At 45.7% G+C, this 144,179-nt stretch overlaps 3 protein-coding genes and 1 long non-coding RNA gene across 5 annotated transcripts in view; 2 read left to right on the top strand and 2 right to left on the bottom strand.

Moving 5' to 3' along the window:
• Nucleotides 1-34,358: 34,358 nt before the first annotated feature.
• Nucleotides 34,359-35,318, top strand: LOC119448372 (uncharacterized). The gene has a single exon (XM_037711715.1). The coding sequence runs from the start codon at nucleotides 34,359-34,361 to the stop codon at nucleotides 35,316-35,318; it is 960 nt and encodes a 319-aa protein (XP_037567643.1).
• A 2,893-nt stretch (nucleotides 35,319-38,211) lies between these two features.
• LOC119448384 (serine/threonine-protein kinase 19) lies at nucleotides 38,212-110,290 on the bottom strand. Of its 2 annotated transcripts, XM_049660777.1 has the most exons (6): nucleotides 110,055-110,290; nucleotides 81,544-81,658; nucleotides 47,122-47,312; nucleotides 44,568-44,697; nucleotides 43,794-43,890; nucleotides 38,212-38,897 (listed from the first exon to the last, which is right to left on the bottom strand). In XM_049660777.1, the coding sequence occupies exons 1-6, from the start codon at nucleotides 110,178-110,180 to the stop codon at nucleotides 38,597-38,599; spliced, it is 960 nt and encodes a 319-aa protein (XP_049516734.1). In that variant the 5' UTR covers nucleotides 110,181-110,290; the 3' UTR covers nucleotides 38,212-38,596. The 2 variants fall into 2 exon arrangements, with proteins under 2 accessions (XP_049516734.1, XP_037567644.2); XM_037711716.2 differs by lacking the exons at nucleotides 81,544-81,658; nucleotides 110,055-110,290 and adding an exon at nucleotides 47,488-48,617.
• On the bottom strand, nucleotides 83,832-97,749 carry LOC125942590 (uncharacterized). The gene is made up of 3 exons (XR_007465244.1): nucleotides 97,539-97,749; nucleotides 88,445-88,603; nucleotides 83,832-83,918 (listed from the first exon to the last, which is right to left on the bottom strand). It is a non-coding gene; the product is annotated as an uncharacterized LOC125942590 (long non-coding RNA).
• Nucleotides 110,291-126,678: 16,388 nt separating the features above from the next.
• LOC119448397 (RING finger protein 151-like) overlaps nucleotides 126,679-144,179 on the top strand; it is an 18,288-nt gene continuing 787 nt past the window's right edge. Inside the window, exons 1-2 of the mRNA XM_037711723.1 lie at nucleotides 126,679-126,960; nucleotides 143,891-144,024. Coding sequence (XP_037567651.1) covers nucleotides 126,679-126,960; nucleotides 143,891-144,024 — 416 coding nt within the window. The remainder of the gene's footprint in view (nucleotides 126,961-143,890; nucleotides 144,025-144,179) is intronic.

Consider the following 144,179-nt stretch of genomic DNA (forward strand, 5'->3'; position numbering starts at 1 on the left):
TTATTGCTGCATTCCGCTTCCCCTTTATTTTCAGATTATCTTGGTGGTTGCTTGAGTAATTCTTTCCTTCGTTTATGTGTACGCCGAGGTACTTATAATGCTTCACTATGGGTATTACTTGCTGTTGAATTGACACCACGAAGTTACTCGTGTGTTCGTTAAAGATCATAATCCCTGATTTCTCTGTGCTAAACTTAAGGCCTAGATTTGTCGCTGCGTTCCCACAGATATTCGCAAGTATCTGTAAATCTTTTTTATTGTCCGCTAGTAGCACAATGTAATCTGCGTACATCAGTCCAGGGACATTCTGTTGCACCATTTGTCCATTACGCATGTAGGATAAATCAAAACCTAATTCGCTGTTTTCCAGTCGTCTTTCTATAGCCTTAACGTAAAGCGTGAACAACACTGGTGACAGAGGAGATCCTTGCTTCAATCCTTGGTGAATTCCCACCATTTCATTTCCTTTTCGGCCTTCCCATGCCACTTGTACTTGGTTGTCTCAATATATCTCCCGCAGCAGCTCCACGAAATCGTCATCTATGTCTTCGTATTGAAGAATATCCCACAACAATTCCCTGTCTACGTTGTCATAAGCTCCTTAAATATCTAGAAATGCTATCCATAAAGGTCTTTTCTGAGCTACTGAAATCTCTATGCACTGAGTTAGTACAAACATATTGTCTTCTAAGCGTCTGCCTGGCCTGAACCCATTCTGTAGTTCCCCCAATACACCGTTTTCCTTCACCCACTTCGACAGTTCTAATTTTATGGCTTGCATTGCCATTCTATATATCACCGACGTTACTGTAACTGGCCTGTACGAGCTCGTCTTATCCTTATCTCCTTTGCCTTTGTAGATGAGATTCATCTTGCTTTCACGCCATCCAACGGGAATATTCTTTGTTCTAATCACTTGCTCTATGGCATTAGTCAGCAGTGCCTTGCTTTTTGGACCGAGGTTTTTGATTAGCTGTATTGGGATTTCATCGGGTCCTGCTGCCGTGTTGTTAGGGACATTTTCTGCTGCCTTTTTCCAATAAAAGCTTTCTATGCTAAATTTTGATCTCTCAGGCCGCCGCTTTCAGGGTGGGGACACCCACGCTTTTCGGCGCCATCTTGGTTCTTTCCAATACGGAGGCGCTGGGCGTGTGGCGGCTGCGGATTAACCATTGGGCAGAAAGAAAGGGCGGCGGGCGTGCTAGGGACGACACCGACGCGATTTAAATGCAGATTTTCCGCTTTACCATCTGATAAACAGTTTGCTTGCATAGGATGCTCGTTTCAAAAGAGGTTGTCCGACACTTTTCGCGTGTATCGCAACCTTAAGGTAGCACGATATGTTTGCGAGGTTACCCCCTTTTTTATTTACTCATATCACTGGTAAACGACCCACAAATATTACTGGAATTGTACACTTGATGAAATGTTAAGTTTGAAGCTCCTTTAATGGTAATCTTGCTTCTTATGGTTTTCCCGTCATATTTATGAAATTGGGTGAACAATTAGGAGCCGTCGCGTGAGTAGGCCTGCAGCAGTTCAGGTGCCTGCTGAAGAAGAAAAATGCATTGAGAAGAGTTTTCAACAGTCAAAAACAATTTATTTACAAAAGTAAGCAATAATTAATCCACTTTATAAGCTCTCAGCGAGGTTATCTGCATGGTTAAAATGTGGTTGCCCTACTGCACGCTCGTACCTGCTCGTAAATTAAAATTTGCCGCCTTGGACATATTAATTTAGTTGATCAAGGTGGTGTTCCTGTTCAGGTTCTTCAGCCGCTAGCATGCAGAGCAGTGTTTCACAGTGCGGATAATCGGCTTTAACAAAAATCCTGCCAAGTGGGCGAGCACATCTTCCTTAAGAGAAGAAACTTCCTCCAAGTCGAGAATGAAGTCGCTTCTCTCATCACTCTCTTCTGACTGAGTGATGCTTTGTGCTTGTTTAATTTTTGCTGAGAAAAAATCGACCAGCTAGGTACTGTCATCGATCGCATATCCAGGAATCCTGCCAGGATGTTTCTCAAGCATATCCAGGATGTTTCTCAAGGGGAACGTGACTGCGGCTAGCCTCGCGATAATCCCCAAATCGTTCAACCACCGCCATCGCCTACTCTGGTGCCCGGGACATGCGGGGGTACAGGGGAACGAACAGGCTAATGCGTTAGGTCGAGCATCTACTAACCGAGCGATGTCGTCCTCTTCGAACCCCAACCCTTCACACTATCCCTCACAAAATCCCATCAATTTAAATGTCAAAGACATCCTTGCTCATCAGCGTGGTGTCCGCAGAAAATACCCGCCGCCTCACCCACAACTTAGCGGGGAAGAGGCCGCCGATTGGCGCAAAATACAGACCGGGGTATTCCCCCATCTAAAACTGCTAAACGCCATGTATCCCACCCGCTATGGGGCCATATGCCCTCGGTGCGGTGGCATACCTACATTAATACATGTAAACTGGGAGTGTACTAAGCGCCCTCATAGGCCATCTAATAATATCACAATGGAGCAGTGGGAGGCACAGCTCGCCCGTTCTGACTTGGCAGGACAAAAGTCCTTAATTAGCCAGGTCAGGCAGGCGGCAGAGGCCAGTGGGGCCCTGGACTGAGGGGCTCCTACCACCGCTCCTTAAAATATTTACCAGCCAAATAAAGTTTCTCTCTCTCTCTCTCTCTCTCTCTCTATATATATATATATATATATATATATATCCAGGAAACGAGTTTACAAGTGCTTCAGTACTTCTAGCTACAACAAAAAGGTCAATTCACAAACGTCTGGAATAAACCTACGCCGCTGCAACAAGTCAAACACGGCAATCACACCATACTGCAGCCTTATAATCTATAGAAAAGGCACGCCAGCATATCTAAGCAACTTCTCTGTGAAAATGAAAAGGATTACAAAGGGACATTATCCTTAACAAAATCATGATTCTCACTCGCATATTTTCATTGTGTCCGTTGGTACCCAGCTGTCACGTTTTACTTGCGCTGCCCTTCCTTCGTTCAATGTCGCGGTGGTAACCAAGTACCCGCGGCTTTTTGCGATCGATCCAGTGCACAGAGCGACAAAGCAGCCCGTTATGTTTCGTTAAAAAGCACGAACATCACAAGCCACTACACAAAACACGAGCTCTCACACCACAACGCCACAAAGAAAGCAAATGAGCGCCGTCCGTTCAGCTCGACAGCCAGTGCGAAAGAACCAACATGGCGCCGAAAAGCCAGAGCGACGGAGCGGGGCGGTTCAAAGGCGGTCCCCACCCTGTAAAGCGGCGCTGGCATCGAGGCACCCTAAGATGGATGGATGGATGGATGAGGCTGAACCCTTTAAACCGGGCGGTGGCATACGCCACCTAGCCATGACTATTAACATATCTTGTACTTTGTGGTGGGTGAAATTTCACCCCTGCCTTGATTTTATCCACCAATCAGATAACCTCTGTTTGGTTATTTCCACCCGCTTAAAGTCTATTTTGCCTTCACTGTCCCTAAACCCCAATGCTTTGAAAAAATCAGCCCCGTTGCCTTGCACTGTAGGGTTGTAGATGTAGATGTAGAGCCTTGGAGTTACTGGCACAAACCCACTCTGGGGGATTGGCCAAGAACCGGGTAGTTTGAAATAACAATCAGAAGGGAGATGTATAATACAAAACAAACATAAATGTGGGAATGTATACGCATCTGAGAATGAATAATTAGAATATATCAAATGAATTGAATAGAATAAAGGAGTAAATGATGAATAAAAAAAAGAAGTAGACGGCAAGTCATCAAATTTGTAAAAATATTTTGGTACCCTAAGCCGTGATTCTGTCATCTAAATCTTTCTGACCCTGTAATGTAATTCTGGATGGCATCTACAACCTTCCCGTCGCTGTGCCCAAGGGTAGAGGCCCCCAATGATAGTAAATTTTGAACATTTAATTCTAATCTAAGAAGGCGGAACGGTGTTTCTAAGGTTCTTTTTCGCAATTCAGAATATCTTTGACAGGCAATGAGAAAGTGATCTAATGTTTCATGTTGTCCACAATAGGGACAGTTAGGTGAGGGAACCAGACCAGCTCTGTGTAGGTAAAAATTTAAAAATGGAATTCTGCAGCGTAGTCTAGTGATTGCGACTTCAAGTGATCGCGTTTGACAGAGTTTGCTATTCCAATAATGCGACAAGTGCTGAAAATCTGACGAGTTTGTTAAAGAAGGGGCGTGAAATTCACGCAGTATCATTTTTCTCCGAAATCTAGCCCCTATGATGAAAGCTGAAATCGGTAGGATATGAATTACCGGGCCATTCAGGGACGCTTTCGCCAACGAATCTGCCATTTCGTTTAGAAATAGGCCCTTATGCCCTGGTACCCACACCAATCTAATCAAAGCTAAGCCCTTTACAGAAAAGTATGAGGTGTTCAGCCGTTTCCTCTTCTTCTCCACACGCACAGCACAACGTGTCTATACCTTGGTACTTGACTCGGTACATCTTAGTCCGCAATACTCCCGTCCTGGCTTCAAACAACAAAGAGCTTCCCCTAGAATTATCGTAGATATTTTCTTTGGCAATTTCTTGCTTGAAAGTTCGGTATGTTCCCAGTGCTGATTTCGTCTGCATCCCTGTTTTGCACAGACCCCTCTCTGTTTCCTTAACCTTTTTCTTAACCGCTGTTTCCTGGTTTGCACCCCTCCTGCAGTCCAAATATTTGATTGACAGTTTTCTGGTCAGCTTCCTCCATTTTGTATCAACATTCCTCATGTACAAATAACTGAAAACTCTCCTTGCCCACCGCTTTTCTGCCATTTCTCTCAATCGCTCCTCAAATTCTATCTTGCTGCTGGCTTCCCTGCCCTCGAATGACGTCCATCCCATGTCACCCTGTACCCCCTGATTTGGTGTATTTCCGTGTGCTCCCAGAGCCAGTCTACGTACCCCTCGCTGCTTAACTTCCAACCTTGCTCGAATCTCTGATCTCATGCACAGGACCACATTGCCGAAAGTCAAACTAGGGACCATCACCCCTTTCCAAATCCCTCTCACCACTTTGTACCTATTGTAATTCCACAGTGCCCTATTTTTCATCACAGCTGCATTTCTGCTACCTTTAGCCGTCACATATTTTTCATGTTCCGTTAGGTACTCAGCCCCATTGTTCATCCACACTCCAAGATATTTGTACTTATCCACAACCTCCAGCGTAACCTCCTGTATCCTATGCTCGCTGCCCTGATTATCATTAAAAGTCATGACTGCCGATTTTTCTTTACTAAACTTCAAACCTAAGCTATCTCCCTCTTTACCACAGATGTCCATTAATCTCTGCAAGTCTTCCTTGCTGTCAGCCATAAGTACAATGTCATCCGCATACATCAGTCCTGGTAATGACTGTTTAATCCATTCTCCTTGCTTGAAATAGGAAAGGTTGAAGCCAAGTCCGCTCCTCTCTAATTTTTTCTCTAATCCTTGTAAATACAGCATGAACAACAGAGGTGACAGAGGGCACCCCTGCCTAAGCCCCTGCTGTATCTCTATAGGCCCAGATACCTTGTTTTCCCATTTTATAAGCACCTTGTTACTTTTATAGATATCTTTTAAAAGATTTCTTACTCCATCTTCCACCTCTAGAGTGCCCAGTATGTCCCACAAATCCTTTTGGATTACACTGTCATAGGCTCCCTTGATATCCAGAAAGGCAAGCCACAGGGGCCTGTGTTCCTTTTCTGCTATTTCAATAGACTGTGTCAATGAGAACAGATTATCTTCTAACATTCTTTGTTTTCGGAACCCATTTTGTAGTTCCCCCAGCACCTCCTCGCTCTCCACCCATGCCTGCAGTCTGTCCTTTATAATCTGCATCACCACCCTGTAAACCATTGACGTCACTGTTATGGGACGGTAGTTGTTTATGTCGGCTTTGTCCCCCTTTCCCTTATATATCATGCTCATCCTGCTCAGTCTCCACCCGTCGGGGGCTTTACCGTCCATTATCATTTTGCTCACTGCCTCTCTTAATGCTTTCTTAGATTTTGGGCCCAATGTCTTTATCAACATAATTGGGATGCCATCAGGACCTGTCGACGTGCTACTAGGAACCCTCTTCTCTGCCCTTTCCCACTCGCTTTGTGCCAGTGGAGCCACTGCACTGACTAGTCCATCCTCACCTGATTGAGCACATGCTATGTTTCGTTCTTTAAATTTGTCTGCCATCATTGTTCTTATATGTTCCATTGCCTCATCTCCCTCTAGTCGAACACCTTGAGCTGTAACTATAAACCTCTGCTCTAGGCTAGTCTTATTACTCAAGGAGTTGAGATGTTTCCAAAATTTCTTCGCTGCTTTTCTATCCTTTTTGTTTACTTCTGACAACCATTGGCTCCCCTTTCTTCTGATCTTCTCATTGATCAAATTGGATGCTTCCCTTCTACAGCTTAAGAAGTTATTCCATTTTCTGCCTACATCAGCTTCTGGTTCACCCCTCTGCTTTGAATATCTGTGTTCCCTGGATGCTTCCTGACGTTTCTCTATGGCCTTCTTAACCTCCTCATCCCACCAGCTCTTGGGTTTACGTCTTCTGTTCCCTTTTGTCCTGACTCGTACCTTAGTAAGCTCTAGCTCAAATAGTCCTGTTAAATTTGCATATGTCCATTCTGTTTTGGTATCCTCTGAAATTACTTCCTCAATTTGCTGGGTTGCTATTTCAAGCTGCTTTTCCGAGTAAAATATCCCACCTGGTTGTTCATCTTGCCTCCTACCTACTTTCATTTCCCTTCTAAAACTCACCTTAATACGTTTGTGATCACTACCTAGACTTCTGGAGCCATATTCATCTATGCTCATTACATTTAGCCTATCGTGCATCCTATGTGACATTAGTGCATAATCTATCGTCGACTGCAGGCTCCCTACCTCCCTTGTTATGTGCCCTTCACACTTCTCAGTACTGTTGCATACAACTAAGTCATGCATTTCACACATATCCAGCAACATGTTGCCTGTTGAGTCTGTGTACCCGTCCATGTCTTCTATGTGTGCGTTCATATCTCCTAGTATAATAATCTCGCACCCTTCTCCTAGCTCATTAATGTCACTTGATATGCATTCCAGCATTTTCCAGCAGTAGCAGAGTAGTGGCGCCAGAGCGGGCGCGAGGAGAACTAGGCCCGAGATGCCGTTTTGGCGCCACGCAGCAGGCTGCACTAGGGTGCCTCGATGCCCAGCGCCGCTAGGCTGCATCGAGGCGCCCTAGGCTGCACCTTTTTTTTATGTAGCTAGACTGCAATGTAGTGGCCGTGGAACCGCATTGGGGCGGAGACGCGCTCCGAGGCATATTCAACGTACTTTCAATGCGGGCGCCGAGGCCGATTGCTCATAGTACGCTCTTAAATAAGTGCTTTATTCCAACTGCAAATTTATGTTTACACCATTTTGCCAAACATATATATTTGAGGCATGGATGATAAAACGCGACGTGTTTAATTTTGCTGTCGTTGTCAAGGGCGTCGTCTGCTAAAGCGAGCGCGCGTTCGCTACGCGGACGCTGGCGGACGCCCTGTTTTTATCGCAGAACGGCTGTGCAGTGATTTTTTTACGTTTTAGTTGCTTTGGTGCGCCCATGACTCTTGACGGTCGGTACGAAACGTATTTTTAGCCAAGTGAACTGCTGTTTTTACCACTGCCTTCTAAAAGTAACTGGTATCTCTGCAACATGAAGCTACGTAAGCAAATTTTATGATTGATATCGTGTCATTTTACGCGCGCTTCTTGTTGGTGGATATTGATCAGGGACAATAATCGAAGAAAACAATATCAGAGTGAAATAAACCAGGTTTATTAACTGCGTGGCGCGAAGAATCACCAATGTATTTCTAGGTAATTAAATCAAAGGGTACATAGACATATATATTCACGATATATATGTAAGGGAGAAAGTAACAACTATTCTAAATGCACTAATTGAAAAAGTGAGAACTCCCGACCGGGAATAAGCGCACGTGTTTGCAGTATCAACACACTTATTAGCGAATACTGCACATAAAGGTCTCATTCGCGGCAACAATATTTATAACAGGCAAAACTATCCATATATATATATATATATATATATATATATATATATAAGATGGTAATATATACTGTACGACGCCGAATAGTCGTTCCATTCAAATGTAACGCATAACAGCACTATTTCAGTCTCAAAGGTGAGTGACCGATGCAAGTGAGGACTGTTATTCCGTCTGATTGTGCAGCCAGAGAGAGAGAGAGAGAGAGAGAGAGAGAGAGAGAGAGAGAGAGAGACAGACAGACAGACAGACAGACAGACAGACAGACAGACAGACAGACAGACAGACAGACAGACAGACAGACAGACAGACAGACAGACAGACAGACAGACAGACAGACAGACAGACAGACAGACAGACAGACAGACAGACAGACAGACAGACAGACAGACAGACAGACAGACAGACAGACAGACAGACAGACAGACAGACAGACAGACAGACAGACAGACAGACAGACAGACAGACAGACAGACAGACAGACAGACAGACAGACAGACAGACAGACAGACAGACAGACAGACAGACAGACAGACAGACAGACAGACAGACAGACAGACAGACAGACAGACAGACAGACAGACAGACAGACAGACAGACAGACAGACAGACAGACAGACAGACAGACAGACAGACAAACAGAGAGAGAGACAGACAGACAGACAGACAGACACACAGACAGAGAGAGAGACAGACAGACAGACAGACACACACAGACAGAGAGAGAGACAGACAGACAGACAGACAGACAGACAGACAGACAGACAGACAGACAGACAGACAGACAGACAGACAGACAGACAGACAGACAGACTACAGACAGACAGACAGACAGACGACAGACAGACAGACAGACAGACAGACAGACAGACAGACAGACAGACAGCAGACAGACAACAGACAGACAGACAGACAGACAGACAGACAGACAGACAGACAGACAGACAGACAGACATACAGGACAGACAAGACAGACAGACAGACAGACAGACAGAACAGACAGACAGACATGACAGACAGACAGACAGACAGACAGACAGACAGACAGACAGACAGACAGACAGACAGACAGACAGACAGACAGACAGACAGACAGACAGACAGACAGACAGACAGACAGACAGACAGACAGACAGACAGACAGACAGACAGACAGACAGACAGACAAAGAACTTTATTGGTGGTCCTGAGGAACCGCTTTAGGGTACCTCCCTTTTCAGGGAGTCACTGTAGCCGTCGCGGGCCGCACCCACGTCGGGGTCGGAAGATCGTGGTCCTCCGCCCTGTCGCAGGCCCTCTGGACAGCCCGTATAGTTGCTGTGAGAGGTCGCCGCTCTTAAGAGCTGCCTCCCAGTCCGTTAGAGTGGTAAGTGATGAGCTGCGTTAACGCAGGGCATTGCCAGAGCATATGAGATAAAGAGCAGTACGCCTCCCCACAGTCTGGACAGTGGGGTTCTACATTAGGCGCGAAGTGACTGAATCGGCCCCTGGAGGGGAACGACCCCGTTTGGAGCATGCGAAAGGCCGACGACTGTGGTCTAGTGAGTTTAGGATGTGGTAGCGGAAAGGCCAGTCGTGGCTGTTTCGTAGAGGCGCAGTTCCTGAGAGAATTAACACACGGGTGTTAATAAGTCCTGCTTAATACGTTCCTAGCTGTCATTTTGGGGCAGCCTGTAAATCTGCTAACTTGATTCAGACACGGAAAACTTTGTTTAACAGTCTCACCATGTTTGCAACCCATTAAAACTGGGTGCCCCATGTGGTACCACACTTATCTTCGACGAACGCAACAGATCTGCACATATCTCTACGTGTATGTGATACATGCCTTTCCTTTAATTGTTTCATTATGGTCGTCATTAGTGCACCGGATAACTGAGAGCAGCCGTTTATAATATACAAGCTGCTGAGTTGAGCGGTCATACATTTGGGAACGGCATTACATTTATGTACGAAATATAGGATAAGCGTAACATGTTTTTCTCGGAAATCAGACTCGAGAATAATTCATTTTGTTGACACCCCCCCCCCCTAAAAAAAAAGCCGAAGAATGAGCCACCTGTTTTTTTTAAACACATTTTTCGGTTTTACGTGGTAAAACCACGATATGATTATGAGGCACCCGGTTTAGTTTTCACCACCTGGGGTTCTTAACGTGCACCTAAATAGACGTACACGAGTCTTTTTCCATTTCGTTCCCATCGAATTCCGCGACCTGGATCGAACCCGCGAGCTCCAGTTTAGCAGCGCAACGCGGTATCCACTACATAGCCACTAATTAGGCTACCGCGCAGGCTTTCTTTCTTTCCTTTTTTTCTTTTTTGAAGTATAGACTGAAAAAAAAAATTCTACGTACGGCGTATGGCCAAAGATTAGCACATAGAATGAGAAACTAAAACCGTTTTTGGCGCTCGAAGTCCGACCGAAATCAATGACCCCGTACCAATTACTGCGCATTCCGTTACGCGAGGAAGGCGGAAACATGAATGGAATGTTGCGCTGCAGTTTACTCTTTATTTTTTTATCTATAGCAATGCTTCCCGTAAATCTGAGTACAAGGCGCCGGATGAGGCAGATATGCTTTACTTGTTTGAAGTGGCAAGCAGGAAGGTTAGATATGTTTCTTCATCTGCGTTTCGCAAGAAATACTGATGGAAAACTATATGCGCAACAATAGACACGAGAGCTACATGCGGCTTGACTCGAAAGGGAACCGTACAACAACTTAGTAGAATGAAAGCCGACACTGCGGCCGCAATGCACGCGCAGTCACCGAGCGGCATTAAAAAATAAAATACAGAAGAGAAAGGAATTTATTCTTAAGGCATAATTACATGTAATATGCAATTATGAACCCCATTTGAGCGGTCTGAACGCAAATACCAGCGCGCAAAGTAGCACGAATGACCCTGTCGAGCAGTATCGCCAGCAGTTTCTAACGGGGCGACCTTGATGCGGCCCAATCCACTTCGATCGCAGCGCCGCCACAGTATTTTTCCACGTCGGGCGCCTCACCAGGCCCCGGAAACTGGCGAGTTCACCAAATGGCCACAGAGGGCGAAAAAATCGCTGGTCGAAGTATAGACACGTTGTGCGGTGCGTGTGGAGAAGAGGAAATGGCTGAACACCTCATACTTTCCTGTAAAGGGCTTAACCCTACAGTGCAAATCAATGGGGCTGATTTTTTCAAAGCATTGGGGTTTAGGGACAGTGAAGACAAAACAGACTTTAAGCGGGTAGAAATAACCGAACGGAGGCAAGGAGGATTAAAAAATGTAATCCTCCTTGAACGGAGGTTATCTGATTGGTGGCTAAAATCAAGGCAGGGGTGAAATTTCTTCCACCACAAAGTACAAAATATGTTAATAGTCATGGCTAGGTGGCGTATGCCACCGCCCAATTTAAAGGGTTCAGCCCCATCCATCCATTTATCCATCCATCCATCCATCCATCCATCCATCCATCCATCCATGGATGGATGGATGGAAAACTATATGCGCAACAATAGACACGAGAGCTACATGCGGCTTGACTCGAAAAGACACCCATCCATGCATCCATGCATCCATCCATCCATGCATCCATCCGTCCGTCTGTTTCTCCGTCCGTCCGTCCGTCCGTCCATCCATCCATCCATCCATCCATCCATCCATCCATCCATCCATCCATCCATCCATCCATCCATCCATCCATCCATCCATCCATCCATCCATCCATCCATCCATCCATCCATCCATCCATCGAGTGGAATGGATCTCAGCGTAGCAGGAGCAGCATACCAAAGAATAAGTTCAATTTTTGTTTATTTTTATTTGGTTGGTAGAAGTGTTAGGCTAACCGAGCTATCTATATATATTGTTTTTCATGCTTTTTTAGTTTCTTGGTTATTTGGTTGGATGTTTGTAGGTAATATTTTTTGGAAGCGGGTCATGGCGCACGTGTTGCATTGTGAAAGCAATGTAGGGCGGCAGTTTTAAACCGTGTTAAGGGAAGCTAGCGGAGGTAGCCGGATAGCGAGATTGCCGTAGGGCTTGCCGTGTGGCTTTGTTCAGGTATTTTGGCAGGTTTTCTCGTTAGGTGGTCGGGCGGGCGATGGAGCGGCAGGCTAGGGAAGTCAGGGGTAATGGCGAGCTGGTGCAGTGCGAGGAGTCCAAACGTTCGTGTTATTTGGACGAGACGCACTTCGCAAGCTTAGCCGACGCTGAGGAGGCCAGTTTCGCGTGCAGGCTGTGTGAAGGATTTAAGGGGGCAATGTGCGGATGGAAGGGGGATGGGCAGCTAATGTGGAGGAGCTCAAAGGGGAGCTGAAGGTGGAGCGAGAGCGGAGGATAGAGCTCGAAACTCGGTTCGGCGAGTTGCTTGATGGGCAGGGGCCTGAGGCCAGCCTGGCAGAGCGAATAGCTGGCGATCTACAAGAAAACCGGGAAAAGCGGGCCGTGCTGGAAGAGTGGGTGGAGGCGCTAAACGCACAGGCTGACGGCGGGAACAGCGCGGAGTCTCAGGCAGAGGCATGCTATGAGAGCAGCGAGGGACACCTAGGGACCGTACAACAGCGGGCGAGAGCAGGCGGCAACACGGGGGCTCGACAACGCTACAGCTATGTAACGCCGCAGGCTTCGGGTTGGACAGGACGAGCAGCAGGGAGCCCGTCGCCGCGTGTCAGTGGCGCACGGCGGGTGGAGAACCAGCTACCGCGAACTGGAGGACAGCAATCGCAGGCGGGAGGCGAATGTGTAGAGCGAAGGGTCCTTGTGGTGGGGGACTCCAACGTAGCCAGGGTTGAGCAGGGCGTCCGTACAAAAGTGAAGGCGGGTGAGGGTGGAGGCCCAGTCCGGAAAGTGCATGGTTGACGCAATGACAAAAGCTTAGAAGGTGGTATGGGACAACATTGAGCACGAAAATCTGGTTGTTATCCATGCTGGTCTCAAGGATGTGCTGAAGGGAAGGAGTCAGAACCTAAATAGACAGTTAGAGGTTGGATTCCGTAAACTCAGATAAGCCTCTGCGAATGTGCATGTGACCATATGCACAATCCCAGAGGTCCAGGGCCAGGCAAGCGGGATGGAACGGAGTGTGGTTGAGGCTAACCGGGTCATTAGGAGTCTGAGCTGACGGGTATGGACAAAAACCTGGACGTGTACGAGTCTGGCTCCGACCCTTTTGCACAGGATGGCATTCACTACAGTGGTACCACGGGCAGGAGGGTAGGTTGTAGGAAAGGGCGCCAAGTTACGGCTTTTTTTGGGGGACCCAGAGCCCTAAGACCACCAGTGTAGACGAAGACGGACCCAGAGAGGCCCCAAGATTCAAGAAACGTAGAGTCTGTAGGAGAAGAAATAGACGTAAGCAGCAGTGGCAAGGTTATTCGGACATAGGGTATATTAACATGCAAGGTGACAGGAATAGACTGAAGTGGGAGGAGATAGACGAGTGACTAAGGCAAGAAAAGCTGATGGTATACGGGTTTGTGGAGACACATCTTAGGGACATGGAGCAACCACCCTGTAATCCTGACTATATATGCATGGGAATATTGCAATAGAACAAAGGGCAGCAGAAAAGTGGGTGGAATTGGGGCATTCATTCATAAAAGTATGAATTGGCAAAGGGTCAAAGAGGAATGCAAGGAGCATTTGTGGCTAAAAGGGAAAGTGGCAGGAGAGCAGGCACACCTTAGCTTTGTATACCTGTGGACACAATGCCAAAGAGGAAAACAAAAAAATGCTGGAATGCATATCAAGTTACATTAATGAGCTAGGAGGAGGGTGCGAGATTATTACACTAGGAGACATGAACGCACACATAGAAGACATGGACGGGTACACAGACTCAACAGGCAACATGATGCTGGATAAGTGTGAAAGGCATGACTTAGTTGTATGCAGCAGTACTGAGAAGTGTGAAGGGCGCATAACATGGGAGGTAGGGAGCCTGCAGTCGACGATAGATTATGCACTAATGTCACATAGGATGTATGATAGGATAAAGGTAATGAACATAGATGAATTGGCTCCAGATGTCTAGGTAGTGATCACAAACGTATTAGGGTAAGTTTTGGATGAGAAATGAAAGTAGGTAGGAGGCAAGATGAACAACCAGATGGGATATTTTACTCGGAAAAGCAGCTAGAAATAGCAACCCAACAAATTGAGGAAGTAATTTCAGAGGATACTAAAACAGAATGGATATATGCAAATTTAACAGGGCTATTTGAGCTAGAGCTTGCTAAGGTATGAGTCACGCGCAAAGAGAACAGAAGGCGTAAACCCAAGAGCTGGTGGGATGAGGAGGTTAAGAAGGCCATAGAGAAACGTCAGGAAGCATCCAGGGAACACAGATATTCAAAGCAGAAGGGTGAATCGAGGCTGATGTAGACAGAAAATAGGATAACTTCTTAAACTATAGAATGGAAGCATTCCATTTGATCAATGAGAAGATTAGAAGAAAGGGGACCCAATGGTTGTCAAAAGTAACCAAAAAAGGTACAAGAGCAGCGAAGAAATTTTGGAAACATCTCAACTCCTTGAGTAATAAGACTAGCCTAAAGCAGAGGTTTATAGTTACAGCTCAAGGTGTTGAGCTAGAAGGAGATGAGGCAATGGAACATATAAGAACAATGATGACAGAAAAATTTAAAGAAAGAAACGTAGCATGTGCTCAATCTGGTGAGGATAGACTGATTAGTGCAGTGGCTCCACTTGAACAAAGCGAGTGGGAAAGGGCAGAGAAGAGGATTCCTAGTAGCACGTCGACAGGTCCTGATGGCATCCCAATTATGTTAATAAAGACATTGGGCCCAAAATCTAAGAAAGTATTAAGAGAGGCAGTGAGCAAAACGATAATGGAAGGTAAAGCCCCCGACGGGTGGAGACTGAGCAGGATGAGCATGATATACAAGTGAAAGGGAGACAAAGCCGACATAAACAACTACCATCCCATAACAGCGACGTCAGTGGTTTCCAGGGTGGTGATGCAGATTATAAAGGACAGGCTGCAGGCATGGGTGGAGGGCGAGGAGGTGCTGGGGGAACTACAAAATGCGTTCCGGAAACAAAGAAGGTTAGAAGATAATCTGTTCTCATTGACGCAGTGTAGTATTGAAATAGCAGAAAAGGAACACAGGACCCTATGGCTCGCATTTCTAGATATTGACACGTACACATGTTTATCTTTCACCGGTGGCCGCTTTCAACATTGGCTGACAAATGTTAAACGTTATCGCTCGGCGCAGGACGCGCCTGCATTGGAAGCTTCTCGGACGTTATCAATGCTTCTATCCGTCGTCTATGGTCACCGACGCCCATGTAATCTGATTGTATGAGCGACGCGAATTGTCTAGAACTTTCTGGAAGACACGCGGGCATCAGGGATTAATCTGGAACCTTCGATGACTCAGGTATAAAAGCCGACGCGTTTCGCCGCTGATCAGATTTCCGACGATCGCCGACTGTGTTCGCCGCTATCGTTGTGCTTTGAGTGTACCTTGATTTTGTGGGCACAGGTTCGCCCAATAAACAACCAGTTTCGTCGTACACAGTTTTACGACTGTTTTCTTCAGCGTCACTACTACGTGACAATATATATATATATAGTCTATGCTTGACACTGTGCACAGCACCACGCTAGCTCAAGAAAGCGGTCGAGGTGGCACCCATGGTTGAATAGCACATTGTGTTTCATGAGCGACCACATATCTCATTACAAGGAAAATGATGGTCGATGCCCCTAATGCCCTAAAGTTGCCAACACTGATGAACTTATTTGTCAGTTGACAGTTAGCACCTTTCCTGTCCGTGTGCGTTGCACAGCCTATATGATGTGGTGGACAACAGTTTGGTGAGAAGGCATTTTGCGGTGGTCACAAATGTTAAATAAAACAATACTTCGCCGTAAGAGTGGCGGGTATTTCAGGAAATCATAAGAAAGAGCAAACAGCTTATTAATCCGTTCAGCATCGCTGAGATACCGCTACGTTTCCGTATTTTTGTACCACTATGTCCCTGTTGACATCTCGTTTGTAAGATAGGAAATTGAGGACCACACCTAGAGAGCATTTGCCGTTATCCATGCCATTTTTTTCATTTCTGCACAACCAATAATAAAGCGTTGTGTTCGTTTGATATTATCCGAGAAAGAACCCTACGCTGGGGGTGTGTTACCAAGGTAAATATACCTGGTAGCGAAGCTTCCATAGAAGCCCGTATACGTTCAAAACATGGCGGTTCATCTGCGGTTCATGGGGCTTAGCGCCATTTGTGTGAGGAGGGAACACTTCAGGCGGAAGGAAAAATAATTTGACGTCATATCCGTGAAAAACAGAAGTGACGTCATTTTATTCTCAAAGCCGCGAAATTTGTTTTCGAAGGCTGGCCATTAGAGCTGTATATTCAAATGCCCCGCCATTCGACTTGATGGGCGTTCCGAGCTTTCAGCGCGTAAAGCGATGCAGAAAAAGAACAGCCGTACAGGTGTAGAAATCGCATCGCTGCACGTAACATACTTTCTTTGGAGGCCGATGAACGCTTCGGGCGTAGAGTGCTCGTCCTTTCGTCGGACACCAAGCTCGTTGGCCAGTGCTGTCCCACGAAAACAACTAAAGTAAACAACTATCTGGCGGTCGCAACTCACTACTTTTGACTGAACAGTTTAAGAAACAATGAAACTATCCGCGTCACCAAATTCGGACAAACGTCGACAAGCAAAGCAACACAACATGTGAGGGGGGCGTGAACTTTACGAGCGCGCTGTTCTGGGCACATCAAGAGCTGCATTGCATTGCAAGTGATAGCGGCGTCAACGCCCGCCGCTATCAGTGGGCGCGCTTACGGTGGGCGCTGAAAAAAAGGTATTTATTGATAATGATGAAGCAAAACAGAGTTATTTTTTCCCCATGCGTACATAAAATTGATTAGGAATTTTATTTTCGTTGAATGAATCTATGTCTCACTTTAATTTAAAAAACGCTTTTTTCTTTCTCAATGTTTGTTCCCTTCAAGCATAGTTGCGCTTCAATCGCTGCTCCCATAACCACCCTTGCTGATGTCGGTGACAATTCGTTCTGAACCGCTTTTCGCCCGAAGCTTCGCGACCATTTAGATCGACCTTGGTGTTACTTCTAAAAAAATAACATGACACTGAAAGGCTTAAACAAAAGTGCTCGATCTGTGCTGCGAATAGAGAAATACTATTTGGCTCATACGTTCATGACAGCATTATAGAGATTTGACTGAGACCCATGGTGCACAAAGGCACCTTCCAATGGCTATTGAGTCAATGGCCTTTGATTCCATCAAACTTGGAGTTGGGATGCTACACAGCAAACTCGATCACCGAAAGGTTTCATATATCTCAACACTAAGTGCATGTGGCAGTACGGTTGCAACAATCCTGTATCCCTGAAAGTGCTCAGCCTTCAAAATTTATCTAAAAAGTGCATTTTTACTGCTGCACTCTTTTTAAGTGTACTCAAATAGCGTTACATTTTTAGTTTCATTGTTGTCACAGGTGAGCATTTTTTATACACCTGTGTTGGTTTCACAAGAGTGCTCTGGCAGCATTCACATTGCTGGCTGCATCATTTTTAATATAGCATGGGACCAACACTGATGCAAGCTAATTATTTTTACTATGTGAATAGTTTCAGGCTGTTATTATTATTTTTTTGTTGCTTTGAGCGCATTGTTTACAATGTGCTGGGGACGGAGTGCCCATGCCCACTGCTTGAGGGCCTTAGTAATTTCAGTACAGTTTTGCACAATTCCATCGATTGTTGGAATATTAGGGAGTTTTAGTATAGCGGAAAACGCTTACGTTAGCGTTAGCGTGCGACGTAACGCTAACGCAAAGGAAGGCTGCACTGCGCGGTACAAGGTAGTGTTTTAATAGCGGAACGGAGCAAAACGCTAACGCAAATACACTTGGGCGCCATCTCGAGGCGGATACGGCAAACATGAGCAAATCCTCTCGTTAAGCCTACTCCGCCGCTAATCGAGAACGTACATCGAAAACAACGTCCATTTGTCACCTGTATACCGCTGTCGAAGCATCATCACACAAATCTAAAGCAAACACGAGCATTAGTGGGGAAAGAATGACCCGAACAGTGCAGGCCGACGACTCGATAGATCCGAATAAGTGGACGGCTCTCGCTTCAACAGGCACCGCCATCTTGCCCTATGTACGGAATCCCTTGCGTGCGTTAGCGTTGAACGCTATATTCCAGAAATAGCGTACGTACGTAAGAGTTCTGGCTACGTTTACCTTTTGCGCATGCACAGTTTGCAGCACGCAACGCTAACGCTAACGCTAAATCCTTGCGTTTGCTGTTTTCCGCTATACTAAAACTCCCTATTCACTGCTGTTGAAGTTCCCGTGTAGCAGTGCCTATTTCTCCAATGAGATGGTAGACCGTCGACCGAAGGCGCTCAAAATAAATGTGAGATACCAGTACAAGACTACTGGAGACGAATTATACTAGTGAAATTTTTTATACAAAGAGCCCAATTCATTGAAGTTATGAATGACTACTGTTCATAACATCTATGTGGTTGCCTGTGTCTTGTAATCCGGTGCTGGCAAAGCACCGGATTACAAGACACCTGAAGACCTTGCTTTGTATCTGTGCAGGTGCATTGGCATGACTCGCGTGTGTGATTGGGAGGATCATCCCTGCTTGTTCCATCATCATCATCATCATCATCACCACCACCATCAGCCTATCTGTATGTCCACTGCAGGACGAATGCCTCTCCCTGTGATGTCCAATTACCCCTGTCTTGCCCTAGCTGATTCCAACTTGCGCCTGCGAATTTCCAAACTTCATCACTCCACCTAGTTTTCTGCCGTCCCAGACTGCGCTTCTCTTCTCTTGGTATCCATTCTGTAACCCTAATGGTCCACTGGTTATCCATCCGACGCATTACATGGCCTGCTTGTTCCACTTTTCTTTTCCACATGCTCTGGGAATGTGCCGGCAACAACGGTACCAAAACCGCCGCCGTTCGCGACGCGCCCAAAACGGCAGGCGCTACTAGATTAAGGAAGCCTCGAGCTCGCTCATTCCCGCCGTTGCCCCGGCTGCTGGGGCCACCGGAGGCCTTCTCCGTCGGCGTCGCCGCCGCTGGGAGGCGGCCCTGAAAAGTACAGAGCTGGAACACCAGCTCTGGGCCGTCCGGCAAGCCGAAGTGACATTTCAGTCTTGGGGAAGGCTAAGAGTCAGCAGGAAAGAGAGTTGATTGAAGCCTATCGCTTCTCTAATCTTGGCCCCGAGAAGTGTGTAAGCGCGCCTTCTGTGTTCCTTACCAAGAAAGAGCTTTTATTTCTTGATCAGTGTAGACAGGTATAGATAAGATGTTGACCATGTTTTGTTATGTTGTGCCTTGCGCATGTTCAGTACGGACTTGGGGGACGTCGTTTTCATGTATGAAGTTCAGTTGCTAGTCCATCCACCTTCCTGTCGCTTTATCAATGTCTGCTTCTCGATTCTTTGTACTTTCAAGTTTGCTGGCATTCTCCTAGTATAATAATCAATAAATTCCGGAAAATGCAGGGGATGACTTGGTAGTGTTTAGCCTAGCCCAAGGACGTGGCCAATACCTTGCGATAGTCAATCGATAGCCAATCAATAGCTAATCGTTAATCGATCAATAATCAATAAATTCCGGAAAATGCTGAGGATAACTTGGTAGTGCTTAGCCCAGCCCAAAAGCCAGGGCTAGCTAGGTGGCCATCAGCTCCGCTGTCTCTTTAGCATCAGACAAAGCTAAAATAGAAGTTATATTTCGACAAGCGTACAAATGGGCACTAGGTTTGCCTGTTTATACCAGCACCGAGAAGCTCCTCCAACTTGGAATTCACAACACCCTAGAGGAGCTGATCGAAGCACACAAAACAGCACAAATAACACGGCTATCAGACACAATGATATACCTATATAAAGAGAACAGGTGAATATACCCAATACCGCAGAGAAACCTTACGAGAGCGCAGGCCACTATCCTACGCCGAATTCAAACTAACAGCCTTATCACACCTCATCGCTTAGAGATCTTCACAGATGGGGAGGTTGACCCAATATGCAAAAACTGCGACAAATATGCTATAGCAAACCAAAGACACATCCTCTGGGAATGCGAGGGTCTTCCCCCACCCAGAGAGCTTCTGCCAGCTCCCTCTGAAACGACATGGGAAACCCTAATACGGTCTCCAGAAGAAAAGCTACAAAAAGGAATCATTGCCTGGGCGGAAGAGGTCGCCGCACACAAGGGGCCATCTACAACGCTCTGAAATGTTTCTTAATAAAGTTGTTTCCTCCTCCTCCTCCTTTATCATTGCGCCTCCAGTGTGAGCTACGCTAATTTCTTCACCTTAATGGAGCTTATATGATGACGTCACCTGTATGCTACGCTTGTCATAGAAGTGGATCGATAGACAATCTTTGTGCCATTTGTTAAGTGCTCAAGAAGGGTTGTCTATGCATTTACTTGTCTTGTGGGAAGTTGTATATCGGCCACACCGAACGCTTTGTGAACGACCGCTTAAGGGAACATGCGCAAAAAAGGAGGAATAGGGCGCACATATGGTGGCCCACCCACGCATGTTACCACGTGTGGGTGGGACGCTCAAATTTCAGAGACAACCATTCTTGGCAGGAGCGGTAACGCTTCATCTACAGGGTGGCCGAAAAATTGTGTAACCTGAAAAAAAAAACATAATTCTTCAACGAACAAAACAAGGCGTGCTCTATTTTATTCGAAAGGCCATTCATTTCTGTAGAAGAACGCAAACTTCAGTTTCAAAATGTCCACCTTGTGTTTTGATTCAGGCTTGAAGACGCTTCCAGAAATTCTTCAAAAAAGCCGTGATGTCTTCTGCATGGAGTGATTTCATCCCAGGCCTCCTTCAAAGCACGTTTGAGCGATTCGATTGATTTTTGCTGGAAAGAGCAGGCTTTTTGCTCCACGATCTCACAAACAGCGAAATCCATCAGATTGAGATTCATGGAATTCGAAGGCCAAACGTCCTTCCCCGAGAAGCCAGGAAGGTTTCGCGTCACACCAATCGAGAGTCTTCTTCGCTCCGTGGGTAGGGGCCCAGCCCTGCTGCTGCCCCCAGTGAGTGTTTTCTTAATTCCCTCGAGCCGAGAGAATGACAGTGTCCTCCAGCGTCAGCTCACGGTAGATGTCGGCATTGAGTTCGACACATTTCGGCAGAAAAATGAGCTTGGTCTTCCCAAGGCCTCAAATTCCGCCCCAGACCATGATGCTCCTGGGAAAATGTTTTTTTCCACTCTGATAGTTCGCGAAGAACCATCGGCAACAATTTTCGGTTATTCCGTGAATTCCAAGCCGGTTCGGTGAAAATCTTCTTATCGGTGAACAGAATTCGGTTCATGGTTTCATCGCGGCTCAGCGCGCGCTGCTTCATCTTGATGCATTTTTCCAGCGTGGAGGGCTTCATTTGGTCCTTGAGCAGCTATCCTTTCGCTGGTTTGCGCACCGTGAACTTCAGATCCTCTTTCACGAGTAGCTGGGGTGCTATTTTGTAGCTATGACATTGAAAGTCACAATTCCTTTTCGCGCGACGTCACCGCTTCTGCAAATGGTGTAAACGTAGCACGACGTTTTTTGAATAGTCCAATCAACAGCTCCCTCCGTTGGGCGGATTAAACTCCCTAGATTTTCTGCTCTTTTCTTTAGAAAGCAGAAAAAATATATCTAGGGACTTTAGGGTGGATGTGTCTTTCGTGGTCTCTTCTCTTTTTCCGGGGCCTGTATATCAAATTTGTTTCGTGAGAAGACATTTAATAAAAGCGCACGTCCATCCTTTGTAAAGCAAATTTGTTTTGCAACCTTGCAACGTGAAAGCGGCCGTTGCATAAAGAAAATCTAACGCAAGTGCTCCTATTTTTGAAGCCGTAGCCACATATATGTCGAATGTACATCCAATCCATGTCGTTGAGCGCATGCAAAATGGCGGTCTCTGTTGGAGCCGAGCAGCTGACTGTCGCATCACCGTGCGTTTACGCTAGTCCGTAATGTTCCACAAGTGATTTCGGCCCACGACTGTGTACTTTCGTCTGAGAAGAAATTCAGACGTGACTTCCGGGAAACGTGAGATAGAAGAAAGAGGTGAGTAAATATTCTCGTGTAGTGTTTGCATTGTTGTGTGGTTTTCGCTGCATGTATTGAATGACGTGTGATCCTTTCTTTCTTTTAGGAAGAGCCAACAAGAATTATTCATAGCAGTGCAGAACATAGTGTATCGAGAACTGTCAAGACACCGCCACGACAGAACAATAGCTTCGTCAAAGTGATCGCAGCGACGGCAACCCTTCCTCGGCCAGGCGCCCCTGCACTGACGGTTCCGCTCCGAGAAAGAAGCTGCTAGAACGGTAAATGTGAGTAGCGACGTTAAGTTCTTTTACATTAATGGTGTAAAAAGGTAAAACAGAGTAATCAAATCGAAGTGAGTGTTTTATGCAAGCGATAAGTTTAGACCAAATGTTTGCCTTACTGTGTTGCGGTCGGGCTGAAATTCTCGTTTTTAGAAAGGCTTCAAAATGTCGGCGAAACGCCCACGCGTGTCGTAGGAACAGGCCGCTATTCTGTTTCACTTTATCGAGCAGTATCCACGCCTGCTTCTACTAAGTTCTCGCCACGTGTGAGTGCTGCTCGAAAAAACGAGCTGGGGGAAGAGGTAGAGCCCTTCTAAATGAACAGCGGTAAAGGCAAGCCGCTGGCGCAGTCACTGGACCAGCATGTGCTGACCTCTGTATTAATTGTATCGATCCGTAAACAACCGTAGTGCTGTGATGTACATTTACAAATTTACATGTAGTACTGTGATGATCATTTCTTGTACACATTTGCAGGATATAACTGGCAATGTCTAGGCACTTATGTGGCTAAAAGAAAAAAAGTCAAGTTCAAGTAGCCATGTAATGCATTTTTATGGGCCACAAATATATTTTCGGTGTCTCAATATAGAGTGACAATAGCATTATTGCCGTAACTCCAAAGCCTGCGAATGCAGACCAATACAACAACATACCAAGGCCTTGTTGCTGAGCTTCTGTAAGTAAATTTTATTTTATTTTCTTGCAAACAGCACCATAAGGCACAGATGCCTGCGGCAGCTGACAGAGGAAGTGCGCAGCCTGTGAGACATACAGCAGCAGTGCCTCGAGGAGGAGCGGCGGTCTCAGGGGACGAATCAACACCTCCTGCAGCTGTTGCTGGCTGCACTTGCTCATGGTGCAAGCCAAGCCCCTCACCCATTTCAGGCCCCTCATTAAATGTAAAGAAGCATAGGCAAGGAATTTTTCATCACATTTTTTAATCGCTTAAAAAATTCACTGATGTAGTAATGATGATATGAAGTCAGTCTATTGCTGGTTTGCAACAAACAATTGCTTATGTCACCCTTTAATGCAACCACAAATAGCATAGCAGGCAGCATGATTTCATGCTTGAATTGATACTGCAGCAATAGGCTTGTCCACGCCATCAGGCTCACCTGCACAAGTGCCAGTAAGCCTGGTCGTGCGAGCATTCTTACTATGGCATTTAAATTTCCAGGCGCCTGATTGCTGTCATGTCAATGTGCGCATGAGGCCACGCCACAATTTCATCCTGTCTTACCAAATGGTGGCGATCACTTCTTGAGAGGCGGGAGAATTCGGACCTTAATATAACATTGAAAGCAACCTATGAACACAGACACACAAGAATGTGATGAGAATCCCTTGCCTATACTCCTTCATTTCATTTGTATATTTGTGACTATCAAAGTATGACATTGTCTTTTTTTTGTAACTCCACGACAGCATGTTCCTTTCACATGTGGTGATGTGCTTAGACATCTGGCTGTGATAAATATGGTTCTGTTGGTGCGTGATAATTTATGCACCTGTACATTCTTTTCAGGTACAGTTTACACTGGGTGCTATTTCTGTGTAACTATGGTTTGCACAGTAGTTTTATGAAACAATGCGTGCCGTCACTTGTGATATTTTAGATGCAAGTGCAAGGGGATGTGATATTTATACAAGGTGATGTGATATATGCTGCATGTCTCTACTACTGCAGCCTGATGATTATCACGGTTCTTTAATGTAATTGCTATTGCATGTGATGTGTGCATAAACATGTTTTATTTTAAAAAAGGGCTGTAGGTTGAAGAATAAAGAAAGTTGCAGTTTTGTTTAATGTTTTTATTTACATGTCACTGCTACATTTGCAGTGTTAGCTTGCACTATAAAAATATTACTGTGTAACATTTCAGTTATTGACTCTACTATTTACAAGTGAGGGCACTTGGCTGAAATCTACGTGAACACACTTCACGACAGCCACACCGCTTGACATGTTGGATGACCAGTTGACAGCCTTTTCAGGAAATTTTGCGGTTGTTGCCAGAGAAAAGGGTGCAGGACCTAGGTGTGCGTGTAACAGCACATTCGATGGAGCAGAAGGTGTGATGTGCATTTTGGCTTTTGTGAGCTTCACTGCCCGAGTAGAAAGTGTGGAGACGAACGCTTATGTCCTTCATTACATAAGGTGAGCGGAGAACTGTCAGGGATACCAGTAAGAAAAAAAGGCTACAAAACAAAACTGCACGCTACATCCATGGCACACAGGGCATCTACATGACGACAGAAGCAGCAAGCAAATGTCAAACACACTTTTAGAAGCCACTTAATTTTAGTTTGCTTTCAATCTTATATGTTACCACTATATAGTCTGTTTTACTTATTATAAATGTAAGGTCTACATAACCCTCCACTACACAACTTTTACATTTCTCTACAAATCGTTAATGCGTTGCATTACGTAGACATCAACTACAACTGAATTATGGAAAATGTTTTGTCAGCAATTTCACAGCATTAAATGCACAATGCAATTATTTCGTATCTGTTCGACCACCACATCTTGCTGATACTACAACAGCGTGTATGTACCTAGCGATGCTCACAATGCTGTTGGCGTTGCAAATGCAGCCACACACTCCTTAAGTAATGCATGTGCTGCGCACGGGTTGTGTCGAACATGCCGATTACACTGTCTCGGACAGCCCGTCCTCTCAGATAATTCAATCGAGACCCGCTGTTTCGGAGCACACCATGTAGTATGGGGTCGCCGTTGTTATCGAGCTCGCTACTACTGCTGGTACTGCTGTCGTCATCACTTTCATCATCGTCGTCTTTGTCGCCCTCAGCCAGCCGAAGGTTGTGTGTGCAACACAGCACATACAGCGACAATGTTGGCCGCACGTTCTGGCTCGTAGAGGAGGGTGCGGTACCGCTGCAGACAGCAGAAACGGCTCATCAAGAGCCCATTACACCTCTTCACTACGGAACGCAAGGTGGCATGTGCTGTGTTGTACTCCCCCTCGGCTGTTTGCATAGGAGAATGGCCGGGAACCGGGGTCAGGAGCCACGGATCCAAGGGGTAGCCGCTGTCACCTGTATGAAAATAGAAATGGTGCACTGAGTACTGCTCTGACGAGAGGCAAGTTGACAACTGAGGAAAGTTACAGCATCATTCAACAAAGGTAGGGTTCTGACGTAGCAGACCTCACACTGTCGTGAGTCCCAAGTAAGAGCACGAGTTGGGCATGTCCACCCCGACACAAACTGTTAACCAAATTACAAGCGTACTACTCGGTGCCCCCCTGAAGATGAAGAAATCAACACTTACTGGTGCTACCAATGATAAAGTAGTAGCGCTAATATGTGTTGCTTTCTTCTGCTCCTGGCAGGTACTTGGTAGCATGCTTGTAACGTAACACTTTTAAAATTGTCAGTGCTTGCACTAATTGGTTTGACTTTTTCTACTTAAGCAGGCACTTACTCGTGTGCATGTTATTTAGTTATTAGTTTGTGTTGAGGCGGACATGGCGTTCTATTCGCTAATGAAGTGTGATTGCGACAAAAAATGCTTTGTCTTACCGATGAGGTATACACCGGGTTTCGAGATGCGCCCCGCCTGGAACCGCCGGCGCAGCCATCTCGTCCGCCAGACGAATGAGTCGTGATCTGACCCCGGTCGCATGGGATACACGGTCAGGATCATCATGTCTGCGTCGCAGATCTGCGGAAAATGTGAACGGATAAAGCCCGCGTTGACAAGTGCAACACAACTGTCAAAAGAATGAGCAGCACTAGAGAACATGACGCATACTTACGAACATGCAGTTTTCGGCGTAGTAGCCCATCCGAGACATGAACGCAGTATTGCGCTCACCCTTGGGTGCGATAATGGCAATGAGGCCACCGTCCGTGCATCCGATCACGCCGGGAATAGCGCCGCGCCGGAGGAAACTCTCCTTCACGGCTGCCTTTTCTTCGGACGTCTTCGGAAAATGGTCACACTTGTTGCGGACCCCTGCGTTTACGACAGCCTCGGCCACGCGTCGCACGCACTCGCTCCCGGTCGACTGCGACACCCGCCAGATCGTCTCCTCGCTCCCTACGGACGCTTGCTCCCGGTGGTAAAGAAGCGCAGCGCGCACAACACCTTCCACTCCACCGACACAGTCCCGTTGCTCGCTGCGCTTCTAGTTCCCCCGCCAGTTCCTCGCACAACAACCGCACCGTTTCCTTCGAGAGAGGAAAATGCCGTCGAAAATGGTCATCCGGCATTTCAAACGCGTCGTGTGGCTCTCCGTGTCCGCGTCGGCGACGGCGAAAAGCCACCGCAGGGGACAGCCATTTTTTATGCGTTCTGAAACGACCCTACCTCCGGCGGTGCTAAAAAACTATGACTTTTGCTGCGCATAATGAGTACGTCAACGTCATTTTGACGTAACGGGTTTCCGCGGGCTCCTGACGTCGCGTGATTGACAGACAACATGGGCGCGGCCCGGCCATTTTCGACCAATGGCAGCTGGGTGATGACGTCAAAAGTCATCGGCGAAAGTAATAGAATTGCTACAAAATAGCACCCCTGCATGGTCGAGTTGCTAACTCCGTGCTCTCGGGTGAGTTTTCTAATACTTCTCAGTGAATTTATTTTGATTTTCTTGCCGACAGCCCATTTCACCTCCCGGGTTCTTGCAGTTCGAGGCCTCCCGCTTCGCTGCTGGTCCTTAACGCCCCCTGTCTCCTGGAACTGTTTGACGACGGGATGGACGTGAACACGCTGCAATTTGAACATCTTCGCGATTTCTGGAATCGATATACCCTGCTTGTGGTGGGCAACAATTGTGGCGTAACTCTTCGGAGACCATTTTTTCTAAACAGACCAGGCACCAAGAACAGTAAAAGTAGCAGTTATATACCAAAAAAGTGCAAAGAACACAAATTGGAAAATGTGGGTGCTAAAAATGCGAAATATATAAAATAAAATAACATTCAAAGTTCGTTACAGTATTTTTCGGCAACCCTGTAGACTTGTGCTGGAGGCCTTTTTTATCAAGAACAGAGATCGGTGTGTAAGGGATCTGTTTAACGCATTACTTGATTCCGAGTTCGAACTCTAGTGCAACCGCCTTTGATGTACACCTGCCAGTTGACATTTTGTTTGCGCATGCGTGACAAGAGGATACATATGTATACTCGGCGACAGCTTTTCTTGACATTGGAGCGAAGGCTATGGAGGCGGGGCCTCCGCACATTTGTGTTACTACGCAAGTAGTCCGGCAGCTTGCAGCCGATTTCAGTTCCAGTTTCGGTTTTCGCTATCTCGCAGCGCTAGCGTGTTTAGCAAAACGTATGCATGCAAAATGGGAACGTCAGAGTTAAACTTTGATGAGTGTGCATACATGCAGCTAATTACTGTGCTGTATATATACTGGTACACAGAAAATTTTCCGCTGTTCAGAAGGTTTTCCCAGAATTATTCAGCCTTTATAACAGTGAAGCTTAGGTTCCGTGTTCAGTCAACAAAAAGTGTGGCAGCCCAGGATATACGGGTACGCGCCTCAAGTGATCGAATGTTAATGTTTACAGTATTAAGCCCTGGTACAGGAGAAAAGGAAGGCCGGTTGCGGCACGATCCTGCCACGCGCGTGTCTTGTTTCAGTTTTGCTGTATTCGGTTTACGCCCACAAAGACTGTCATCAATGATCGGCGCAGACTGCGCCTCAGTGTTCGAGAAGCTTCACAATTGTAGTACATCGTTTTGTTAAGATTGCGCGCAAGACGCGAACAGTCAAGCTTATTTCAGAGTTTGCGCGACCACCAGTGATAAGGTTGGAAATTTTGATGCGTGATGTATAATAGACGGCGCGTCCCAACGATCATCAGCTTTTCCACGGCCGATGCTGTACTCGCCGCTGTCAGTGCCAGTGCGTATTGTTGTAATCTGACTTTCCGTTTAGTGGCCGAGTGCTGCCTTCGTCAACGTCACGACCACGCGACAATATAATAGCTATGCAAACTATGCCAGGTGACGAATGTCGCCAAACACACACCGCAGCTAAAATACGCTAGTACCATGATGCCGCTGAATTGGAAATTTCAAGAGAGCTTACGTATAATTGAATAGAGACTGATAGATTCTTTTATCGAGCTTCGCTGGTCAAGCACCTTCATGTAGTGTGATGGCCGTCAATGTTTTTCCCATCCCTGTGCATGCAGTATTTAACAGGTATTGTCCATAATACCAATTGTTATTGGTAGAAAAAAATAAAGAATGCATAAAAACAGTTCATATGTTTTATTGCATCACAGTCATACGCGAAAATTCGCCAGGCCCGTGTATTTAGATTTAGGTGCACGTTAAAGAACCCCAGGTGGTCAAAATTTCCGGAGCCCTCCACTACGACCTCTCTCATAATCATATCGTGGTTTTGGGACGTTAAACCCCATCAATTATTATTAACATAACATTTTACACTTGTGGCACCCCAGAACGTGATAGCCACAACTTTTTGCTGGCACTCCATGTCGACATAACATTTCGCACTTGTGACCAGAACATGATAACCGTGTAACTCGTTGCTGGAAATCTATGTCAACATAACTTTTTTGCACTTGTGGCACAGAACGTGATAGCCATAACTTAGTGCTAGCATTCCTTGCCATAAGAACCATTTATAATAAACAAATCAAAATAGGTAAGAGCAGGAACACATTGATAACGAAGAATGAGACGGTAGAATACATTAGGAAATGAGTAAATGAAAAACAAAACAATGACAAGAAGCGGTATCACACTTTCAGGTCCCATTGAGACAGCAATGAAACATAATTAAGGCATCAAACACTATTGGCATGAGATCACACAGAAAAATGAACACAGTTTTGAACACTTCAAACCTCAACTAAGAAATGTGGTTCTCGCTGATGCAGCGTATAATGTAAATGTTCACGGCCGTGATACATCATCACATCACAGCCGCCGTGACAGTACAGTGCACAGTACACGGCCGCTAACACAAAAATCACAGGTTTGAGCCTGTCGCATTTAGATGGATCAGAAATGCAAGACGCCCGTGTATATATGTTTCGGTGCATGTTAAACAACACCGGGTGGTCAAAACTTGTGCAACCCTCTAGCACGGCATGTCGCATAATCACATCGTTGTTTTGGCACACAATATCCCAACAAATATTATCACATCACGGTAAAGTAACCAGAACATAAACGAAATGCAACGAAACATAGAGAGATCAGCAGAATAAATTAAAACGAAGTCAATAAGCAATAAAAGTGTAAATAAATAGCAGTGACTGATGGACCTCAAAAGCAATATCACAGTTTCTGGTTAAGCACGCGTGTAATCCTTTGATTGAAACTTTGAAAAAGCACACATGGAGATGCTCATGGCAGTTCATCAATTCCGCTCATGTCAGAGCTGTTCGACTCATCAGAAGTACTCAAATCTGTGCCCAAAAAATTATGAGACTTTCTCTTTGGCTGTCTATAATGCCATCCCGCTCCCATGCCTCATCCTCAAGTCTTATCACGTGAGTGCAGTCTCGGAACCAGTTCTGCGGGGTCACACCTGCGATTCCTTCCAGTAGCAGCTTCTCGACTGAATCGATCTTGAAGTCAGTGTTCTTCGAAGCAACATAGCCTTTGACCTGGCCCCACACGAGCTCTATTGGATTGAGCTCGCAGTGGTAAGGAGGCAAGCGCACAACCTCATGACCGGCAGCGCTGGCAAGTGTGTCAATATGGTAAGCAAGGAACATGTACTTATGCTGCTTAACAAGCTGCAGCAGTTCGCTCTTCAGTTGGTCATCTGAAAAGGGATACTTTTCGATTTCAACCAGCAATGGAAGTCGGCTTTTCCTGATGATGAACTTGGTACCTTTTCAACTTGAGCACTGTGATATGACGCATTATCCATCACAATCACACTGCGTGGCTTGATGTTCGGTAGCAACTGTTCAACAAACCATTTTTGAAAACGCCGAGCATCCATTTCTGTGTGGTAATCACCAGCGCCATTCTTGGCACGAAACACTAGGGCGGCTCCATCAACAAAGCCTTCCGCACTGCCAGCATGCAAAACAATTAGGCGTCCTCCTTTACCGCTCGGCGCACGGAGACCTGTTGAGAGGCCTTGACGAAATGCGTCTTGCCGGGACATCACTTTGGTGTCTGTCCATACGGTCTCCTTAGTGTGGCCAGCGTTTACCCAGGTCTCATCAAGGTAGTATATGGTCCTGTAAAAGAAAAGAAATCGGTCGTATAGTTAAGAGCTTACCTTTACTGGCAACAGCCCATTAATAAACCAGCGGCCTTGATTCAAGGTTATGCCTCTGTTACAGCGCGAAGAATCCACTGACAAAACCCATGTGAATACATATAACAAAGATGAGCGGGCAAAACTTCCCCTGAGAAAGACTGAAGCGAATGTTTACAAAACATGTTTCAGGCTGCTCATAAAAGCTAATGAAACCACATCCCCAATTATGTGCACAGCATATTCGCTGAACAAAATTAGCTATCGTTTTCTTCAAGTCATTTAGATTCCTTGCTCCTACGCCGAAAAAAAGGCAGCAAATCTTCCCAAACAATGCGACGGGAAATTCTGCAATAGCGAAACGCTCAGTTACATCTTCGGCACAGATCATCGCATCCTCGGCCGTACAAGCGCAAACATGAACAGCTACCTTATTTTACTGGGGAATTTCGCTGCGACTTAAGTTAGGACTATGTAAGGCTTTCTATCACTCGCGTAAACAGCACACGTTTGGCGATCACTGATGCAAAGCATACCTCTCGTTTTCGCTCACCGTTAGGTACACACGCATGCTCAACATTCGCGTCTACACTTTTACCGACAAGCACGCGCAACGAAAGTTTGCAGAAATTATAAGAACGCAAGGACTTACCGCTGCTGCCTCCGCATTTCTCGTATTGTTCAGAGGTACTTTCGACGCCAAGCAACGATGTCGTCTCTTTCGAGCAATGCGGAATTCCTTTTTCTCTTTCGGAAAACGAACCCCAAGTCGTTCAGCATTCGTTGCATCGTGCGAGTGCTGATCGTCGGCATGCCCATGTCAGGGCCGCTGTTCACCTCGTTGCGTAGCTTCTCGGACGTAGGCAGTTCATTGCGCATGAAATATCTGTGCACCTTGCGCCGCAATGCTGCCAACGCAAACGTGTCGTAACGCAGCAGCCTAGTCTTGGCGGTCATGCGCTTCCCAGCTTCGCCCGAGAAATCCAGTTTCTTACGCTTTGAAGAGGAGAGTAGGGCCCGCAGAGCTTCAGCCTTGATTCGAGTTACCGTTCGCATTCTCACTCCGGTGAGCTCGGCGACAGTCCGGCACACAAAATTCGTCCACAGCTCGGGCTGACGGCGCCTTACTCCAGCGTAGACATTGCAGATAACCTGCTTGGTTTGTTTGGAGACCCACTTCTTGTCACATCTAGAGTATAGCCTCCTCGGAGAACGAAAAGGAGAGTTTGCGGCCACACATGGTGTTGTGACGGAAGCTAGCGCCACCACTGAAAGACCAGTTGGATCCCCAGGGGGTGCACGGAGCCAGAAGCCGGCATTCGGCGTTGGGACGTGGGAGGAAGAAGCCGCCATGTTGGCGATCTGTACGGAGTCAATAAACGCCATTGTTTCATTGTAACAACTGGCGACGAGGAATAACCTAGTTTGGACCCGGACGGTGAGAGGCGACCAGTCGTGATGGCGAAGTTGGAGCCATTTAGAGGGGAAGGACACGAATGGGAAGAGTACGTGGAAGTGCTGGAGCAACACTTCATCGCCAACAGCGTCTCGGATGACAAGCAGCGTGCGGTGTTTTTGAGTTCACGTGGAAGACCGACGTACTCGTTGCTGCGACAATTGCTGGAACCTCGACGACCAAGTGATGTGCCGCTCACGGAAAGTCTGCAGCTGCTTACCAATCATCACGCACCGAAACCGTCTGTGATAGTACAGCGGTACCATTTTCATTGCCGGACACAAAGGGAGGGCGAAGCGGTCAAGGACTTCGTTGCGGAGCTGCGTAAGTTGGCAGACCCTTGTGCGTTCGGCGGGGAATTGGAAAACAACCTGAGAGACCGAATCGTACATGGTATTCGGGATGATGCAATGAGACGCCGCCTGCTAGAAGAGTCTGAGCTAACACTGGAACGCGCTGTCAAGATCATTACCAGCATGGAAGCCGTCGTTTCGGGCGCCAAAATAATGACAGGCCAGGTGAACGGAGTGGCCATTAACCGAGTGTCAAGAACTGGCGAGGTTGGCGGTGATTGTTATCGATGCGGCGGCCGGCACCACGAGCGGTCGTGCAGGTTCCAGAATCTGCGGTGTTTTTGTTGTCAAAGGAGAGGCCATGCAGCAAAGAAATGCACAAGTGGACGAGAAGCTGGAGCAAATATGCAGGGCACGGAACATAAAGTTGGACGGCAAAGAGTCGGACAGGCAAGATATCAACCTAGGCGTGCGGTGAAGGTCGTGGAACCGGTAGACGCGGCATCCGATGAAGAAATTGAAGAGTCAGACGTTGGCAATTTGTGGTCGCTAGAGGGCAGTTCGTCGAATACCGTTGTCCCACAGGCTGACGTGTGAACATTCTGGAGCCGAAGGTGCCCCCTATTTGTGCCACGGTACTCGTGGAAGGTCAGTCGCTACGTATGGAAGTTGATACGGGGGCCGTCTACTCGGTGATTGGCAAAGCGGAGTTCACGAGGCTGTTTCCAGGAATGGTACTACAAAATTCCGATCTCAAGCTGAGAGGTTACTTCGGCCATAAATCCGCGGTCGTGGGGAAAGCGACAGTGCTGGCCAAATTCGGAGGAAAGCACGCTCGACTACCATTGTTCGTCATCAAGAGCGGTACGCGAGCCCTGCTAGGAAGGAACTGGGCGACAGCTTTTGATATGCCGCTCGACAGTCTGCTGAACGTGCACTCGGTCGATGACGTGAAGGACCTGATAAGCCGATTTCCTGATGTGTTTTCAGAAAGTCTCGGTAACTTTGCAGGAGTGAAGGCCAAGATAAGAGTGCCAGAGGACGTGAAACCACGTTTCTTCAGGCCGAGACCAGTACCATTTGCTCTGCAGGACATGGTGGCGCAGGAAATACAGCGGTTGCAGCGAGAAGGTATCCTCAGGCCAGTGCGGACCGCGGAATGGGCAGCGCCGTTGGTTCCAGTTTTGAAGAAGGACGGAAAAATTCGATTGTGCGGGGACTTCAAGGTCACGGTAAACCGTGCAGTAGATATCGAGACGTACCCGGTGCCATGGGTCGAAGAAATCTGGGCACAGCTGGCGGGAGGCGTGATGTTCTCCAAGTTGGATCTGCGGGATGCATACCAGCAAGTGGAGTTGGATGAGGAGTCGAAGAAATTGGTGACTATCAACACACAGCAGGGACTTTTTAGTACAACCGACTGCCATTCGGAGTGGCATCGGCACCGGCAATTTTCCAGCGGGAAATGGAGTGTCTGCTTCGCGGTTGTCGCCGGACTGTCGTGTATTTCGACGACATACTTGTGTCTGGGGTCTCCGAATAAGACCACCGTAACAACTTGAAGAAGTGCTGAGGCGACTGAGTGGCGCAGGGTTAAGGTTGAAGCTTCAAAAATGTGTGTTCGAGACAACAAGCGTGGATTACCTGGGATATGTCATCGATAAGCACGGCCTGCACCCAGCACCTGAGAAGATCGAGGCCATCGTACGAGCACCGGCCCCATCTGACACACGGGAATTGCAGAGCTACCTCGGTCTCCTCAATTTTTACCGAAGATTTCTGCCGAACTTATCAACGGTGCTGCACCCATTGCACGTGTTGCTCAAAAAAGACACGTCATGGCACTGGGGGGCCAGACAGGAAGCAGCATTTACGCAAAGCAAGCAGTTACTGACATCTGCAGAGGTGTTAGTTTATTATGACCCCAAGTTACCTCTATTACTATGTTGTGACGCATCACCTTATGGCATTGGAGCGGTACTGGCACATCGGATGCCGTCTGGAAAGGAGAAGCCTGTGGCGGTCTGCCACAGGCTTCTCGATTTTCACCGATCACAAACCGTTACTGGGACTGTTCGGCCATGAGAGCCGCATACCACTTCAAAGTTCCCCAAGAGTGCTTTGGTGGGCTCTGACATTGAGCGGCTACAACTACAGATTATGCAACAGGCCAGGAGCGAGATTGGGAAATGCAGACGCTTTGAGTCGACTGCCGCTTGCTAGGGCTCCACTGGAGGATTCCAGAATTCAGGATGCGTTCATGTTGGAAGGTGCATACCCAGGTGTCCTCTCAGCAGCTGTAGTGGAGTCTGCAACCGATCAGGACCCAGTGTTAGCTCCCTTGCGTATGGCGTTGTGGTCGGGAGAACACTTGCCACCAGGGCAAGAGTGGCGGCCTTTTGCAAACCAAATGGAGGAATTCTCGGTGATGGAGGGCTGTGTACTAAGAGGGAGCCGGGTGGTTGTTCCAGTATCACTAAGGGCGGCAGTGTTGGACCTTTTGCATGAGAGCCATCCAGGAGTTGAGAAAATGAAGTTAGTGGCCCGTAGTCACGTGTGGTGGCCAGGCATTGATGAGGACATTGCTACGAAGGTGGGCAGGTGCAAGGTCTGCCAGGTGTATCGGAATGCTTCCAAGCCAATACAGCAGGCGCCATGGCCGTTCCCTGAGCGAGCGTGGTCTCGTTTACACGTCGATTTTGGTGGGCCGTTTCAAGGTGTGTACTTCTTAGTACTCGTGGATGCATTCTACAAATGGGTGGAAGTGGTCCGAGTGGCGTCACCGTCGGCGGAGTCGACAATTGCATGCCTCCGCAACATCTTTGCTTGCCATGGATTACCAGACAATCGTGAGCGACAGTGGACCTGCCTTCACTAGTGGAACCTACAAGTCGTTCTTGGCTCGTAATGGGGTGCGTCCTATTTTGATCCCACCATACCATCCCGCATCCAATGGGGCCGCTGAGAGGGTGGTACAAACTGTAAAAGACAAACTCAAGAAGACGCAGCCTGGAAAATTTGAGTGTCGAGTTGCTAGAATTTTGTTAGCGTACAGAAGCACACCCCATTCCCTCACCGGTCGTTCCCCGGCAGAACTATTGATGGGTCGTCGGCTCAAGACAGCGTTAGATTTGCTGAAGCCAGACTTGCGCAGCAAGGTACAATTCCGACAGTTACAGCAGAAGGTGCGCAGCGATTCTGCAGCCAGAAGAGAACCAGTTCCCCTGGTTGGCGACACTGTCTGGGCAAGAAACTTCAGGCCAGGACCCAGATGGGTGCCAGCAGTCGTCGGAGGAGCCACCAGCTCATCATCCACTGAGGTGAAGCTGGCAGATGGCACAGTGTGGAACCGACATGCAGACCACCTGCGGCGCCGCCTCGAAGGCACAGAGGAGTCGCCCACATCGGGAAGAGGCAGCGACAATGGGCAGCAAATGCAAGTGCCAATTTTGCAGCCATTTTTAGACGAAAGAGAAGCAACGACGCCAGTGCGTACTGCTACTCTGGGGGGTGAGGCACAAACAAGCATGCTACCTAGGCCGGTGGAACCGAGTGACCACGCAATGACCAGTCCTGCTGACGCTGAAGCTGTTTTCCAGACACCGGTGCGTGGTATGACAGGGCGTTCTGCCACTCTGGAAGGCGACGCACGGACAAGCGTGCTACCTTGGCAAGCAGAAACGAGTGACCACGCAAGTGCCAGTTCTGCTGGCACGCGAGCTGTTTCCCAGACACCGGTGCTTCGGCGGTCTGTCAGAACGCGCCGACCCGTGCAACGGTATTCACCGTAACTCAAGCTTGGGACGGACGGAGTGTTGTGACGGAAGCTAGCGCCACCACTGAAAGACCAGTTGGATCCCCAGGGGGCGCACGGAGCCAGAAGCCGGCATTCGGCGTTGGGACGTGGCAGGAAGAAGCCGCCATGTTGGCGATCTGTACGGAGTCAATAAACGCCATTGTTTCATTGTAACACATGGTACCGCCGGCGCCGGGGACGCCATATGTTTACTGCGAGAGCAACCAGCAGGCGGTGCGGAAAACGTGGTGCCGTCCAAGAAAAAAAAAATAAGGCGCACGATAACTTTTTTTCCATGAACAGCTTCCCATACTTGTTCTTTACTTATAATTAAGAAAGCTTTATTTATCCGGGCCAAGTAACTCTCAGAATATAAATCAGAATATAAAATAGGTACTATTTCCTGGCGCGCGCGCATGCAGGCGGTTCGGCTCTGTAGCTTCCACAGTGCTTTCATCAAAAGGTGTCGCCGAGTATAGAATCCTTCCCTGCCATTAAACAGTAGTAGCGCTTGTCTTTGTCTCCCTTTCTTGTGTCTATTATTGCACTAATTTACTTGATCAGCAACACAAAAGTGTTCAGAGTATTATTTGTCGCTCCTACGTACTTGCCGAAATTTGATAAATCTACAATGAATTGTAGTTCGCTTCTTCCTGAGAAAAACAACCTTTTTTCGTATTCTTCCAATAGGTTTTCACCAGGCTCACCAGATTGTGGTCCTTTGTTCTTCTGTAAGAACATGGCACACTAGACATTATGCAGACCTTTTCATTGGGCAAGAAAGGATGGGCACACGGTAAGTCTTTCCTCCTCTCTGGCTTGTGCACGCCGGCGCGGCGCCGCTTCAATGTGTTGCCGTCGCGTGCGACCGAATGATATAACTACAAAAGAACTCAACCGGCAGACAGAACAAAAGCAATGCTTGAATGGGCACTGCCTCACAACATCGAACACCGCTATCAAAGATGTGTGCCAGAACCACTGAAACTATTGCGCTGTTGTGCAGAAAAACTGCTGACCGCGATAAGCAGAGTACAAGGAAGACCACGACGAGTATACGAGAAGCTGAACGGAAGCACTGGACAAAGGCAGACAGACAAGAACGTCACTTATCTCCATTTGTTTCAGGTTGCAGTTCAGCTATTCAACCTCGTCTTAGCGATGTACCAATTGGCTCAGTTTTATACAATTCGGGCAGGAAACATCACCGACATGCCTTTAAGGGTACCGTCGAAACCGTTGTGCCTATGCATGTGCATCAGCTCTTCTGGCCCATGCGAAGCACTTACTGCCGGCATACAAGTATAAAAACAAACCGTCGCCATACCTTGAAAAGCATGTGCCTGCGGACGACTTCACACCACTGCAGGCATTGTGCGATTAAGAAATGAAGTGTCACAGCATCGGCACCGCACATGCCCGCATACGCTTGCTTCCAATTGCCGCGTTTAATGTGACGTATAACAGGCAGGCGACTATAATGAGACTAATTGGACAATAATACTACGTAAAATCTGTTTAAATCATTTACCTTTCTAATGTAGTTAAACATATTTTGTTGAATTATTGCAACATTTATGACGTGCTTCCGGCTTATTGCTTTCGACGCCCATGGCCTTCGTCATTGAGTGTTAAGTATCGGAGGCCACGCAATAACTTTAACGTTGTTTAAAAAAAAGTTTGGTGCTTAACAAAAGTACAGCGCCTGCATATAATTTCCAGACACTTTTTTCTACTATATATCAGTGCATTCCTGAGCATACTGTACTTCTTTTTCGATTACTTTTCCAAAGTGGGAAACAAAGTCATTACTACAAAACTCACCACAAATAGCTGCATTGACTGCTAGCCACATCACACGTCACCTTTATGAGATCTATTGGTCTCGATGTTCAATTTCGTGTGCAAAGGCTCTTGGAGCTGGAAAAACTTGAAATGGTTAGTTTCAGGGAAAGAAAAAGTCTGAACAGCTTAGTGCCCAAATGGAAGGTTTTTTTTATGGCAGAATTAAATTCCTAGAAGACTTCTTGTCGTCCTTTGACACCGTGGCGATTGGGAGCCATAGAACTGCACAGTTAGTTGGGAGTATATTGTAGTTGGAAGCATAGAACACACACACACACACACACACACACACACACACACACACACACACACACACACACACACACACACGCACGCACCCACACACACACACACGCACACACCCACACACACACACACACACACACACACACACACACGCACACACGCACGCACGCACGCACGCACACACACACACACACACACACGCACGCACGCACACACACACAAACACACACACGCGTTCACAGTCGCACTATGTACATGGCTTCTCCACCTCACTCCCTCAGCCTGAGCACATCTCCAGACGTTGTCTTCACGCAAGTCACGAGGTTGGCCCCTATGGCATCGTAGATGAAATGCCCAATAGCCAGCTTGGTCCCACGGGGTAACCGCTGACTTTCCAGTTCGGCACGTGACAGCTCTTGGTGCTTGGACCTTCGGAGCATCTGGAGGAGGGCAACGCGGCCGCGGGCGAGTGTCCTCAGGAAGCAGACTGCGCCAGGAACGCCGAGCCACCAGTGGTAGCCATCGCTGCCAATTCCACGTGGCACCAGCAGTCCCAAGTGCTCCAGTTCACTGCAAAGCGAGAAAAACGACCCAAGTGTAAAGAACGGGCCAGCCCAGAAGCACATAACCAAAAGACGTTTCACAAGATGTGAAAGCAGATTAGATTATGGGGTTTTACGTGCCAAAACCAGTTCTGATTATGAGGCACGCCGTAGTGGGGGACTCCGGAAATTTGGACCACCTGGGGTTCTTTAACGTGCACCTAAATCTAAGTACACGGGTGTTTTCTTGGCAGGTGCTAAGGGTTTTCTTTTTTCCGCTGAAGCACTTTCCATCCAACTTCCTTTTCAGAAAACAATGCTTTGAAATCATTGTGTTCTACTATGGTAAAAACTAACGCTAATGAGATGACAAATAGCAGGGGGGGGGGCAGATACTTGCCATAATGCGAAATTTAAAATTTTGCAAATTACCGCAAATGGAGGGGGGTATGGCGTGCATTGCTAAGAATTTTATTTAGAACACACCTTTTCGAACCCGCATGCATACCCGCTTTATTGCTGATTTAACTTCAAGACTTGGCAGACCAGCAGCAGCAAACTTGGAACAGCAGAGATTTGACAAGCAACATAATCTTGGTCAATGGAAGTACTCTACTGGTATATGACTTATTGCATTATACGACCTCAAGTAGGCATTGTCAGTGCCACAAAATTCTTTTTTTGCATTAATTTTTTGCAATCTTGCGCTACCCCATCCATCAACACATTAAGCTTTCTTGGCAAATAAAATATATTTTTTTTGTAAGACATCACGCAACATAAAATTCTATAACATGCCCAAATTTGTAAACATTACCAAAAATTCGGGAGGGTTGACAGGCATGGGAGCATCATCACTCACTGCTATATGTGGAGGACAGTCAGCTTAGGACTACACATTTTCCACGAAATATACCTAGTTTGAATGCCAAGAAACTAACGCAAAACTGTATTACAGTTGCAGAAAATGTGACGCTTTTTTGTGATGTGTCAGCTTGCAAAAGCACCCAAGTTTTAGCATAGGAACCATGCTCCAAATAGAGCGAACAGGCAGCCTAGATCTTCAGAAAAGCCAACCTGTAGTTGGCCTAGGCAAGGGCACCAGAGCGTATCCAAGGCGCAGCTTAGTCCATTACCTTATCTGCAGCTGCCCCCACACGGGTTTCACGTCATTTCAGAGCATCATGCTATGCTAAAACATTCCATGGCTATGGTTGCAGCGTTAGTTTGGATTCATAGTGTTATGCTGCAATTGGACACTCTGTATACACTCTAAATCATTTTCATAGGCAGGATTTCGTATCCGGAGAGTCAAAGAACTTGAGATGATTGCTGCAAAATTTAGAGGCTGTTTCATAACTACCGTATCGTAAATAATTGCTAATAATCTGAAGTCAATATGGCGCCCGAACATGGCACACTGCTCAATGATCGTGTTGCTAGATATCGGTTGGGCAGGCAAACAAATGGCGCAAAACATCGCAGACTCTCTTGCTCTGGATTATCTCGCTGTTTTTCAATGCCCCAATCACAATTTGAACAGCTTGTATGCATTGAATCAATGTGAAAAGTGATGAAATATCGCTTGGTGGCACGAGTTGCGCTGCAACAAAGTGTCTGCTTTTTGAGGACGAAGACAACCAACTTCGGATATCAGGAAGCAGCGGGAAGAGGCGTACAGGAATCTAGTGCAACACCATGACGCTGAAAGACATGATTTTCTACAATGCACTGTGACTGAGACCAAGTGTTGAATCATCTACTCCCAAAGCAATGAGTCCCATCAGGAAGGCAAGCACAGACTCGAGGAATACTTGGCCGTCAAGCCAAAGAAGCTCCAAGGACAATGAACACGGGTCGTCCTCAGGTGACAATGCAATGGCAATTGTCAAAGATTACATGCCCAGGTAGCTGAGTGTACGCTGGCAGCTCAACAACTTGAAACCTGCAATACCGCCAAAATGGCATGGTTTGCTAATCTCCAATTTCTGTGTAAGCTCCCCCGCACGGCAAGCAAAACAAAAGACACATTTGAAGGTCTACAGTCTGAGTGTCTACTGGATCTTTTACCCACCGAGCCGGGCACCAATCAAGTTGCATTTGTTTGGTCTCCATTAGGCAACTATAGATGGCATGAACTTCCAGACATGACAAGTGGCAATTTTTCCAGCTTCAGGACATGTTAGTATCCCGTAGCCTAGGTAATATATTTTCTACCCTTACTGCATGGCCACACTTTGTAGCAAAACGCCACCAAAGGCTGCAGCTTCCTTCTATGCTGACAAAGGTGTAAAACAACAGCAATGATTTTGCTGCCATTCCAGTACTTGTGTGTGATACAGAGGCTTTGGGTTTCCTCTCGATTTACCCTGGTTTAGCCAGACTAAAGAAAATGATATTTTTATTCCCGCAATGCTCCTTGTATCACACAATTGATGTGATTATCAATTTATTGCAATTTGCACTGACATCAGCAGCTACTGCACCGTGCGACATTTTAAGCTCACGCACATTTAGATGATTATTATGGATGCGTATTATGCCAACGAGATGTACCTACTTGTCTACATATTGTGCGAACTCTTATCGAAGCCCTTCCATGACCAATGTATCACCTTTGTCGTTACTAAAAAAGAGTTGTGGAAGCCAATGTTGCACTGTTTCGCAGTGCCATTTCCGGAAACGTTTGCATCATCAATTAAATCCATTTTTACTGACCTTGAACAATGCTTGGACACCAGAGGATTGAGCGATACCAAGCCTAATAACAATGCATTTTAAAGCAAAAGGGTAATCTACTGTGCCTTGCGATCTGTTTGCTACTTACTATGCAAAGTAGCAAATATCCAATACACGCTTAAAGCTTTGCCTGTATGGTGTGGTTGTTCTACAGACAATGGCAGTGGAACAAATGCTGAACGGCATCATGTGGGCACAGAGCATTGTGCACACAGGTTGTCTTGTCTGCAGATGACTGGATCGTCAACACACACAGTCACATAACAAAGAGATAAATGTTAAATGCTGATTACTTGTGGATATCGCTGAGAGATGCTTTGAAACTGCAGGGAACAAAAATAGGCCATTGATGATGACTTGTGGCCATCCCTGCACACAAACTTGTATTAATGGCTTTAAATGGTTGACTTTATGGATGAGTGTTGGGTATGGGCAACACACCAGAAAAATATTTCTTCCTTGCCAAGTTTCGGTAGTGAGTATGGAGTTTCTGGCTAAATGTCTTCGAGCAACACTGAATGACAGGCAGCTAGCATCATTTGTTGGCTTAGAGCAAGAATACATGGTGAGGAGGAAGTAGTTTGGCACACAACTCGCTTTCTTTTTGAAAGCACTGTCAGATGAGACAGACCAATGCAAGATCCCCAGCTGCAGTGGTATCAAACGGGCAATGTAAAGCAACTGAGTTGTACACGTATTGTTCACATATAGGATGAGAACTGTCTCTACAAGTTCTAAACCAAGCAACAAGTGGCTTGGGGTGAAGTTCACTTCCAGTGTTCTGCCTTGTCTTGTCCCCTCTCACTGCTGAAGAAGTTTCCGCAAAACATTAGTTCTGTTTCGTTGAATATGCTTATACTCGAGTATATTGCACATTTAGATGAAAAATGAACATTTCCTTTAGGTATTTATATAAATTGTCCCTAAAGGCAAAAATGTTCCAAAAGCCGGGTGAATTCATGATTGAAAAAAAAAGTTTTACTCCGACTTAACTCATTAACAACAAAAGGGCATACAAGTTTCACCACCTAAGCAAGGGGCATCTCCAGCATGCATTTACAGAAATGAGGGGAGGTCCCAGTCTACTTATCACGCACGTCCTTATAAACGTCCGGCAAGGGGCCACGGTCAGTGTTACACGCCGATGCGTTACGACTGTTGAAACAGGATGCCAGGAGTTTTCTTTTTCCCCAATTTTGCTCTCGGGTCAGTGTGGTCGCATTGTCAAGGTCGAAACTATGCTCTTGTCCAGAAGTGCTCGACAAGTTTCGTCTTAGAACGCATTGCATGGGTAGCCTTGACAAACTCTCCTTTCTGTTCTTTCAATCTCGTTGCCCTTTTACAGCCCGTTTCGCCAATATAAGTCGCGTCACAACTGCCGCCTCGGACTTTATATATGACCCCGCTCTGATCGTCTGCAGGGGTGGTGCCTTTAGGTTTCGTGAACGCACTCCCCGTGGCTCCCTGCCGGACGTCCTTGAGGACCTGCGTGATTAGTAGACTGGGACCTCCCCTCATTTGTGTCAGTGCATAATGAAGATGCCACTTGCATAGGCGGCGAAACGTCTATACCCTTTTGTTGTTACGGTGTTAAGTCGAAGTAAACTTTCTAACAGCGAAGCTCTTATAGGCTAGGTTCCAGGAGATTGCTTCCGTACAAAACCGAAAGTATAGTGTACAACAATTCTGATGCGTCGCGCCACCTTGTGGCGTCTCGTTCACTTCGTATATACCAAAATTGGCATGGAAGGGTACGAATGTATGACTAACATGGCTGATAGGTCATGACATCAATAACATCAAATGCTCGTCAGTTACGTCACGATTACCGATAATAAAATAACGTGTGGCGCATACCCACATTGGATATGTGGGTATGAGCCAGAGAGAAGAAAGAAAGAAAGAAAAAAAAGACAGAGAAGGAGAACGAAGTGAAGCGTATGTGTCTTTATTCAATCAATATAGCAATTAACCATATATACCGCATAGTTATCAACAAGTACAGCTTCGCTGGTCTTCCATCTTCACATAATGGAATGGCTTTGAATTTTTTTCAATTATGTTAAGCGAATTGGTGCCGTTTCACTCAGGAATGTGAGCAATTCAAATTACTCATGCACTTTAAGAAACAAAGCAACTGCTTGCTGGTAGCAGAGCAAATCCCAATAACAGAAAGAAGGCTCACCTGATTTCATTATCACACAGACTGTACTCCATGGCCAAAGAAGTGTGGCTGCAGCTGATGTTCTGGGATCGCATGACAACCTTTTCCAGGAACTTCTCTGCTGACAAGAAATGCAGAGTGGGCCTTTAGCATCCTGTTCTACAATACAAGTAGCTTAAACCAAAACCTTATTTATCAAGGCCAGTTGATGTTCATTTTAAAGGATGATGAGCATGCAACACTGCCACATTACATGTTCAAAAATATGCGCAAAATTCATTCCTACAGGCATGAACATTACGAAAAGCATCACAACACTTCTATGCATTCAATTAGCATGTTGCTACTGACAATCCAGATCATGTGACTATGCAAATAAAATTCTCTCGTGAACACAAGTGTAATAGAAGATGTATTTCTGATGCATGTACCGGTAACACACTTAGCTTTGAACAGGCAATAAGGGTTGCTGCTCTAGTGATCACATATTTAGCTACAATGTTGGCTAAGTGGTTCCTGTGTCAGCTAAGGCTATACCTGTATAGTAAATATAATGTTCACAGACATTTAGAAGTCAATAATTGAGGACTACGAGCACAGAACTGTGGTCTCTAAAATGACTGAAAAACTGAGTGTGCATAAGGAAGGAGGCTTGCGACATGGTTACAATAATGCGCAGACCCATAAACACAGAGAAGTGGCCCATGTTGAAATGAGCTTGATGAAATGATGGAAAGGCTTAAAAAACATGCACAATTATACTAGGTTACACCTTGTACAATAACTAGCACTTGCCTACTGCTGGATTATGTCCACTCCGCTGCCGCACATAAATGAGGTAGTCCTCTGTAAACAGCACTGCTGCATCTGTTTCGTGCGGCCCCAACTGGAAGATCCGTACCTCGCCACGGTCCGTCATCTCTGTCTGCAGACATAATACACGTGTCACAAGTGAGTTGTCTGTGGCCCCGCATGGAACACACCTGATTGTTGTGTGACTGGGCTAGTTGAGAATCCATTTTAAAAACAACGTACCAGCTAACGAAGAATGACAGAAGACAAAAACAGTGCTTGTGTTTGTATCTTCTGTCAGTCTTCTGTCCGCTGGTGCGCTGTTTTTGTAATGTAAACTTGTGGCGATTAAACAAAAAAGGCTACCATGCTGCATGGAGCAAGCAATATGCTATGGAAACAACTCCATAATGATTCCCTTAATACTTGAAGAAGTTATGACTGTTAGGCAACCCAAACAGGCAGCAGTGGTGAATAACCGCAGGATATGCAAATGGGCACCCTTAGAGCAAAATGATAAATAGTGGTACAAAATGGCAATAAGGCTATCAGGAAGATTATATGTAAAATGCAGCAAAGACAACCATACGCTCTTTGCTCACTGCCACATGAACTCTATAAGACTTGAAGTGGCATTGAAGTGACTTGCGAACAGCCAGCCTGGAGGACTTTTATGCACGACATGACTTCATACTGCGGAGTTATATGCCACTCTGATTGTAAGCTACCTCGGTAATAATATATAATATGCTTCCAAGCTTAATTATTCACAAGTATATTTCTCAGACTATGGTTCACGGATATTACATCACAAATCAGATACCAAAATTAGCTCCGTAATGATTGTTGCTGCACCCAAGAAATATTTCCAGCTGATACGGGCAGTTCTCGATACGCAAGTGAATGCTGCTCGCAGTGCTTAAGTGGCTAGTTTCAGTGCTTGCATTTGTGAGCACATTTGCAAAACGTTGTTGAATATAAATATGCGAACGCATAATACGCAACGCAAGAGACGGTGCAGTCCAGAAAAATGGTTGCGAGTAGGTCATTGATACATGGCTCACTGTACCATGCCAAGTTGTCATTAACGGCTTTATGACAGCCAGACTAAGAACTGCTGCAGCGGAGATGTTGGACTCTGAAGGCGATGACCTTGACAGTCAATTTCTTGAATCCAATACACTTGACTTGCTCTGTTCAGACAGCTCCAACGATAGTGATTTGCCTGAGCTTTACAACTGGCCTCTTTACAGTCTAATTAATGACTGACTGTTCTCTAATAAAGGAATATAAATAGTGTTAAGTTGCTTCTTTTCTTTGTAGCTGAACACACACACACACACACACCTTTTTTCTGCACTAGTCAGAATGAGTTCTCATTAAGAATGTTATTAATTGAGTTAGATTAGCTTTTATTCTGTGGTTGATACAGCATGTTAACTTGTCAACTTACGATAGTAAAGCTTCCATTAGCTTCTTCAGATCAGCTCACTTCGTGGCATACTGTGCCTAAAAGGCTCAGATTTAACCTAAAGTTGACCAAATTTTTATCATCGTCATATTGGCACATCATGCTGCAATGACAGCTTGCCTCCAGCTAATAGATATAGTGCGAGGCACCCATGCACATTTGTGCAAATTTCCAACGCCACCGTTTGCTAGAGGCATGAAGCTACCTGGCAAGCCATTTGGGCATTTTGCAGTATGGCTGCCACTTTGAACATGTATGAACACTGGTTTTCAGTCACTATGGCGACTTAAAAATAGTAAATGTAACAGCACTGGTGGAGTATGACATGTTGATCTCCGTCCCGTTCTCGTTCAGCTCATCTCGTGTTTCAGCAGGTCATTTAGATTAGTGAACTCTAACTTCTATGCTTACCTAAATGAATGCGTATGTAGTCGAAATGAACTTCAATGCGACACTAATTCAACACATATGGCACAGTTTCTGGACCGAAACATGCTCGATGTAAAGGCTACCTATTGTCCAAAAAAAGATTAATATAAAAAAAGAAGGTGCGGCAGAATACAAGTGTTTGGAACAGAATGTTTTTCATACGTAACATGAGCAGATATGTTCTAGGTGTAAGGGCACATGGTTTCCAAGAGCAAGCACGCCAATTGTGAAGATCACCGTTTCAGATGAAGTATTGTAACATATTCGCAGCTGTAATAGAAAGACTGTGCGTAGAGTTGCAGTACGTCTTACAAGAGCTGCAGAGGCTCAGCTGGGCAAAGTGCCCTACAGCATAACACCACCTGTGACCTGGGTTCAGACAATGGTGCTCTGCAGCCGTGGTACTAAAACATAAATATAAGTTACTGTTGGCTAGTAACTGCTTACATTAAGTGCATGCCCCAAATCGTGCTGTACTTACTACGAATGATCTAAACAATTTCACCTGCAGGCAATTTCATGACAGCGCTTCTTCTGGACAAAATGACTTCCTTTGCTTTTTCACCGCCCGCTTGAGTTAAATAAGACCTTTAGGAGAGTGTCTTCCAGTCACGGCGGCCGTTACACAAGCACTATCGACTGGGACTGGTGGCTTACCAACGCGTTGTCGACGTCTACTCTGTTCTGGACCATGGCGTAGAGCTGGTGCCTCATGGCGATAGCTGGAAAGCCGGCCATGAACTTGTCCGACGGGAATAAGGAGCGCAGCATCTGCAGCGCTGACTTTGTCTCTCCGGCGACGCGCTGGCTCGGCAAGTCGACGTGTAGGCTTGGCAGCACGGCCGCATCTGCGATCACGGGTTCATTTCGCACTCTGTAAATTTTGCCATAATCGGGCGACAGGCCCAAGCCAATCGTCGTAGGGAAAACAAGAGAGACAGGCAAAACATGCAAGCCGCGCAGCTATCATTCGTGGTCATCTAAACCGGGAAGCCAGTGATACAGCCACGTCGTAGTACCCACCTTGGCCGTTGGCAATCTCAAACGGTTCGGCCGGGCAGCAGAGGCGTTTCCTGGCCCGCATGGGTCGTTTCTGATTCATTGCCAGCACGCAAAGCGTCGACGCGAGGACCAATGCGCCCCGATCGCCTATGTATGCTAGCGGCTTACGTGTGGCCTAGGGAGATTCGATTACCGTCGTAAGAGCTAGAAAAATATTGATGATGATGATGATGACCTTATCATCTTTGGCGCATACCCACTCGCGGGGATCGGCCAAGAGTCGGGTAGATTTTATATATGTGCTAAGTGAATAAATTTAGCAAATGTGTAATTTTGGTAAATATACTATAGCGAATAAATTCTAAGACGATTCAGTAGACAATAAATATATAAAAAGTATAGATGCGAGTACAAGAGGCAATAAGGTAATGATAAATGGAATAATATGCTTAACAATGAAATCGGTTTGATTCAAGCATAAATTTCGCTATGGCGATGCATACATTGCTGTGTGAGTGTCCAAGCACAGAAGCTCCGAAAGAAAGCAGTTCTAGAGTGTTCAATGGCAGGCCGAAATGTCGCATTGCAATTTTCAATGTTCTTTTTCTTAGGGAGGAGAAACGCCGGCAGTCCAGTAAGTAATGGTCGATCGTTTCTAATGCGTTAAAGAAATGGCATAAAGGGGAAATATTGTCGCGAGAGGAAAGGGCAGATAAGTCCACGAGCAGCGAACGGCACCTGGCGGATACCCACTACGGCACCTTTACTGAAGCGGCCACAACAACCAACGTCGTTTACGTCGTCTTTCACATCCTCCCAGTCTGAGAGTGGGTGCCCGAACTGATGATGGTTATGGGATGAACATGTAAAACACGCGTGGCAATATATACATAAAAGGGCAAACCAAAGGCGACATCCCCTGTGGGCATATTGAAATTTGAAGTATCTGTGGCTTGAGCCATCCCACAATTTGCAAAGTTGGGAATACCTCGTGGTTTAGAACATAGCTGGAACATACGCAGCGTATTATAGTCTTAGAAAATAGGGGAAAAGAAAGCCAACTCCATTTCGGAAAGTAAATGTAAAGCCATAACACGGTATCGTGTGAAGACGACGGCGCCAACTTAGACAGCCGTCAGAAATTTGTGGAAAATAAGAAAAACGACAAATAAGTGTTTTTGTACAATGTTTTTTGTGCTATATTATTTTTGTACGTACTTTCCAGATAAGCCTAGTAGATAAGTCCAGCGAGATTTGAAACTGCTTAAAGCTACGCAGATGTGCGCTCTCGTGCTAACAATCATAAAAGAAATACTTTGCGCTTAGGGTTGCTTTGTTCTACCTCAAATTTTGCAGCAACATTGCATTGTATGGTCCAGATAGTTCACTACGGGACTTAGCACTATTATACCTACCTTATCTGTCAAGAAAAAAAAACGCAAAGATGCCTTCATTAGCACCCCTCCCGATGTACACATAGCATTGTTTAGTCTCCTAGGCTATGCTTTGCTTAACTACAAAGGCCGGAAGCAGCAACCAAGTTCGTAGGTGCCATGTTTAGAAGATTAGGGACAATGTTTTTGGCGGCAGCTTCTTTCTGGGGTTTTACGTGCCAAAACCCGTTCTGATTATGAGGCACGCCGTAGTGGAGGGTTCCGGATTAATTTTGACCACCTGGGGTTCTTTAACGTGCACTACAACGCAAGCACACGGGCGTTTTTGCATTTCGCCTCCATCGAAATTCGATCCCGCGATGTCGTGCTCAGCAGCGCAACGCCTTAGCTGACTGAGCCACCGCGGCGGTTTTTTTTTTGGCAGCACAACGTACACTTGTTCGCCCCATTATAAATTATGCCGCCACAGTGTGGTCGCCCCATAAGCAAAGCAACATAATCAAACTAGAAGCAGTTCAAAAGAAAGCCGTCCGCTTTATTTTTCACCGGTATGACCACAATTTTTCGCCATCGTCTGCCCTCTCATTTCTGAACCTAACAGTACTTTCCGTGAGTCGTGACGCGGAATCATTAAAATTTTTGCACAACATAATTAACATGCCCTATTGTACTTCGAACACAGTTTGCCTATCTTTCGCCAAGCCTTCATCTACACCTAACATCCACGAGCTTAGTCTTTCCCCTTCCTATGCGCGTACAAATACTTGCAAGTACAGCTTCTTTCCCCGCACAATAGAGGTATGGAATTCCTTACCTGGCTCTCTTTGTTCGAAAATTCGAAAGTGCTCTTTATGAAAAAAAAAATCGGGATAGCTTGCACTATTGGCGCAAGGCTAAAGAAACAGCGGAGCTCATCGGTATCGTTCGTTCTCGGCTTCTCTCACGTCGGGATGTTCTCGGAGCCGACGCTTTTTCTCCCGTTCTCTATAGCATTCTCTCGCTGGACGTACTCGGGGTCTCCGGCTCGCCGTCGTCGTTTTGCAGCGGTTCTTCAGCTAACTATGCTGGGTCCAATCGGCGTTGACGCTGGCAGTCTCGCTTAGCAGCGCGCCGCGATACTTGGTAAGCGGCTTCTTCCTCGGTAGTGCGAACCTTCTTTCGTCTCCCCATGTCTGCGTCTGGCGCGCCGCCCCCGCGCACCGGCTTTCATACGGAACAAAGGAGCGCATGCACAGTTGGCCGTGACGTCACGTCTCACTCGTGGCGCATGCGCAGTAGTGCGCAGGTGGTGGCGAAGTCGCAGGGGAAGTGGGGCACAAGCTATGCACGGGCGGGGAGCGCAGACGCGCCAGGATGACGTCACGGCGCATGCGCAGTAGCGCGCAGCTGGCGGTAGCTCGGCGGAGCCGTGTGTGTCAGGCTATTCTAGCCACTGTAGTCAGGCGAAGCGAGCACGCACCTGCGCCGGCGGTTACTAGGCAACGCGAGGTGACGTCATAGCTCGGCGCAGTTTTTTGCGGACGACTAACGGAGTTACGGATAGCTTAAACAGCTTTACTGTTAAAACAGGGTGCGAAACTGCTGCGCGGTTCTCCAGACGACTCCACACAGAATCTACTCCTGCAACGCACGGTAGTGACACCACTTTAATATTTTTTGGCAGAGTCTCGTATTCCACGCGGCTCTTCAGATGACTCCACGCAGAATCGACTCCTGCAACGCACGGAAGTGACGTCACTTGTTTTGTATGCCGTGCGGCTCTCCAGACGACTCCACACAGAATCGACTCCTGCAATGCACGGAAGTGACGTCACTTTAATAACGTAAATTAAAAACAATGGAAATATATGAAATCTTACTAGACAATGCATTGAACTTCCAAGGATATGAAAGAAAGCTGTCTTACGCGTTAATTAATGTACACAATTTGATTAAGGACATCATCGCAGAATGCGCTCAACTATACTGTCAAGCATTTCTGTGTAGTAAAAGTTAGCGTTCAAATTACAATACAGCAAAATATCATATTAGCTGTCAGGTTCCTGCAAAGAAAGAAAGTAATTTTATTGAGCGTCTCGTGCACCGAATCCTCCGCGCGTCACCCGAGGGTCCGAAGGAATGTGGTGGTACCGTATACGCTCACACACGCTTGTCCCCCGTATGAGCATACGGCAACGACCTCGACACCTTCTATAAAGACGCCGCGCGCTACGCCGACATTACAGCCAAAGTGGTAGCGGTGGCCAACTGGAGGGGCGAAGCAGTATTATCAGCCACAATACGCACTGACAACTGCACGGAAGTGGAAGAATGTGCCATAGCCCTCGCCATCAGCGCTCAACCCCCAGTAAAGATCATATATATTCTTACAGATTACCAGCAAGCATGTCGAAACTACATACAACGACGGATTTCACCGATAGCTCATAAGATGCTACAGAAGAAGCAAAATATTCCACTAGTTCACCTAGTCTGGACACCTGGGCATGCGTCTCTCCCTGGCAATCAGCGCGTTCATGTGATGACAGCCCGAGGCCTCACCTTCCAGGCGCCCGTGGAAGGCCAGTCCAACACAGAAAAGGTGGAAACGATACCGCTTACATACATGCATATACTGCAACACCACAGACTATCCCGTATAGCATTCCCTCCACCACACGTGAAGCTAAACCGTGCAGATGCAGCCGCTTGGCGCCCGCTTCAAACTAATAAGTTTTCCAGCCTTGCTCTCCACCACACTTTTTTATCCTAGCCAGTTCCCCGCCAAATGTCATTTCTGCGGTGGACACCCAAAACTCTGCGACACCATTCTACGTGGGAATGCTCCAAACCACGCGGACTACCTAGAATACCCAACGCCTCCCCATTCCAGTGGGAAGCCGCTCTTTCCAGCACAGCCTTCGACGATCAGCGATACCTGATCTACCGGGCCAGCCGGATAGCAGCAGCAAATGGGGACCTGGAATGAGGGCTCCACCCTCTGGGACTTCATTACAAAACACCAAATAAAGTTTTCTACCACTACTACTACTACTACTACTACTCCCCCGTTTGCTCTCAGGCGCCGTCACTTGGCCAGCGTGAGTGCAGCAGATGACAAGCGCTGCAAGCGTATAGCACATAACCGCGTTTACATCGCCACACGCTGTTTCTACAGCAGTCACCGAATGCCCCAATATGAATTTATATACAGTGTGACGGATACGTGAAACTGCAGTCTTCGCACTGTCCCACGAATGTTACCTCAAAGGGACGGGCCCACATGAGTCATTTGCTAGCTGTCGTAAGAAAGCCTGTCACCGCGACTTGTTTGCGAGATCGAAGCAACCAGTCAACGAGTTTTGACACCACGTTTCCTACAGCGCTGTGCGTCTTACTGCCATTATAGCTGCGCAAACATGAATGACTCGGATCGCGTAGAAACCGATGCGGCCGCCACCATTGCGCACAACTATAAACCGAAGCTTTGTTTTTCTGCGTCCCCGGGATTATCCGCGTCCTCGTGCGTATCGTCGAGTAAAATGAACAGATTCTTGAAAGAGTAATAGTAAACTGGGCCGATCCCGGAGATCTTGAAAATGTAATCAAGACTGTGTAATGAAAGGTGACTCAGTCATGGGTCTTGCTTGGTGAGCTTGGAAGGCTAAACGCAAAGCAAACCCCTGCTTAGCTATTGAAAAATTATCGATTAAGGGAGCACATTATGAGGTCACGCGAAGAATGCACCTGGGGAGGGTGGGAGTTGCACATTTCGAACATGTTTCCTAGTGATGCGCATTGTTCAGATTATTTTATATGAAATGGCTGAACGAAAACTCAACTGCAAGTATGGTACACATTACAGCCATTATCATTCTGAGCTTAAAGCCACCTTAAATTTCGGTAGTAAGCCTGCCCCTGGAACTTGATCGAACTATAAATACACGATATATTAAAACACTTGCACCCTTAAATTATAACAAAATCTCATTTCGAGCATCTTCGTTCTGCATTAAAAACATTGTAATTCCTCTCCTCAAGGAAGCAAGGGATCCATCTTTGGCAGCTAGCTCCAGGTCTGTGGTACTTACTATAGCGGTCTATGCGAGTAAATGATAAAATGTCGTCTCCTAAGCTTTCTCGAAAGCTATTTATTCCATTTTAATGCACCTTTAGGGAGGGCAAGTTGGCGATTAACTATAATTGAGGTACACTGAAACCATCAGATTCTTTAATTCTATGTTCCGAGATATGGAAAAAGCTTGTACATGACACAACGTGGCGCTATGGCATCTTGGAGACTTACCAGAAATGGGCATCTGTGACATACTCAGCCTACCAAAACTATGTGAGCCGATGTCACCCCGCTATTAGATTTTCCTTCACGTACAAGGCCGAAGCGCCCAACTCACTACTACTTGAATTGCAAGCCTCACACGATGCCATCAATTCCATCAGTACAGCACCCAACATCACAATAGTGCAAATCACTCTCGATCACTTACGATAAAAGACTATCACTTACTGCAGTGAAGCACCTCAAACAAGTTACAATTAGGAATGCTACAAATCTGACAATAAATCCACAGACTCGCCAAGTTCTCACATCTCAGTATTGAGGTGCACTGAGTACAAGGACATAGATGCAATAGGTTCAATCAATTGGACAGACCAATTGGCTCAATCGCCTGCATCATCTGCGACACCTAGCTGTAGTCCTTCCATCTGAACCCTATGCTATCCACCACGCGCTGAAATCTAACCTCTGGTGGGACACATATATATTGTCACGAGCCTTCAGAAGTACCCTTGGGGGTCTAAGAAACCGCAGAGCAGCTGGCTCCTGGAAAGCGCGCCGTCGGGGCTGGCCTCCTCCTCCTTGCTCCTCCTTGCTCGCGAGCCAGCCCCGACGGCGCGCTTTCCAGGAGCCAGCTGCTCTGCGGTTTCTTAGACCCCCAAGGGTACTTCTGAAGGCTCGTGACAATATATATGTGTCCCACCAGAGGTTAGATTTCAGCGCGTGGTGGATAGCATAGGGTTCAGATGGAAGGAATACAGCTAGGTGTCGCAGATGATGCAGGCGATTGAGCCAATTGGTCTGGCCAGGCACTGCGCTTTAAGAAGCTTTGCTAGGAACTGTCAGACTTTTATAAAAAGTTTTGCTTTAATCCAGCAGGAATACCAACGTCGTATTGTGGATGATGCTGTTAAAAGGGCCGATGCACTGAATCGGAACGATTTGTTTCGCGCAAAAAGGCAATCCTCCATTCAGACACAAAGTACCCTTGTTCTGATGCACTCAGCATCGGTTCCAAATGTTTCGTCAGTGCTTTAAAATATTTCAATATACTAGCACAGAGTGATCGCCTTAAAGTGATCTTTCCAGAACCACCTTGGGTAGTCTTCAGACGGTCTAGTAATCTGCATGTCATCTCAACGTCAACTAAAACGAGAAATCCTGAGACTGTGGGTTGCCGACCTTCTGTCTTTCATCCCCCGTAGATATCGGGAATGGAACCATCTTCCCTCAAGAATCGTAGCCATCACCGACAGTAAACTTTTTCGCGAAACATTAGCTAACATTGTATAATCAGGAAAATCATTGTATTACCAGAACTCAATGCCTTGTTCGTTTCAATCAATCAATCAATCAATATAATTTTATTTTTCATGAACAGAAACTGCATATACAGCGATTATTTGGACCGATAGCCTAAAGTGGCTAGTGGTCGGTCCAATACAATGTGCAACAAAGAATGTACAGAACAGCAATGAGGAAACAAAAAGAAAAACGATCATAATAATACATACAAGTGTACGTATACATTTACTTTTGTAATAGATTTGTACTTACTAAAAGAAGACAAAGAAAATCAACTCAAACAATTTCTACTAAAATGCACACAGGTTTACAAAATCTTTAATTGATAGCAAAATGATTTGCATGCCATGCTGAAATTAAGTGCAATTTTAATCTCAAGGGGGATCATGTTCCATATTTTAGCTTCCATTAAATTCTATTAGTCTTTCGCCATAAACATTATGACATTTTGGCAGATTAAAGTTACCGTTTGAAGCTTGTCACGTATTGCGTATAGGAATGAAAAAAAGAAGATCAACAGGCAGAGGTGAATTTCTATTGGTTATGTTATTTATTGAAGCAGCAATTTTGTAGTTGCGCAATATCGGAACTGAAAGAATGCGTTGTGATTTAAAAATATTTGCATTTCTATACTAGTCTGCAACCACTCCCATATTAAATGCCATAAGACCCTGAGAGTATTTTCAATAAATAAATAAATAGATAGATAAATAAATAAATAAATAAATAAATAAATAAATAAATAAATAAATAAATAAATAGGGTGGGTGCGGAAGTACTGTGATTTGTTCGGAAGTCGGGAACAGTCGATCAATGAGTGATGTGTGAGCGGGCGTGTTGTCTCGATGAAGCCAGTTGTTCTTCCACTTCTCCGGACGTTTGCGATGAATGCTCTCTTTTAAGCACCTCAAAACGTCACAGTAAGGCTAGCTATACACCTTGTCCACATCTATACAATTGTCCACATCTATTTCGTACCAGAAGGTACGAAATAGATGTGGACAATTCCATGTAGGTAAAAGAAAATGTGGGCAGCTTGCACTAGTGGTGCAAGGCTGGAGTAAACAGCGGAGGGTGGTGATCGACATAACTTCTTCCAGGTTTTTCAAGGCTTGGCTAAGTTTTGCTCGAAAATGCCAAGTGCTGCTTGTCACGGTAATCCGAATCGACTCGCCGCCGACGCGCAGATTCTCGCTTGGTCGCGCGACGCGCTTCAAGATGAGCGGCTTCTTCGGGTGTCCGTATCTTCTTTGGTCGTCCCATGTCACGGCTTCGCCAGAGAGTCAACGAGAGTTCTGCCGCCAACGCTGCGGTTCCAACCTTTATCTCCCCGGTGACGTCGCGGCCAAGCTGCGCCTCCACACTAGCCGGGGCGTGGCTGGTCGAAAACTGGGCTTCTTCGATTTTCCACTTCTGGCTACCCGCGGGCTACCAGAGCCAGTCACTGCCAAGCCGCCGCCAGAGGCGCCTGCTGCAGTCACAGACACCGCGCACGTTCGGCGCGAACGCGGGGAAACGGAGAAATGCGGACGGCGTCGGCAGCAGCTCTGCGCGTTGCCTCGTTGGTGCTGCTACAATTTCTTTGTCTCTCGCTCGCTCTCATTTTCTCTTTCTCTCTCCCGAGTATAGCGCTCACCACGCGCATGCATCTCCTTTCCTCTCCTTAACGTCTCATGTCAAGGCAACATGTGCACGGCACCAGGGGCGTATCCAGGGTGCTGATGGGGCTTGAGCCCCTCCCCTACGCAATTTTTTCGGGCTGTTATGCACCACCGACCAAAACAACCAGCGGCGCCGGGAATCATTCTGGATTTTGTCTACAATATTTGTTTTTTTTTGCGCACGAATAGGAACTTCGGCACGAACATTGCGATTTCGTGGCATTGCCCATAAACCTGGAGTCACATAACGCAAGGAGGCCCATCCGAGCACAAAGTTTCAAGGGCTTTTCGATCATGAGTCGGTGCTTCGCGGCATCTCGCAGCGGCGTCGCAATTTATGCAGCGCATGGATTTCAATTACGAAACTTCATGGGAATAAAGTTCTCATAAACTTTTGACGTGAAAGGTGCACTGAAATTTCTAAAGGCGTGCTTTAGATTTTCAATTCCAGAACTTTATGGGTTCAAAGTTCTTATAAACTTGGGCCAACATTCGCGCACTGGAGCCCTCGTGTCCAAGCCGTTCCAGAAACGGAAGCACGCGCTCGCAATCTTCCACACACACAACAAATGCTAAATGTCACCTTGACTGTCAGCTGGCAGCTGATAATGTTCTTCAAACATTTTCAGGAAGCACGCCCAATGTGATCGATCAGCTCGACCAGGGCAGGCAAAGTAATATAAGAGAAATAGAAGAAAGTTAACGGCCGCTTATTGAGGCAGTTTTTTTTTGCAGGCGACAGGGTCTGGCTCTCCGTGGCCATAGGGACAGTGGTTCTGTGGATTTAAGCAAAGCCCCCGCTGAAAATACTGGTATTTTTATAGCACTTCTTAGCATACGAGCTGATAAACGCTGTGAGCTACGAGCTGATAAAAACATCCGGCTACGAGCTGATAAACGCTGCGGGCATACGAGCTGATAAAAGTATAAACGCTGCAGGCTGCTTCTCCGTACTTGCTGACGAAACGACAGATATTTCTGGAATCGAACAGCTTACTGTTTCCAATTTGGGCAAGGTATATAAACAAGGATGCCAGCGATATCGAAGAAGTGTTTTTAGGTTTTACCACCGGAATAGATGCCCTCTTTCATTGCGACAGCAGGTTTTCTGTAAATGTGTACAAACTGCTGCAGATTCAGTCACCCTTCCTGTGACCACTGCCAGCGCAGAGAGAATATTTTCAAACATGAGATTGCTAAAAAAACCACTTGCGCTCTACAATATCTGAGGAACCAACGTGCCCGAAGTCATTGCCGGCTTCACTAAACTTCCCCGCCAAGTGAAGTTTGTCCTTCAGATAGCGAAGCAGCAAAAATGAATGCAAGTAAAAAGCTCTGTTCCTTCAGGTCCATAAACTCATGAAATGAAAACGTATGACTGTTCATGCGCTTTTAAAACCGCAGAAATGTTCGCCGTTTATTCTAACAGTTAGCATCATGATCAAAATTATCATGCGAATACGAAAATTACGAGGACGTGAATAAACAGTGTTGACCGACCTTGCTCATTGAAAGCCCGACCCAGGCGGCGTTTCCCAACAAACACACTCGGATATTGAATAGTTCAACTTGCCGCATCATCTGCGGCTTTCGTTTGTCCTTTTCTTTCCTTTTTAGCTACCTGCTTTTACTTTTTTTTGAAACGAAGCAATATCCTTCTTTAATTTTTGGGTGCAGTAAAATTGTTGCCGCTGTGCAGACAGTTAAAATACACATTTTCGTACTGATTTCTGCACCTTCCTCTATTATTCTACCCATGTGGTGCTGTCGCGAACGCAGCATCGCCCAACTACTTATCACGATTTCTGCGATCATGGTTTTGTTCTTGCCTGGATCGTCTGTCTTTCATGCATAAAGTTTACTATCTGGGACTGCGCAACATGTTTGTCTTGTTTGATGCGTTATACAGGGTGTCCTAGCTATGACGCAGCACAGTTAAAAAAAAGAGGAAAGGCGTTACGCGAAACAAACCTATAGTCGGATACAACTTTAGAAGACAGCGGCATTTGCCCCTCAAAGGCGGATGTACACGAGCCGGCACCAATAGGCGCGCACTTCAGGTGACGTCATGAGCCGGACTGCCGGTGTCCCCGCCGACGGAGAACATGCCTAACATGGCCGCCCTCGCTTCGAACTGGGCCGAGTCGCGTCAGCTCTGTGCGTCTCCCTTCGTCAGAGTGAATTCGAATTGTTTGTGGTGGTCTGTCATGCCGGAAATATTATTGTGAGCTTACGATGCACAATTTGTGCCGCGTGCGTTTGTTCTGAGCCGTGAACCGGCGAAGAAAGATTGCAGCGAACATCGGTGACGCTGCGCTGCGCTTCGTGTGGAAACAGGATCCCGCGGCGACATACCGCTGCAAAGAAACATCGTACGTGGTTGCTCCGTGGTGTTTTCTTTTGCTCCTAAGTGAAGTTACGACGACGAAAGTTCGCCAAAGTCTGTTGCCTACTGTGAGCGGCGGGTGTGTTTGTGTACTGTGCCCCTGCGTTTCTCGTCGGACGTGGTGAAGTGATGGAGCAAAACCATTATCAGGATAAATGAGAAAAGCGTGCGCGGATGAAACCAACCTGCGAGTTTCTCAACAGAAAAGATGTGTGAAAGCAACCTCCAACTCAAAGATTCGTTGCTGCCAGCTCAGCGTGCAAACGACCGATCGTTGGCAGCCGTGTGATCAGATAGCCGAGCGTCTAGCAGCGTCGTTCGAGTGTTGTGTAGCACCGTCGATTGATTGCTTTCCACCAATGCTAACAATCAGTGACTAACACGAGCTGCTTGAGCGAATGTCATTGGATTGTTAACGGTCAGGCGTTTGGAAGCAGTGTTTGTTTCCTTAATGCCAGCCTGAATGCTAATATAAATTATGACTGATACACTGGTGCCGTTGCAAGAGAGCTTGGCATGAATTCGCGTCGCTGTGTGGCTTAGAACTCTTCGCTCATTGCACGCGCCAGCTGTAGAAAGCCTGCTGTGACACAATCGCGCATAAGCTGTGCTGTCAGCGCTCGACTTGCTTTCCCACAACACAGCGTGATATGTCGTGATATGTCGCTACTAAAAAATTCCTATGACAGTAAAGGCAACAGAGCCATTATGTACATTAAAAAAAGTACGACAAAGTAGGCACAGCTGCTTGTGAACTGACTCCTAATAGTTCTACTCACGTCTGCGTTAAATGTGTGTGCGTGTTTTCTTGTGCGTTTATGTATATTTGTTAGTTTGCCTTTTTTTGTATTCTAGATCTTAGTTTTCGTGCTCGCGTTTGTGTTCATGTGTGAATATGTGAGTTCTTCCGTGCGTGTATGTATTTATTCCTATTTCTATCCTTTTATCTTTGCTTTTGTTCTTGTAATCATGCTGCAGCCACGACTTTCTTTACAATTCCATTAACTCGTCTCATTCAAAGCACCAAGTCCAGTGAATAGCAGGGCTGGCCTCTTCGATGTCATTAAAGTCATTCTCCCTTGTCTACCTTGCCTCCTCAGTCTGTCACCTTGCTTTGTTTTCTCCTACTATTCTGACCTTGCTTCTTGTGCTGTTGCCGCAATGTGATTAACCAACTTGCACCAAAGAAAGTTCTATCAGCTGTGACAACAGAAACGTTGACAGATACAAAATGTTAAAAGCATCACGTGGTTTGCACAGTTACTTCGTCTCTCACCCCTGTTAATGTGTGTATGCATCAGTGCATACGGTAGCTTGCCAGAAGTGCACATGAAAAGGTGCCATATTGTGAAACAGCACCTTGCTATGTTGTTGCATTCAGTCTTAATAAACAGATGGTTTTGCTTCCTGTCACATGTGGTGGTACACATATATAACATTGTGCAGTGGGGTATCATTTCCTGTCTTGACGCTTTCATCATTACAAATGCAGTTTTCTAGTGGATGGAGTCCAGCAAAGCAGTGCTGTGAGAGCTTTTGCAACTTTCAACATTTATTACTTCCCCAATACCACTGTCTGAATCTGTCCGTCACTTTGCCTAGGGATTGTAATGAACAAAGTGACTCACTAAAACACGTTCAACTTTACTGAGCATTTTTCTGGTACGTAAATATGACAAAAAATGCTAGCAAAGTTAATCACGTTAATAATTGTGCTTGCATTCGCATTACTTGCTCGAGTCAGATTAATAAATTTAAAATTGGCTATGACAACACTTCAATTTTCAGTGCAGACTGCTAACGGAGCCATAAAGCGTGCTGCGACTCTTGCTATTTCACTATGGGGCACGTCAAACTCGACGGTGGCTGCCTGAATGAGCATTTTGGGCCTCACTTAGCTAATTATGTCTTATATTTGTTCTCTTATTCGCAGTACTTGTGTGAGCCAGATAACAAAACAAACAATGCAACCACATGAATGTGCTATGGCATTCAAGCTGCTGACAGTGGCTGTCAGTTTCGTGTTGTCTGCTGCTATTTCACCACCACTCACTATGACATGACTGATTTCCAGTGCACACTGCTAACAGAACCATAAAGCGTGCTCTGACTTCTGCTATTTCACTATGGGGCGCGTCAAACTCGATGGTGGCTGCCTGAATGAGCATTTTGGGCCTCACTTAGCTAATGATGTCTTATATTTGTTCTCTTATTCGCATTACTTGTGTGAGCCAGATAACAAAATAAACAATGCAACCACATGAATGTGCTTTGGCATTCAAGCTGCTGACAGTGGCTGTCAGTTTCGTGTTGTCTGCTGCTATTTCGCCACCACTCACTATGACATGACTGATTTCCAGTGCAGACTGCTAACAGAACCATAAAGCGTGCTCCGACTCTTGCTATTTCACTATGGGGCACGTCAAACTCGACGGTGGCTGCCTGAATGAGCATTTTGGGCCTCACTTAGCTAATGATGTCTTATATTTGTTCTCTTATTCGCATTACTTGTGTGAGCCAGATAACAAAATAAACAATGCAACCACATGAATGTGCTTTGGCATTCAAGCTGCTGACAGTGGCTGTCAGTTTCGTGTTGTCTGCTGCTATTTCGCCACCACTCACTATGACATGACTGATTTCCAGTGCAGACTGCTAACAGAACCATAAAGCGTGCTCCGACTCTTGCTATTTCACTATGGGGCACGTCAAACTCGACGGTGGCTGCCTGAATGAGCATTTTGGGCCTCACTTAGCTAATGATGTCTTATATTTGTTCTCTTATTCGCATTACTTGTGTGAGCCAGATAACAAAATAAACAATGCAACCACATGAATGTGCTTTGGCATTCAAGCTGCTGACACTGGCTGTCAGTTTCGTATTGTCTGCTGCTATTTCACCACCACTCGCTATGAAATGACTGTGAATACCAGTGCAGACTGCTAACAGAACCATAAAGCGTGCTCCGACTACTGCTTTTTCACTATGGGGCGCGTCAAACTCGACGGTGGCTGCCCGAATGAGCATTTTGAGCCCGCCAACGATAATCAGGGTTAACAATAGTGTTTCAATTCTGATATGCCAGCATTTAAATGTGTTTCTATGCCACTTCTTAAATCGAGCACAATGTGTGCAGGACGTTGCTTATCAGAATTGAGCTTCTATTATAAGGAATATGCCATAAATGGAACTGCTTATTTATTTGAGAGGTCACGGAATGGATGGTTGGCTGTTGCGAACCCACCGGCAAAATTTTGATAGCCCTAATAAGGGCTGTTCTTTTGTTAATAAGAAGCCTTTATGCTTCGTCGAGTGGCTCAATGCCAGACAGCTCGCAGTCGGAGTCGCTTTCTTCAGTGTCATCTTCACCCAGCTGGATGATGATGGGTTGAATGTGCTCACTCCCAGACGTGTCAAATCTGAACTTTGCCTCCAAGTCCATCACATGCTGAATGCTCTTCCTCCAGTGTTCCGCCGTTACCTGCTTGATTTTCTCCCTCAAGATGACGTCAACCGTGGACAGCTTGAAGTCTCTGTTGTCCGCAGCGATGCCATTTTTGACCTTGGCCCACACAAGCTCAATGGGATTAAATTCGCAGTGGTACGGCGGGAGCCTGAGTACAATGCAACCGGCCCTTATAGCTGTGTTGTCTACGATGTAGCTCAGAAAGCGTGACTTTACATAAAGAAGCAGCTGCTTGAGCTGGTGGCATATCATCCTTTCACCGTAAGTGATGTTCTTGCTTGTGAGCCACTCCTGTATCTTTTCCTTCTTCCAGGCCGTCGTCGGCAATTTCTCTTCTCGCCGGCTATGGTAAGGTGCATTGTCTAAAACAATGACGCTACCAGCTGGCAACTTTTGCAGAACGTCATTGAACCAGCCCTCAAAGCGATTGCCATCCATTTCTTCGTGGTAGTCGCCTGTCTTTTGGCCTCTGAATACATCCAAGCAGCCGTCGACGAAACCATCCTCGCTGCCGATGTTCGTCACGATCAGGCGCTGACCTTTCCCAGAAGGTTGTTTTAGACCCGTCGTCAGGTCATTTGCTCGAGCGAACGGGCGTCCGCGCTTCTGCACCATGGTGTCTGTCCACACGATCGACCGAGTGTGTCCCGCGGTCACCCATGTCTCGTCCAGGTAGAAGATCTTTCGGGCTTCCGCCCGGTAGCACTCCACGTCACGAAGGTAGCGATTCCGCCAATTGGTGATGTCATCCCGGTCGATAAGCAGCGAGTTGCGGCTTCTCTTTTCGTGCTTGAAGCCGATCTCGGCAAGCAGGCAACGCACAGTACACCGCCTTAGTGATGGGGAAACTCGGTAGTTATCTTCTCGACCGTCGGTATCTCGTTGTGGCGAAAGATCGTGCACACATGACCTCAGCGCGCACAACGTGAAGCTGTCAAACTTCGCGTTGCGTCTTCTCTTCTCCGCATTGCGTGGGCGCTTTCGCGAGGGCGTCATCAGTTTGCCAACCGAAAAATGCGAAGCTTTAACTTCCTCCCTCACCCTGAACACAGTCCTTTCGCTGACACCGAGCATATCGGCGACGAACTTACTCGTGTCCTCCACGCTGCGTTCAGGCTGCCTGTTACGCCAAAACGTTTAGCAGTGGAAGATCATGTTGCGTGAATCGCTGTTCAGGATGTGGCCGCTCTTGTTCTTGTCGAGGCTCCTTGGTGGTATGGTCATCGAGGCGACACAAGGCTCTTTCGGCAACAAAGGATCGCGTTCCGATGTCACCTCGCTGGGCTCCATGGCTGAAAACTGGCACGGAATGCCGCCCGCGATCGTGCGCGAACTCACGAGATCGCAGGTTCGCAACCGCGAAAAAAAAGAAAAAAAATTAATTAAAAATAAGCCCAACACAATAAAAAAATAAGGTTGCGCAAACACATAAAAAGTATATATGAATCTTATGCTATTAAGCCAGCGACTACTACGCCCGGTGCCGTCGATCTTGCTCCGTAGCAGACGATGCACAGCGTTGTAGAAGGCACGGAGTTATTTTTCTCTCGCGATCCGGCATGTGCGGTAGCATTTCCATCATGATAGTTTTACCAAACCACTCGTCAAGATACACAAATCTTATTTATACCGACAAATACGCGTTTTAGAAGCAGTCACAATTTTTTGAGCGGGACTATTCCTTGAGTCGCGGAGGAATTGGCTGGTGCGCTTCGGTCAACTGGGCGGGGCCTCCTCGATCCTGTCTTCTAAAGTTGGACCCGACTATAGTGCGTATTGTTTTCAGTACAGTGGAGTAGCCGCTAGTAATTCTTTTGTTACTGAGATTTATTTAGGTTATTGTATTTAATAATCTAACTCGAGAAGTACTGTCCTAATTATCAAAGTGTAAATGAGAAAGTTGTAGAGCAACATGAAAAACTCCCGATACAGCTTTCTGTTCCTCAATACGTGCTGCATAAAAGTGTTTTTCCGAGCGTGAAAGAAGCCCGCGAATACCGGCAAAGTGCCTCGAGAGGCCAGTTGCACGGCAATTCTGCGTGTATTCGCGGGCTTCTTTCACATTCCGAAAAACACTTTTATGTAGCACGTATTGAGCAACAGAAAGCTGTATCGGGAGTTTTTCATGTTCCTCTACAACTTTCTCATTGACACTTTGATAATTAGGACAGTACTTCTCAAGTTACATAAATAATTACAATTAACTAATTAAATCTCAGTAACAAAAAAATACTGGTGGCTACTCCACCGTATTGTAAACAATACGCACTAGCTTTGCTTCGTGTAACGCCGTTCCTCTTTTTTAAATCGTGCTGCGTGATAGCTGGGACAGTGGGACATCCTGTATACAGTGACGTTTGCTTAGATACGTAGATGTATTGGAGACTTATACGTACATTTAAATACCTTGTTGCGAGGTTTTGTGTATACAAGCAGTGAACTTTGTTTCCGGCGACACTTTTTTGCCCTTTATCAAGTTGTATCTTCGCATTTCTAATGTATATTTTTCAGAACTTCTGCTTTTTATATGTACTCACTGGTACGACTATAATTTCGGTGCAATTTACAATAATCGACCGGTAACTGCTGCTCCGGAGCAATCCATTGCAACGAAGGACAGCGTCATTGAGGTTTTTCCCTGGCCGTTGCATATGCACAAAAATGTAAACAAGGTTCTTGAATGACAGAGATCGATCAAAATATTTGTCCTCAACTTGTTCATTTCATGGCCTTTACGTATTTCATATCAGCTGCATGCATTGCTTTGCTGGTTTCCAACTGATATAGTTGTCCAGTTCGTGTTATATTTAGTTTACTTAATAGACAAAAAAACGCGGAAGCATTGATATCAGTTATTTCTGCCACAATGTTTGGGACATAGGATTATCGTATTTTACGAAAAAATGTGGCATTTTCGCCCGAAAGGCGAAGCATCAATTGCAATAGCAAGTTAGTAGAGAGCTATAAGGAGTAGAGATAGTAGTTTTATCGGCTGCATAAACTTGACACATTCGCTTACTAATTGAATTAAAAATGTCGCAGTTCCGCCCGAAAGGCGAAGCATCCATTGCGATAGAAAATTAGTAGAGAGCTATAAGGAGTAGGGATAGTAGTTTTATCGGTTGCATGAACTTGACACATTCGCTTACTAACTGAATTAACAAGCGTGGTGTCAGCGCACACAAGCAAACATGAATAGTCTCGACGACCGCAGACAACCACTGTGAAAACGGGGGCGTGGGGAAGCGCGGACGCCGCAGTGAGCGAAGGTTCGTGCGGTCTATCGCTTCAACGCAAACTGAGGGGCGTACGCACAGCGCATACAAAGGTCAGAGCCGTGTGGAGATCGCTTTCAAGATACGGTGCGCGCGAAAACACGGACAGCCGGCACAGGCGCAAAGTACAAGAACGCATTTGTTGGCAGAGTAGAAGTCTGCCATATCGGTTGCTAAAAAAATGCGCCAAATTACTGAAACAATCAGATGCAAAACAACACTTCGCAAAACAGTACTTCTTCTCAGATGCAAGTCGTTCAGCACACTGATCCGCAAGTCATACTGCTAGCCACATCTAGCGGCGGGAATATGTACCACACTCAGTTTGGCCGTGCTTTTCAAGTTCTCGGAACTTTAGGGTAGCACCTCGTACAGTAGCAACGCAAAGAACGTGATGGTTGACTGGCTGTGAAATGGGATGCATATGCAAGTGCTAACCCACCTTTTTTAAAGAAAATTCGCTATATATAGGGGTTACAAGCTAATCTTACGATTTCAAACTAGGAGTGGGCGAATATTCAAAATTTGGAATATGAATCGAAAAGTTTTTGCTATTCAATTTGTATTTGATTGGAGATTTCTCTATTTGAAATTATCTAATAGAATATTCGTTTTGTTCTAGTACTATAAGGTACAACAACAGTTCTTGCAATCTACAAGGGAAAGTACCGATATAAATGGACACTCGTCAAATGATTCTGGTGCGGGAGAATTTTGCGCAGATGGTCCAGTTTCTGAACAAAGATATAGAGTAGGTCATACACGCACTATAATTTGTTTAGATTGCTCAAACTCTCTTCTCTTGACAACACAGCAGTGATACTTGCTAGAGAAGGCCTGATACATCATGAGATTGTGCTTTTAGTGACCCGTGTTCCACTGAACTCCACCTGACACCAAGAGTTTCGCGTGCAGCCGCACAGCGAAATTCACAATGCTAACAGTGAATACACTCAAAATTTGACGGCAGTGGCTGGTTCTTTTTTAAATGCCATGGAAGCATCGACTTTTCTCGACATTATCTCCCATTATTCACAGCACTGGAGTTGTTTCTCAGCACAGAGGGATCTGTGCAACAACGTGTTGCACAGATCGTTTGGCACATGACATCACACAGTGGCTAGATTTACGTGCAAGTGGGGACACAAATTTGTTGACACCTCCACTTAATTCTGCTCTCCCGAGTATCGCTCACGTATCCACACAAAAGGAATGCAAGCTCATTATTGTCGAAGGCACGGCTCTAAGCACTACAGTGTTAGAAAAGAAATTAAAAACTTGTAGGACGCTTAAGCTTCGCCTTTAAGAATGCAACGCGTTAGCACTGAAGGATTCCTGACTACGTTTCACGCTTCACGGCAACTGCAGCTCATGTAACCTGCTGGCGAACGCTATGCACGAGGGCAAGCTTTCTGTTAGAAACGCAGCCTTTTGTGTGGGCCAATCTCGGAGGTAATGCACTGCCGCGCCAAAAATTATTATTTTTAGGTTTCTGTTATTGTTTCGCACTTTGAATATTTCAGTCTGAGAAGATTTAACATAAAAGGCATGCGCTGTTGGTGTTTTGTTCCATGACATTTGTTTGTGGGCTGTCAATCTCAAAATTCCGCGGAATAACTTTCTCAAGAATGTAAGACAAGGTAGGAGCAACCTAAGTGATAGAATTGTGTGGCAATATAACACGCATATAAAGCATGTCATATAGCAAGGCGTGGCATATACATATACCTAAACATATACTGAAATTTTCGCTCACGGACAACGACGCGGACGCCAACACCGGATTTCTGCCGCACGGGGCCCTTAACGCTGTTGCATTAAAAAGCAAACGCTGACATTTTCAAAATAATGGTTGTGCACCATACGGTGCAGGAAAGCTTTTGAGTGGTCTGAACTGTGCTACCAAACCATAACAGTAAGGTAGACTGTCACGTGCAGCCAGGCGCAAAGCTTGAGAAACAACCACTTACCATTCGCAGGCTCTGGTGCTGTTTTGGGGAGAGTTTTCGAGGGCTGTGCATAAGGTGTTTTCCCCCCTGATGTTTTTTCTGCATTCAATGTGGCATTGTCCAGTTGGGAAGGCTGCTAAGATGAATGAGGTTAATTGACAATAACCATTTCCGTACGGACTGCAAGGAAAAATAATCGTATGCTATTTACTCAGGTGACGATTTATTAACTGAGCACTAACTTTGCTCTTTATAGTAGGTCAGACAAAAACAGTCACAGACAGGTCTACATATCCGACGACGCCACTCAATTGCTTTTCTTACCAGTAATAAAGCCCGCTCAATTGATTTCATGTCCTACAGCTTAGTCTGGGATTGCACACACCTCGGTATTTGCATGGTGATTTATGTTATGGCTGGCAATAAATTAAGAAAAATGTACTGCCAAGCAAAAAAAAAAAGACCAGCCAAACTGGAAGAAAAAAAATTTTGTGCTAAGGGGAGTGCTAAAGTGGCACAGAAGGAAATAAGAGTACATAAGCGTCCTATTTATTTGTGTACTCTTCTTTCCTTCCGTAGAACTTTAGCGCTCCCCTTCGCACAAAAGCACACCTACTTGTAGTTCAAAGAATGCCGTATGCGCGTAGTTCATAGTGCTGCTTCTAGTTGTGGTTGCATTTATCTATGGCAAACAGGGCATGGCATCAATAAGATTCACTGAGCATAAATATTTGTTGACTGGTGGTAAACAGTCTTACCTTTCCTTGCACTGTCATGCTTGCAAATGCACTGCAAAATATGCAGCCATATTAAACTGGTATTCAAACTTAAGAATGAAGAAATACACATTATGGCCAAAACAGGGAATATCATTATTGTGTGCGTAAGTCAGCCTTCAATTAACTTGCACAAGAGTAAGTGTCATGCCTAAACAGTTACCTTTCGTGAATGCCGGCGTGTGTCTATTATTGATGGTGGCGCTGCCTTTACTTGAGCATGCACAGTTAAGTTTTGCATCTTCCTCATTTTCCACCAGTGCGCAACCTTTCAGTTGATAGTCGACGTTTGTGTTGTCATTTGCATTGCTTTGCCCATTGTGCCCCCCCCCCCTCCCTGACCGCGCCACTGTCTTCTTGTTCTTATGTTTGTTAGTACCTCCGCTATTTTAGTAACGTAAGTCAATCATTTTCGACAAAATAAATGCAAGTGTTATAATTGCAACAATTTACCCTCATTATGAATGCGTACAGAAACTTGCTGACATTGGGTTTTTAGAAAAAATTATTGCTCCAAAATTCAGAATGATCAGGCGCAATGAATAACTCAACAAGAGCATCTCCAGTCACAAGCAAAAATATCAGATAATTCCATGTGCTACCACCCATAATTCGTATGGCAGATAAATGATCGCAGTGCCAAAGCAGCCACTAGTAATATTTTTAGCAAAATATGGCTGGTAGCTGCCAGTCATTCTCACGCAGTCTAAACAGCCATACTGGATGTTTCCTATGACATGTTGGACTGAAACAATCACATTCCGGGTCCATAATGACCACAGGAAATCATGGAGGCTTTCTAACTAAGAAAGAGGGCTTGGACATCTGCCAGTTAGCTGCCACTGTCGGTGCTCGAGTGGGAAGCGCCTTTGTTAGATTTGGGTTGATAGCGCGCATCTGTTTATTCGGACTTGGCATGTAGCGAATGACATCTAATAACGTCGTTTTTTCAAAATTTTGTAATTGATTGAGAATTTTTTTTACTCGGGAATGCTAACTGTAATTCAATCACTCTTTTCAATCATCAGTTACATGTGGTCAGTTATTTTATGACTCAGACAAGCTGTAACAGGTGATACAGCTTTGAGCACTTTGAGCAAATAGTTTGGTGGGGGCCACACAGCAGCTTCATTGTTGCATATGTTCAGACTGGAAAATCCAGGTGCTCAGTGTTTATTTTAAAGCTCCACATTATACTGGCCGACGAATCTAGTCTGCATTCCTGTGGCTAGGTTGCAATGGCCGCTTGTATGTTGCCAGGAAATCACCTATGGGAATTTCCTCAGGCTTTCATTTGTGTTACTAGGAATGCTTTCTCCGAACTTCAGCAACAATGAAGTGCTGCACTTCGTAGAGAACTCGGACGCGCGCATCACAGCACTGAGTAACCAAAATCTTGTGTGCAAGGTGCTCGCGTGTTACAACACTGCCCTTCCCACTGGCACGCACATTCAGTGAGTTTTCAGTGTCACTGATGTCTTCACAAGACACTGAGGGACGATATTCGCAACGAATTTTTGAAAAGCAACATTATCTGTTGGGCAAAACAGGACAGCTTGTTGCAAACACACTGCCAATGCCTCGTCCTTTACATTATCATCTCTGTCCAATCGTTTGCACTGCAAATTCAAGCATGCATGCATTGTCAGAGTTGCTTTAAACACCATCCCACATTATAAAAATGGAAAATTGTTCACGTTTATTTCTGGCAATGGAGATATATTCACACAAAAATAAATATTTCTTAAGCAAAACAATAATTAGGTGAATAATTAGTAACTGTTCTGCTGAACTATTTGCAACTCGATGAAAACGTACGATGCGAAATAAACGTGAAGGCCAGCTGCAACAAAATTTCACACTGCATAAAAAGCCTAGTTTCAGATTCTACATTTTGAATTGTGGGTTGTCAAGCGTGCTTACGGGAAAAATGAAGGACAACAGAGTAGTGGAAACGAATAAAAGGGCATTTATTGCACAATTTATCCATTAGTACCGGCTATTCGATCAACAAAAATTGGGAAATGCTGCATAAAAGTGTTTTTCCGAGCGTGAAAGAAGCCCGCGCTTACCCGCAAAGTGCCTCGAGCGGCCACTTGCGCGGCAATTCTGCGTGTATTCGCGGGCTTCTTTCACATTCGGAAAAACACTTTTATGTAGCACGTATTGAGCAACAGAAAGCTGTATCGGGAGTTTTTCATGTTGCTCTACAACTTTCGTATTGACACTTTGATAATTAGGACAGTACTTCTCGAGTTAGATAAATAATTACAATTACCTAATTAAATCTCAGTAACGAAAAAAATTACTGGCGGCTACTCCACTGTACTGTGAACAATACACACTAGGTTTGCTTCATGTGAAGCCGTTCCTCTTTTTTAAATCGTGCTGCGTGATAGCTGGGACAATGGGACATCCTGTATACAGTGACATTTGCTTAGATACGTAGATGTATTGGAGACTTATACGTACATTTAAATACCTTGTTGCGAAGTTTTGTGCATACAAGCAGTGAACTTTGTTTCCGGCGACACTTTTTTGCCCTTTATCAAGTTGTATCTTCGCATTTCAAATGTATATTTTTCAGAACTTCTGCTTTTTATATGTACTCATTGTTACGACTATAATTTCGGTGCAATTTACAGTACATGACCGGTAACTGCTGCTCCGGAGCGATCCATTGCAACGAAGGACAGCGTCATTGAGGTTTTTCCCTGGCCGTTGCATATGCACAAAAATGTAAACAAGGTTCTTGAATGACAAAGATCGATCAAAATATTTGTCCTCAACTTGTTCATTTCAATGCCTTTACGTTTTTAATATCAGCTGCATGCATTGCTTTGCTGGTTTCCAACTAATATAGTTCTCCAGTTCGTGTAATATTTACTTTACTTAATAGACAAAAAAAAACGCGGAAGTATTGATATCAGTTATTTCGGCCACAATGTTTGGGACATAGGATTATCTTATTTACGAAAAAATGTGGCAGTTTCGCCCGAAAGGCGAAGCATCAATTGCGATAGCAAATTAGTAGAGAGCTATAAGGAGTAGGGATAGTAGTTGTATACGTTGCATGAACTTGACACATTCGCTTACTAACTGAATTAACAAGCGTGGTGTCAGCGCACACAAGCAAACATGAATAGACTCGACGACCGCACACAACCACTGTGAAAACGAGGGCGTGGGGAAGCGCGGCCGCCGTAGTGAGCGAAGGTTCGTGCGGTCTATCGCTTCAACGGAAACTTAGGGGCGTACGCACAGCGCATAAAAAGGTCAGAGCCGTGTGGAGATCGCTTTCAAGATACGGGGCGCGCGACAACACCGACAGCCGGCACAGGCGCAAGGTACAAGAACGCATTTGTTGGCCGAGTAGAAGTCCCCCCCCCCCCCCCCCGCGCTACCTTCCGGCTTTGCTCCTTTCGCGTGGAAGATTGCGTCGCCAGTTACCCTTGCGTCATGTTGCAAGATACGCATTTGGTGCCGCAGCACAGCGCCGCCCCCCCCTCTGTCCCTCCCATACCCCCACGGCCTTTCGCGCGACGGTAGTCGCGTTTTCTCTCCGGTGCGCGTTCGCTCTGCGTGAAGGCGCGTGTCCCCCGCCCGCTTTGACTCGCACATACGGGCGCGGCGACAATTTTATCGCCCTTGGACTTTATACGGAACCTCACGGTGACGGCGACGGCAAAAATCCGCTTGAAATGTCCATATAATTGCTATCGCAATAAAAATAGGTATTGTACTTGTCATGACAGTGCGTAACGTTTAATTATTCGTTTGCAGTATCTAACATACAATGGCATTGGCAATCTCAATGCAGTTATTCATGTATTGGACCCCTTGACAGAGTCTATAAGGAGGAGGCCGTGCTGCAACATGAGCCCCCCCCCCCCCCCAAATACCATTCCTGGCTACGCCACTGCACGGCACGGAGAGGAGGCGAAGCACATGCCGCTCCGCGAGGTGGTCGCCAGGCAACGCGCGTTGCCGTCAGCGCTTTGGACCAGTTTTTGTTCGCACTACGCGGCGCAACCAATTGTCCTACAATGTGGCAGCCATTCTTTATAGTTAGCTTTTGATTTCCAAGGATACTCTTACGAACTTCCGCTATCGTTTCCGGGGTTGTGCTCGTTGATGGCCGTCCAGAGCGTACATCGCCGTAAACACACATTCTACCCTTTTTGAAGCGTTTATGCCATAAAAACGTCCTACTTTCGCTCATGGCATCGACTCCAAAATCGTCCTCTAGCACACGATGAGTTTCTGCCGCAGTTTTGCCAAGTTTAAAAGAAACCTTGATGGAAATCTTTTGCTCCTTGAAGTCTGCCATATCGGTTGCTAAAAAATGCGCCAAATACTGAAACAATCAGTTGCAAAACAACACTTCGCAAAACAGTACTTCTTCTCAGATGCAAGTCGTTCAGCACACTGATCAGCAAGTCATACTGCTAGCCAAATCTAGCGGCGGGAATATGTACCACACACAGTTTGGCCGTGCTTTTCAAGTGCCCGGAACTTTAGGGTAGCACCTCGTACAGTAGCAACGCAAAGAAAGTGATGGTTGACTGGCTGTGAAATGGGATGCATATGCAAGTGCTAACCCACCTTTTTTAAAGAAAATTCGCTATATATAGGGGTTACAAGCTAATATTACGATTTCAAACTAGGAGTGGGCGAATATTCAAAATTTGGAATATGAATCGAAAAGCTTTTGCTATTCAATTTGTATTTGGTTGGAGATTTCTCTATTTGAAATTATCTAATAGAATATTCGTTTTGTTCTAGTACTATAAGGTACAGCAACAGTTCCTGCAATCTACAAGGGAAAGTACCGATATAAATGGACACTCGTCAAATGATTTTGGTGCGGGAGAATTTTGCGCAGATGGTGCAGTTTCTGAACAAAGATATAGAGTAGGTCATACACGCACTATAGTTTGTTTAGATTGCTCAAACTCTCTTCTCTTGACAACACAGCAGTGATACTTGCTAGAGAAGGCCTGATACATCATGAGATTGTGCTTTTAGTGGCACGTGTTCCACTGAACTCCACCTGACACCAAGAGTTTCGCGTGCAGCCGCACAGCGCAATTCACAATGCTAACAGTGAATACACTCAAAATTTGACGGCAGTGGATGGTTCTTTTTTAAATGCCATGGAAGCATCGACTTCTCTCGACATTATCTCCCATTATTGACAGCACTGGAGTTGTTTCTCAGCACAGAGGGATCTGTGCAACAACGTGTTGCACAGATCGTTAGGCACATGACATCACACAGTGGCTAGATTTCCGTGCAAGTGGGGACACAAATTTGTTGACACCTCCACTTAATTCTGCTCTCCCGAATATCGCTCACGTATACACACAAAAGGAATACAAGCTCATCATTGTCGAAGGCACGGCTCTAAGCACTACAGTGTTAGAAAAGAAATTAAAAACTTGTAGGACGCTTAAGCTTCGCCTTTAAGAATGCAACGCGTTAGCACTGAAGGATTCCTGACTACGTTTCACGCTTCACGGCGACTGCAGCTTATGTAACCTGCTGGCGAACGCTATGCACGAGGGCAAGCTTTCTGGTAGAAACGCAGCCTTTTGTGTGGGCCAATCTCGGAGGTAATGCACAGCCGCGCCAAAAAATATTATTTTTAGGTTTCTGTTATTGTTTCGCACTTTCAATATTTCAGTCTGAGAAGATTTAACATAAAAGGCATGCGCTGTTTTTGTTTTGTTCCGTGACATTTTTTGTGGGCTGTCAATCTCAAAATTCCGCGGAATAACTTTCTCAAGAATGTAAGACAAGGTAGGAGCAACTTAAGTGATAGAATTGTGTGGCAATATAACACGCATATAGAGCATGTCATATAGCAAGGCGTGGCATATACATATACCTAAACATATACAGAAATTTTCGCTCACGGACAACGACGCGGACGCCAACACCGGATTTCTGCCGCACGGGGCCCTTAACGCTGTTGCATTAAAAAGCAAACGCTGACATTTTCAAAATAATGGTTGTGCACCATACGGTGCAGGAAAGCTTTTGAGTGGTCTGAACTGTGCTACCAAACCATAACAGTAAGGTAGACTGTCACGTGCAGCCAGGCGCAAAGCTTGAGAAACAACCACTTACCATTCGCAGGCTCTGGTGCTGTTTTGGGGAGAGTTTTCGAGGGCTGTGCATAAGGTGTTGTCCCCCCTGATGTTTTTTCTGCATTCAATGTGGCATTGTCTAGTTGGGAAGGCTGCTAAGATGAATGAGGTTAATTGACAATAACCATTTCCGTACGCACTGCAAGGAAAAATAATCGTATGCGATTTACTCAGGTGACGATTTATTAACTGAGCACTAACTTTGCTCTTTATAGTAGTTCAGACAGAAACAGTCACAGACAGGTCTACATATCCGATGACGCCACTCATTTGCTTTTCTTACCAGTAATAAAGCCCGCTCAATTGATTTCATGTCCTACAGCTTAGTCTGGGATTGCACACACCTCGGTATTTGCATAGTGATTTATGTTATGGCTGGCAATACATTAAGAAAAATGTACTGCCAAGCAAAAAAAAAAGACCAGCCAAACTGGAAGAAAAAATCATTTGTGCTAAGGGGAGTGCTAAAGTGGCGCAGAAGGAAAGAAGAGTACATAAGCGTCCTATTTATATGTGTACTCTTCTTTCCTTCCGTAGAACTTTAGCGCTCCCCTTCGCACACAAGCACACCTACTTGTAGTTCAAAGAATGCCGTATGCGCGTAGTTCATAATGTTGCTTCTAGTTGTGGTTGCATTTATCTATGGCAAACAGGGCATGGCATCAATAAGATTCACTGAGCATAAATATTTGTTGACTGGTGGTAAAAAGTCTTACCTTTCGTTGCACTGTCATGCTCGCAAATGCACTGCAAAATATGCAGCCATATTAAACTGGTATTCAAACTTAAGAATGAAGAAATACACATTATGGCCAAAACAGGGAATATCATTATTGTGTGCGTAAGTCAGTCTTCGATTAACTTGCACAAGAGTGAGTGTCATGCCTAAACAGTTACCTTTCGTGAATGCCGGCATGTGTCTATTATTGATGGTGGCGCTGCCTTTACTTGAGCATGCACAGTTAAGTTTTGCATCTTCCTCATTTTCCACCAGTGCGCAACCTTTCAGTTAATAGTCGACGTTTGTGTTGTCATTTGCATTGCTTAGCCCATTGTGCCCCCCCCCCTCCCTGACCGCGCCACTGTCTTCTTGTTCTTATGTTTGTTAGTACCTCCGCTATTTCAGTAACGTAAGTCAATCATTTTCGACAAAATAAATGCAAGTGTTATAATTGCAACAATTCACCATCATTATGAATGCGTACAGAAACTTGCTGACATTGGGTTTTTAGAAAAAATTATTGCTCCAAAATTCAGAATGATCAGGCGCAACGAATAACTCAACAAGAGCATCTCCAGTCACAAGCAAAAATATCAGACAAGTCCATGTGCTACCACCCATAATTCGTATGGCAGATAAATGATCGCACTGCCAAAGCAGCCACTAGTAATATTTTTAGCAAAATATGGCTGGTAGCTGCCAGTCATTTTCACGCAGTCTAAACAGCCATACTGGATGTTTCATATGACATGTTGGACTGAAACAATCACATTCCGGGTCCATAATGACCACAGGAAATCATGGAGGCTTTCCAACTAAGAAAGACGGCTTGGACATGTGCCAATTAGCTGCCACTGTCGGTGCTCGAGTGGGAAGCGCCTTTGTTAGATTTGGGTTGATAGCGCGCATCTGTTTATTCGGACTTGGCATGTAGCGAATGACATCTAATAACGTCGTTTTTTCAAAATTTTGTAATTGATTGAGAATTTTTTTTACTCGGGAATGCTAACTGTAATTCAATCACTCTTTTCAATCATCAGTTACATGTGGTCAGTTATTTTATGACTCAGACAAGCTGTAACAGGTGATACAGCTTTGAGCACTTGAGTTTGGTGGGGGCCACACAGCAGCTTCATTGTTGCATATGTTCAGACTGGAAAATCCAGGTGCTCAGTGTTTAATTTTAAAGCTCCACATTATACTGGCCGACGAATCTAGTCTGCATTGCTGTGGCTAGGTTGCAACGGCCGCTTGAATGTTGCCAGGAAATCACCTATGGGAATTTCATCAGGCTTTCATTGGTGTTACTGGGAATGCTTTCTCCGAACTTCAGCAACAATGAAGTGCTGCACTTCGTAGAGAACTCGGACGCGCGCATCAGAGCACTGAGTAACCAAAATCTTGTGTGCAAGGTGCTCACGTGTTACAATTAACGCTGCCCTTCCCACTGGCACGCACATTCAGCGAGTTTTCAGTGTCGCTGATGTCTTCACAAGACACTGAGGGACGATATTAGCAACGAAACTTTGAAAAGCAACATTCTCTGTTGGTCAAAACAGGACAGCTTGTTGCAAACACACTACCAATGCCTCATCCTTTACATTATCAACTCTGTCCAATCGTTTGCACTGCAATTTCAAGCATGCATGCATTGTCAGAGTTCTTAAAACACCATTCCACATTATAAAAATGGAAAATTGTTCACGTTTATTTCTGGCAATGGAGATATATTCACACAAAAATAAACATTTCTTGAGCAAAACAATAATTAGGCGAATAATTAGTAGCTGTTCTGCTGAACTATTTGCAACTCGATGAAAACGTACGATGCGAAATAAACGTGAAGGCCAGCTGCAACAAAATTTCACACTGCATGAAAAGCCTAGTTTCAGATTCTACATTTTGAATTGTGGGTTGTCAAGCGTGCTCACGGGACAAAGGAAGGACAACAGACTAGTGGAAACGAATAAAAGGGCATTTATTGCACATTTTATCCAATAGTACCGGCTATTCGATCAACAAAAATTGGAAATGCTGCATAAAAGTGTTTTTCCGAGAATGAAAGAAGCCCGCACTTACCCCCAAAGTGCCTCGAGCGGCCAGTTGCGCGGCAATTCTGCGTGTATTCGCCGGCTTCTTTCACATTCGGAAAAACACTTTTATTTAGCACGTATTGAGCAACAGAAAGCTGTATCGGGAGTTTTTCATGTTGCTCTACAACTTTCGCATTGACACTTTGATAATTAGGACAGTACTTCTCGAGTTAGACAAATAATTATAATTACCTATTTAAATCTCAGTAACGAAAGAAATTACTGGCGGCTACTCCACTGTACTGTAAACAATACACACTAGGTTTGCTTCATGTAAAGCCGTTCCTCTTTTTTAAATCGTGCTGCGTGATAGCTGGGACAATGGGACATCCTGTATACAGTGACATTTGCTTAGATACGTAGATGTATTGGAGACTTATACGTACATTTAAATACCTTGTTGCGAAGTTTTGTGTATACAAGCAGTGAACTTTGTTTCCGGCGACACTTTTTTGCCCTTTATCATGTTGTATCTTCGCATTTCAAATGTATATTTTTCAGAACTTCTGCTTTTTATATGTACTCACTGGTACGACTATAATTTCGGTGCAATTTACAATAATCGATCGGTAACTGCTGCTCCGGAGCAATCCATTGCAACGAAGGACAGCGTCATTGAGGTTTTTCCCTGGCCGTTGCATATGCACAAAAATGTAAACAAGGTTCTTGAATGACAAAGATCGATCAAAATATTTGTCCTCAACTTTTTCATTTCATGGCCTTTACGTTTTTAATATCAGCTGCATGCATTGCTTTGCTGGTTTCCAACTAATATAGTTCACCAGTTCGTGTAATATTTACTTTACTTAATAGACAAAAAAACGCGGAAGTATTGATATCAGTTATTTCGGCCACAATGTTTGGAACATAGGATTATCTTATTTACGAAAAAATGTGGCAGTTTCGCCCGAAAGGCGAAGCATCAATTGCGATAGCAAATTAGTAGAGAGCTATAAGGAGTAGGGATAGTAGTTTTATAGGTTGCATGAACTTGACACATTCGCTTACTAACTGAATTAACAAGCGTGGTGTCAGCGCACACAAGCAAACATGAATAGACTCGACGACCGCACACAACCACTGTGAAAACGGGGGCGTGAAGAAGCGCGGCCGCCGTAGTGAGCGAAGGTTCGTGCTGTCTATCGCTTCAACGGAAACTGAGGGGCGTACGCACAGCGCATACAAAGTTCAGAGCCGTGTGGAGATCGCTTTCAAGATACGGTGCGCGCGACAACACCGACAGCCGGCACAGGCGCAAAGTACAAGAGCGCATTTGTTGGCCGAGTAAAAGTCGCCCCCCCCCCCGCGCTACCTTCCGGCTTTGCTCCTTTCGCGTGGAAGATTGCGTCGCCAGTTACCCTTGCGTCATGTTGCAAGATACGCATTTGGTGCCGCAGCACAGCGCCGCCCCCCCTCTCTCCCTCCCATACCCCCACGGCCTTTCGCGCGACGGAAGTCGCGTTTTCTCTCTGCTGTGCGTTCGCTCTGCGTGAAGGCGCGTGTCCCCCGCCCGCTTTGACTCGCACATACGGGCGCGGCGACGATTTTATCGCCCTTGGACTTTATACGGAACCTCACGGTGACGGCGACGGCAAAAATCCGCTTGAAATGTCCATATAATTGCTATCGCAATAAAAATAGGTATTGTACTTGTCATGACATAGCGTAACGTTTAAGAATTAGTGTGGAGCATCTAACATACACTGGCATGGGCAATCTCAATGCAGTTATTCACGTGTTAGATCCCGCGACAGAGTCTATAAGGAGGAGGCCGTGCTGCAACGTGAGCCCCCCCCCCCCCCCCCCCCGAATACTATTTCTGGCTACGCCACTGCACGGCACGGAGAGCAGGCGAAGCACACGCCGCTCCGCGAGGTGGTTGCTAGGCAACGCGCGTTGATGTCATCGCCTGGAGCAGTTTTTCTTCGCACTGCGCGGCGCAACCAATTGTCCTACAATGTAGCAGACATTCTTTATAGTTAGCCTGTGATTTCCAAGGATACTCTTACGAACTTCCACTATCGTTTCCGGGGTTGTGCTCGTTGATGGCCGTCCAGAGCGTACATCGCCGTAAACAAACATTCGACCCTTTTTGAAGCGTTTATGCCATAAAAACGCCCTACTTTCGCTCATGGCATCGACTCCAAAATCGTCCTCTAGCACACGATGAGTTTCTGCCGCAGTTTTGCCAAGTTTAAAAGAAACCTTGATGGAAATCTTTTGCTCCTTGAAGTCTCCCATATCGGTTGCTAAAGAATGCGCCAAATAACTGAAACATTGAGTTGCAAAGCAACACTTCGCCAAAAAGTACTTCTTCTCAGATGCAAGTCGTTCAGCACACTGATCTGCAAGTCATACTGCTAGCTACATCTAGCGGCGGGAATATGTACCACACTCAGTTTGGCCGTGCTTTTCAAGTTCTCGGAACTTTAGGGTAGCACCTCGTACAGTAGCAACGCAAAGAACGTGATGGTTGACTGGCTGTGAAATGGGATGCATATGCAAGTGCTAACCCACCTTTTTTAAAGAAAATTCGCTATATATAGGGGTTACAAGCTAATCTTACGATTTCAAACTAGGAGTGGGCGAATATTCAAAATTTGGAATATGAATCGAAAAGTTTTTGCTATTCAATTTGTATTTGATTGGAGATTTCTCTATTTGAAATTATCTAATAGAATATTCGTTTTATTCTAGTACTATAAGGTACAACAACAGTTCTTGCAATCTACAAGGGAAAGTACCGATATAAATGGACACTCGTCAAATGATTCTGGTGCGGGAGAATTTTGCGCAGATGGTCCAGTTTCTGAACAAAGATATAGAGTAGGTCATACACGCACTATAATTTGTTTAGATTGCTCAAACTCTCTTCTCTTGACAACACAGCAGTGATACTTGCTAGAGAAGGCCTGATACATCATGAGATTGTGCTTTTAGTGACCCGTGTTCCACTGAACTCCACCTGACACCAAGAGTTTCGCGTGCAGCCGCACAGCGAAATTCACAATGCTAACAGTGAATACACTCAAAATTTGACGGCAGTGGCTGGTTCTTTTTTAAATGCCATGGAAGCATCGACTTTTCTCGACATTATCTCCCATTATTCACAGCACTGGAGTTGTTTCTCAGCACAGAGGGATCTGTGCAACAACGTGTTGCACAGATCGTTTGGCACATGACATCACACAGTGGCTAGATTTACGTGCAAGTGGGGACACAAATTTGTTGACACCTCCACTTAATTCTGCTCTCCCGAGTATCGCTCACGTATCCACACAAAAGGAATGCAAGCTCATTATTATTGCGATAGCAATTATATGGACACTCAAAAGCAGATTTCTGCCGTCGGCGTCGCCGTCGGCGTCGCCGTCGCCGTCGCCGTCGCCGTCGCCGTGAGGTTCCGTATGACGTCATTTGGAGATGAAATCGTCGCCGCGCGCCGAACGCTGTATGTGCGAGTGAAAGGGCGCGAGGGGCGCGTCTTTCACGGGGAGTGAACGCACGGCGGAGAACAAACGCGCGTTCTGCGCCGTGCTCGCTTAAGGGCTGCAGAATTAGGCGTCTCGTTTCTCCTTTACAATCACCATATATGTAGAGCAAACGCGCCTTCTTCAGACGCGCGAGAGGCCGTGGGGGAGGGGGAAGGAAGGGACGCGACGTTTAGCTGCGGCACCAAGTGCCTATTTATATGAGAGGCTCCAGCAACAGTCACCAACGCCGCACGCATTTAGAGCTAACGCGGGCAAAACGCCGATGGCGTCGACAACAGTTCTGCGTGTTGTTGCTACCAAAGCCGCTCACCTTACTTCGTATGAGATTGCTGTGTTGCTATCGCATTCATTGCTTCGCCCTTAGGGCGAAACTGTGACATTTTTTTGTCGAAGGCACGGCTCTAAGCACTACAGTGTTAGAAAAGAAATTAAAAACTTGTAGGACGCTTAAGCTTCGCCTTTAAGAATGCAACGCGTTAGCACTGAAGGATTCCTGACTACGTTTCACGCTTCACGGCAACTGCAGCTTATGTAACCTGCTGGCGAACGCTATGCACGAGGGCAAGCTTTCTGTTAGAAACGCAGCCTTTTGTGTGGGCCAATCTCGGAGGTAATGCACTGCCGCGCCAAAAATTATTATTTTTAGGTTTCTGTTATTGTTTCGCACTTTGAATATTTCAGTCTGAGAAGATTTAACATAAAAGGCATGCGCTGTTGGTGTTTTGTTCCATGACATTTGTTTGTGGGCTGTCAATCTCAAAATTCCGCGGAATAACTTTCTCAAGAATGTAAGACAAGGTAGGAGCAACCTAAGTGATAGAATTGTGTGGCAATATAACACGCATATAAAGCATGTCATATAGCAAGGCGTGGCATATACATATACCTAAACATATACTGAAATTTTCGCTCACGGACAACGACGCGGACGCCAACACCGGATTTCTGCCGCACGGGGCCCTTAACGCTGTTGCATTAAAAAGCAAACGCTGACATTTTCAAAATAATGGTTGTGCACCATACGGTGCAGGAAAGCTTTTGAGTGGTCTGAACTGTGCTACCAAACCATAACAGTAAGGTAGACTGTCACGTGCAGCCAGGCGCAAAGCTTGAGAAACAACCACTTACCATTCGCAGGCTCTGGTGCTGTTTTGGGGAGAGTTTTCGAGGGCTGTGCATAAGGTGTTGTCCCCCCTGATGTTTTTTCTGCATTCAATGTGGCATTGTCCAGTTGGGAAGGCTGCTAAGATGAATGAGGTTAATTGACAATAACCATTTCCGTACGGACTGCAAGGAAAAATAATCGTATGCTATTTACTCAGGTGACGATTTATTAACTGAGCACTAACTTTGCTCTTTATAGTAGGTCAGACAAAAACAGTCACAGACAGGTCTACATATCCGACGACGCCACTCAATTGCTTTTCTTACCAGTAATAAAGCCCGCTCAATTGATTTCATGTCCTACAGCTTAGTCTGGGATTGCACACACCTCGGTATTTGCATGGTGATTTATGTTATGGCTGGCAATAAATTAAGAAAAATGTACTGCCAAGCAAAAAAAAAAGACCAGCCAAACTGGAAGAAAAAAAATTTTGTGCTAAGGGGAGTGCTAAAGTGGCACAGAAGGAAAGAAGAGTACATAAGCGTCCTATTTATTTGTGTACTCTTCTTTCCTTCCGTAGAACTTTAGCGCTCCCCTTCGCACAAAAGCACACCTACTTGTAGTTCAAAGAATGCCGTATGCGCGTAGTTCATAGTGCTGCTTCTAGTTGTGGTTGCATTTATCTATGGCAAACAGGGCATGGCATCAATAAGATTCACTGAGCATAAATATTTGTTGACTGGTGGTAAACAGTCTTACCTTTCCTTGCACTGTCATGCTTGCAAATGCACTGCAAAATATGCAGCCATATTAAACTGGTATTCAAACTTAAGAATGAAGAAATACACATTATGGCCAAAACAGGGAATATCATTATTGTGTGCGTAAGTCAGCCTTCGATTAACTTGCACAAGAGTAAGTGTCATGCCTAAACAGTTACCTTTCGTGAATGCCGGCGTGTGTCTATTATTGATGGTGGCGCTGCCTTTACTTGAGCATGCACAGTTAAGTTTTGCATCTTCCTCATTTTCCACCAGTGCGCAACCTTTCAGTTGATAGTCGACGTTTGTGTTGTCATTTGCATTGCTTAGCCCATTGTGCCCCCCCCCCCCCTCCCTGACCGCGCCACTGTCTTCTTGTTCTTATGTTTGTTAGTACCTCCGCTATTTCAGTAACGTAAGTCAATCATTTTCGACAAAATAAATGCAAGTGTTATAATTGCAACAATTCACCATCATTATGAATGCGTACAGAAACTTGCTGACATTGGGTTTTTAGAAAAAATTATTGCTCCAAAATTCAGAATGATCAGGCGCAATGAATAACTCAACAAGAGCATCTCCAGTCACAATCAAAAATATCGGATAATTGCATGTGCTACCACCCATAATTCGTATGGCAGATAAATGATCGCACTGCCAAAGCAGCCACTAGTAATATTTTTAGCAAAATATGGCTGGTAGCTGCCAGTCATTCTCACGCAGTCTAAACAGCCATACTGGATGTTTCATATGACATGTTGGACTGAAACAATCACATTCCGGGTCCATAATGACCACAGGAAATCATGGAGGCTTTCTAACTAAGAAAGAGGGCTTGGACATCTGCCAGTTAGCTGCCACTGTCGGTGCTCGAGTGGGAAGCGCCTTTGTTAGATTTGGGTTGATAGCGCGCATCTGTTTATTCGGACTTGGCATGTAGCGAATGACATCTAATAACGTCGTTTTTTTCAAAATTTTGTAATTGATTGAGAATTTTTTTACTCGGGAATGCTAACTGTAATTCAATCACTCTTTTCAATCATCAGTTACATGTGGTCAGTTATTTTATGACTCAGACAAGCTGTAACAGGTGATACAGCTTTGAGCACTTTGAGCAAATAGTTTGGTGGGGGCCACACAGCAGCTTCATTGTTGCATATGTTCAGACTGGAAAATCCAGGTGCTCAGTGTTTATTTTAAAGCTCCACATTATACTGGCCGACGAATCTAGTCTGCATTCCTGTGGCTAGGTTGCAATGGCCGCTTGTATGTTGCCAGGAAATCACCTATGGGAATTTCCTCAGGCTTTCATTTGTGTTACTAGGAATGCTTTCTCCGAACTTCAGCAACAATGAAGTGCTGCACTTCGTAGAGAACTCGGACGCGCGCATCACAGCACTGAGTAACCAAAATCTTGTGTGCAAGGTGCTCGCGTGTTACAACACTGCCCTTCCCACTGGCACGCACATTCAGTGAGTTTTCAGTGTCACTGATGTCTTCACAAGACACTGAGGGACGATATTCGCAACGAATTTTTGAAAAGCAACATTATCTGTTGGGCAAAACAGGACAGCTTGTTGCAAACACACTGCCAATGCCTCGTCCTTTACATTATCATCTCTGTCCAATCGTTTGCACTGCAAATTCAAGCATGCATGCATTGTCAGAGTTGCTTTAAACACCATCCCACATTATAAAAATGAAAATTGTTCACGTTTATTTCTGGCAATGGAGATATATTCACACAAAAATAAATATTTCTTAAGCAAAACAATAATTAGGTGAATAATTAGTAACTGTTCTGCTGAACTATTTGCAACTCGATGAAAACGTACGATGCGAAATAAACGTGAAGGCCAGCTGCAACAAAATTTCACACTGCATAAAAAGCCTAGTTTCAGATTCTACATTTTGAATTGTGGGTTGTCAAGCGTGCTTACGGGAAAAATGAAGGACAACAGAGTAGTGGAAACGAATAAAAGGGCATTTATTGCACAATTTATCCATTAGTACCGGCTATTCGATCAACAAAAATTGGGAAATGCTGCATAAAAGTGTTTTTCCGAGCGTGAAAGAAGCCCGCGCTTACCCGCAAAGTGCCTCGAGCGGCCACTTGCGCGGCAATTCTGCGTGTATTCGCGGGCTTCTTTCACATTCGGAAAAACACTTTTATGTAGCACGTATTGAGCAACAGAAAGCTGTATCGGGAGTTTTTCATGTTGCTCTACAACTTTCGTATTGACACTTTGATAATTAGGACAGTACTTCTCGAGTTAGATAAATAATTACAATTACCTAATTAAATCTCAGTAACGAAAAAAATTACTGGCGGCTACTCCACTGTACTGTGAACAATACACACTAGGTTTGCTTCATGTGAAGCCGTTCCTCTTTTTTAAATCGTGCTGCGTGATAGCTGGGACAATGGCACATCCTGTATACAGTGACATTTGCTTAGATACGTAGATGTATTGGAGACTTATACGTACATTTAAATACCTTGTTGCGAAGTTTTGTGCATACAAGCAGTGAACTTTGTTTCCGGCGACACTTTTTTGCCCTTTATCAAGTTGTATCTTCGCATTTCAAATGTATATTTTTCAGAACTTCTGCTTTTTATATGTACTCATTGTTACGACTATAATTTCGGTGCAATTTACAGTACACGACCGGTAACTGCTGCTCCGGAGCGATCCATTGCAACGAAGGACAGCGTCATTGAGGTTTTTCCCTGGCCGTTGCATATGCACAAAAATGTAAACAAGGTTCTTGAATGACAAAGATCGATCAAAATATTTGTCCTCAACTTGTTCATTTCAATGCCTTTACGTTTTTAATATCAGCTGCATGCATTGCTTTGCTGGTTTCCAACTAATATAGTTCTCCAGTTCGTGTAATATTTACTTTACTTAATAGACAAAAAAAAAAACGCGGAAGTATTGATATCAGTTATTTCGGCCACAATGTTTGGGACATAGGATTATCTTATTTACGAAAAAATGTGGCAGTTTCGCCCGAAAGGCGAAGCATCAATTGCGATAGCAAATTAGTAGAGAGCTATAAGGAGTAGGGATAGTAGTTTTATACGTTGCATGAACTTGACACATTCGCTTACTAACTGAATTAACAAGCGTGGTGTCAGCGCACACAAGCAAACATGAATAGACTCGACGACCGCACACAACCACTGTGAAAACGAGGGCGTGGGGAAGCGCGGCCGCCGTAGTGAGCGAAGGTTCGTGCGGTCTATCGCTTCAACGGAAACTTAGGGGCGTACGCACAGCGCATAAAAAGGTCAGAGCCGTGTGGAGATCGCTTTCAAGATACGGGGCGCGCGACAACACCGACAGCCGGCACAGGCGCAAGGTACAAGAACGCATTTGTTGGCCGAGTAGAAGTCCCCCCCCCCCCCCCCCCCCCGCGCTACCTTCCGGCTTTGCTCCTTTCGCGTGAGAGATTGCGTCGCCAGTTACCCTTGCGTCATGTTGTAAGATACGCATTTGGTGCCGCAGCACAGCGCCGCCCCCCCCCCTCTGTCCCTCCCATACCCCCACGGCCTTTCGCGCGACGGAAGTCGCGTTTTCTCTCCGGTGCGCGTTCGCTCTGCGTGAAGGCGCGTGTCCCCCGCCCGCTTTGACTCGCACATACGAGCGCGGCGACGATTTTATCACCCTTGGACTTTATACGGAACCTCACGGTGACGGCGACGGCAAAAATCCGCTTGAAATGTCCATATAATTGCTATCGCAATAAAAATAGGTATTGTACTTGTCATGACAGTGCGTAACGTTTAATTATTCGTTTGCAGTATCTAACATACAATGGCATTGGCAATCTCAATGCAGTTATTCATGTATTGGACCCCTTGACAGAGTCTATAAGGAGGAGGCCGTGCTGCAACATGAGCCCCCCCCCCCCCCCCCCAAATACCATTCCTGGCTACGCCACTGCACGGCACGGAGAGGAGGCGAAGCACATGCCGCTCCGCGAGGTGGTCGCCAGGCAACGCGCGTTGCCGTCATCGCTTTGGACCAGTTTTTGTTCGCACTACGCGGCGCAACCAATTGTCCTACAATGTGGCAGCCATTCTTTATAGTTAGCTTTCGATTTCCAAGGATACTCTTACGAACTTCCGCTATCGTTTCCGGGGTTGTGCTCGTTGATGGCCGTCCAGAGCGTACATCGCCGTAAACACACATTCTACCCTTTTTGAAGCGTTTATGCCATAAAAACGTCCTACTTTCGCTCATGGCATCGACTCCAAAATCGTCCTCTAGCACACGATGAGTTTCTGCCGCAGTTTTGCCAAGTTTAAAAGAAACCTTGATGGAAATCTTTTGCTCCTTGAAGTCTGCCATATCGGTTGCTAAAAAATGCGCCAAATACTGAAACAATCAGTTGCAAAACAACACTTCGCAAAACAGTACTTCTTCTCAGATGCAAGTCGTTCAGCACACTGATCCGCAAGTCATACTGCTAGCCAAATCTAGCGGCGGGAATATGTACCACACACAGTTTGGCCGTGCTTTTCAAGTGCCCGGAACTTTAGGGTAGCACCTCGTACAGTAGCAACGCAAAGAAAGTGATGGTTGACTGGCTGTGAAATGGGATGCATATGCAAGTGCTAACCCACCTTTTTTAAAGAAAATTCGCTATATACAGGGGTTACAAGCTAATATTAGATTTCAAACTAGGAGTGGGCGAATATTCAAAATTTGGAATATGAATCGAAAAGCTTTTGCTATTCAATTTGTATTTGGTTGGAGATTTCTCTATTTTAAATTATCTAATAGAATATTTGTTTTGTTCTAGTACTATAAGGTACAGCAACAGTTCTTGCAATCTACAAGGGAAAGTACCGATATAAATGGACACTCGTCAAATGATTCTGGTGCGGGAGAATTTTGCGCAGATGGTGCAGTTTCTGAACAAAGATATAGAGTAGGTCATAGACGCACTATAGTTTGTTTAGATTGCTCAAACTCTCTTCTCTTGACAACACAGCAGTGATACTTGCTAGAGAAGGCCTGATACATCATGAGATTGTGCTTTTAGTGGCACGTGTTCCACTGAACTCCACCTGACACCAAGAGTTTCGCGTGCAGCCGCACAGCGCAATTCACAATGCTAACAGTGAATACACTCAAAATTTGACGGCAGTGGCTGGTTCTTTTTTAAATGCCATGGAAGCATCGACTTCTCTCGACATTATCTCCCATTATTGACAGCACTGGAGTTGTTTCTCAGCACAGAGGGATCTGTGCAACAACGTGTTGCACAGATCGTTAGGCACATGACATCACACAGTGGCTAGATTTCCGTGCAAGTGGGGACACAAATTTGTTGACACCTCCACTTAATTCTGCTCTCCCGAATATCGCTCACGTATACACACAAAAGGAATACAAACAAGCTCATCATTGTCGAAGGCACGGCTCTAAGCACTACAGTGTTAGAAAAGAAATTAAAAACTTGTAGGACGCTTAAGCCTCGCCTTTAAGAATGCAACGCGTTAGCACTGAAGGATTCCTGACTACGTTTCACGCTTCACGGTGACTGCAGCTTATGTAACCTGCTGGCGAACGCTATGCACGAGGGCAAGCTTTCTGGTAGAAACGCAGCCTTTTGTGTGGGCCAATCTCGGAGGTAATGCACAGCCGCGCCAAAAAATATTATTTTTAGGTTTCTGTTATTGTTTCGCACTTTCAATATTTCAGTCTGAGAAGATTTAACATAAAAGGCATGCGCTGTTTTTGTTTTGTTCCGTGACATTTTTTGTGGGCTGTCAATCTCAAAATTCCGCGGAATAACTTTCTCAAGAATGTAAGACAAGGTAGGAGCAACTTAAGTGATAGAATTGTGTGGCAATATAACACGCATATAGAGCATGTCATATAGCAAGGCGTGGCATATACATATACCTAAACATATACAGAAATTTTCGCTCACGGACAACGACGCGGACGCCAACACCGGATTTCTGCCGCACGGGGCCCTTAACGCTGTTGCATTAAAAAGCAAACGCTGACATTTTCAAAATAATGGTTGTGCACCATACGGTGCAGGAAAGCTTTTGAGTGGTCTGAACTGTGCTACCAAACCATAACAGTAAGGTAGACTGTCACGTGCAGCCAGGCGCAAAGCTTGAGAAACAACCACTTACCATTCGCAGGCTCTGGTGCTGTTTTGGGGAGAGTTTTCGAGGGCTGTGCATAAGGTGTTGTCCCCCCTGATGTTTTTTCTGCATTCATTGTGGCATTGTCTAGTTGGGAAGGCTGCTAAGATGAATGAGGTTAATTGACAATAACCATTTCCGTACGCACTGCAAGGAAAATAATCGTATGCGATTTACTCAGGTGACGATTTATTAACTGAGCACTAACTTTGCTCTTTATAGTAGTTCAGACAGAAACAGTCACAGACAGGTCTACATATCCGATGACGCCACTCATTTGCTTTTCTTACCAGTAATAAAGCCCGCTCAATTGATTTCATGTCCTACAGCTTAGTCTGGGATTGCACACACCTCGGTATTTGCATAGTGATTTATGTTATGGCTGGCAATACATTAAGAAAAATGTACTGCCAAGCAAATAAAAAAAAAGACTAGCCAAACTGGAAAAAAAAATTTGTGCTAAGGGGAGTGCTAAAGTGGCGCAGAAGGAAAGAAGAGTACATAAGCGTCCTATTTATATGTGTACTCTTCTTTCCTTCCGTAGAACTTTAGCGCTCCCCTTCGCACACAAGCACACCTACTTGTAGTTCAAAGAATGCCGTATGCGCGTAGTTCATAATGTTGCTTCTAGTTGTGGTTGCATTTATCTATGGCAAACAGGGCATGGCATCAATAAGATTCACTGAGCATAAATATTTGTTGACTGGTGGTAAAAAGTCTTACCTTTCGTTGCACTGTCATGCTCGCAAATGCACTGCAAAATATGCAGCCATATTAAACTGGTATTCAAACTTAGGAATGAAGAAATACACATTATGGCCAAAACAGGGAATATCATTATTGTGTGCGTAAGTCAGTCTTCGATTAACTTGCACAAGAGTGAGTGTCATGCCTAAACAGTTACCTTTCGTGAATGCCGGCATGTGTCTATTATTGATGGTGGCGCTGCCTTTACTTGAGCATGCACAGTTAAGTTTTGCATCTTCCTCATTTTCCACCAGTGCGCAACCTTTCAGTTAATAGTCGACGTTTGTGTTGTCATTTGCATTGCTTAGCCCATTGTGCCCCCCCCCCTCCCTGACCGCGCCACTGTCTTCTTGTTCTTATGTTTGTTAGTACCTCCGCTATTTCAGTAACGTAAGTCAATCATTTTCGACAAAATAAATGCAAGTGTAGTAATTGCAACAATTCACCATCATTATGAATGCGTACAGAAACTTGCTGACATTGGGTTTTTAGAAAAAATTATTGCTCCAAAATTCAGAATGATCAGGCGCAATGAATAACTCAACAAGAGCATCTCCAGTCACAAGCAAAAATATCAGACAAGTCCATGTGCTACCACCCATAATTCGTATGGCAGATAAATGATCGCACTGCCAAAGCAGCCACTAGTAATATTTTTAGCAAAATATGGCTGGTAGCTGCCAGTCATTCTCACGCAGTCTAAACAGCCATACTGGATGTTTCCCATGACATGTTGGACTGAAACAATCACATTCCGGGTCCATAATGACCACAGGAAATCATGGAGGCTTTCCAACTAAGAAAGACGGCTTGGACATCTGCCAGTTAGCTGCCACTGTCGCTGCTCGAGTGGGAAGCGCCTTTGTTAGATTTGGGTTGATAGCGCGCATCTGTTTATTCGGACTTGGCATGTAGCGAATGACATCTAATAACGTCGTTTTTTCAAAATTTTGTAATTGATTGAGAATTTTTTTTACTCGGGAATGCTAACTGTAATTCAATCACTCTTTTCAATCATCAGTTACATGTGGTCAGTTATTTTATGACTCAGACAAGCTGTAACAGGTGATACAGCTTTGAGCACTTGAGTTTGGTGGGGGCCACACAGCAGCTTCATTGTTGCATATGTTCAGACTGGAAAATCCAGGTGCTCAGTGTTTATTTTAAAGCTCCACATTATACTGGCCGACGAATCTAGTCTGCATTGCTGTGGCTAGGTTGCAACGGCCGCTTGAATGTTGCCAGGAAATCACCTATGGAATTTCATCAGGCTTTCATTGGTGTTACTGGGAATGCTTTCTCCGAACTTCAGCAACAATGAAGTGCTGCACTTCGTAGAGAACTCGGACGCGCGCATCAGAGCACTGAGTAACCAAAATCTTGTGTGCAAGGTGCTCACGTGTTACAATTAACGCTGCCCTTCCCACTGGCACGCACATTCAGCGAGTTTTCAGTGTCGCTGATGTCTTCACAAGACACTGAGGGACGATATTAGAAACGAAACTTTGAAAAGCAACATTCTCTGTTGGTCAAAACAGGACAGCTTGTTGCAAACACACTACCAATGCCTCATCCTTTACATTATCAACTCTGTCCAATCGTTTGCACTGCGATTTCAAGCATGCATGCATTGTCAGAGTTCTTAAAACACCATTCCACATTATAAAAATGGAAAATTGTTCACGTTTATTTCTGGCAATGGAGATATATTCACACAAAAATAAACATTTCTTGAGCAAAACAATAATTAGGTGAATAATTAGTAGCTGTTCTGCTGAACTATTTGCAACTCGATGAAAACGTACGATGCGAAATAAACGTGAAGGCCAGCTGCAACAAAATTTCACACTGCATGAAAAGCCTAGTTTCAGATTCTACATTTTGAATTGTGGGTTGTCAAGCGTGCTCACGGGACAAAGGAAGGACAACAGACTAGTGGAAACGAATAAAAGGGCATTTATTGCACATTTTATCCAATAGTACCGGCTATTCGATCAACAAAAATTGGGAAATGCTGCATAAAAGTGTTTTTCCGAGAATGAAAGAAGCCCGCACTTACCCCCAAAGTGCCTCGAGCGGCCAGTTGCGCGGCAATTCTGCGTGTATTCGCCCGCTTCTTTCACATTCGGAAAAACACTTTTATTTAGCACGTATTGAGCAACAGAAAGCTGTATCGGGAGTTTTTCATGTTGCTCTACAACTTTCGCATTGACACTTTGATAATTAGGACAGTACTTCTCGAGTTAGACAAATAATTATAATTACCTATTTAAATCTCAGTAACGAAAGAAATTACTGGCGGCTACTCCACTGTACTGTAAACAATACACACTAGGTTTGCTTCATGTAAAGCCGTTCCTCTTTTTTAAATCGTGCTGCGTGATAGCTGGGACAATGGGACATCCTGTATACAGTGACATTTGCTTAGATACGTAGATGTATTGGAGACTTATACGTACATTTAAATACCTTGTTGCGAAGTTTTGTGTATACAAGCAGTGAACTTTGTTTCCGGCGACACTTTTTTGCCCTTTATCATGTTGTATCTTCGCATTTCAAATGTATATTTTTCAGAACTTCTGCTTTTTATATGTACTCACTGGTACGACTATAATTTCGGTGCAATTTACAATAATCGATCGGTAACTGCTGCTCCGGAGCAATCCATTGCAACGAAGGACAGCGTCATTGAGGTTTTTCCCTGGCCGTTGCATATGCACAAAAATGTAAACAAGGTTCTTGAATGACAAAGATCGATCAAAATATTTGTCCTTAACTTTTTCATTTCATGGCCTTTACGTTTTTAATATCAGCTGCATGCATTGCTTTGCTGGTTTCAAACTAATATAGTTCACCAGTTCGTGTAATATTTACTTTACTTAATAGACAAAAAAACGCGGAAGTATTGATATCAGTTATTTCGGCCACAATGTTTGGAACATAGGATTATCTTATTTACGAAAAAATGTGGCAGTTTCGCCCGAAAGGCGAAGCATCAATTGCGATAGCAAATTAGTAGAGAGCTATAAGGAGTAGGGATAGTAGTTTTATAGGTTGCATGAACTTGACACATTCGCTTACTAACTGAATTAACAAGCGTGGTGTCAGCGCACACAAGCAAACATGAATAGACTCGACGACCGCACACAACCACTGTGAAAACGGGGGCGTGAAGAAGCGCGGCCGCCGTAGTGAGCGAAGGTTCGTGCTGTCTATCGCTTCAACGGAAACTGAGGGGCGTACGCACAGCGCATACAAAGGTCAGAGCCGTGTGGAGATCGCTTTCAAGATACGGGGCGCGCGACAACACCGACAGCCGGCACAGGCGCAAAGTACAAGAGCGCATTTGTTGGCCGAGTAAAAGTCGCCCCCCCCCCCCCGCGCTACCTTCCGGCTTTGCTCCTTTCGCGTGGAAGATTGCGTCGCCAGTTACCCTTGCGTCATGTTGCAAGATACGCATTTGGTGCCGCAGCACAGCGCCGCCCCCCCTCTCTCCCTCCCATACCCCCACGGCCTTTCGCGCGACGGAAGTCGCGTTTTCTCTCTGCTGTGCGTTCGCTCTGCGTGAAGGCGCGTGTCCCCCGCCCGCTTTGACTCGCACATACGGGCGCGGCGACGATTTTATCGCCCTTGGACTTTATACGGAACCTCACGGTGACGGCGACGGCAAAAATCCGCTTGAAATGTCCATATAATTGCTATCGCAATAAAAATAGGTATTGTACTTGTCATGACATAGCGTAACGTTTAATAATTAGTTTGGAGCATCTAACATACACTGGCATGGGCAATCTCAATGCAGTTATTCACGTGTTAGATCCCGCGACAGAGTCTATAAGGAGGAGGCCGTGCTGCAACGTGAGCCCCCCCCCCCCCCCCCCCGAATACTATTTCTGGCTACGCCACTGCACGGCACGGAGAGGCAGGCGAAGCACACGCCGCTCCGCGAGGTGGTTGCTAGGCAACGCGCGTTGATGTCATCGCCTGGAGCAGTTTTTCTTCGCACTGCGCGGCGCAACCAATTGTCCTACAATGTAGGCAGACATTCTTTATAGTTAGCCTGTGATTTCCAAGGATACTCTTACGAACTTCCGCTATCGTTTCCGGGGTTGTGCTCGTTGATGGCCGTCCAGAGCGTACATCGCCGTAAACAAACATTCGACCCTTTTTGAAGCGTTTATGCCATAAAAACGCCCTACTTTCGCTCATGGCATCGACTCCAAAATCGTCCTCTAGCACACGATGAGTTTCTGCCGCAGTTTTGCCAAGTTTAAAAGAAACCTTGATGGAAATCTTTTGCTCCTTGAAGTCTCCCATATCGGTTGCTAAAGAATGCGCCAAATAACTGAAACATTGAGTTGCAAAGCAACACTTCGCCAAAAAGTACTTCTTCTCAGATGCAAGTCGTTCAGCACACTGATCTGCAAGTCATACTGCTAGCTACATCTAGCGGCGGGAATGTGTACCACCCTCTGTTTGGCCGTGCTTTTCAAGTTCCCGGAACGTTAGAGTAGCACCTCATACAGTATCAACGCAAAGAAGGTGATGGTTGACTGGTTGCGAAATAGGATGCATATGCGAGTGCTAACTCACCTTTTTTAAAGAAAATTCGCTATATACAGGGGTTACAAGCTAATCTTACGATTTCAAACTAGGAGTGTGCGAATATTCAAAATTTGGAATACGAATCGAATAGTTTTTGCTATTCAATTTTTATTGGATTGGAGATTTCGCAATTTTAAATTATCGAATAGAATATTCGTTTTGTTCTAATACTATAAGGTACAACAACAGTTCTTGCAATCTACAAGGAAAATTACCGATATAAATGGACACTCGTCAAATGATTCTGGTGCGGGAGAATTTTGCGCAGATGACCGGTCCAGTTTCTGAACAAAGATATAGAGTAGGTCATACACGCACTATAATTTGTTTAGATTGTTCAATCTCTCTTCTCTTGACAACACAGCAGTGATACTTGCTAGAGCAGGCCTGATACATCATGAGATTGTGCTTTTAGTGACACGTGTACAACTGAACTGCGCCTGACACCAAGAGTTTCGCGTGCCGCCGCACAGCGAAATTCACAATGGTAACAGTGAATACACTCAAAGTTCGACGGCAGTGCTTGGTTCTTTTTTAAATGCCATGGAAGCATCGACTTCTCTCGACGTTATCTCCCATTATTCACAGCACTGGAGTTGTTTCTCAGCACAGAGGGATCTGTGCAACAACGTGTTGCACAGATCGTTTGGCACATGACATCACACAGTGGCTAGATTTCCGTGCAAGTGGGGACACAAATCTGTTGACACCTCCACTTAATTCTGCTCTCCCGAGTATCGCTCACGTATCCACACAAAATGAATACAAGCTCATCATTGTCGAAGGCACTCTAAGCACTACAGTGTTACAAAAGCATTAAAAACTTGCAGGACGCTTAAGCTTCGCCTTTAAGAATGGAACGCGCTAGCAGTGAAAGATTCCTGACTACTTTTCACGCTTCACGGCAACTGCAGCTTACGTAACCGCAATGTTCACTAGGAAACGCTGCTGGCGAACGCTATGCACGAGGGTAAGCTTTCTGGTAGAAACGCAGCCTTTGTGTGGGCCAATCCCGGAGGTAATGCACAGCCGCGCCAAAACAAATATTATTTTCGGGTTTATGTTATTGTTTCGCACTTTCAATATTTCAGTCTGAGAAGATTTAACATAAAAGGCATGCGCTGTTAGTGTTTTGTTCCGTAACATTTGTTCGTGGGCTGTCCATCTCAAAATTCCGCGGAATAACTTTCTCAAGAATGTAAGACAAGGTAGGAGCAACTTAAGTGATAGAATTGTGTGGCAATATAACACGCATATACAGCATGTCATATAGCAAGGCGTGGCATATACATATACCTAAAGATATACTGAAATTTTCGCTCACGGACAACGACGCGGACGCCAACACCGGATTTCTGCCGCACGGGGCCCTTAACGCTGTTGCATTAAAAAGAAAACGCTGACATTTTGAAAATAATGGTTGTGCACCATACGGTGCAGGAAAGCTTTTGGGTGGTCTGAACTGTGCTACAAAACCATAACAGTAAGGTAGACTGTCACGTGCAGCCAGGCGCAAAGCTTGAGAAACAACCACTTACCATTCGCAGGCTCTGGTGCTGTTTTGGGGAGAGTTTTTGAGGGCTGTGCATAAGGTGTTATCCCCCCTGATGTTTTTTCTGCATTCAATGCGGCATTGTCTAGTTGGGAAGGCTGCTAAGATGAATGAGGTTAATTGAGAATAACCATTTCCGTACGCACTGCAAGGAAAAATAATCGTATGCTATTTACTCAGGTGACGATTTATTAACTGAGCACTAACTTTGCTCTTTATAGTAGTTCAGACAAAAACAGTCACAGACAGGTCTACATATCCGACGACGCCACTCATTTGCTTTTCTTACCAGTAATAAAGCCCGCTCAATTGATTTCATGTCCTGCAGCTTAGTCTGGGATTGCACACACTTCGTTATTTGCATGGTGATTTATGTTATGGCTGGCAATAAATTAAGAAAAATGTACTGCCAAGCAAAAAAAAAGACCAGCCAAACTGGAAGAAAAAATCATTTGTGCTAAGGGGAGTGCTAAAGTGGCACAGAAGGAAAGAACAGTACATAAGCGTCCTATTTATTTGTGTACTCTTCTTTCCTTCCGTAGAACTTTAGCGCTCCCCTTCGCACAAAAGCACACCTACTTGTAGTTCAAAGAATGCCGTATGCGCGTAGTTCATAATGCTGCTTCTAGTTGTGGTTGCATTTATCTATGGCAGACATGGCATGACATCAATAAGATTCACTGAGCATAAATATTTGTTGACCGGTGGTAAACAGCCTTACCTTTCGTTGCACTGTCATGCTCGCAAATGCACTGCAAAATATGCAGCCATATTATAGTGGTATTCTAACTTAAGAATGAAGAAATGCACATTATGGCCAAAACAGGGCATATCATTATTGTGTGCGTAAGTCAGCCTTCGATTAACTTGCACAAGAGCAAGTGTCATGCTTAAACAGTTACCTTTCGTGAATGCCGGCATGTGTCAATTATTGATGGTGGCGCTGCCTTTACTTGAGCATGCACAGTTAAGTTTTGCATCTTCCTCATTTTCCACTGGTGCGCAACCTTTCAGTTCATAGTCGACGTTTGTGTTGTCATTTGCATTGCTTTGCCCATTGTGCCCCCCCTCCCTGACCGCGCCACTGTCTTCTTGTTCTTATGTTTGTTAGTACCTCCGCTATTTCAGTAACGCAAGTCAATCATTTTCGACAAAATAAATGCAAGTGCAAGTGAATTGCAACAATTCACCATCATTATAAATGCGTACAGAAACTTGCTGACATTGGGTTTTTAGAAAAAATTATTGCTCCAAAATTCAGAATGATCAGGCGCAATGAATAACTCAACAAGAGCATCTCCAGTCACAAGCAAAAATATCAGACAAGTCCATGTGCTACCACCCATAATTCGTATGGCAGATAAATGATCGCACTGCCAAAGCAGCCACTAGTAATATTTTTAGCAAAATATGGCTGGTAGCTGCCAGTCATTCTCACGCAGTCTAAACAGCCATACTGGATGTTTCATATGACATGTTGGACTGAAACAATCACATTCCGGGTCCACAATTACCACAGGAAATCATGGAGGCTTTCCAAATAAGAAAGACGGCTTGGACATGAGCCAATTAGCTGCCACTGTCGCTGCTAGAGTGCGAAGCGGCTTTGTTAAATTTGGGTTGATAGCGCGCATTTGTTTATTCGGACTTGGCATGTAGCAAATGACATCTAATAACATCGTTTTTTCAAAATTTTGTAATTGATTGAGAACTTTTTTACTCAAGAATGCTAACTGTAATTCAATCACTCTTTTCAATCATCAATTACATGTGACCAGTTATTTTATGACTCAGACAAGCTGTAACAGGTGATACAGCTTTGAGCACTTGAGTTTGGTGGGGGCCACACAGTAGCTTCATTGTTGCATATGTTCAGACTGGAAAACCCAGGTGCTCAGTGTTTAATTTTAAAGCTCCACAGTATACTGGCCGACGAATCTAGTCTGCATTTGTGTGGCTAGGTAGCGATGGCCGCTTGAATGTTGCCAGGAAATCACCTATGGGAATTTCGTCAATCTTTTATTGGTGTTACTGGGAATGCTTTCTCCGAACTTCAGCAACAATGAAGTGCTGCACTTCGTAGAGAACTCGGACGCGAGCATCACAGCACTGAGTAACCAAAATCTTGTGTGCAAGGTGCTCGCGTGTTACAACACTGCCCTTCCCACTGGCACGCACATTCAGCGAGTTTTCAGTGTCGCTGATGTCTTCACAAGACACTGAGGGACGATATTAGCAACGAAACTTTGAAAAGCAACATTCTCTGTTGGTCAAAACAGGACAGCTTGTTGCAAACACACTACCAATGCCTCGTCCTTTACATTATCATCTCTGTCCAATCGTTTGCACTGCAAATTCAAGCATGCATGCATTGTCAGAGTTGCTTACAACACCATTCCACATTATAAAAATGGAAAATTGTTCACGTTTATTTCTGGGAATGGAGATATATTCACGCAGAAATAAACCTTTCTTAAGCAAAACAATAATTAGGTGAATAATTAGTAACTGTTCTGCTGAACTTTTTTGAACTCGATGGAAACGCCGCGAAATAAACGTGAAGGCGAGCTGCAACAAAATTTCACACTGCATAAAAAGCCTAGTTTCAGATTCTACATTTTGAATTGTGGAGGAGGAGGAGGAAATAAGAGAAAGGCAGAAGGCAGGGAGGTTAACCAGGATAACGTCCGGTTGGCTACCCTACACCGGGGGAATGGGAAGAGGGAACACAAAGATGACAGGGAGAGAGAGGAGGGAAGGAAAGAAGAGAAATGAGCGGTTAGTTCGCTGACGCGTGTGTTAGTGCACTAATAGTCACAGACGTTGACACAAGCCCGTCGTCCTCAAGAAGCACAAAAGTGCCTTCACCGCTTTATGGGCCGACGAGCGATGGGGGCGGTGTTCCAGCAGCACCTGCACGGAAAGCGTCCGATCGTCCAGTTTTTTTAGCGCGTTAGCAAGATCTTGTCTTTCTTGAGCATATCGTGGACAGTGGCACAGCAGGTGGTCAATAGTTTAGTCGGTGCCGCAGACCTCGCATGCTGCACTGTCGGTCACTCCAATTAATGTAGAGTATGCCTTTGTGAAGGCTACTCCTAACCAAAGGCGACAGAGAAGCGAAGCTTCACGTCGAGGAAGTCCGAATGGAGGTCGGAGTTGCAGTGACGGGTTTAATTGATGCAGTCGTGTTAATCGTAAGTTTGGCGAGTTCCACTCGGTCAGTGAGAGACTGCGTGCCAGGTGTCGAAGCTGCCTTGCGGCGTCTGTCCTCGAAAGTGGAATTGGAACGCGGAGCTCTTCTTGGTGTGATGTGCGAGCAGCGTTGTCTGCGGAATCATTGCCACTGATTCCACAATGACCAGGTACCCATTGAAATACAACCTCGTGGCCTTTTTGTTGGACGTGATGGTGAAGTTTCACTGTTTCGTATGTCAACTGTTCATGACAGCCGCGTCGGAGAACTGACTGCACGCACTGTAATGCCGGTTTTGAGTCTGAAAACACAGCCCATTTTGTAGGTATTTCAGAGTCAATGAATTCTAGTGCACGACGCAGAGCCGTTAGTTCTGCTGCCGTTGAGGTCGTGACATGCGATGTCTTGAACCGCAGTGTTATTCCTCGCGTTGGTATAACCACCGCACCACCAGAACTGGACGACGTAGTCGATCCATCGGTATAGATGTGCACGTGGTTGCTGTACTTTTCATGCAAGAGGAGTAAGCTCAGTTGTTTTAGAGCAGGGGCCGGTACATCTGATTTCTTCTGTAGTCCTGGAATCGTTATATGTACTTGTGGACGGCTCAAACACCACGGAAGAAGCACTGGCTTGGCCGCAGGTGCGTACCCTGAAGTAAACGATGCACGATGTGCACTGACAGTAGCGCTAAATGTCGAGCAGGTCCTTTCAGCAGTGAGGCTCGCCAGGTGGTGGGAAGGGGTCCTAGCATAGTGTCTGAGATGCGTACGCATTGTCTCAACGGCAATGTGCGTCGTGATTGGGTAATCCTGGGCAATGGCAATGATTTCAGACGTTGACGCACTGCGTGGTAGGCCAAGACATATCTTAAGGGCTTGGGCTTGAATGCTTTGAATCATGCGGAGGTTAGTCTTGCAGGTGTTGGATATTGCAGGCAGGCTGTACCGAAGGAATCCAACGAACAGCACCATGTACAGCTGTAACATACCGTGTATGGATACTCCCCAACTTTTTCCTGCAAGGAACCTGAACAGGTGACAGATAGCAGACAGCTGCTTTTTCACGTAATTCACGTGCGGAGTCCAAGACAGGTCTCTGTCAATTACGACTCCCAGGAACCTGTGACTTCTGCTGTATGGTATAAGTTGTCTGTTAATTGATATTCCGTAAGCAGACATCGGCTTCCTGGTGAATGCCACCATTGCGCACTTTCCACATGAAATTTCAAGTCCTTGTTGACGAAGGTAGCAAGATGTCATTGTGGCTGCCTTCTGAAGCCGAGCGCGAAGCTGAAGTCGTGTCACACCTGATGCCCAAATGCAGATGTCGTCCGCATAGATGGAAAGTTGTACGGTGCTTGGCAGGTTGTCAACTAATCCAATAAGGGTTAGATTAAAAAGCGTTGGGCTAAGCACTCCGCCTTGAGGCACTCCTCGGCTACCGTAATGCTCGGATGTCGGGCAATTTTCAGTGTGCACGTAGAATGATCTTCTCTGTAAGTAGCTGCGCACCCACATATATATCTTACCACCAAGTCCTACTGCTTCTAACGCGCCGAGGATGGCTTCATGGGTGACATTATCGTAAGCCCCTTTAACGTCTAGAAACAGAGCAGCAGATAGTCGTTTACAGGCCTTCTGGTGTTGCGCAAATGTTACCAAGTCAACAACGTTGTCTGTAGACGAACGGCCACGCCTGAATCCGGTCATAGCGTCTGGGTAGATTTCATAGTACTCTAAGTACCATTCCAGACGTGTTAAAATCATTCTTTCCATTGTTTTTCCAACGCAACTTGCAAGTGCGATAGGACGGTATGAGGAAATGTCCAAAGGCGACTTGCCAGCTTTGAGAAGTGGAATGAGGCGACTTGACTTCCATTCCTGCGGAACCGTACCCGTCTGCCAGGAGTCGTTGTATAGGAGCAAGAGTGCTTTCCGAGCTTGGTCTCCTAGGTTACACAGGGCACGGTACGTAATGCCGTCAGGTCCTGGCGCTGAAGAACGCCTGCACAAAGCCAGCGCAGCTTCTAGTTCTTGCATAGAAAACGGGCACTCCATGCGGGGATCGCGTGAGAACAGTGGGTGGTCGACCGTCCCCGTTCCCGTTCCATCGAAATTTGCCTCGCCAGCAATCTTTCTGCAGAAAGATTCAGCGACATCAATCTCCCTACATTGTAGATGTAGTGCCAGAGATTTAAACGGGTGGCGCTGACCAAAGGTTGTGCGAAGGCCACGAACAGTCCTCCATATAAGCGATAAAGGTTTTCGCGGATCCAGGGACTCGCAAAAGGATACCCATTGTCGGGTAGCCAGCTTGTTCATGTGACGCTGTATTTTCTTTTGTGTTCGTCTAGCCAATCTCAAGTCATGAATGGACTTCGTGCGCCTATATCTTCGTTCCGCACGACGGCGAATTGCTCGAAGTTTCTCGAGTTCGATGTCGAAATTGGTGCGGGCAGAACTCTTCAAAGGCGAATGCGTGGTTGTTTCTATGGCATCCTTTATCGCGCCCTCTAGGTTGCAGGAGGTACCGTCACGACAGCAGTTTTCCATGATTATTTTGTATTTAGGCCAATCGGTGCAATGGACGGCTCTGGGGGACCTGGAGCTAGTCAGACCTTCAATCTTCAAATAAGTTGGGATGTGGTCGCTACCTCGCGTTTCTAAATCCGAAAACCAGTGCACTCTTCTCGAAAACGAACGTGAAACGAAGGTAAGGTCCAAGCAGCTACTATACACTGATCCACGCAGATAAGTGGGGCTTCCATCATTTGACAGGCAAAGTTCGCGTTCAGAGGCAAAGGACACCAATGCTCTGCCTCTAGAGTTCACTTTGGAGCTTCCCCATAGGTAATGGTGGGCATTAAAGTCGCCAATGATCACCCACGGCTGTGGAGTCGATGTCAAAATTCCCTGTAAGCGCTCACAATCCAGGCGACTTGTTGGAGATAAGTAGGCACCAAGAATTGTAAACGTGAGCTTTTCTTCTTCACTGTCAAGCAAACATATTGATTCACTTCGTCAGGAGGCACTGGGTGATGCACATAAGTCAAGTCACGGCGTATAAACACAACAATCTTGCTGCACTCTCAGTGGGTAGAGGACATAAAGCACTCATACCCGGACAGTCTGATGGGAGCTGACAAGTTTGGCTCGCATATCACGATAATGGGGAATTGGTGCGTAAAGACAAACTGTCTAAAGTCGGCCATGCGTGACTTAAGCCCTCTTGCGTTCCACTGAAAGACAGATGCATTCTTGACCTCCTCTTGAAACGACGCCATCTCTCGGGCTGTGGTTTTACCCTAGAGCCGCAAGTACCGGACTCAAGGTGTCCAGCACCTGCAGTGCGCTCTGCGCCGACGGCGTTTTCATGCTGCTCAGTAGAATGCGCATGGCGTCCATAAGTGACTTCAACATCGCTATGACTTGGCGATCCTCAGTTGTCATCGCATCAGCGGTTTGTGAGGTCATCGAGGGCGGCGCGATTTGATGTGACTTCGAGGCAGGTTGTGCTCGTGGAAGTGTAGGCCACTCTTCAGGAGGAGCGAGTGTTGCCCCTTTCTTCGTTGTCGCAGTGTCCGTCTTTGTGGAAGTCGGCGTTGGTATGGTAGCCGCTTTGCTGGAAGATGGTGTATCTCTATCGGTAGATGCAACTCTTCGTGATGATCTTCGGTGGCGATGTCGTCGTCGCCGCCTGAGAGTAGCGGCAGCCTCTCTGTGTGTAGAATGGTCCCGTACCATACGTTTGAGTACTGCTCGCTCGTTCCTCACCCGCGGGCAATCCTTGGATGAGGCCTCATGGTTACCATGGCAGTTAGGGCACTTTAACACAGTTGCGCGGCAGGCTTCTTCCGAATGAGATTCAGCGCACCGTGGGCACACGAGATTGTTCCTACAGACACCTTTTACGTGTCCCATCTTGCAGCATTTGTAGCATTGCAGGGGCTTCGGTACGTAGGGCCGGACTGGATGGCGGACGTGGCCAACTTTGACGTGTGAGGGAAGGCTGTCTCCCTCAAACTCAAGCTTCAGGCAACGTGTGTTGCCAAGTCTTGCGATGTGCGTGATAAGAGTGCCTTCTGTAGTTGGCTTTATTAATATAGGCAAGTCGTCCGTTGGTATAGAAATATCGACATCATAAATGACGCCGACAGTGCTATTGCAGCCTGTAGGAATCATGGATCGCACTTTCACTTTGTCGATCTCCGTTACGTGCCGCAGGCTTTGCAGCGCACTACGGTGTAGAACGTCTACTGCGAGTACATTCTTCCGTGCGTTTATTCTCACGTCTTTGATCTCATTTGGTGCGATTCCCTCAAGAAACGCAGAAAGGACTTGCCTGTTCAGGAGTCGCAGATTGGACACAGGGTCCACGGGCATGAAGAGCATCGTGTACGGCCAGCGCTGTGGTGTTGTCTTCACGGTGGAGACACTTGCCGATGATGACCTCCGTAGCAGTCTTCTTTTTGTAGTTCGGCTCATGACAAGCGTGAAATAGTCGTCCGACGAGTCGACGCTGTCCGAGTACGAGTACAACTCGGTTGCCTCGCTGTCCGTGTCACTTGACGCGTTTCCACGTTTCCTGGACGTGACCCGACGTGATGGTTGGGCGCCAGGAAGGTCCTCGACGGCTTCTTCATCCATTACCGCAACAAGGGAGCGGCAGCTCCCCGATTTTGCAGAGAAACAAAACGAGACAAGGGTACAAGCGTTCTATGAAAGACCTTTTGAATTGTGGGTTGTCAAGCGTGCTCATGGGACAAAGGAAGGACAACACAGTAGTGGAAACGAATAAAAGGGCATTTATTGCACCTTTTATCCATTAGTACCGGCTAGTCGATTTACAACGAATGGGAAATGCTGATGACTCTGATGAATCGAGTAAGTCCGACTCATAGCGCAAATGATATCGAGCGAATGTGTTCGCCCCTGTCGTTCGCGGCTGCAGTCAAGCGAACCGGCGTTGCAGGTGCTATGTGGGGAAGCCGGACTCCAAGAACACGAGGGCCATGTGGGAAAATATAACATCAGGGGACGCGAGAGAGTAAGTCGTTCGTCCCCACGGAATATGAGTGGATAGGGTCTGCACCAGGAAAACCTCGCAAACCTTAAAGCTTTTGACACCAAAACCGGACGCATCTGCATTATAATGGGGACATCCCCATTGCACTGCCGTTGCGGTGCGTTGGATGTGCCAGGAACGCTGTCGCCCGGGTCACGAAATCTCGCGATAGTGCACACCGCAAAAGTGTCCCCGAAAGTGAGCGCTGTGATCACCCGATTGACAGATTCGAACGCGTACTTTTCAGGGGGAAGAGTGGCTCCTGGGCGAAAATCTCGGAGGCGTCACGTTGGGACTTGCGTCACATCCACAAACTTCCAGGTGAACGCAACGATCGCTTGCTGAGGTATTGCTTAAATGCCGTCAATACTACAAGTATCATCATCATCAGCCTGTATTTATGTCCACTGCAGGACGAAGGCCTCTCCCTGTGATATCCAATTACCCCATTCTTACGCTAGCTGATTCCAACTTGAGCCTGCAAATTTCCTAACTTCATCACCCTGCCTAGTTTTATGGCGTCGTCGACTGCACTTCCCTTCTCTTTGTTAATTTAATTAATTAAATAATGGGGTTTTACGGTGCCAAAACCACGATCTGATTATGAGGCACACCGTAGTGGGGCACTCCGGAAATTTAGACCACCTGGGTTTCTTTGACGTGACCTAAATATAAGTACACGGGTGTTTTCGCATTTCGCCCCCATCGAAATGCGGTCGACGTAGCCGCGATTCGATCCCGCGACCTCGTGCTCCGCAGCCCATCACCATAGCCACTGAGCAACCACGGTGGATCCCTCCTCTTGGTATCCATTCATTAACTCCACTGGTCCACCGTTTATCCATCCTACGCATTACATGGCCTGTCCAGCTCCATTTTTTCCGCGTAATGTCAACTAGAATATCGGCTATGCCCGATAGTTCTCTGATCGATTCCGCTCTCTTCCTGTCTCTTAAAGTTAGGCCCAACATTTTTCGCTCCATCGGTCTTTGTGCGGTCCTTAACTTATTCTAGAGCTTCTCTGTTAACCCCCAAGTTTCTGCACCATATGTTAGCACCTGTAGAATGCAATGACTGTACACTTTTCTTTTCAACGACAGTGGTAAGCTCCCAGTCAAGATTTGGCAATGCCTGCCGTATGCACTCCAACCTAATTTTATACTTCTGTAAATTTCCTTCTCATGTTCACCGTCCCCTGTGATTAATTGACCTATAGTCGGATACAAATTTAGAAGGCAGCGGCATTTGCCCCTCAAAGGCGAATTCACACCAGCCTCCACCAATAGGCGCGTACTTCAGATGACGTCATGAACCGGACGGCCGGTGACCCCGCCGACGGAGAACATGCCTAACATTGCCGCCCTCGCTTCGAACTGGGCGAGTCGCGTCAGCTCTGTGCATCTCCCTTCGTCAGAGTGAATTCCAATTGTTTGTGGTGGTCTGTCATGCCGGAAATATTATTGTGAGCTTACGATGCACAATTTGTGCCACGTGTGTTTGTTCTGAGCCGTCAGCCGGCGAAGAAAGATTGCAGCAAACATCGGTGACGCTGCGCTGCGCTTCGTCTGGAAACAGGATCCCGCGGCGACATACTACTCCAAACAAACATCGTGCGTGATTGTTCCATGGTGTTTTGTTTTGCTCCTAAGTGAAGTTACGACGACGAGAGTTCGCCAAAGTCTGGTACCTACTGTGAGCAGCGGGTGTGTTTGTGTACTGTGCCCCTGCGTCTCTCGTCGGACGTGGCGAAGTGATGGAGCAAAACCATTATCAGGATAAATGAGAAAAGCGTGTGCGGATGAAACCAACCTGCGAGTTTCTCAACAGAAAAGATTTGTGAAAGCAACCTCCAACGCAAAGATTCGTTGCTGCCAGCTCAGCGTGCAAATCGTTGGCAGCAGTGTGATAAGATAGCCGAGCGTCTAGCAGCGTCGTTCGAGTGTTGTGTAGCACCGTCGATTGATATCTTTCCACCAATGCTAACAATCAGTGACTAACACGCCCTGCTTGAGCGAATGTCATGGGATTGTTAACGGTCAGGCGTTTGGAAGCAGTGTTTGTTTCCTTAATGTCAGCCTCAGTGCTAGTATAAAATTATGACTGATACACTGGTGCTGTTACAAGGGAACTTGGCATGAATTCGCATCGCTGTGTGGTTTAGAACTCTTCGCTCACTGCACGCGCCAGCTGTAGAATGCCTGCTGTGACACAATCGCGCATAAGTTGTGCTGCCAGCACTCGACTTGCTTTCCCACAACACAGCTTACGCTTTGTCGTGATATGTCGCTACTAAAAAATTCCTATGACAGTGAAGGCAACAGAGCCAATATGTACATTAAAAAAAAGTACGACAAAGTAGGCACAGCTGCTTGTGAACTGACTCCTAATAGTTCTACTCGCGTCTGCGTTAAATGTGTGTGCGTGTTTTCTTGCGTGTTTGTGTATATTTGTTATTTCCCCCTTTTTTGTATCTTAGATATTAGTTTTCGCGCTCGCATTTGTGTTGATGTGTGTGAATATGTGAGTGCTTCCGTGCGTGTATGTGTTTATTCCTATTTTGTCCTTTTATTTTTGCGCTAGTTGTTGTACGCATGCTGCAGCCACGTCTTTCTTTACTATTTCATTAACTCGTCTCATTCAAAGCACCAAGTCCTTTGAATAGCAGGGCTGGCCTCTTCGATGTCATTCTCTCTCGTCTACCTTGCCTCCTCAGTCTGCCATCTTGCTTTGTTTTTTCCTACTATTCTGACCTTGCTTCTTGTGCTGTTGCCGCAACGTGATTAACCAACTTGCACCAAAGAAAGTTCTATCAGCTATGACAACAGAAACATTGACAGATACAAAATGTTAAAAGCATCACGTGGCTTGTACAGTTACTTCATCTCTTACCCCTATTAATGTGTTTATGCATCAGTGCACACGGTAGCTTGCCAGAAGTGCACATGAAAAGGTGCCATATTGTGAAACAGCGATTTGCTATGTTTTTGCATTCAGCCCGTCACATGTGGTCGTACACATATATAACAATGTGTAGTGGGGTATCATTTCCTGTGTTGACGCTTTCATCATTATCAACGCAGTTTTCTAGTGAATGGAGTCCAGCAAAGAAGTGCTGTGAGAGCTTTTGCAACTTTCACCATTTATTACTTCACCAATATAACTGTCTGAATCTGTCCGTCACTTTGCCTACGGCTTGTAATGAACAAAGTGACTCAGTGACGCGAAAGAAATCGTGCACACATGACCTCAACGCGCACAACGTGAAGCTGTCTAACTTCGCGCTGCGTCTTCTCTTCTCCGCATTGCGTGGGCGCTTTCACAAGAGCGTCGTCAGTTTGCCACCCGAAAAATGCGAAGCTTTAACTTCCTGCATCACCCTGAACGCAGTCCTTTCGCTGACACCAAGCCTGTCGGCGACAAACTTGCTCGGGTCCTCGAGGCTGCGTTCAGGGTGCCTGTTACGCCAAAGCGTGCAGCAGTGGAAGATCATGTTACGTGAATCGCTGTTCAGGATGTGGCCGCTCTTGTTCTTGCCGAGGCTCCTTGGTGGTGTGGTCATCGAGGCAACACAAGGCTCGTTCGGAAACAAAGGATCGCGTTCCGATGTCACCTCGCTGGGCTCCTTGGCGGAAAACTGGCACGGAATGCCGCGCGCGATCGTGCGCGAACTTATGAGATTGCAGGTTCGCAACCGCGAAAAAAAATTATAATTAAAAAATAAGCCTAACACATTACAAAATAAGCTTGTGCAAACACAGAAAAAGTGTATATGAATCTTATGCTATTAAGCCAGCGACTGTTTTAGAATTACGCGCCCGGTGCCGTCGATCTTGCTCCGTAGCAGACGACGCACAGCGTTGTTGAAGGCACGCAGTTAATTTTTTCTCGCGATCCGGCATGTGCTGTAGCATTTACATCATGATAGTTTTACCAACTCACTCGTCAAGATACACAAATCTTATTTATTCCGACAAATACGCGTTTTAGAAGCAGTCGCAATTTTTTGAGCGGGACTATTTCTTTAGTCGCGGAGGAATTGGCTGCTGCGCTTCGCTCAAGTGGGCGGGGCCTCTCCTGTCTTCTAAAGTTGTACCCGACTATAGTTAAACGTACTCCTTTACAGACACTAGAGGCTGACAGCCGATCCTGAATTTTTGTTCACTTGCCAGGCTGTTGAACATTATCTTTGACTTCTGTATATTTATCTTCAACCCCACTCTTACACTTTCTTGGTTAAGGTCCTCAATCATTTGTCGTAATTGGTCCCCATTGTTGCTGAATAGGACAATGTCATCTGCAAACCGAAGGTTGCTGAGATATTTGCCGTTGATCCTCACTCCTAAGCCTTCTCAGTATAAGATCTTGAATACTTCTTCTAAGCATGCAGTGAATAGCATTGGACAGATTATGTCTCCTTGCCTGACACCTTTCTTGATAGGTAACTTTCTACTTTTCTTGTGGAGAACCAAGGTTGCTGTGCAGTCCTTGTAGATATTTGCCAATATATTCATGTATGCCTCCTGTACTCCTCGATTGCGCAATGCTTCTATGACTGCTGGTATCTCTACTGAATCAAATGCTTTTTCATAATCTATGAAAGCCATATAAAGAGGTTGATTGTACTCCGCAGATTTTTCTCTTACCTGATTGATGACATGGATATGATCCAAGATAGCATATCCCTTCCTGAAGCCAGCCTGTTCTCTTGGCTGGCTGAAGTCAATTAAAAAAAAAAAGACTAAAAAAATTGACTTTTTTGAAGTCAATTGTTGGCCTGATTTTATTAGAAATTATCTTGGGGAATATTTTATACAATACTGTAAACAAGATAATGGGCCTATAATTCTTCAATTCTTTAACGTCTCCCTTTTTATGGATGAGTATAATGTTGGCGTTCTTCCAGCTTTCTGGTACACTTGAAGTCGTGAAGCATTACGTATAAAGGGCCGCAAGCTTTTAGAGCATGATTTCTCCTCTATCTTGAATTAAAGCGACTGTTATTCCATCTTCTCCAGCAGCTTTTCCCCTGGTCATGTCTTTCAAGGCTCTTCGAACTTCAGCGCTAGTTATAGGAGCCTCTTTATCCTGTTCATCACTTCTTTGAATGAAAGTAGCTTGGCTGCTGTGGCTACTGTAGAAGTAAGTATCAAATTCTTCCGCTGCCTTTACTATGTCATCGAAATTACTCATGATATTACCCTGCTTATCTTTCAATGCATACATTGTGCCTTGTCCTATGCCAAGTTTTCTTCTCACTGATTTCGTGCTGCGTCCATATTTTACTGCTTCCTCAATCTTTTCCACGTTATAATTTCGGATATCCCTTATTTTTTTAATGCTCAGTTTTGACAGTTCAGCGAATATTATCTGATCTAGAACACCCGACTTCTAATAAAAGTATATTTACAAGCAATTACCAGTTGTGTGGTTTTCGCGCTGCGTGGTCGCGTACTATAGCCACAGAATGCGCAGGGTCGAAACAGGCGTCGATGATCGCAAAGGAACAGACTAAATATGGGTACCGTCTCGACAGGAGAACAGCGCTAAAAGACCAAGGAGAAGAAGGGAAACACACTAGCGCCGTCGCAACGTAGCCCTGCAATAAGAATGCGCAGCCGGACGCAGGCGTTGGCATATATGCCGGCGCAACAAGCATACAAGAACATATGTGGTGGTACGGTGCTAGTATTATCGTGAAGCGTTTAAAAAGACTTGCACCGAATGTGCGGGTGATCAGTATATAAGAACATCCGCAACGAAGCTCTGTCGTCAGAACGCGCTGCAGGACGCAGGTGTTGGTTGAGCCGGCGCAGCATGCAGAAAGAAGTGCTGAGCTCAAATTCTATGGAAGCGTTTAAAACGACACTAAAAGCGGGTTAACCGCGAAGACCAGTAGCTCGCCCCACCATTGGAATGCGCAGCCGGACGCAGGCTTGCTCGTAGAATTGTGGTTCCAGGAGGTTCTCGTAGAGCAGACGCAATTAAAGAACGTGCGCCGAATATAGCTCGGAATAAGCGCCTGAAAAACAGACTTGCACCGTTTATAATGAAGCGTTTTATTTGACGCAGTGCCACATCGGACAAAGAGTGTTACAGCTACCTTATACAGCTTACACGCTGTAGTCAATTTGATACGAGTCGCTCGCATGTCCCCCGTGCACAATCACAAACAGTGGGCACCACCTAGGTGACACCTGCATACCTATTGCTTCATACTCTCCTCACTCGCTGTATGGTAGCCAACCGGGCTGTCCTTTACAGCTTCCTATATCTTTATATCCACTCCATTTTGCGCTGCTAAACAATTCAGAACTGTCGCACACTGCAGTTCGCTGTACAAGGACGCGTTTGCGCCACGGGTTACGAACATGCTATCATGCACGCGATGACACACGCGTATGGAAACCGATGACAAAGTCAAGCGATATACTTACATTAGACGGTCCAGATTTTTCTGCGGCCTCCCTCTTGAGTAATTGGAACATTGGCAAGTCATCTTGGGCCTCGTTTGCGACCTCGGCTCCAGCACGGCAGCGGAATGAGCGCCAACTCGTCGTCATAATTGAGCGGCCTTTGCTGCTTGTCCATTGTACATCGCACACAAGATAACAAAAGAAAGAGGCTGCTGAAACGGGCAACCTACGAACGACGAACGCGTGCACGCTGGCTCGTGCGCGCTGGCTCGTGCTGGCCCTAGAGCAATGAAAGCACCAGGGCGTGCATTGTTCTGCAATTTTGTTACTGATTTAGCGCCACTGAATAATTAATAATTTATTATTGCAACACCAATAACAACCGTGCATGTGCTTATATAAATATATTCATCACATATTTATGAAAATAAAAAATGTATTATGAGAAAAGTGTAGCGCCTTTGAGAGAAATGTTATAAAGTGTCGTCTGCTACGAGGCCTGCTCGCTGCAAATGCGGGAAAAGTGAACTGTTCTCGCAGACGATGATTCGCACTTGCGAACTCTCTTGCTCTTTCGAAAGGCTGCGTCGGCTGTCACGATTGCTGAATGTCTTCGAGTACTTTTAATCACATCTACTGCAGTGCTAGCTGGCATGCTTGTGGCCTCCTACGTGCATGCTTCATTATACTTGTTGACGTACCGCTTCTTCTGAAGCGCGCGCTAGCAGCTGTTATGTGGAGACTTTGCGGTTACCCGTTTTGCGACAGCAGACTTTCTTCAGTCTGCTGGAGAAAGTCACGATGGCTCAGCTGCCTCACGATGCCTCACGATGGCTCAGTAGAACAGATGGTTGACTGATACAACCCTCTTTTCTTTTGTTAATGTGAAAAGCTCCTAATATTTCCCTGGTCACTTGGCCCTCATGATGAGAAAGAACTGTAGTGTCACTGAAAAGCGGCAAGCACCCACACTGTGAACAATGCCATTTAATGCGGGAATGAATGTTTCCCCCCGGGACCTTTTGTGTACTGAAAGTGTTGTGTTCACACACTAACCCGTTTGGCCGATGTATATGTTTCCACAAGATAGGGACAAACAGTATATAAACAACCATCTACAATTGATAAACGGTAATGCATGCGTTACCGTGCACTAATATCTATTTACATTTATTGTTGCTGAAACTCTACGATCCAGCCCGGTAAATGTTTTTACCGAGTTTTTAGGTGCAGAAAAAACTACTTCTAGACCATAATTGCTACTTACGATATTTAGGTTATGCACAACCGTGTGTGCATATGTGATTATTATGCTAAGATTGCGCATAATATAAAAAAACGTTGGCAGCAGGTATGGTCTAGAAGTAGTTCTAGACAATCCGTTTCGATGAACTCATCATTTAACCGCACTGGAGGACCAAATTAGTTGTGTCGTAAATGTTCTCCACAGAATCGCAGGTACGAAGTAGGCCGGAACAGCTGCATTCCTGATTCACGTTCACTGAGCACTTTTCCGCCAGTTAATTGCTTACTCCGCACCTGTATTGCACAGATAATCTGCGACGTTCCTCCACCGACTACAGGTGTTATAGGTTCGGAGTTTACGAGTGCGTCTAGGAGTTCCGCAAGCTACATCCGATCACCTCACTATTGCAAAAAAATTGCCCGCCAATCCACCCTGTGAAGGTGGTTGGAAAGCGAAGCTTTTTACGCCACCATCACGGTGACTGCGGCGCACATGATATTTCACACACTACAACGTAACTTTAACCACGGCCTTTATTATTATTTACTTCAGAACAATGTTCACTACTGCTTTATGATCGGTGTGATATACACTACTAGACTACCCCATAGTGGGGTAGTCTAGAAAATGAACCGAAGCAGTTACTAGGCTGGAAGGGTTTCGAATGACGTCAACCCTCTTTCAAGCAGCTGCATAAGCTTTGCAACAGCTGCAATCTAATCTTACGGACCGCGCCGAGCCTGTTTCCGTTGTTTGCCCGCAGCCCTTATCATCCATCATGTTGGCTCATCACTTTGAAGCTTGTTTTTGTGGTTTTTCTTGCGAAAACGAGTGCTTAGTGGTACGCTGAATGCCTCAATTCAAGTAAGCTATACTGCTATACCTGCAATTGTTAGCGGTTCGTCGGGATCGTTTTTTGCTTACAACGACGGACACGACAGAACCCTTGGCTGGTACAGGTACAAAGCTTCGCTTTAAAACGCAGCAACCACGTTTCACCATAATTCGCACTATGCACACAAACCGGCATCTCTTCTCAATTTATACTCATAATTGTGCGCACGCACTTCTTTCAATGATTCATAAGCGTCAGAGATAACCGTCATAACCGTCAGATGTGCAGAGATAGACGCCATGTTTCAAGAACATAAATCACTTCCACGGTCGGGTTCTTCGCACTCAGACCACTGGTATCAGCCATTTCTTTTGGAGGCACTCAAAATAGAAACTTCAATCGAATGTCTTAAAAAGAAAAGCAACGTTTCCGCATTAGCTGCGAAACAATGACCTGTACATCCACTTTTTGACATGGGTAAGGACTCTATTCAAGTCAACGCGAATGATTCTGTAATTAAAGAAAGTGCGACAGTAGCTTATGTTACACCATCCTACAGCTGGAGTACGCTTGTCGGCTAGGACGCACGTCGTCACCAACAATAGTGGAATTATTGACAATTCTCCAAGCCACATACTTTATCAAAAAATATGAAACGCCAAAAATGTAGGAAATTTGTGCAGACTCCTCATCGGCTTTAGCCTGTCTTGAATATATTGATGATAACCAACCACACGCACGAATAAAGTATACACACTACGAAAGAGTTTAACACAGGCTACTGAAAAAAATGAACAAAAAATAAACACGAACTGCTGTTGCACTGGATCCCGAGACATGCTGGTATAGTAGGCAACGAATTAGCGGACTCGTTGCAAAATCGGCCCATCAAGATGCAGAAATTCAACTCATCCCTTTATCACCAATGGACAATCAACGTATAATAAAAGTACTAAAGAAGGAATGTATAGGGCGACCTTGTTTGATGAAAATACTATGAAGTGGAACTGCCACTCAAGTACCAGCTGGATGTAGAACTTCCGAAACGTACAGAGACGCTAAGTCATCGACTGCGCCTTGGAACAGCACACACGAAGCCTTTTCTATATCACATAGAATGAACTTCATCCACGGCTGGCCCCTGTGGCACCCACGATGCGGCTGTTTGCCATCTACTCCTCGAATGTCCCAGACACGCAACGCAATGACGGCCGCTAGAACAAGAGATACACCCCACTGATCCTCGCCGACCTTCCCACTCTCAAAATTGCTGGGCCTATGGCCATCGCAAATAGCATAATGAAAAGTATTGAACGCACTAGAAAAGTTTTTCGAAGACACATGCAGGCATCTGTAACGTGTACTAGATTCCGCACTGAATTGTAACACAATGTAACTACAACTTCCTTCCAGATTTAATAATTATTAGCGCTTGTATATTACGTGCGTGTCATACTCTTTTCTACGGTGTACTGAAACTCACTTTGGACAGTCATATCTCTGTGCGTGCTTCATCTGTAAGTGAACAGTGTGTATTGCGTAGCTGTTAAGCTGCTCATCGCAGACTACATCGTGGGCGCTTGTGCGTGTTTGTGACTCTGTTTACAAACTCATTGGGGTGCGACTTGCCTTCCCTTGTATATTTTTATATTCGTATGTGGATAACAACTTGTCCTGTAGATTTTTGGCCCGATGACGTTGTTTATTTTCGTTTTCTAACTACATACACATAATTTTATATTTTTGTTTTTCCTAGGCAAACAGGTGTAGTTTTCACATTACAGGGTGACTACATCTCTTTGTTTTATTTTCATTTCAATAAAAAATGCACTTGTAGTCCCATAGTAGCCGTCAGAGCCTTTCTGTATAGCAATCGTTGATACATCTGATTAGAAAGGGTACCGAATTAACAACAACCTGTTTTTCACCATAGAGCCGTGGCGCTGCCAAAGCAAAACAACGCGTACTCATAGCAGTGAACACCATAAACAAAAGCAACAACCAAGTCTATTCAGCCTAGGTGCCGACGACAGGAAATGTAGCATCGCTGTACACACGTCGAAGCAAAAGAGAGCGTCGGCTCAGCACCCTGTTTCTGGCTATAATAATTGACAGCCTAACTACGAAATGTTCATACGTGGCACAAACAAACAACGTTTGTCCTATGGGGATTACGACTGACGCAGACATCTACAAATGCGTGGAACGAAAAGAAACCGTAGAGTACAGTCAACAATGCCTCAAAGCTCGGACATCATCTGCACAAAGTCACCGCAGTGAAAGAAACAGAATAATGTGTCCGGTTTGTAGAGTGCTTTACCGACGCTTCATGACACATCAACCGCTGCAACACAGACCGAACACCGAGAACAATGCATTAAGTGTCTGCTATTGGTGTGCAAGGTTAAGCACTGTAGCTGAACGTCTCTTCGTGTCTGCACCGTTATTCATCAGTATGCAAAGGCAGCTGAGCCGTTCCTTCGAGGAGGCGTCGAGGAGAGCCAGCTAATCGTTGCAGAATCCGATCACAAGACCATTGCCACGAAACTGTTTCCGAAAGCGCCTGTGCGTGTTTTCCTTCACTAGACGGGCCTATACTGAACAATCGACATTGTATCAGCGGACTGTCTTTTAATAAACGATAACCTTCCCACGTTTTGGTGGTGAGGGGGTTAAAAATTCTTCGCTCTCCCGCTAACGTCGTGGTGTCTTGGTCCTGTCATTATAACGTCATTTTTGTTGATTTGAAGTGACTTGAATTGTTAATTTCCGTGTCGCCACACCCAGCAAAATGGGGTCTCCCGCAAACAGTGTTTCGAAAAAGCTGTCACTTAACTGTGCCCCTTTTATTTTAGTGCCAGTGAACTATGATAACGGCAAAGTTGTTAAGTACGGGGAGTGCTCTGCTCGTAAAGCACTGGCTTAGAGATACTAAGCTATTTTCAGAAGAAACGTACTAGAAATAAGTCATCATACCGAATCCAGCTAAACAGGGAGGCTGGCGCAGCCTATTGCGCACTTTGTTATCACCTTCAAACGCTTTTCCAGCAGACAACAGCTTCAAGCTTCTGTGGGACTCTTGCACAGGGCTCGCGCATTCACTCCTATGTAGCCATCACGGGACCTTAGGGCCCAAATACATAACAATAAATAACTAAAGCCTCAGCGCCAGCTCAAAGCCAAAGAAGGTGCGCCGGTGGTGTTCAACACAGCACAGCTTATTATCATTACTGTCATGTTACTATACTTCATAAAATAGTAAAATACCCCCCGCCCCCCTATAGAACACTTCAGGCTAGTAAACATTTTTCCCGCATACGAATGCAAAGACTTAAGCCGAAACGTTGAGCCATTTAATTACTGCGCAAATACCAGCCTATTTCAGTTAATGAACAGGCGTCACTGGAACCAGCTGCGCATGTCACAGAGTGTCGGAGAGGCTTTCGCCACCCGCGCAGCTGCTCACATCGCTGACTGCACAAATGCTGCCCTCGTGACTCTTGCACCGAATTCATTCTCATACAGGTACTACTATATGCTCTCCTAGAGTTAAACTGTACAGACTCTATTAGTATACAGGACCACTATGTTGTCCTAGAGTCACAAGAAATACAAGTACTGCGAAAGTGGCCCTTCCTTTGACAACCGAGAGAGGCCGCGGCCATAGGGCCTGCAAGCCTCCGCTGCCACCTTTTCCACAGCGTTGAGGAATAGCGTCGAGATTGGTGTTTAACATTTGTGGTCTAGCGTGCCGGGTGGTTCGGAGACTTCAAAGTGCGCGATCGCGCTAAGTGAACAATCAGTCGGACCATGTTACGCTGTTACATGCAGCAAGCATGTTCCGTGTAGAGGCGAGTACGCAAAGCCTCGCTGTCCAAACTTCGCTTTATTGCGTCTTGTTGACACTTTGCCCGGGCTATAAATTTGTGGCCGATGTTTCACTACTGAATGAGTGCGGTGTCTCTAATTGAATTATCCGCTCCCGCGGCTCTCGCATTCCAATGCAGGAAGCAATATATATTACGCCCTCACGCCCTTCCTGGAAATATCGGAAGTAATGAACTATATGCCTGTTCTACACTAAATCCAGGTAATCATCTCTTTTTTTACTGCTAATGTGAACTAGGATCATGCATAACTGCCCCGTGTCACCTATTTCAGGTGTTACATAAGATGTACGCAATAAATAAGTTATAACTACCGAAACAAAAAACTATCAGAAACGCCTACATCGCGTAGCAAAACATCGTTGCAGAACACATGAAAGAGGAAAAAGATTTTGACATTGAAATTGATTTTGATAGACGAGCTCTTTGGTTTATGCGGTGATATACACTATGAACTAGATACGAGGTTCCTACCCCCTCCTTTTAACCAGTTTAGGCCAATCACTCGTAGTGCGTCTGGGCCAAGAAATAAACAGCAAGCCGAAGGACAGTTCTTTCTTTATTCGCTTCACTTGCCACGCCCCATACCTTCAGAATCAGATCAAATATAAGAGTGTTGGTCCGTTTTATGCAGATGACATATGTAATTTGTTGTCTGTAACACACCGTTCATAGTCTTAAGGTTAGTCACTTTCCAATGTCCCACCTCTAAGTATACATTTTCGCCGGCTGTATTTGCCCCAGTACACGTCCAAAGTAGATGGCGGGCATCCGCTGCAGACGCAGAAGTGGAGGACTTATGACACTGGCTCCACATCGAAGCTCTTTCCTGGGGCGTATCTGGGACAAGCAACGGCACGAACGTCACACTGGGCCGGTTCGTTGAAGTCAGCAACATTTTTTCAATTTTCGTTGAATTGGATATGATGTCAAACTGGTGCATTGTAGAGTTACTTTGATTACGTTTCTGTTCCACTTGGATGTGCTTGTTTCCTTCCGGAAACCGGGCCATTGCCATTGGTGAAAGTAAATTTGAATACTAATGCCTGCTGCAGGCCCTTGGCCAATAAAATCGCCATTGAGCACCGCATACACTTCCACTACATTGCCAGAACTTTTATTACCAAACGTTATTGTATTGCAACATTTCGCTACCAGGCGCACTATAACGTAATATGATCCCAAACTGCTTTGATTCCAATTTCTGCAAGCAGCCTCCACGATTGGTCAAATCATTTTCGGGCCACTTCTAACCTCGCCTGTCTGTCACGCGACGTCACGAAAACCGCGATAGCTCCCCATCAGATATAACGTGTACGCATTGATTATGCATGAATAAAGCGCACAAAAGAAAAAATAATAATTCCTGATTCGACGCCTCTTCACCATTAGCCCTCAGCCACTGGTTCAATCTTTCTGGCTACGCCCACTTCGCCTGTCTGTAACGCGACCTCACAAAACCGCGAAAACTCACACGTCAAAGTGACGTGTACGAGAAAAAAATGCATTATTATGCCGAACATAATTGAAAAATTTTCTGAATAGCCACAGACTGCCCCGTTCCGAAAGGAATAGAAGATGGCTGCCCGCCGATCACTCAGGCCCTCGCTACTCGCACCTGCCGGTGAGCACGTATTTATTTGCGCACGATAAAGCTTCTTGCGTGGCAGTAAAACGCTATAGAGCCCTTTCGGCATGCATACGACATCGCTCTGCCAACTCTTCCTTGCCGAGCATCCGTGTTAGCGGCATTCTTATCCTTCCGTTGCACGCCGCCGCGATTTTCGGCCAGCCACCACAAGCTAAGTAAGGTGAAGCGGCGCAATCAGAGAAGCCGGCACCACCCTCTTGAGGCGGTTATCTATTTTCACTGTGCTGGCTCGGCCCCATCGAAACCCTCTCCACTAGAGCGTGCTCCTCGCCTCTTGTCAGCCAATTAGATAAGAAAAACCGCTGAGTGTAGACAATGTTATTGGTCTTGAAAGCGAACAAAGGTGACCTCCTATAAACGAGGAGAGTGTTTGATTGGGTTGTTCCGACAGCGCTGCGGGTCACAGCCCGATGCTTGCGTCGGTGGTTACGTAAATTTGACGTCAGGAGTTTGGAATCAAAACAGTTTGGAATCATTTTACGTTATAGCGCCCCAGCACAGACAAGCATGCCTCGTTTCACTAACAGCGACACGGTGACATCTTTAAGGCGGCCGTTCCGTTATACTCAGTTCTTTTTTACTCATTTCGCCGAGTTCACATTTAAAAAAAGAAAAGTGTTCTTCGACATTATGCCAGCAGGTTATTTGCGCACGTGACACACTACTGCATTTTGTGAAGCAATGGTCCATGGCATAGGATTTTTTCTCCAAGCTTGAACAATCATTTGGTGCACTATAAATAACCCCAATAGTTCCAAATTGCTTCATCCACGGCGTCTCTCAGCGACTGTGTACCCATGACACGTAAAGCTGATCAGCCAACGTTGTCACAAATTACCGTGCAATTATTGTATCAATACTGTGTGCACATTGCTCAATGATATAAAAAAATGCACCTGCTCTTAAATAACCGAGAAAAGTTAAACGGCTACTCTACAGGTCTGTCGCCTGGACAATTACGACTATGTCTGCATACTATATATATATATATATATATATATATATATATTTATAACGCATTCTGCCTAAACGTGACTGTATGTATCGAAAGTTTGTCAGAAAGGAGGGCACGCTTTGTCACTCCATGCTCGCGTGTCAGTAACATTACTGAGTATCGGTTTGACTCACTGGCAATCAAAGTCGCGCCAATCAGTGCAGCGAAACTGTGGAAAATTTCATATCTTCCAAGTTAATTTCATATTCTTTTACAAGCAAGCAGACGCGAACTGCGCAAATTGTCTCGCACATTTTTATTTATCAAAGGGGAAAATAAAAGCATCCCGAGTGCCTGCATCAGTAAATCGGCGTGCTATCGAGATTTTGCGAAAAATATAACGCCTTATTCAGCTCATTTTGTACTCACAACCGAAACTCTTTCGGTTGCGAGTGCTATATATGTTGACCATAAATTTCAGCATTATAGTTGGTCGCTGTTCCGTCAAAGGTAAGCTCCCAAAAGTTACACAGACCTCCGCGTAACTATGGATGGAAACATGCGTAGCTTCAGCTGCATATATTTGCGGCAAACAAAATGCAAGTAATGCTCTAAAAGATCCGCGAAAGTAACTGAGGCGCTTGCGCGTCAATATATTTACTTACAGTTTGCAAAAAAGTTTGATTAGGGGTGCAAATCGGCGTTCTCAATGCAAAATGCGTTTTAATACAAAACAGGCTGCCTGCAATAACTTCACACGTTCCTGACACTTCACTAATAGCATCGTCGAGAGCGTTGTACGCTCACTGGGGTATAAAGCAAATTATATTGTAAGGATTCCACTCATCACTACAGTGCGTCAGAACTTGCGGTCGTCTAACCGTGCCTATACGGCCCCATTCATGTTTACAGTCCCATGCTATCTGGCGAACTGTGGTAAGGAGGAGGAGGAGGAGATAAAGAGAGAAGGCAGGGATGCTAGCCAGAAATGCGTCTGGTTGGCTACCCTACTCTGGGGTACGGGATAGAGGGAATATCAAGATGAGATAGAGAGAGGAGGGGGGAGGAAGGACAGCGTGAGCTTGCGCAGGCACGCTTAGTGCTTGAGCAAGTCAAAGGTGTTCGCATAGGCCAGTCGTCCTCAAGAAAGACAAAAGTGCCTTCAAAGCTTTGTAGGCCGACGAGCGATGGGGACGGTCTTCAAGTATAGCACCTGCACGGACAACGGCCTATCGTCCAGTCGTCACAATGCGTTAGATAATGTTTGTCTTTCCGACTGAAATCGATCGCAGTGACACAATAAATGGTCAATATTCTCGTTGCTGCCGCAGACGTCGCACGCATCACTTTCGGTCATTCCAATCAAAGCAGAGTACGCCTTCGTGAAAGACACTCCCAACCACAGCCGGTATAGAAGCGATGCCTCACGTCGGTGAATCTCGGGTGGATGTCGGAGTTGGAGCGAAGGGTTCAGTTCGTGTAGCCTGGTGCGCCTTATATTTGGGGTGTTCGACTCTGCTAGAGAGAGCTTGTGTGTCAGGTGACGAAGCTGCACTGCAGCGTCTGTCCTGAAAAGAGGAATGGGAACGCTGTGTGGTTCTTGATGTGACTCTAGGTCAGCTTTGCCTGCGTGATCGTCTCCACTGATCCCGCAATGGCCAGGGAGCCACTATAAAATAATTTCTTGGCTTTTCTCTATGACGTCGTGGTGAAGTTTTCCAATTTCGTACGTTAGCTGTTCGTGAGCTCCACGTCACAGAACTGAGTGCGTAAGGCCGGTCTTGAGTCAGAAAACACGGCCCATGTACCAGTGCTATGTGCTTCAGTAATTTGAAGTGTACTGCGCAGAGCCGTGTGCCCTACAGCCATGGACGTCGTGACATGTGACGTCTTGAATTGCAGTGTTAGTCATCTCGTCGGTGTAAATACAGCGCCGCTAGAACTGGTCGATGTAGTGGATCCGTCCGTATAGACGTGTACATGACTACTATATCTCTCGTACAACAGTTTTAGTGCAGACGGTGATAAATCTCACTTTTGAGTTGTACTTCAGGACGGCACAAACACCATGGAGGAGACATCGGCCTGGCCGCAGGTGCGTACCCCGATGTAAACGAAGCACGGTATAAGCACTGACAGTTGTGCAATATGACGGGCGGCGTCTTTCCACGGAGAGTGCGGCGAGGTGGTGGCAAGGAGTCCAGGCAATGGGCCTGACATGTGCGCGCATTGTCCCGACGGCGATGTGCGTCGTGATTGAATAATCTTGAGTAATGGTGACAGATTCAGCCATTAGACGCACTGCTTGGTACTCAAAGGCATATTCTAAGAGCTTGTGGCTGAATGCTCTGAATTGTACACAAATTAGTTTTGCAGGTGTTGGTTATAAGAGGTAGGCTGTATCCGAGGAACCCAACAAACACCACTCTGTATAGCTGTAACATGGATTGCGTGTACACCCCCCCTCCCCAGTACTTTCCTGCAAGGAACTAAAAAAAATTAAATTAAATTATGGGGTTTTACGTGCCAAAACCAGTTCTGATTATGAGGCACGCCGTAGTGGGGGACTCCGGAAATTTGGACCACCTGGGGTTCTTTAACGTGCACCTAAATCTATGTACACGGGTGTTTTCGCATTTCGCCCCCATCGAAATGCGAAAACACCCGTGTACTTGAACAGATGAAAATTGCCATCAGGCGCTTTTTCACGGAGTCCACGTGAGGAGTCCAGGACAGATCTCTGTCAATCACAAATCCCAAGAAATTGTGACTCCTGCTGAATGATATTACTTGTCCGTTTATTTATATGCCACGTGCAGAGATTGGCTTCCGGGTAAATGCCGCCACTGCACACTTTTCCCACGTCACCTCTAGTCCTTTTTTACGAAGGTAGCATGATGTCGATGAGGCCGCCCTCTGATGCCGAGTGCGAAGCTGAAGCCGTGTCACCCCCGGCGTCCAAATACATATGTCGTCTGCGTAGACAGTCAAACGGTGCTTGGCATGCAGGTTCTCGATTAGTCCAATAAGGGCTAGATTAAAGAGCGTTGAGCTTAGTACTCCGTCTTGAGGGACTCCCCGGCTACTGTAATACTGGGGTGTCGGGCCAACCCCGGTGAGCACGTAGAATGATTGCATCTGTAGGTAGTTACGGACCCAGAGATATGTCTTGCCACCAAGTCCTGTTACTTCTAGCGCTTTAAGGATGTATTCATGGGGCGGAGTTTGGTGGTAGTGACTACCAAAGGCGGAGTGTGGTGGCAGTGACTATTGCTTCAGTGAGAATGAGTTTAAATTCTTTGTGTTTGCGGAGAATGTTCCATGGTTTTATTGCTTCGCTTTAGAATATTTGTAAATAATTTTTGTTTGTGAAAGTATGTAAGGTAGAATTAGGTTGCCGACGAGCACGAAATTTTTTGTTTTATTTTCTGTGCTTTCAAGGCTGCCTATAACGAGAATATACAAGAGCCACATATTCTGGAGGACGCCTAGGGCCAGTAAATATTTTATCTGGAGTCACGGAGGACCATGACGTCGCTATGAGCGGCCTACTATCTACGTGTGACAGGAAACCAAGTATTGCTACCATACAGTACACTAAGAGAGCCATGTATACGAGATAGGCCACTGAGAAAACGCAGCACCTGCTGTGGAGGCCGTTAACAAATTCGGCCGGCTATGCACTGCACTATTAGGCGGCGAAATGTACGTTTGGTAGCTTGGATATGCACTAGCACATTACCGAGGTCATGACTAATAGTACAATGCAAATTGGTAAATGTTTGCGTAATTTAAACTTAGTAATTATAATCGCTCTTCAAAAATAGCAATAATAACTCAAGACGACTTCAAACTAGTATGCCGCTGGACTTTTGCTTAGAAGATGTGCCGTACAGTTTCCAAAGTTTGGTTCAAGTTATAAAAATTCCCAATATAGTGTTGCGTGTATTTATAATGTGTGTTGCTGCGCACTTGTTCTTGACATAAGCCAAATCGGCCGCAGAAATCGGACATCAGGCGCTTATCGCATGCATGGTGGCTCAAGTTGTTACCATTGCTGCTGTAGTTGTTCCAATCTCTCCGCTTTTCCTTTCAAGAAAACCTCTCTCTCCTCTGGTAGTCTCCCACAGGGAGCTTCTGCTTGGCTAGCGACAAAGAGCTTTGGCTTTCTTAAAAGACAGACGTCCTAAACACTTTAAGATTTGCTTCATTCGGAGTGTCGTTGCGCTCCGTTTATTTTGTTGTTTTGTAATCTGCTCGGTATTTTATTTAATTTTTTCAATTTAACAACTGCTTTTGCTCTTCTATTTTCCGATACCTCCTTTCTTGCATGAATTTTTGCTTACCTTTCACTCAAATCATCTGGTGCAGCGTATGTGAAGCATTTTAGTATACTAACTTCAGCTTTAATTAAGATCATCTTGAATTTCTGTCTAGATGTTTCCATCCATTAAACAGTTCTCAAAATGATAACATGTGCATTTTCACGTTTTGTAACAAAAGGTATTCAAGAAGTGGCACTTGCGATGACAGCAACAGCCCTGGGCATCGCATGGGCAGAATCACTGGCCTGGGAAAGCAACTGTTCGAAAATCGCGATGTGAAGGCCCGTGACTGCACCGATTTCTTCCGCTCCGATCGTAACATGTGAAACAGCCTATAGACGTCTTGTTTGAGTGCGCGGTATCTACACCTTCAAAGTTTCGTTTCCATTTGATCTTGCTAATTGTCTATTCAGGAGTAATGTATGACGTCCCTGTGTTCCGGCTGGGCTCACCACGATCCGACATTTAGTTCTTCTGAACAGGGGGAGGACTGGTTTTTGGACGCCAAAAGGAAACCCAGTAGGACTACTAGCGAATTCGACGTAATAAATGACTGAATATAGAGTATACTTGGGTGAGCATCACTTGTGAATAATAAATATAATTCTCATAATTTCTCATAATTCTCATAATTCTACTGTAACTTCCGGTGTATCGCAAGGAACCGTTCTCGGGCCGTTACTCTTCTTAATTTATATTAACGATCTTCCTAACCACGTTTCCTCACAGATTAGACTTTTTGCCGACGATTGTGTAATTTACCGGGAGATAACTAAACCAGGCGACGCACTGCTGCTTCAAGCTGATCTGAACGAAGTTCAAGTAAGGTGTACCCAATGGCTAATGAAACTGAACGTAAATAAATGCAAATTAATGAGAGTATGTCGTAACAGTAACGCTCCTACCCTTTATCCTTACTTTCTCAATAATGCTATCTTAGAAACCGTTAGCTCATATAAATACCTTGGCGTTCATATATCTAATACCTTGACATGGCAAACTCACATAGATTTCGTGGCTAACAATGCTAATCGCATGTTAGGTTTCCTTCGCCGAAACTTTTCATTGGCTCCCATCTCTTTAAAACAGTTATTGTATAAAACACATGTAAGGTCGAAACTCGAATATGCCGCCTGTATTTGGGATCCTCACTCTGTCTCGCTTACCTCCTCTCTTGAAGCTATTCAAAACCGAGCCGCCCGTTTCATCCTTTCTAATTACTCTCGCACCGGAAGTGTTACTGCTATGAAACTTTTCCTGGACCTCCCTGACCTTGCGACACGAAGAAAAATGGCGCGGCTTGGGCTATTCCACAAAATATGCTATACCAATCATCACCTCAAGAATACACTACTCGCTGCTCCTCATTATATTTCAGCACGCACCGATCACAACTTCAAGGTCCACGTCCCAAGTTCACGTACAAACCTACACGCTTATTCCTTCATTCCAAGGACATCGACCAGCTGGAACCGCCTCCCCGCCTCCATTGTCAGCATCCCCGTTCCATCATCTTTCAAAACCGCGATTTCCAATTATTGTATTGAGACCCACTCCTCTCTGTAACGCCCCACGTGGCATTGAGAGTATTGAAATAAATAAATAAAAAAATAAATATGAGAGTAAAGTGCTCTGTTGAATGCGCTATCCAAGTCCGGGTCCGCGCAGAATAGGGGGACCCATGCACTCATCTGCGAAGCCAAGAAGTTTGAGGTGCCCGTGTAGTTCCCTCGTCATATCTAACGAGGAGTCCATTAGTCCCCATAGCGGGCAAGAGCCACGTCTTTTGAGATCATAATCATCATCATCATCACCAATTTTTGCAGCATCAGTGAACAGAAAGGGAGAGCGTGCACTCGCGTTCTGCACGAGCCGCAGGTGGACACGTGCTACGTCTTCATTTTTCGTCGAACGACGGATTCGTTCAGGCCTGACCAACTCAAGGAGTTTCTTCCGATACCCGAGTCTGCTCCAGCTGGCTGAAGAACAAGGACAGCGCTCGAAGGCTGGACTACGATCACGCCACATCACGCTGGACTTGGAAGCAGTTGGGCTACACTGCGCATCGCAGCCCCGGACCAATCGGCAGCTCGCGGTTTACAAGCTTCCTCCACGCAAGAGGTAAGCCCGCGTTCTTCCCTTGAATCGCAACCTGTTTCGTGGAATAACATTGTTACTAAAGCCGAGAGCAGCATAAAGGGTGTACGCTATAAATATTTTGAAGCTACGTGTTATCGTATTTTTCCGCGTTCGCGTATTGAACCTTCTATCGGGTGGATTTGTGCCGTCCACTGTTACTGTTGCCATCCTCATTTCAGCCACAGTTGTTCTTGCTTAGTCATGGAAGCTTCCTTGCGGCTTTTGACAAGCCCATTACGTTATATAGCACCCTGCATGAAAGCCTGGTATTATAAGATTGTTACTAGTAGTAGTTGTAGCGACACCAACAGTAGTAGTACTAAGAGGAGGAATGTGATCCTTCGGGTTAAACAGGCCACGTCTTATCCATCTGTGACGCTGATATGATAATGTTCTTCGCAATCACAATCACGCAATCATATTTGCCGAGTTCATTTTTTTAGATCTTTACATCCAATTGCTAGACTGCAATAATGCAGGCTGTCAGAAAATATGCAGGCCCACCAAATGTGCATGCTACTGGCGCCCGTCTCGTCCATGTTTCAGGTTTGTCTATTCTTCCAAAACCAATTTATCTCTAAGATGAACCAACAAGCTTACCAGCTAACGTAACTGATGCGACGCATTTTTCATTTTACTTCTCCGCTTCAGGCATGGCTGACGCGGGGTCGTACCTGGCTTTTTCAGGGATACATGCCGGTAGATGACGTAGCGCGTGAAGAGCAGTCTCTCTCTACACGAGGGAGTGTTCCTGGAGAGCAGTCATGAGCGCGACATATAACGCGCAGTTGGCGAGAGCGGCAGCTGCGCGAATGGCGTTATCGTTAACGATGATGACCCTCTAGTTCATTATCACTGACCGTGACAATGTCGCCATGCACTGGAGCACTCAATTAAACCTAATGTGTTTTTTTTTCTGTAAGAGAGCGCCTCAAGATTTCAGCTTAGCCCTCTGTATACCTATGCTGCAGAATGTCTTAGAATGACGTGCGCTATGCATCTTTCTAAGTTGGTAAGTATTCGTGTGACCGTGCTGATTGCAATGGTGTCTTGCTCTGAACACGGCGGGATGAACATCCGTTGTTCGGCACTGTGCACGAAGGCCTTCAAGAGTATCCACAGGTACCTTGCAAAAGTATCGCAGGAACTGTAAACTGTTCTGTGCAGGGAATGCGTTAGGAGAAGGTAACAACGCGCGCTTTGCGCCGCACTGTCTCTCGGCTTCGATTAATTCATGTAGGTCGTCACACACATGGTAGATTTCAAATGATTTCTATCTCAATGGTCTTGCTTTATGCGTGTTTCATTCTCCGTGCTTAGTATTTTGCCGTATTCGCAGTTTGTTTCCATTATTAGCCAGCGCTAAAACAATGGCAGTTTAGTAAGAGCTCCTGTAAACTATTCTTTGTGGTCAGTTTACGAGCATGACGGCTGAAAGCAATTATATATAGTGGTGGGTGCAGAATAATGACTGCATTTAATGGCATAAATATTAGGATGATGATCATGATGCTCTTGAACGTGAATCTCAGGAAGAGTTTCCGATGAACAAGGCGAGTTGTGTAAGTCATCACACCTGCGCAATGATTTCACTTAGCGCTGATTGGGGTGCCACCTGGCGTGCAGACATGCCGGCAGATCCATCCGTCTACTCGGCGGAGACCTTCGAGCCCAGGCCAGACCAAGAGCTGGTGTGCACCGTGTCCCGGGGCGTCTTTCGAGAACAAGTCGAATGGCCCTGCCGCCACGTGTTCTGTTCCATCTGTATCCCTGGCATGCCTCCAATTGGCACGTTGCGTCGCCGAGAGATGTCCGTGTCGCAGCTCGCGCCCGCGGTGCCCCTCGTGGCCAACATGATCGCCCGGCTCAATGTGCGCTGCCCACGTGGAGGTGAAGGCTGCCCCGTGAAGGTGAGTCGCTATTGAACCATCTGCTCTTCTCCAGTGAGACCAGCTCAAAGCACTTCTAATACAAGGGGTGATAAAGCATAGGATTAAGAAGCAGGCAAGTAGGAAAAGGACGACGATGGAAGAACACAGGGCAAGCGCTTATCCGGCGTTATCTTCCATACTGGTCCTCATCCGCTTGCGCACTGAACATGAACATTTATCGATGTGCCCGGGTATCAACGTAATAGGTAACTTTACTTCTGCTGGCCTCGGTGATCACTTGCTCCAAACAGTTCCACTGGTCCTTTCAAATAATGCTCAAATGTTGGACAAGTGTTTTTCGAATCCCAAACCATAATCTATTAGCCAGGTTTAGCTTGCCATTCGTGACGTCAGCTTTGGTCCTGAAGCACTGGTGTCCACGTCCTGGGGTTGCTGCAGTTGGCTAATGCCCTCCAGCTGCTTTAGGCGGTGAAGGAGGTTTATTAAAAGGCAGGACTGAAGTGTACAGCGTTATTTCAATCACCGTCCACAACGTCGAACCTTTACGACAAGCAACGCGTTCAGTTCCGCTGCTTCTTCATGCGTTCTCGTCGTCGTAATTACAAGGCGATCATTCGACATTTCATGTAGTTCTCCATAAAAAGTTCACAGCATCAAAGAAAATGTGTGTGGATCTGCAGAGGCTTGGGTGCCACCGGGATACAATTGACAATCGTATCTGCAGGATAAGCTATTTACAAGCCTCAATGACATAACGCATGACATGAGGTGTTAACACCTGCTGCAATATGAATTATTTCGTTAATGCAGGAAACAGAACAGAAACATGAGCTAAGCAAAACTACAGCGATAGTCAAGTTCTACACAGGCATTTATTGAGTGCACGCTTAATGATTACAGAACAAAAACTCGCATCAGTAATGGATATCATGTCAATTCACAATACAGAGCATATCAGATGACTTTAGTAAATCGGACTAGTATTTGAAACAAGATACAGCGGTTGCAGAAGAATGGAGAGCTGAAGTTATAAACAGTGGGTGAGCATATGCTTTCAGTTTGGAGCCAGCGTTTCGACTAAGGGATTTGGGAGGGTGCGAACTACTTTTCATGTCCGTGTTCCAGGGACACGGAGCATAAGCTGTTAAGGAGTACGTACCGCAAGATACTCAAAAATGTTGAAAAGAAGAGCTCAGTTGTGATTCTGGCTGTCGGAAAGTGGCACAGGACGGTGCTCCTTCAGCAGGCGTGCCAGGCCCAAAAAAATGGAACAGGAAAAAAATGCCATCATGTGTGATCAGGCGTTGTCAAATCGGTGGGCTTAGTTTTTCCAGTAAATGACAAAGCAGAGCTTCGACCAGCATTGCTATCGTTGCATTCACCAGTATTTTTTTTAATTTTCATTTTAGTGTAAAACAAACACTTTAGGATATTAACGTTGGGACTGGTGCATAATTGCATAATTGACACTTCCGAAGAAAAAACACTTTCAGCAGTATAAAAAGTTGTCCACAAAGGTAAAAGAATGTTAATAGTAAAAAGCCACTCAATGATTACAGGTACTTGCCACAATTCGTTAGAGCGAATGAAGCATAATTTCAAAAAAAAACAAGATATAATTACAAATGGAAAAAAGCAACGGCAGCCTCTCGAGTGCAACGAATTAAGAATAAATAACATAAAAGCATGGAATAAAATGCCTGTTCTCGTATTTGCAAAAACATTATTTGGCTAAAATCTGCTCGTAAGTGTTCAAGCGTCAGCCAATCAAGATATCAGTCATATTATTATTGAAAGATGCCGGCCAACGTCAGAGTGTACCTCCGGAAGAAAAGCTTCCCCATTGAGGCCCGTGGGCCCGAATTCTCCAAACCTTCTTACGCTAAAATTGTTCGTAAGATAAAATTTCAGCCAATCCTGATGCTGGACATTAGCAATGTAAAGCTTCGCAAATGAAAACCCTGGTTCGTTAGAAATAGGAAATACGCAGATCCAACGCACATATTGTACTCTATGTGCAGCGAGGCTTTAAATTATGGGGTTTTACGTGCCAAAACACCGATCTGATTATGTGCACGCCGGAGTGGGGGACTCCGGAAACTTGGACCACCTAGGGTTCTTTAACGTGCACCTAAATCTAAGTACATGGGCATTTTCGCATTTCGCCCCCATCGAAATGCGGCCGCCGCGGCTGGGTCTGATCCCGGACCTCGTGTTCAGCAGCCCAACACCATAGCCACTGAGCAACCACGGCGGGTGCAGCGAGGCTTTTTCGAAGTGGTTAACTAAGTTCTATGCAAAATAGTGATGCGTATAATTGTGGTTATTTTTCATTCTGTGGATCGCGTAACTTTATTCAATGTTTGGTATGCACAGCACTGATCCCAACGTTAATATCCTAAAGTGTTTGTTTTGCACCGCTCACCTGCTATGCCTAAATGAAAATTAAAAAAGAAACATACTGATGAATGCAACGATATCAATGCTGGTTGAAGCTACGATATCAGGAGGATGAAGGATATGTATGTTGTTTGCCGAGGGGAAAATAAGGATGAGAGATGAATGCATAGAGTGGAACACGTTTGTGCTGTTAAGGAATATTTTAAGCGCGTTACACAGTGCGCATACTCCAATCTCCAAGTATGAAGGTTGCCTAAATAAGATATTTAAAAAAAGGTGGAGAAGTCGATCAGTACGATGCGCTTTTCAATAAGATGTTGGTCGCCTTCAGAAACACATCGGAGCCCACATTATATTGTAGGCGCAAGATTTGCCTGTGGTGTTTTACTCTTAGAAACTCTATACCATCACTGGCACTATTTTGTGGCTAAATTTTACGCTATACGAGCACGTTTGCTCTTTCCTAGTAAGCGATACGGGGCGGCAGAACTATAAGCCTAGGAAGCCGGAATGGAAAGCTTCGTTGTTAAAGAATCACCTATCTGGCACCTCACAAGTGGATCTTTCAAAGAGACGGAAATTGCCTGCTTGACAAATCGCACTTTTATATTATCTCATAAAAAAGTTTCATGGCCCATCATGTAATTATGGAGATGAAGATGAGTTCTCGTGATGCCATGTTTAATTAGCTTAGATCTATCCCTCCCTAAAATCTGCTGAAACATCTACAGGTGTTCCAGATAACTCTGCTTCGAACTGTTAGAAGAAGACACTTTGGAGGCTGCCCACTCGAATGCCAATGCATTTCTTACTATATCCTATTGACGGCCATATCGCAATTCGTACCAGAAAAAGCCGAACTCTGCTGTGCGCACCAAAGATATTTTACAACTATAGCTAACGCCATGTGTGTGTGTGTGTGTGTGTGTGTGTGTATGTATGTATGTATGTATGTATGTATGTATGTATGTATGTATGTATGTGTGTATGTATGTGTGTATGTATGTGTGTATGTATGTATGTATATATGTATGTATGTATGTATGTATGTATGTATGTATGTATGTATGTATGTATGTATGTATGTATGTATGTATGTATGTATGTATGTATGTATGTATGTATGTATGTATGTATGTATGTATTGTGGGCATTTATTACGCACATCTTCCTCACCTGTATGTTATCATCATCATCCTCACACTTTTACCTACCCTCCTCTTCGCCTGTACATGTGATCATCATCATCGCATGTGTGCTGCGCTGGTTCGCTGACGGGCTCCCGGGCCTAATAAACGTCGTCCCAACCGAGACGTCACAAGTGGTGGAGTGTGCTCTTCGGTCCTACGTCCTCTGGCCGTCTGGTCTGCCTCCTGGAGTTTCGTTCAGGTCGCCGCTTGCGCCCACCGTCAGCTAGCATGCCGCAGGACGTGCAGCCTGGCGTCCCTATTGCCACCATTCCGACATCGCAAGTGCCTCCTTCCTTTATGATCAACAGCCTCCAGCGTGACCCGCATCTCTTCGCTGGTCTTCGCGGAGAGGATGTCGAAGACTGGCTGGACGATTATGATCGAGTCAGTTCCGCCAATCACTGGGATGATGTTAATAAACTCCGCCATGTCTCCTTCTATCTGCCTGGCGTGGCGAAGACGTGGTTCTTTAACCACGAGACCGACTTGACCAACTGGACTCTCTTCAAGCACCAACTTCGTGAAGTGTTCGGCACACCGGCCGTTCGGTCCACTCTCGCCAAGAAAAGCCTCGATGCTCGCAAACAACACCTGGGCGAGTCGTACACCTCGTACATCGAGGACGTCCTTGCACTCTGCCGACGTGTGAATTCTTCAATGTCGGAGTCGGACAGGGTACGTCACGTTCTAAAAGGCATTGGAACTCTTGCCTTCAATGCCCTCGCAACTAAGAATCCCGCTACCGTCGCTGACGTCGTCACCACTTGTCAGCGCCTCGATGAGCTCGAGTCTGTCTGCCTACAGCCCGACATTGACGGTGCCCATTCTACGGCGGACCACGATCTACGAACACTGATTCGCGCGCTCATACGCGAAGAGTTGCAATCTATGGGCTTACCCTCACCTTCGTCGTGTCCCAGCCAACCTTTTGGTGGGTCATTGCGTGACGTTATCAGGGAAGAACTGGCGTCCTTGACCTGCGCTGTGCCAGTACAAGCTCCTGTCCCTCACGCATTACCCACTACCGCACTACCGACACACGCGCAAGTTGCTGCCAAGCCTCTCGGCCACTACACTTCTCCGTTGCCGCTACCAACTTACGCGTCAGTTGCTACTGCGCCCATGGTTCACTTCCCGTCATCACCGCCAGAGCTTTCATCGGCCCATCTGACCTCACTTTCACACGGTACACCGAACACCCCCTACTACCCCACTTGGCGTTCGTCTCGTCCTACGTGCTATTATTACGGCTATCGCGGCCACATATCACGTTTTTGCCGCAAACGCCAGCAAGACGAGCGTCGGGGCTACGACATGTGTGAGCGCGATTTTTATAGTGGGGCCTCTTACAAATGGCGCGTTACTCTTCACCTTCGCACCGCTCTCCATCTCCGCCTGCATCACCTGAAGCACGCGGCGCTTACCGTTCAGCCAGACGCCGTTCCCCATCGCCCTTCCGCCGCTCATCGTCACTACTTCGGCCTACCTCACTTACCTCTACCGTTCGCGCGGAAAACTAAGCGATGCAGTTTCCGAAGGAAAAACTGCATACACACTTAAGACTGAAATTCCTCCAGCGCGCCCATCCAATATGATTCGTGTGTATGTTGAAGGAGTGCCCGTGGATGCTTTAGTGGATACTGGTGCCGCTTTGTCTGTTATGAATGTTCATTTGTGTTCCCGTCTAAAGAATGTTATGACGCCTTACGAAGGTCCCACGCTGGTCGCAGCCGAAGGGAACTCTATTCGACCTTCTGCCTTCTGTACTGCGCGTGTACTTATTGATGACATTCTCCATCACATAGTTTGCTGTGCTATACCCGTGCTCTCACCAGCTGATTTTGGGATGCGATTTTCTATCTTCTGCTTCTGCCGCTATTTGTTGTGGGCAGCGTGTGGTACACCTTACCGACACCGAACACTTGCTTGGCGAAGAAACCCACACGCCGTTTCACCTGACCGCTGTGGAATATACGGAACTACTCCCAGGACAAAACCAACTTATTACCCTCCTATCAAACGACATTGACCATGGTGACGTCTTGGTGTTCCCTTCTTCTCGTTGCCTTACTAAAGGCGTAGCATTTACATCGGGAGTTGTTCGATTCCACAATGGATCTGCACTGGTCACTGCCACTAACGGAACACCAGAAAAAATCCTACTTCCGCAAGGCACAACCGTTGCATGCGTCGCCGATCTGGAGCCTGTCTGCGTCTTGCCACTTACACCAGTCTCTTCTGGGGACCCATCTTCTGGTGTTTCTTCTTCGGCCGCCGCCCTTACAGCAGTCATCAGCACCCACTTGAAACCCGCGCAGACAGAACAGCTGCTGGCTTTGTTGAAAAAGCCCGCTAATTCTTTCGATGTCTATTCGTCGACGTTGGGCCAAACAACCGTTGCATTCTGACAGACGACACATCTATCGTGCGGCGCCGCTATACCGTGTGTCTCTAGCCGAGCGGAAAATCATCGAAGACAACGTCGCCGACATGCTGGAAAGCAAGGTCATTCTTCCCTCAGCTAGTTCTTGGTCGTCTCCTGTTGTCTTGATCCGCAAAAAAGATGGCTCCGTGCGCTTTTGCGTCGATTACCGGGCGCTCAATAAGATAACTAGAAAAGACGTCTACCCTATGCCCCGCATTGACGACGCCCTTGATTCCCTCCAAGGTGCGGAATACTTTTCCAGCCTCGATCTGCGTTCCGGTTATTGGAAAATCCCCATGCACGAAAACGATAAAGAAAAAACGGCGTTCGCAACCCCCGATGGACTGTACGAGTTCAACGTAATGCTTTCGGGCTCTGCAACGCGCCCGCGACTTTTGAGCGCATGATTGACACCGTGCTGCATGGCCTGAAATGGAAGACCTGCCTTTGTTATCTGGACGACATTGTCATTTTTTCATCGACATTTAATCAGCACCTGCAACGCTTGGATGAAGTTCTGACGTGCCTCGCCCGCGCTGGTCTTCAGCTGAACACCAAGAAATGCCGTTTCGCCAGCAAAGCCATTAAGATACTGGGTCATGTCGTGAGCAGGAATGACATTCAGCCGGACCCTGACAAGAGCTGCTGCAGTTCTTCGCTTTCCTCGTCCCTGACAGACCCAAAAACTTGCGCAGTTTTCTTGGCCTCGCCTCTTATTTCCGTCGCTTTATCCAGAACTTTGCCTCCATCGCAGCTCCATTACACAAGCTACTAGCTTCCGGTGTGCCCTTTATGTGGTCCCAGGAATGCGAATTAGTGTTTGCACGCTTGAAGGACGCCCTCACCTTTGCACCTGTGCTTTGCCATTTTGATGAGGCCGCACCGACTCTCCTACACACAGATGCTAGCGGCCACGGTATAGGTGCTGTTCTTCTGCAACGCGACAACTCTTCGCGAGAGAGAGTCATTGCATACGCCAGCCGTGTACTCAGCGCTTCCGAAAAGAACTATACGATCACTGAGCAAGAGTGCCTGGCTATTGTTTGGTCGATACAGAAGTTTCGCCCTTATCTCCACGGCCGTCATTTCACCATCGTTATGGACCACCACGCTTTATGCTGGCTTTCCACGCTCAAGAACTTGTCTGGACGCCTGGGTCGCTGGATTTTACGCCTCCAAGAGTATGATTTCGAAATCATATAAAAGTCCGGAAAGAAACACCAAGACGCCGACGCTCTTTCTCGCTGCCCGCTTCCTACGGCCCCGCTGGACGCCTCTGCAATCGCTTCGCACGTCACCAGTTCGACCGACACTGCTACGGTTTCCTCCCTGGCCTCAATGTACCAACTGCCTTTCGACGATGATCAGCCACTCGCCTCTCGTCAGCTGGCTGACCCGTACTGTCAACGCTTCATTGATCACCTCTCTGGAGCTTCTCGTCCACCTAACGCGCGCCTCCGTCGCCAGCTCGCGCACTTTAAGCTGGACGATGGCGTGCTGTATCGCCGTATTTACCATCCTGACGGGCAATGCTGGGTGCCAGTTCAACCACGCTCTCCAACTTCGTGTCCTCAACGCCTTTCACGATGATTTGACAGCTGGCCACCTTGGGTTCCATAAAACCTATGACCGCATTCGAAGTCGTTTCTATTGGCCTGGACTTTCTGCTAGCGTCGCCAGATACGTCGGTTCCTGCTCTCCCTGCCAGCGTCGCTAACTCCCAACATCTGCTCCTGTCGGCCAATTACAGCCGCTTCCGTGCCCCGCAGCCCCGTTAGAGGTTGTTGGGATCGACCTTTACGGGCCCCTTCCTGTCACTACTGCTGGCAATCGATGGATAGTGACTGCCGTCGACCATCTGACGCGCTACGCTGAGACAGCTTCTGTGCTTACTGGCTCTGCTTCGGAAGTTGCTCACTTCGTTCTTGAAGCCATTATTCTACGCCATGGTGCTCCTCGTGTACTGCTCAGTGACCTTGGAAAGGCATTCCTTTCCCAACTGCTAAACGAAGTTCTTAGAGCCTCCGGCACTGCCCACAAGAGAGCTTCTAGCTATCACCCCCAGACTAACGGCCTGACCGCGCGGTTTCATCGCACCCTTGCCGACATAATCGCCGCTTATATTCAACCAGACCGCAAAAACTGGGATGTTCTTTTACCATTCGGCACTTTCGCCTATAACACGGCCGTGCAGCGCACAACTGGCTACTCGCCATTTTACCTCGTTTATGGACGCTCCCCTACTTTCTTTCTGGACGTTTTATTCTTCAACTCCAAGACTAATACATCTCTATCATCGTGCGAAGAGTACATTTCCCGACTCGACCACTGTCGCCAGCTTGCTCGCCTGAACACAGAGGCCAGACAACAAGACCGGAAAAATATTTACGACGAATGCCATCGCGTTGTATCTTTTCGACCTGGTGACGAAGTCCTGCTCCTGACTCCTGTTCGCACCCCTGGTTTATGCGAAAAAATTCCAGCCACGATTCATCGGGCCGTTCATAGTCCTTGGACAGACTTCGCCTGTCAACTATCGCGTCACTCCTCTTGACGCCCCCACAGACCACCGTTGCCGCAATACCGAGGTTGTCCGCGTCTCCCGCATGAAGCCCTTCACGCGGCGTGCCTCGACACCTTGACGGCCGGCCAGGATGGCCGCTTTCATGTTGGGGGGAAAATTAGTGTGGGCGTTTATTATGCACATCTTCCTCATCTGTATGTTATCATCATCATCCTCACACTTTTACCTATCCTCCTCTTCACCTGTATATGTGATCATCATCGCCTGTGTGCTGCGCTGGTTCGCTGACGAGCTCCCGGGCCTAATAAACGTCGTCCCAACCGAGACGTCACAGTGTTAGTATTATTACTCTTATTATTATTATTATTATTATTATTATTATTATTATTATTATTATTATTATTATTATTATTATTATTATTATTATTATTATTATTATTATTATTATTATTAGGTATTGCCGTTGAGAGCGGGAGTTGGGCGACGTTGAGGGGGACTTAGTGAAATGAAGCTTTATTTACATTTTTGCACAGGACTTCAATAAGCGAAATAACAGTCAAAGGGTCATCGTTACGGCCTTCAGCAAATCGGACGCTGCGGCCCATGGCTAGAAGAACGTCTCTCGTCTCGGTCTGTCTCTCGTTTATAACCCGTTCAGCCTGTCGGGGTAACGTCATTTACATCAAATCGTCGGACTCGTAGAAGTGGCCTCATGTTCGGCCAATGGGGATACTCCACGAGCTCTATTCTCCGATGGCCGCCTTCGTTCGGCGTTTACTCCTCACCTGGTAGACGCTCAGCAGGTAGTTCCCAAACGACATTCCAGAGTAGCAAAGCGGCTTTTCCTGGGACGGGGGTCAACCACCACGAGCCTTGCCAGCTTCCAGAGGTATTTCGCGAAGCGTCACTCAGGGGGAGACAAAGGCTTCATGGGGGGCACACGAGGGTGGGACCGCCAAACCTTTAGACGGTAGAACCGCAGCTTGGGCTTGTTGGGTTTGCATCCTGGTGTCAACAGCGCAAAACGTTAGACGGGAACACGAGACGAGAAGACACCATGATCGCTGTGCTGTCAGTGCTCGTGGTGTCTTCTCGTCTCGTGTTCTCGTCTAAGGTTTTCAGCTGGTAAACACCTTTTGACGGGTCCGGTAGCATGGTCGACGCACACCAAGATCGGAATGCGACAGCGAGTAGTTGCGGTCGGAGAACTTGAGGAATGTTAGTTAATGGTACATATCTAACAGTATGTATGTTCGTACGTACGTACGTACATACACGTACGTATGTCTCGTCTCGTACATACATACATGTACATGTACGTATGTATCGTACATGTATGTATGTATGTATGTATGTATGTATGTATGTATGTATGCATGTATGTATGTATGTATGTATGTATGTATGTATGTATGTATGTATGTATGTATGTATGTATGTATGTATGTATGTATGTATGTATGTATGTATGTATGTATGTATGTATGTATGTATGTAAAGGGTAGCGAACGTGGCCTTTTTAGAAACGTGCTGCTAGGCGAAGCGGACAGAATATGGCCCGACTAACGTAAGCGTCAAAACACTTAACTCAGAAAAATTCGCTGATTTACGTTTTTATTACACCCTTGCCGATAGTTGTTTATATGGGAAACTTGGAGGCCATCCCATTTTAATGGAAACCCCATTTTCTAAAATCTTAATATCGACCATAATTCGAGATACCCATCATTGAATTTAAACGCTAAAGAATATTGAAACCCAGCGCACCAGTAGAGCAGAAATGCCAGTGCGGCTATCACGTCAGACGGAAACACCCCGAGGCAAAAAGTGCGAGGAAGTTTAAAGAACGAACGTCGCGGAAGATTCTGAGGCCTTATTCACACAGCCGTCAAACGCTCCGTCACGTCACCGTCACGGCTTCCGTTTTCGTCAGGGGAGAGGGTTTCAGAGAGGGTTTCCGTCACCGTGCCGGCGACGGAAACGTAGAGCACCGCTCTGCGTCGCCGGCGAGCCGTTTTTGAGGGGAAAACGACTCGGAAACCCTCTCCCCTGACGAAAACGGATGCCGTGACGGTGACGTGACGGAGCGTTTGACGGCTGTGTGAATGAGGCCTGATGCGGCACCTTTTGCCAGGCAAGCGCCTACTGCGACAGTAATCAGTAATTCGGCGACGCGTCATCAATCAATCTTCGTCACGGGATCATGCTCCAAGCCTTTTTTAATACAAGGTCTTCTTTGGTGACTTCTGATCGATTTGGAGTTCGCGAAATCTGGGTGTCTCACTGACTTACTGATCACTGTTGTTAAAATTTATATAGAAGGCTATTTGAGGCCTTGTAGTGCATATTGGACAAATAAAAAGGCATCCAAAATTACACTTGGAATGAACAGAGCCACCAAGGTAGTGTATAGTTATGTGCGGACCAGTGATATTGGGTAATTAGTCTAGAAATCCCAAAGAAAGCCCAGATGTGCTCGTTTAAACTTCGCGCGCCTAAAACTGCAACCGGAAGCTTGGCTTTGCTCAACAAAACATTTGTGCTATTCCAGAAGGTTCTACGATATAAACATGAAACCGTATGGTAAACTAATGCGCCCAAAAAAGCTTGTTTTTCTTCGAGGTGAAGCGCTGTTGGATTCCCTTTTTACATAGAATAAAATAGTCTAGAAATAAAAGACGTTGTTGTCTGTGTCTGTGTGTGCTTGCGGGTGCAGCAACAATCGCACGAATCCAAAGAAAGCACAGGGTAAATTTAATTTTCTTTTAAATGGTGTAACAATCATAAAATCATGATCAATAAATAAATAAATAAATAAATTATTTAGCATGCTCGGGAACAACGCTGATGTCTGAGTGCTGGTGCACAGAGAAACAGAAACAAGAATGGTCGATATGTAAAACAACTACAACCAGCAGTCAGGGCATTACAAATTTAAAAAAACAATTCAAAACTTGATGAGCATCTAATTATTCAGTAACAATACAGCAATAACACGCGATTAAAAGACGGAGAACACGCATGGAAGGAGAGAGAAACTATGTCAAGACAGTAGAGGAGTGCAGCTATCAAAAAGGCTCAAGAAACTGTGCAGCTCGGAACAGAAAGGAGACAACACGTTTCGAAATATAGCAACATGAAGAAAATGACAGTTACAGTATAGACGTTCCGTTCTCTGGAGAGGCACGTGTCTTCTGGAAGACGCAGAAACGTGGAAGGGTCTGTGTTCCCTGATAGTCTTGTACGGAACCTGCAGTGAAACGGAAGCTGGTGCATCCGAATATGTAGGAATTCCATCAATGAGTTTGTATAAAAAGAGTACGTCGGTACGACTACGCCTGTAGGTAAATGATGGAAGTGAAGGATAATTATTAAAGCTTGAAACGTTGTTGGTGTGCTAGGTAAGAAAACGATATATATGCTCCTGAACGTTTTCTGTACACGCTCAATTAGTATGTCATTTGAATCGCTTGTACCATTCCATACCACTGAGGCGTATTAGAGTAACGGGAGGCATATGGGCATAAACAGTTTGAGGAAGGGAAGTGGCGTACGGAATTCTCTTATAAGTCTGCAAACGGAACCGAGCGATGCTACGCGCTTATGGTGGGCGGAGAAGCTCAACGTACAGTGAAAAAGCACACACAGATCGTTCATTTTAACGACCCTCGTCTACACTGCATGATTAATAGAATAGGTTAAAACAATAATAGGGGTTTTACTATAATAAGACACAATGCTCGTTTTCGATTAATTTAGAGTGAGCCCGTTTACCTGCCACAATTCAAAGAATGAGTATAGGCGAGACTGCAGAGCCGCCCTCAGTACTGCATAGATCCTTACATAATTTGATATCGTCAGCACAACTAAGAAATGAAGATTTCTGGATTGCTGGCGAAACGTCGTTGATGAGAATTAGGAAGAAATGCCACCTTACATGGAATCTTGAGGCCCAGCTCTAGATACCGTATAGACGTAAGAATATTGATCATAGACGCTCGCGAAGCAGGACCTATCGAGGAGATGGCTGCGTAGTAGGGCTACGATTATTATTACTTGATTAACTCAATCAGGCTAGGTGACTCTGTCGTTGCCCCGTTTCGAAGGGGATGTCAAGAAATCATCATCACCATAATAGAGCTCAGTTTGCTCACCTAGACAAATGCATGAGAAAGGGGACCACGGGACAGAGGCCGGTGCGACCTAATAAGTGATTGTTTCGGTTTCGCATCCTACCATGGGCAAGTTGTCTTCTCTAATTGTTTTTCTTTAAAACGAAACGGCCAAACAAACATTTAGTATTGCGTAAATATATACTGCAGAACTATAGTACTGCATGATGAAAAGACCATCGACACAGGTGTTATGCGTTTATGTGTCTTCAATCGTTGCTGTGTCACTGCGCAGTGTTATTTATTTATTTATTTATTTATTTATTTATTTATTTATTTATATACAGAGTACCTACATCGCCATGAAGGCATCACGTAGGGGGGAACAAAACATAACCAGTAATACAGAAAAGCTTTTGCACAGATATACTCACAAACAGAAGCCCTAGAATAGCATTTAAAGAGAGACATACAAGTAATGTGAAACGAACAGGTTTTCAAGATATATAGCGAATACATTTGTTTTACAAGAGCGCCATCACAGCATAGAATAGAATAGTTCGTTATTTGACACATTTACTATATCATTTGATAAAGTATTCCATTGTCTAATTGATTTGTGGAAAAAAGAGTAGTAAAACGTGTTTGTTCTGCAGTTATAGGCTGATATCTTTTTGTTGTCATCACAGCGAGTCGATATGTAATCTAGTCCTCAGAAGATAGATATAGCGATTGATACCTGTCTCACTGCTGTATATTCGGTGTAATGATTTGAGCCTTAACTATCTGCCTACGCATATGTAGCAGATCCCATCCTAAAGTGGCCTTCATTTCGGAAACGCTAGAGTACGGGCTGTAATTATTGCAAACAAACCTTAATGCTTAGTTCTGTAGTTCTGTAGTATGTCACGATGCAAACCCAAATTAGCACAGCAGAATGCCGTTCTGCCATTTATTTCGCGGCTCTTTTTTATTCATAAACGACGAATGTAAGTTGCATTAAAACGGGCGTGTATCGGTAGAATAGTATTTTAGGGCTCTCACGCAAACAAAACAGCTGAGTGTAGATTTGAAGCGTATGTAACAAAAGATCTACTCTCTTATTTCAGAAGAGAATATTCTCTCATCTATGCTCTCCTATTCTCTCAATTCATTGCATTTCACATATTTCTCGCGGTTATTTCATGTAATGACATGGTGTGGACTTTCGTTTACTTATTCTTGAATGTGCAAACGAATGCCCTAATACGAATACGATGCGAATACGAATATGATTCGGGTGGATGTCTACTTTTAGCTTTAATTCTCTGCACCTAGTGGGTTTCCGCTGAACTATTACGTTAAACACACTTGCCTTTGCTTCGATTTGTTGATAAATTCGACTTCGCCCTGCCATCTGCATGCTAGCCACCTCGTTAGCTCAGATGGCAGAGGGGTTGCTGTGGAAAGGCGGTGTCGCGGGTTCGAGTCACAGACCAGGACGAGTTTTCTTCAACTGCGAGGCTTTTGTTTCGAGGAACCCGTATTGGTTTCCTTTGTAGCAATTGCTACGTTTGAGTGGATGTCTCATTTTCCAATTAGAGCTACGATAGCAGCTTCAAGGTCGTGGTGCGCATCGAGCAATACAGGATGACTGAGGTAACAGTATACACAACTCAACTTGCCACTTTGCGTGATGGGAGTGAAAACCAACATAATAAAGATGACAAGGTTGGTTGTCGTTGGGTGGGCAGAAAGAAATTTATGCTCATTTGGGAAAACAATATTTTGTGTACTAAACAAAAAATACAGTGTGAATAGCTAATTCCAGGCGCTTGGACATTTTAGAGAGCAGAAAAACTGGCGGATGGTTTGCGACATCCGTTTCGGGTCTGGATTTCAAGACAGGAAAAATTCCAGCAGTTTTACAAACATGCAGAAAAGTGTAATAATTAATGCAGTTAATAAAGGTTATGTAAGCACAGGTACAAAGATACCACTGTATCCCTTGATAACGACAGCCGGGATGCCATCTTAGCCACAGGACAAAGATGGCCTCGGACACCTGAGGCAATCCCCGATGAGGTTCTCGTCAAAGAGTACAGAGCTGTAAATTCCACCATGGGAGCGTGGCTCGTGCACACCGCTCACAGGTGACAGTTTATATATCGAGGAGAAATAAACGGCAACAAATGCGGTGACTGCTTCCACTTCTCCACCACAGGGGTCTATCGATTAGACTTATACGATCTCCACGTTCGCTGGAGCGTGTACGAAAGTGCCTCTAAAAGTCCCAAATCACAATAATAATGCGATACAACACATGCTCGAACCTATACATGGAGAAGATTTCGTGAAGCGCGTGTATGACAAAAGTAGGTGTGATGCCTGCAACTCTGCTTGTTGTCATATCCTATGCAACGTGTAATCACACAGGTCACCACTTTAATGTCATGCAGTGTATAAATTATCCACTACTCCTTCACTATATATATCTACGCCTAAATGCAAGTTCCCGCAATGCGCATCCATGATACGCCGACGCAGCTGCGTCATGATAATGAATGCGATAATCGGTGTTTGTCGTGGGAAGAATTGTGAGAACAGTTTTATGCAGAGAGGACTCCACGATATACAGTGATGCGGTGGTGTATTCGCCTGTTTGATTGTATCATCCCTACGCCAGTACCTTAAAGGAAAAGGAAGCACGCTCTGTCACGTGTAACGCCACGTGACCTACACGCCAGTCGTCCCATAGTTACTTGGCGTTTCCACGAGAGAAAGACCCATTCGATTGTCGCGTAGTGTTGAGAGCATTAGGCTTTCTTGCTGGGAAATATAGGTTTCATCCCACCATCAGACACGCAATTCTTTTAGTTAATTTTCTGCGTATGCTCTCGTCGGCAAGAACGCGGCAGCGACAAGAACGCTTTGCGTTCATAGTTATATTGTGCAAAACTGGTACCCGCACATGTGCTGCGACACCTAAGGTTATAGTGAGACCGACAGACATTACGTAATACACACCATCGTATACGCATTAGGGCATTCGTTCCTCATATTCAAAAATAAGTAAACGAAAGGCCACACAGTGTCATTACATGAAATAACCACGAGAAATGTGTGAAACTCAACGAATTGAGAGGATATTAGAGAATAGATGAGAAAATATTATCTCCGGACAAGAGAGAATAGATTTATTTGTTAAATACACTTCAGATCTACACTCGGCAGTTCAGTAACCGATGCACGCCCTTTTTAATGCCATTTTAATTCTTCGTATATGAATGAAAAAGAGGAGTGGAATAAATTGCAGGATGGATGTCGTTTTGATGGGCTAATTTGGGTTTGCATTATGACATAACACTTCGCAGTGACACAGCAGCGATGCAAGAACCATAGACACATAACCCCTGTGACGTGGGTGTCGATGGTATTTTCATCATGCAGTACTATATTACTGCAGTATATATTTACGCAGTACTATATTTTAGTTTGGCCGTTTCTTTGTAAAGAAAAGAAAAATTTAAGAGAAGAAAACTTGCCAATGGTACGATGCGAAACAGAAACATTCACTTATTAAGTCACACTGGCCTCTGTTCCATCGCCCACTTTCTCATGCATTTGTCTGGGTGAGCAAAATGAGCTCTATTATGATGGTGATTTCTTGGTATCTCCTTCAAAACGGGGCAACGACAGATTCGCCTAGCCTGCTTGAGATAATCAAGTAACCTAGAGATATTTATCACTGCAACCTCTTGCCTGTCTCCTCAATTTTTCCTCTCTTCTTTAAAACTTGTATATCAACCTTCTATATTACCCATGCCAGCAGCGCTTTCATCAAATTTCCTCCCGGCTTTTTTTTTCACCAATACTCTACACTTCTTTTGCTTATCTCGAGTAGCCCTCCAGGTCATGGTGGTGCATGTTCAACGTGCTTTACTGAAGGCGCTAGCATATTTGACAGGAAATTCACGGATACCATTCCTTACTTCTTAGGTATTATTGGCGATGCCAATTGCATCTCCTTTCACCCAGCAATTCTGTTTGTATCATGGAAAATGGGCTATGGCTGACTTGGCATTAAAAAAGGATTTCATTTGTCTGTAATTCGAGGACTCATTAGAATTGGCTCACATTTGTTTCGCTTTCATTCTTTATTGAATCAACATTTTCTTCTCCCAAAATTATTTCTAACCGCCTATACGCGGCTCTGTCATAAAATTATGCAAATTCTACACAATTTCTGAAACTCCATCGTGACTCAGATGATCAAGTGCAATCGTTCCTTTAGCAACATACGCTGCCGACTTTTCAGGTGCATATGGATTCCCTGAAGCGCCACCTGGATTCTTCGGAGTCCCGCAACGCGCAGTGCCCGGACTGCGGAGCCCAGAAGCGCCCCTCGGAGCTGAGCTGGCAGCCGAGCGAGCGCTGGCAGCCGTGCGGACGGTGCGTTGCAGCCACGACTTCAGCCTGAGCGCCGACCGACTGCACGACCACGACTGCGTGCAGGAGTTGCACAACTTCATCACTTCGTCGTAACGCACGCTCAAAATGCTGCGCCAGCGGCCAAAATAGGCTCAACAGGGCGTGGACCGTCTTCG

The sequence above is a fragment of the Dermacentor silvarum genome, chromosome 1 (assembly GCF_013339745.2).
Source record: "Dermacentor silvarum isolate Dsil-2018 chromosome 1, BIME_Dsil_1.4, whole genome shotgun sequence".
NCBI classification, from domain to species: domain Eukaryota; kingdom Metazoa; phylum Arthropoda; class Arachnida; order Ixodida; family Ixodidae; genus Dermacentor; species Dermacentor silvarum.

Bases quoted from the DNA above. Each gene is read 5' to 3' on its own strand.
- LOC119448384 (XM_049660777.1), bottom strand. From the start codon at position 110,180: ATGACGACGAGTTGGCGCTCATTCCGCTGCCGTGCTGGAGCCGAGGTC. The intron at 81,659-110,054 runs GTAAGTATATCG...CATTCATCTTAG, and splicing joins AAAAATCTGGACCGTCTAAT to CAGCCTTCCCAACTGGACAA. The intron at 44,698-47,121 runs GTAAGCCACCAG...TTATGTCTGCAG, and splicing joins TAGACGTCGACAACGCGTTG to ACAGAGATGACGGACCGTGG.
- LOC119448372 (XM_037711715.1), top strand. From the start codon at position 34,359: ATGACCCCAAGTTACCTCTATTACTATGTTGTGACGCATCACCTTATG.